A 144,179-nucleotide genomic window follows, 5' to 3' on the forward strand; every position below is an offset into this window, starting at 1 on the left:
CCATAAAAAATTTCGTATATTTCTTAGTTTTGTATTATCTAAAGTAAGCGTACGTCCGTGTACCTGAAAGGAGACATCATATATAATTTCGCATATTTGATTAATACATGTATCACAATTTTCATTTTCCAGTATTAAATTATTAGTAATACTTTCAAACGTTTTAGTTTTACTATACAGCAGAATATTAAGATCTGCGGATTTACCATCCTCCCAATATAACTTATTGATTACAACACTAGTAGCATTAGATTCTTGATATCTACATAAAATAATTTAATCAATCGGGCAGTGGTCTCAAAATTCAGTAAGGTCATTCACTTTAAAACAAGAGATATATGGCAAAAGATTAAAATTAACTATAACATAATATACAACACTTGCTCCCGAATAATTCCTAGCACAGTTAAAACATGTAAAATGACCGGGCTCTTTCAAACGATGAGCGAGCACGGATTATTTTAAGCGGAACATCGCCTACTCTTGAATTTAGGTCACCAACTAACATAACATCGCCTTGTTGGCTGTAGATAAGTATATCAGACGCTAATTGATCAAAAAAGTCAGATTCAAATAACGGCGAGTTTACATTTGAATAAACATGAGATTCACAGGGTGAAATATAGCATGCACACACACAATTATCATTTTCTAAACATAATGGCTATTTTTTCAGTTTAAACCACAGTATACCGTTATTGTTTAGTTTAGTTAGATCTATTGCTTTTGAATATTTCTTCTTAAAATATACTATAACACCTCCACTTTCTCGCTTGTTGTTGTTACGGGGTTGAGTAGTGCCGTGACTTCCGGTTTCACGGCGAAGGTTGTTCCGCGGTCCATGGTTTGGCATTTCCGGCACAGGCCCAGGTGGAGGGGGATCATATGTGTATTTTACCCGATCGAAATACAGCGTGTCGTAAGAAAGCGACGCCTGTTTGCCGTCCTTTCGGGCTTGTATCGGGTATGGCACGAGTTTTCGTCGGCGCTCTTGGATTTCCTTCGAAAACTGGTCGCTGACACGGTAGTTACTTGCGGGAAGGCGTTTATGTATTTTATTTTTAATTTCTAGTTTTTCCCCATAGAAATTGAACTTTACCACAATTCGTCGTTTTTTTCCCTTGAACAAATTGACCGAGCCGATGTGCTCTATCGATTTTAATTTTGTTCACAGGGTCTTGTATGTGTTATTGTTGTTCAAAGAAATGGTGTATTTTGTCACTGCAGTTTTCTGATTTTCTGGATTCAAACGATTTCTCCTCTTCAAAATTGAAAAATAGCAAATTGTCGCGCATTGATTGCGCATGAAGGTCTATCAAATTTTCCGCCAACTGTGTATTTTCATTCTCCAGAGTTCTTATGCTGTTGATAAGATCTTGGTGGTTTACGTGGGCATCATCATATACTTTACTATCAAATGATCGGCTTTCTTCAAGTCAATTTAATTTCTTTTCTGTATTAGATATCTTTGTTAAAACTTTTGCTTCTACTTGTTTCACATTACAGGAGATTGTTTGGACGTCAATTTTGATCTTATCGAGTTTATTTTATTTCCATTGAATGTTTCTTTGCCCTTCAATGATATGTTAGAAAACACGTATGGTATTTATCATGTTTGGATCAATGTGAGGAGGTACCTGATTCAGTTGGTTACCCACTGGTGAGTATGTAGTTCCTTAGGTCTGGAACGTAGCAGGTCATGGACTTAGGTACTGGCTACTTTGTATCGGTGTAAGCTGGCTTGCAACAAATTGTAAATGAGGGGGGAAATAAGGGCCCGTTCCAGGCGATTTATCATACAGTGCTGGTGTTGTGGGTGCGGACGTATTGGATGCCAGTATGCGTAGTTTGACAGGTTGTATACTGACACTGTCCGGCGACGCTTCTTCTTTAGTCCGTTTTTTTTCTTGTCATATCACCGTGCACATATAAATGGAATGACTCCCTGCGGGAACAATTTCGATCAGGGGTTATTCGAATCTTACCAACTTGTAATGATATTATTCATAATACCAGCTGCCCTGACAGGGACTCAATCAATGTTCTGATTGACAAGTTTTCAAAAACAATCCGCGATGTTGCGGATCCGTTGTTTGCCAAAGAAAGTTTTTATTCAAATGCTGTTTATTTTGAGGGTTGCAGTAAAAGAGATAAAGATTGGTTTGACCATGATTGCAGTGTTGCTCGAAATATGTATTTATAAGCGCTCAGATTGTTTAATGTACACAAAGGTAATTTTACAAAAAGGTATATTTTGTGTGATTCGAAAACTTATTACTAAAATATTGTTAGAAAGCAAAAGCACGAAGATTATAATAAACGTATATCTAATTTAGCAAATTTACGCAGAAGTAGGCCAAGAGACTTTTGGAAAAAAAATACATTTAAATCTGCAAAAAAAATCTACCAACATTACTCTCCATGAGTTTAAGCATTATTCTGAAAATTTAAGCACATACATTGCTACTGATAAGAAAACTGAAGCTAAACATTTTAAAAGTTATTATGATTTTGATAATCCTAATAATGTATACCCTGAGCTTGATGATCCAATTACAGTTGAAGAGGTAATAAATGCTGTTAAGCTGCTGAAGCGGAACAAATCTTGTGGCAGTGATTATCGTTTGAACGAGTATTTTATTGAAAGTGTTGATATATTAGCCTTGCATTTATGTGACTTATTTAATTGTGTATTGAACTCGGGAAATTATCCTGAAAAGTGGACCGAGGAAATAATTTTCCCTCTGCACAAGAGAGGTTCAAAAGAAGATGTTAATAATTATAGAGGTATTACTGTAGTAAGCTGTTTATCTAAGCTCTTTACAACCGTTTTAAACACTCGCATTGAAAATATCTGTTATGAAAATAATACTATTTCGGACGCCCAATTCGGATTTCGGAAAGGGCGGTCTACGACAGATGCAATATTTATTCTTCATTCTCTTGTTCATTACTATTTATTTGAAAATAATAGATTATATATTATATTTGTGGACATGATGAAATGTTTTGATACTATATATAGAAATGCATTATGGTTAAACATGTATACATGTGGCATACAGGGTAAAATTCTTAGGATTGTTCGGGACATGTATCAACAAGTTTAATATTGTGTTACATCATTGTCTTCATATTCTGACTATTTTTCTTACGCAGTAGGGCTCCGACAGGGGGGAATTATGTCCCTTATTATTTTCTTTGTTTGTAGAAGATCTCGAGTTGTTTTTACAAAATGATTTACAATAAGGGTTGAATATTGACGACATAGTATTGATTTTACAGTTATTTGCTGATGCTATGGCTATTGTAGGTAAATCGCCCGATGAAATTCAAAACCATTTAGATAATGGTAATTTATGGGGATTGAAAGTAAATGCAAAGAAAACAAAAATATTTCGGAAAAAGGCGGATTATTGCCGAATAAAAAATTGACCTACAATGGCCATGTCATTCAAGTTGTGAATAATTTTAACAATCTTGGAGTTGTTTTTCATTATACTGGGAGTTTCACATTGAATCAGGAACACCTAACGGGTAAAGCATTAAAAGCAATGGATATTTTATTGTCTAAATGTTATGACTATGATTTAAAGCCAAAGATACTTTGTCAATTATTTGACGCGTTTGTTGGTTCCATTTTAAACTATGATTCGGAAGTCTGGGGCTATACTAAATCTAAGGAACCTGAAATAATACATTTGACATTTTGCAAACGAGTATTAAAGGTTAAACTTAACACATGTAATGCATCTTTTTATGGTTAGCTGGGTAGATATCTCATGTATATACATAGATATGTCCGTGTCATTAAATATTGGTTTAAGATATGTAGATCTGAAAATATCATTATTAAAACCATATATAACTTGGCCATCTCAGATTATCAAAAAGGCTGTCATAATTTGATATTTAATGTTAAAAAATGTTTGATGACTATGATTTTAGTTATGCATTTGATGATATTAATACTATTAATATTGAGATTAACTCATTTGTAGAAGAATTTGAAGAGTATATGATACTTTTACACAGGATTGGTATAGAACGTGAAATAACAGTTCGATGTAAGATGTTTATCGAAATTTTAAAATCAATTTTGAATGTGAGTCCTACTAAGACACTTTACCAAGAAGTTTGAGATACTTTTTCACCATATTAAGATTGTCAGCCCATCCACTACATATTCAAACCGGTAATGTATGCAAGAGACGTTGCTATAAATCAGCGATACTGTATATGTTTCCATTTGACCGATATTGAAGATGGATTTCATTTTATTTGCATTTGCCCAGCGTTTAGCAATATTAGAAAAAAATACATAAAAACATATTATTACAAAAGGGCATCTATGTATAAATATTTAAGTTTACTGCATCGAATAATAAAAAGAACTTATTCAAGTATGTCTTTTTGTAAAAGCATGTTCGAACATCTATTATTAACGCAATAATGCTTTAAATTTTCATCCTTTTTTCTCATTTTCTTTTTTTCTTGTTTTTGTTGTTTATATATTTAATTTGTGCTCACGTCACTTTGTTAGCTAAGTAAATGATTTGTAAATATGTGAACAACTTTGTTCCTATCACAACTGACATTGTACTGTTTTCATTATGCGTTGTTGACGATGTACATTGTACAAGTCAAAATATACTGTCTGTCTGTCTCTCTGTCTGTCTGATAATCGGTTTTAGTTCACGAGTAATCATATCAACTATTTGTTTCACGATTTTCACAATTGAACATTTCCATTTCTATGTGTGAAGAAATATTATTCATGATTTTTAATATTATCATTTGCTGTATGGTAATGATTTTGAAGTTTGTCATTTAATGCTCTAAATTGATAAATGTAAACATGGGAACTTAACAAACATGAAATTAAAGAAAGAAAAAAGGCAATTCACACCCAGGCTCGAATCACTGATCCTCGTAGTAAAAGTAAACGTAAAGCGGGTAAACAACTCGACCATCCGTGCTCAAAAAGTGCAGCTTAACTTTATAATTTATCCTTGTAATGTCTCAAAATTTCACAAAAGCAAAACAACTTTCGAAGTTATGCAATCATAACGCGTTTGTTACGCTTTTAATTTTCAGGAACTACAATCGTCAAAAGATGCATATAATATATATAAATATATATTTTAGAGCATGACAAATGTTCAGTATTATTGTTTCCTTGCAAAAAACAACAACATAACTTCAAAAAATTTTATTAAGACGTGAAAAATCCCTAAAAGCCAATCTTGGTTGGTGCTTAATTAGCAGTACTGTGACCAGCTACACTGGTTTAACAATCCTTCTTTCATATAAACGAATGCATTGTTTAATGTTGAACGCATTTTCCCAAATTTACATTTAATTGCAAACTCGGATTTCCGTACCATTCAGCTTTACTAATAATTATCCGATCAGTAATTAAATTTACCAACTTTGGTCGGCAGATTCAATCGTAATGTGCTGAAGAAACTGAGAGACATAATGCATAAGCTGGTTTTGCTCTAAAGAAGTTCAAATTAAATTCTCACAAATGATATACGTACACGCCATACCGGATAGATCTTAAATTGTTGAAAATAAAACTCCCATCGACACATGAAACGTAATTTTATATTAAACCGGATTTTATCACAGTTATATGCAAGTATTAACATATACCAATACAGCTGTATTTGAAAGTATATCGGTATTTCTTTTGTTAATTGATACTGGATATGATGTAAAAAGACCACTACCATATCGTATCGTAAAGATAACCGCAGTAGCGTGATGTATATTTGTCATGTCATAAACTATATTTTATAACAAACCCGATCGGTGTGCATTTTCAAGTGTTCAAGTTAAGTTCGCAATATTGACATTAAACAAATTGTTAAAATCTATTCATGTATCTAACTCCGCCAAGGACGGTCCCAAGCCAGCGCTGAAAAGGAGGAGGGTTTCGGTCGATATTTTAACATTTAAGAATACATTATGAATACACCTAATATTGGTGCCAAAGATTCACAATGCGTGCAGCATAACCGTTAACATTAAAGCATTACTCATCGACTTTTTGGTCAAGAATACAGGCTTATTAAATAAATTGATTCTGATGTATTTTACATTGCCACAAGCAGCATAAAACTGTATTTTATGCAATAGTGGAAATCCTTTTTAAAAGTTGTATAAGTTATTTAAAGAAAAGCGCCACATGCGTGCGTGTGTGTTTACATCAATTAACGTTAATTTGTGAACCCAACAAATTCACGTGATCCTGCATTTGGTATGCCATTGTGCCATTGTTTTCAGAGTCTGCTCTGAACAAAATTCAGAAAACGTGTCCATATTGGAAGTGCTATACATCGAGTGACATGACAAATATACATCATGCACTGCCATTATCTTGACGAAACGATATGGTAGTGGTATTTCTGCATCATATCCAGTATCATTTAAAAAAAGAAATTGCGACCCAGCCTGGGTATTTTTACAATAGACCCAACACTTTTCAATGCAGATCCATCAGAGCCGTACCTTCATCCATGGTGGTCATTTGCTATGACTTTTTAATCACCTATATGAAAGATGCAGATGTTTAACTTTCGTACGAGACGTTAGAAAAGCAACACTGGAGAAACTGTATTTCGCCGAATAAAAGTGACGAACACGTGCTCCAACTTCATATGGAACAAGAGTACGTTTACATTTGCCGAGACTCTACACCGAGGCAGAAAAGAAGGCTTGTCATTTAAGAATTCAATATGGAAAAATACCGACACATAAACGTATTTTTACAAGTATTACGTCATTCGGGTGGTTATAATGATGATATATTTAATGACAAACACTATTGATTTACATGCCCTTATTAGGAAACCAACAAATTATTTACTGGGAAACATTTTCCATTTAAACAATTCATGGCCAAATATATCTGATTAATTCAAAATTAAAACATAAAAGAAACTATCGAACGTATAAACATTTATTGTTTGTTATATTCAATAGTAATGATTGTCCCATTGTAAATACCTAAATCCTCAGAGCAATATCCAATTAACATTTCTCACATAAACTGTACAACTTACGTGTCTGTCTAGACATATAATCCGCACACAAGGTTATACAGTATTATTATTGAGCACAACCTCAAACGAGGTCACAAAGACCCGTATATGAATAGCGAAGTGGCTCAGCCACTCTATGTTCTTCTCGAATCCGTTATTTATTATCATTAAAATAAAAGCTGATATTATGCTGCAACCTTACCTACACCTTCAAATACGAACCAACTAGCATTTACGGAACTTTAAAACAAGTAAAGGTCTGAGAGACGACGTTTGCGGTTCTTACCAAAACAACCAAACTGTGTACTTTATATGCTATTTGTAGCAACTGAAGTTGATTGATGAATGACGTTCATTCACCAGCTTGATTGACAGTGGAGCGATGGTAACGACTGAAAGTCGCACTTTTATGGGAAAAAACACAGTCATTGATGTTTAAATTAGATAGTTAAATATATATATCAAGCGAGATAAGGAGATCAAGCGGATGTAGAAGAAGCCATATAAGTGATGATGCACATGGTGTTCCCGCTTTGGTAATACACAATACGAAGTACAATATCAATTGTCTAGTCATCATCAGAACCAATCTGATACGGTATCTTCACTCATACCAATTAGCTTAACTATTGAAGGAGTTGAGAGCGGCAGTAAGTTATACATAGGTGTGGTAGATTCAAAGAACTGAACTTTTGTAGAACTACTGTTGTACGAAACAATGATCATATCCGTCTTTGTTCGTAAGTGTACAAAGGATGCAGCCGCTGTTACTGAGCCGTCTAATAAGGCGTCGAGTCCAATAGGCGTGTATGCACCTATTGACACCAGACAACTTAAACAAGTAATTGAATGCAAAGTTGTGTACAAAAACCTATCAACAAGAACGATAATGGTATGTTCTGTAACAATTTAACATGGGCAAAGACCCTCTTAACCGGAAGAACGCGAAGAACACACAGACGCGTTTTAGATCAGTGTTTTTTTCTGTCAGGACCTTCATATCATACTTATAGATAATCCTGGGCAACACCATAAGGCTCATTGAAGACAAACCATTTTAGAAGCTTTATAGGCGCGTGTCGCTTGGACTCTAACATAAAGGTCACAAACATGTCTTGGAAATGTTTGGCATCGGTGCTATCCATCCTGTATCCACCCAACGACGTTATTGTCCTGAAGAAAAACTGTGCGAAACGTTTCTGCATTGTTAACAGGAAGCGACAAAGTCGTACACATAAACATATGTTTGCCATTCCCGGTATTGACGAATCATTTATTTCGTTTCTGGTACCCGACATCATTGTTTTAGCAACGATGTTTGTAGACAGGTTTAAGACTAAAACGAGATGATACGAGAAAACGATTAGGTTGTTTTTGCATTCTTGACTCCATTTACTAGGCTCTGTTGTACTAAACATGCAAAAGACACACATGATTTGAACAACTTTTAAAATGGTCCCCTTATGATATTTGTTGTAAATTTTTGTTTTATCTTTAAGTGATTAAGAAAGGACAGGTCGTAAAAAATAAGTTCCATACCTTAACCGCTAATGGACGATGGTCATCGCGGTATCCTTAATACTCCCTTGTGCTCAGTTGCACATACACGTAATTGTTACTTCTATGATTTACGCTAAGTAATTAAGTTGAGACTCCTTCACTTGTTTTTCAAACATATCTTAACTTGGTTTTATAATGTATTCCATTTGATTTTAAAATGCATCAACGAAAGGTTAATTGTCCTTGTAATTGATCCAAGTAGTGATCAAGCAGAAATATACCTGTTGTGAACCTTACAGTTTAGAAATATTTATAATTAATGCCTCTGATGTAGTTCATAAACAAGTTGTATTACATGTCGAATAATGTATGTGATTTAAGAAATAATATTTTTCTATCATGGTTTGTTGTCGAATAACCCACAGTAAGGAGTATAGATGCGTAGGAATTAAATCACGAGTGCGAAGCAAACATATGACGTCGTTTTCATTAAAAAAAATATTTTGCAAATGAGGTCACTTTCATTGAGAGCAACATTCGTAGAAACTAAATGACGTCACGTTTATTAATGCTACTGAAAAGCTGACATGCTATAAATGTTTTCTTAATTACGTTTCTTAACAAATAACATTATTTGCAGGCGTGGTTACGCTACTTATCACCAATTACATAATTTGCTGTTTCATTACATTTACAAACATGCTACAGTTATTACATTTCTTTTAGAGCGGGTTTTAACCCCCGTTTGCACAAAGACGCCGCTTCTACTACGATCAAAGCGTGGCCGAAAACATGGCCGATCGTGACAAATCGCAGGAGAAACGTAGTGGAGTCTACATAAGCGCAGTATGACCGCGGTAGAATCTTCATGAACGGCGAGCTCTACGCTATCGCCATGCTTATTTTGAACATGCTCAAAACACGCGTAGCGGGATCGTGGCCAACAAGGATCGGTGTAAAGTCGTAAAAAGATCGTAGCAGAAGCGCCGTAATCATACAGGCAGCGCTGTAGTATCGTGGAGAGATCTTCATGATCGTAGTAAAAGCGCAGTAAAAGCTCTGCGTAGCGTGTTAGTATGATCTTGAATGTCGGGGCAGTAAACGCAGTAAGCGTTTGACGTAGGGTCATCGTAGAACGGTCAAAACGAAGACCATTATTTGCCAAATTGCTCGATTTAGACTCCGATCGGCCTCGATCCTTTTTTTTTCAGATCGTGGCTTGATCGGGATAATCGTCGTAAAGTCGCAGCTATGTGAGAACGGGGGTTAGCACGTGTATTTTACTGCAATATTTACTTTCTTTATTCGGAACTATTTTCGAAACATTAAGCTCCGCCCATAATGTATTGCAGAATAACCCACACTTGATTTCCTTCTCTGTCTATTGAAAACAAGTCGCGTGCCATGTTAGAATCATTATTACAAATCATTAAATTAATTGAAAAAGGTGAATTTTCCACAAGTCTGGTGGTATATACATAGCTTAATTGATACAAGCCAGAATAATGGGTTTCTCTAGTTCAGTCTGTTGTGCTACGTGTAAGTCTTATGTTTGCTGATTTAAATCTTTTAACTGCATTCTTATACATGAAGAAAAACAAAATTCATTATTTGTACCCATGACAACCAAAATTTTGATTATAAAACCAGTTTAAGACATTAAAGCGGGTATATACGATTTTGTCAAATACTTATGAATTTATATAAAATGTGTAAAAAACGAATTATATATATATTTCAATATAAATTAAACTAAAAGTTAAGAAGAACATGTGTCAAAAAATGCAAAATAAGCCAGATATTTAATTCTGAAATTGAAAACGGCTGTACAGCCGAATTCGCCAGCATGTATATCATACATGTACGTTGTGAATCTAAACTTAGTTCAACGGTTTATTTGAATTCCTGCAACGATATCTATTCATAAGACACACGAACACTAACTCCAATCCTAATATAAAGGCGAATGCTTCGGTTATTGAAGGAAAATATGTACGTCACAATCGGCTCGGGCCGCTAATTTGTCTTTGCTGCATTTTATGAAATTCGGCTTTAATATATAATTCTTCTTGTCTATTTTGTGTAATTGTAACATATTCTATGAATATATTACAATTAAACACATATAAAAAATCGTATATACCCGCTTTAAAGTTGTCTATCAAGTTTATAATATTGTCTATTAATAATGCGTTGTTTGCTTGTTATTCGCTTAATATAACCTATTAAACTTTAATGCTAAACATATTTGAACACTGGTCTCATAAACTTTTTGTTGTGTTATGCTTAAATTATTTTGTTTTCATGTTTGCAATAACTGAAGTTTATGATGCCTTAATTATTATAAAGAAGTAAAGCATCAACGTTCATGTACATAAAATATTACAAACAAAGCACATGAAATGTTCTGACCAACACATATGTCTGCTAACAACCAGTTTGTTTTAGATAAAGATAGCAATTAAACCTACGTAACTGACGCACATACGGTCTTTCGTATTAGCATGTGTTCAAAATAACGTGTAGTTTGAAAGATAGACTCAAAAATAATGTCTGTCTGCCAATATCCAACATGCGTTTGAGATAACAATAAAGAAATTATATTACAAGGTAAGTAAGTAAGTTTATTGTAAACAAAGGCCTCCGGCCCATAATACATCATGTTTACAAAATATATATATATACATATAATACAGAGAGTTGTCCCTACCTATATATATATATATATATATATATATATATATATATATATATATATATATATATATATATATATATATATATATACACAATATCATTGAATGGAGAAAACAAAAACGAACAAACATAATTCCACTACAAGTATTACGTACCATATGAAAAACGTATTAAATGGTAAGCATAAAAGGCTATTTTTTTAATAACAAAATCATTTTCATTTCTTAACAGATCAAAGAAATTAGAAACAGTTTGCCTACCATGATACCAATTATACAAATAGATTTGCCTAATGTCAGCATATTTAGAGCATTCAAAAAAATACATGATATTCATCCTCTGTTTTTACAGATTCATTTTCTAATTGACAATGTGCACATATTTTAAGATTTCTTGGTATTCCTAATTGTCTACCTAACTCTATTTGAAACCTATGGCTTGAACAGCGAAATCTCGCTACCGCTTGTCTGCAATGAAATGGCATTTGTATGTCTAAATATCGTTCCGTGTTTAATAAACTTTTAAATTGTCTGTAAGAATCGCATCTCAAAGAGTCATTGATATTTTCGTGCCAGGTTTGAGTTGCACAATCAGTCAGGCGTTGTTTAAAACGGAGCATGAATAAATCAATATCACCAACATCCTGTGAGAGCCAAATAAAGCCGAACCCATATTTAAAAAGAAGCTCCTTTACATCCGTAGCCCAATTTCGCATTCCAATTTCATCTAATGACTTTAACATTTTATAACAGTTTTTTGGATATCTTCTATCAGGCATCTGGAGAAGTTTACACATTTTGAGTGATAGATGACGTACATTGGTAAACGACCACATTCTCCTAAAGCTACACAGTTATTGACTGTAGTTTTTACGCCCAGAAAGCACTTGCAAGCTTCAATTTGTGCACGCTCTATTAAATCACTATATGTGAATACCCAGATTTCTGATCCGAATGTGAGTATGGGTGTTACCATGGCATCAAATAATTTAAAGAACTCTAAACAGCAGAAATATCCGAACGGAATTTGGTATTCTTTAATGGCAAATAATGCTTTTCGCCCCTGAGCGGCTAATTTAGTTTTGGCAGCCGACCAGCATAACTTTGGGGTATATAGGATGCCCATATATTTAAAGATGGACGTTATATTTATTGGAAAATTATTGAAATACCATTTCTCATAGTGACGTAATGGACCCCCATTTCTAAATACCATAACCTCAGTTTTTTGAAGATTTAAATTCATGCTTGTTAAGGTACAAAATTCTGCAATAGCATTTATCTGCAACTGAAGATTTACAGCAGTATCTGCACAGTTTGCAATATCATCAGCAAAAAGTATACACAATATGTCAGGGATATCGTTTGTTACAAATATTCCAGTATCGCACTTTTGTCGAATAAATGAACACAGATCATTTATATATAAAATAAAAATAATCGGTGAGCACAAGTCGCTCTGTCTAGTGCCGATATTACAAGTAAACGGGCTCGAAATAGCGCCGGGCTCGTGCGTACATAACTTTTAAGTTTATAACACATTGCAGTCAAGACTTTAAGTACGTTGCCCTGGATTCCTTTACGCATAAAGCATGTGAACAATTAATGATGCACCAAGGAATCGAACGCCTTTAAATAACCCACATATAACACATAGAATCTACCCCCAGGCTTAGAAATATATTTTTTGCACCAAGCTCTGTAAAATAAACATATTATCGGTAACCGAATATCATGCTCTAAACCCAGCTTGCGCCTCATCAATTAAATCTAATTCATTTGCAGAACTGGTTAATCTATTATTAATGATGCCTGCAAATATCTTGTACATAACGTCAACTAAAGATATACCTCGGTAATTTAAAGGATCACTTCGCGAACCCGACTTATATACAAGTACGATAATTCTTTTACTCCAAGCATCAGGAAAGCTGCCGGAAGACAAAATCTTATTGAAAAGTACATTTAAATAAGGAGTTAAAACGTGTTTAGTATTTATGTAAATTTATGTAAAATTCCGTCCCGATCCCGTCTTTACCTTGAGATTTTCCACGTTTAAGCTTACTGATACTTGTTTTTATTTCGTCGTCTGTAAATGGCGAATTTAATATATAATCGGCCTGGTCGTTATTTTACGCATTTGCATGTTCATCAAAATTTAGTAGTGGGTTTTCTTTAAATAGCAAAGATTTAAAGTATTTAACCCACTCATTGGGATTGATAGGTGCATGAGTTGTTGCTGAAAACCTATTTTTTTAATAACCGACCAAAAATACTGCGGATATTTACGGGAGTCAATTAAAACTTTACGTTTTTTATTTTGGAATAGAATTTTTGTGCATGACATAAGTTTTTGAAAGACCGACGTGCATTTTTGTACAGATGAAAATCGACCGGTTCATTGGACCAACGAAAACGCCTGAGCAACGAATATTTGTATCGCTTGGCCTTACTACACAAGGGCTCCATTGCAACACACATAATACAAATTATGCATGGCTTAGTCTCATAATGAAACAGTTAAAATTTTAATGTAGACTGATGGATAATTACATGTTGCTTCACTTTTTGAATTATATATGTTTGCCTTACCAATTATTAAGTGTTGAACATGTCAAGCTTTAATCGTACTATTGAGAGTGTTCTCATGTGAATAAAATATAGATCAATTAAAGATATACTAGTTGGCGACTTCTCCCAGATAAGAAGTGCATTCATTTTGACATGGATTTCATTAAGTGTACACCGTCATTGATGAAAATTTACAAGATTCTGTGTTCTAAAACATGTTTGTATAAGAATAAAAGTACGTTTGTATTGTGCGCATGAACAACAAACGAGATTTTGAAAAGATACCACAATTAATGTGTCCCCGCTTACATCGGTATTATCCTGACGTTTTAAACAGTAATATATACGAGGAGATGCTTTTTAAATTTATTTAATATGTATAAATTGCAAATTAACATTAGGCTGAAATTTCAAATATAAATAAGAATAATGAAAAACAAAGATATGTCAAAATCTATGTAAGATACTGAAACAATTATTAAATGCAAGTTTGAAAGTGATGGTACGTAATGTAAGGCATCTGACTTTGAATCTTATTGTGCATATGCACGTCTATGTACTTAGCCACAATAAAGTGGCATGTATAAATACTATATAAATGTTCACAATCTTATTATTTTTCACCAACAACTTTATCCACTGTTTTCTTCACAATAATATTTGCTCACTTACGCAAGTTGTAAAAGGTAATTTGAAGAGGATTGCACAATTAAAAAAACGGTTATTAACTACGAATATTTAACAAATCAATAAAATACTTCAAAGTGACAAGGCCGTTAACTAGTGCCAAGCAAACATGTACTTTCGGAAAACTAAACCGAATATGAAGTGGCGTCATTTAACAAAGCTAACAGGATAGCTTCATCGGGTGTTAGATATCCGTGTGTTCCGTTACACCAATGTGTAACAATAATATTAACATTTTTTAGTTAATATGTACGATTGAGGCCAATTTACGTATTAAACTAGATTCTTAACACATCAAAATACAAGAATTATTCAATTTAATGAATCTTGTATGTGTCTATAGAATATATATGTTTATGATTACATAACTTTAATTTCATTTTAATGGCATTAGATGGAAAATAGCTACACACTAGGTTTATGAAATGTATAGGCATTTAAGACTGTATGGCATGGATGCAAAATTGGTCTTATGTTTGAGCGCAATCCGCCTAACAGTTCAAGAGGAGTTCTTTAACTTCGAAATTAATACTGTATATTTCTGTTAAGAGTTAATCTTCAGGAAAAATGTATAAACATGACCGAAGTATAAGAAAAAGAGAATACATCTATATACTACAATACATAATAAAACAACTACATGTTATTGAATACTTGGATTTCATATAGAGAAAATACCGGTGATAAAATTGTAGAATGTAAACAAACATTACACTGTTAATAAACTATTTCTCTTCAACCGTTAAATAAATACAATTCTTGCCTGTCTTCCAAATTTGTTATACAATGTTTTATTGCCCTGATTTATTTTTAAATTGGAAGTGTAAAATTGAAGGCAATTAACTGCAGCAGCGGTTCAAAGTAAACAATCACTTACATGCGAATCACAATCAAACGTAGCCAGGGTTTTAAAAAGGGGGGTGCGAATTTTCCCATGCCATGAAAGATTGTTATTGAGCAACGAAGTGGCGAATGGGGTAGGTGCGGAAGGGGGTGTCATTAATAACGATGACATAGTTTACAAAACAATCATTTAGTATCAAATAACTAAAAATAAATATCGATTTTATACGGATTACAATGCCAGGTTAATGATTGTGCATTATGCAGAACATATATCTATTTATATCAGAGATTCCAATTCCATTTTGCGGGGATGTAGGCGGCAAAATCGCGATATGATTTCGGGCACGTTGTTCTGGAATCCATAGAGGATGTTTACGAGCGCCAATGATGACAAGCGACTATTTGTCATAGACGCACGCTGGTAGTGGTGCAGACGCCTCAGAGTGCAAGCAGCCCGTCCACACTATTCACTTGTGACCGGTAAGGTGCATACAATCCGCAACAAGGTATGGATGTTAGGAAACAGACTCCGGTCACAAGCATGTAAAGCCTTTGCATAAGAGGAGGATGGATCAGACTCCGAAGAGAGGAGCTTATACCATCGAGTGTACTCTTCCTCAAACAGGAGAGGTGAGGGTAAGTAATCCTCATATACCTCCTCTTATTCCATGATGGCCTTAGGATGGGCCGACTCAAAAACGGACGGGACCAAGACTAGTAATTTAGAAGCGGTCGCTGCCAGTGGAGAAAATTGTAAGGAAAGTTCAGCGTTGATATGATCAATCAAAGGTGTGGAATAATTGATTCTGAAGTATGCTTCCATCTGGTGTACGCATCTTTCCTCACATGTACAAGTGGCTCCGTCTCCCACACTGTTTGAACGATGGGCTTGTCGCGCCGCTATCTTGGGCATCTCGGGCTTGACAACAACCTTAAATAAATGACGTAAAGCGTTTAAAAAAAGCTTTTCTTGCGCGACTAAATTGATATTTTGATATTATCTTCATTCTTGTCAATATATTGTTAATATACAGCGCACAAGTAACCTGTTGTATTTTAACTGGCTATCTATTGTTTGGGCAAAATGTCTAGTTTATGTCCGACATGTAGGACAAGTGACAATTCTTCCTAAATAATGTAAAAATAGATAATTACTCTATCGGCCATCTTTGATGCTTGGTTGAACCAGACATGAAATCGCTCCCCGATGTCCTCTCTGAGGGTTCTGTACGCATCTTTTACGTTTCTCAATCTGCAATAAAAAATGTACACATACAGAATTAAGTACATAAAACATTTTTTAAATACAGAATTTAAAACATACAACTTTTGTTTTTATCTACTGATTTTATTTATCATCCAATACTCCAGTCATGAACAGTTTTTCATTGCCATCTTCGAACTCTTTAACAATTAAATTTTGGGGAAATCGAAGTTGTGTCATTCTGATTTTGTATTCAGTTCAATTTTTTCAGGGAAGATATAGCACAAATTCATACACAAACACACGCATACATAATTAAACAATATATCAAATTATATACACCAAGTCAAATGCATGTTTCGTGATTCCATAATTAAGAGGAATCTAACTTAGTGCATTTAATGCTTAAAAAGCACGTCACCGTGTACATACCTTTGGGTATACCTGGTGTACGTCCAGTGCCTTCTGTTTTAGTTGTTCCCTTATCCCCGTCAACAATATTGTCAACCCTTGGTAGATAACCATGAAGACCATTATGAAGCCGAAGCTTGTGATGGCATGAAGGAATACTCACTGTATTTCGGGAAAAGATAATTAACCGTTTTTGCGACGAATACAGTTAGGTTAAACTTATTATACAGTACATGTTTTTACTTGTCCAAAAAGATTGGTAGCGAACGCACCCAACTCACCCTCCCTGCTACGGGTACGGTTCATATAAAAATTACATGATTAAGCATACATTAGAGATTTGACCTTGTACAGGCATACTAAATATTCTTCCATATGGATGTGTTTGAATTTAAATACGAGCATTCTGACTGAACAAAAGCTTGTAAAAGTCAACGTATCACAGCAAGTATGGTGAGGACCGCGACTGACAGTTACAATTGAACACGTATTTAATATGTATTTCTAATATGACAAATTCTGCGAAAAGCAACATAGCAACTATGAAAAATAAAAGTTCAAGAGTTCTTTGTGGAGCTGCCAGTCACATGGCATGCAAAAGTGGTTGATACAGGCAGGTGATAGCTGAATCGAATAATATGCAATTCTTCCAACACATAAGTAAAAAAGTCATGGACTTTCATTGTCACCATTATCATTATGTTCTTTTAAAAAAGCCTACATCAAACACATTAAACTTAAATACAATTCTTAATTTTTCCATCTTAAAAACTAATGTATGGTGTTTATAGACGGAATGTGTAAACAAAATAGTTAAAGCTTAGTACAACTGAGCCTAAAAGCAGATTTGATTAGAGTATAAATTTATTTAAATTTAGAAAACTTAAAGTCTTAATAAAAGTATGTGTCACGATTGACTTCCATAATTTTTATTATAAAAACATTGATATTTTATAACACTTTTTGCAATATATTTAGCAGAAATGAACACGTTCTCAATCTAAGTATGGTTCGAAATATATATAATAAAATCTTATATTACCAGAACAAGACAAAATAAATAATAAGTCCAACTCGAAAGTATTGATTTTATTTGATTGTGTGTATCCCTTACCAAGCTAAAACAGATACTGTTAATACTAAGATAATCGTTCATACCATGTAAATCTCGTCTGCGACAACGCAAACTCTAAATTAAATGTAAGCGATCTCGTAATTAACGAAGCATTAGAGCACAACGGGTACTCCAGTAATCACAAAACTCTTCACCGCGTAAATGCTCAACAAATCGTATTTATTTACAGAAATGGTTTACGTTGACAGCATGCAGCAGGTTACCATATATTTCAAGTTAAATAAAAAGAAGACTGAATTGTGTTCGGAGAATATAGACTGATCGCTTTAAACATGTGACCACTTATTTAAGATTACCAATAGTTGATGTGAGACTTTTTATTATAATGGTGTTTGTATCATATAACCGTTTTGAAAGATTCATGGGAAATAGAAATTTTTTACCAACATAACCATTATCGGACTTTAGATATAACAGTTATGAACACATTCAAATTGCATCCATAATTTAACTGTTTTTAAAGGTTGAACACGTCAAGCTATGTGTTATTTGAATGGAGAACTTAGAGCAAGGTCTTGCGATGTTTACCGGAACGACATTAGATAGGGTTATTGTAAGTGGTTGGGTACGGTGTGTGGCGGAGTCGAGACGCATGCGTTCTTCTTCTGTCATTTCATTATATGTTGGGGTTGGGATAAGAGTGGCGTTTGCGGAAGAGAACGATGTCGATTGTGGTACTTGATGTTGTGCGACATTGAAAACGACCCTGGTAAGAAACTATAGAAAATTTAGTGTTACAGTTTTTCTCGACGTGTTGGTTCATTTTCTGAAGAAGAGCGTGTTCCAACAAGAACCCTCTGTTGTATGCCTAAAAGCATCGCCAAGTATGAAACACGAAGTTAAACGAAAAAAATACATTAAAGCAGGGCATTTAACTATGCCGCGAAGTGATTTGAGAAACGTAATAATTATGAATCGTGTTAAATAAAATCAAAATGTTGAATGCCAGTGATTGTCGCATCAGGACCAATGTTATGAACAAATGTCAGAAAAGTAAATTGATTTTAAAAGTGCATGATGCAAGATGTGATATAGACCAGAACGTTGTATTTGGTCGACATTTGTAATTTCCTGTAAGGGTGACAATGGGAAAATATATCTTACACACGACATGCGGTTTATACACCGTGGCAGACAGATGAAAACAACATTGAGAAGGAAAGTTGAAGAAACACATATAACCGAAAGATACAGATGCTGTGTATGTTATTAACACGAATAAAGCTTTAAATAAAAACGACTAAACGACTCTCATCTTTATTTCATTTAAAAATGCATTGTTCCATTACGTTTGAAGTTAGTTGCAAGTGAATTATATTGATATTTCCCATGAGCGATGATTTAACCTAAAAAAATAATGGAATTCAATAAACAAAAATGTAAAGCCACATAAAGACTCAAAATCAACGAATATTTCGTAAAAAAAGGTAGCACATAAAAACATTAGTGTTCCTTATAGCAATAGACAAAATTCCAACGCTAGAAATTTAGAAACATAGATTTCACCAGAAGCAAAATGCTCGTTTTTATTTTTGTGTGTGACAATATATTCCATGTGAAATTCCCGCGACCATATCCGAACATTTACAGGCAAACGCGATTTCGGTATTAGGTACCACATCTAGCGTTGAAATTGTTGCTTACTTTATTTTACGAAATATTTTCCGAAAACCGGATGATGTGAGAGGAAATACAGGGCATAATGAGTTGCTAAAATATTTTAGGTACAGTATTTTTCCATTTAACCTATCTAGAAATTCGGAAAAGTATTATTAGATTTAACGCATTTACCGAACCAAAATACATTGCTCCTTTATTATAATATAACACAATTAATAAAGTCCTTGAGCTTAGCAATACAATTCGGCTTCGGGATCCAGTTTCCGTCGATGCATGTCGTGATAATGGCTCCTGTCACTTCGATATATTCAGGGTTGCAGGTGACCTGTTTGCGTGACTCGTTGTTGTTCATGTTGCCTAGCAAGCGTCCGTTTGTGACGTTAAGACTTGGGCATTCTATTGTAATAGGATACAAGTCTTAAACAACATGTACATTACACGCGCCTGTCGTCAATTAAAACGTTGCTTTTAAGATACAATTATATATGAAATAGAAAGGATATTGTAAATGGGCTAATTACATAATTGTAACTTTAAAAACATTCTTCACACATTTATTCATCAACTTATATACCGATGGAACAGTTGTTGTATTAAGCTCGTATTTTAGTATAATGTTTGTTCTTGACTGATTTGCTGAAACATTGCCAACATCTACCTACCGGGGTTAATATTTTGCATTCGGTCCAAGTCGCATGCGATATATTGCTCAGGGCATGTCGTATTTGCCAATGTCGAGCACGCGAGTCTCATTTGGACGAACTTAACAAAAAGCAACATAAGAGTCAGAGTAGTAGGGTAGGTTAACTCTCCAAAATATAAACTGAACGAGGTTTAGCAATGAATGACAGTTTTAACATTTTTTTAGTCCCACATGGGATGCATATGGGCTGCATTATGGATCTCTCATAATTACCTATGGTTTACCCGATGCACTTAGTGAAAACTAACAAGTATAATAATCAAAATAACAATTTCTATGATTCTCAAATATATGTTGCAGCAACGTTTGAGTCACATGGCGGTTCAAGCCTCTAGTGGAGACGGCACTTGGCCAGGATTTAGACATCCGTCAGCCGCTGTGAGTCATGGAATTAATTTTTCACGACTTCTAAACTGTTCATGTGCATTCTTGATTTTCATAGTTTGCTACATGACAGGTGCATACACAAGTAAACAAAATAATATACATTTCATGTGACACATGTCATTATGAACTGCTTTATTTTGCATCGTCCGTTTTCGTTTTGTAGAGATTTTGTTATCTAGCCTGAGTGAATGCTTTTGTTAAAGTCTGATGTAGTACTCGTATATGCAATCATAATACTTGATTTATTCGATGCAAGTTTTGTTTTGTAGAAAATTACAATATTTCAAATTGAAAATACTGGCCATGCTTGCATTGAGACGTATCATTAAGTAGGCGCAAGCCTTTCATACTGTACATAATTGTTTTATCTGTCTGGTAGCTTTTAAATATTGTTCTTATTTATTGACTACTATGTATTATTGTACCGAGAAATATGTTAAATTAAACAGTAATTACTTTCATTCCATGTTTTATAGTTTTACATTCATTTTGTGTTTGGAAATTGTTGTCATTGTTTTATGTCTTTTTCGTTATTGACGACATTGTTCGGCCTTTGAATATTAGGGTAATATTTATAGATTCGAATATGCCTTTGTCCCGGCGCGTATGTTTTATCTTACATATATCTACCGTAATTACTCTAGTTTTCGGACTCTCTTAGTTTTCAGACACCCCCTTTTAGGCCAAAATATTTATTTTTCGTGACTCTAAATTTTCGGATATGCGCGTTTTCGTCTATCACTAATGACAAATTTTCGGACAGTATATTTTACAGCGCTTTTTACCAGATTTCGCCACTGATTTCGCTTATCTTGTGACACTTCGATCATGGATCTTTAAAAACGGATAAAGATAATAAAACCTGGGAGAGGCATGCCTTAGGGCAATGGACTATAAACTTTGCGTAATTGGGTAAATAACCGTGTGCTACCGGTAGAAAACAATCGCATCAACCAACTGCATTTTAAGGGATATATTCCTATTAAGGAAGCGGTATGTTTAATGTTTTTATTTTTGTGTTCTGTATCATTTCAGGCAAGAGTTAGCAAAACTGTGAAGTTGTATTTATATCAATGTAGAAAAACTATTGTGTATTGATGTATTGCTTTTATTTGCATATGATTAAAATTGTAGACATTTAAATGTTGTCTCTAAATTTTCGGACACCTGTAAATTTTGACTATTTTCCGTATCTAAATTTTTGGACACGAACAAAAAACATTTTGTAAGTGTACAAAACTTTAGGGTATTTACGGTAATTTGTTTCAGACCCACACATACCGAATTCTATCAAAATAAGATTCAGACAGACGGACAACGCGGCGACTAGATCCCCCTTTCGGGGATCATAACAATGTCCAGACTTATCATGTCACTGTGATTACGGATTGATCGGTATAAACAATGTATCACACACGGCTGAGTGTGCAATTTCCGTGATATCAGCCCAAATAACAATCTTGGTAGCTATAATATTACTCAACCTGACAGCTTAATTTAGTGTGTGTTTATACGAACATGAATCAACAAGCATTTAATAATTTAAAACTAAACATTGATTTGTATTGATCTAATAGTATTTTACAAAAGATCCTTCACATGCTACATCCTACTTCTGAGGAAAAGTTGTCCTCATCAACATATTTACAATAACCAGCAACTTTTGTTGTGTCAAGAATGGTCAAACCATTTTTTGAGAAGAGTTCACAAAGCGGATACTGACGTCTGTATAACAATGCCGCACACTAAGGTCGCAATGCGCACATTTTCACACATTTGGAAATGGTGATGTACGTTCCAACATACATGGCATCACTCATAATATCTGTAGGCCAATGTCGAACTTTGAACGTCTTAAATGGCGTTTTTTCCTCTGTTTGACGTCACATGACGCTACCAACAATGATATGAATGCTTGTTTAAGATCTCTTAAACGCACCATACTGATAGACTTGAATATATCCACGTTTTACATATTCAGGCTTTAACAAGGGTCTCTCATACAAAACGGGATTTGTATTCAGTGAACAGCAATAGACGTTTGTCCCAATGTCAATCATATTTCAATAAGCCAACAATGGTCCTGAACAGTATTGCATTCAAACGAGAATGTACGATTTGTTCATGACTAGAAACTGTGAAAGGTGTGTTGTTTGCAGGAAATAGTTGTAAAACAATAACTGGGGAGGAGTTTAACAGTGCTTGAAAATACCATGATCCGTCCATATTGGCGGATTGTTATGCACCATATCACTCTGAATTATTTATTACGCTTTTCAATATTTATGTATTGCTTGCTGTGATCATATAACTGTGTACTGTGTAAGCAGTAATTACACTTAAGATCATAGCGTTATGCCCATATGTGTTTCTTCAGTTAGCGTTCGAAAAGGATTGGGACCGCATGCATCATTTAATTGCATGATCGAAGTAAAAGGAATTTGGCAGCCGACATCAATTAACGGCATTTGATCACAAACATAATTTAATTCCTTGAGCAAAGTAAATGGCATTGGATCGCATACATCACTTACTGGTTTGAATAATGTTACCGGGTCGCTTACATCAGTGACAAGATTCAGCGATGTCAATTGACTAGCGATCGCTTGTCTCACTTGTCTCTCTGACCGGATCAATTGTCTCACCTGTCTCGATGACAGGATTAAGCTATGTCGCTTGACTAGCGATCGCTTGTCTCACTTGTCTCACTGACAGGATTGAGCAATATCAATCGACGAGAGATCGCGTGTCTCGCTCGTGTCACTGACAGGATTATGCGATGTCAACTGAATAGCGATCGCTTGTCTCACTTGTGTAACTGACGGGATATAGCGCTGTCAGTTGACTAGCGATCGCTTGTCCCACTTGTCTCACCGACTCGATTTAGCGATGTCGCTTAACTAGCGATAGCTTGTCTCACTGACAGGATTGAGCAATGTCGCTTAACAATCGATCGCTTGTCTTACTTTTCTCACTGACATGATTGAGCGATTTTGCTTGACTAGCGATCGCTTGTCTCACTGACAGGATTGAGCGATGTCGTTTGACTAGCGATCGCTTGTCTCACGTGTCTCACTGATGTCTAATATCAATTTACCTGTACATGTATTGATTGAATTCCCGGGTTTTATTCGTTAACAAAATATGTTCTTCGCAATGAGTTGACGAACACGCTTGAAATGAGTAAGCTTGAAACCAAGATTATCAATACAACTTTTTATATGTACATACATGTTTGACATGTCTGTGATGTACATGTACTATGTTCAATTTTACTCTATCTATCTATCTATCTATCTATCCATCTGTCTGTCTGTCTGTCTGTCTGTCTGTCTGTCTGTCTGTCTGTCTGTCTGTCTGTCTGTCTGTCTGTCTGTCTGTCTGTCTGTCTGTCTGTCTGTCTGTCTGTCTGTCTGTCTGTCTGTCTGTCTGTCTGTCTGTCTGTCTGTCTGTCTGTCTGTCTGTCTGTCTGTCTGTCTGTCTGTCTGTCTGTCTGTCTGTCTGTCTGTCTGTCTGTCTGTCTGTCTGTCTGTCTGTCTGTCTGTCTGTCTGTCTGTCTGTCTGTCTGTCTGTCTGTCTGTCTGTCTGTCTGTCTGTCTGTCTGTCTGTCTGTCTGTCTGTCTGTCTGTCTGTCTGTCTGTCTGTCTGTCTGTCTGTCTGTCTGTCTGTCTGTCTGTCTGTCTGTCTGTCTGTCTGTCTGTCTGTCTATATAATGACAATGACAAACAATATTAAAGGATATGCCCTTATTAGCAAACCAAATAATTATTAACAAGGACACCTTTTCCATTAAAAAGAGTCATGACCAAATGTACACATAGCTAAAACTAAACATATTTCAAAGAAGGGCGAACTTATAATGAAGAAATGTATCTGGCAAAAAGACTGATTATGCCAAATCTTGAGTTTAACTTCCCCGAAAAAATCACAAACACAATAAGCTAATATTTCTCCAAGCTTATCTGATTAATTCTTAATTAAAAATATAAAAAACTATCGAACGTATAAACATTTTTTGCTCGTAATATTCGATAGTAATGATTTTCCCAGTGTATATACCTATATCCTCAGGGCAAAATCCAATTAACCTTTCCCTCACAAACTGTACAACTTACGCGTCAGTCTAGACAAATTATCCTCACACGAGGTAATACAGTATTATTACTGTGCACATCGTCAAACGAGGTCACAAAGACCCGCATATGAATTGCGCTGTGGAGTAGCAACCATTTGTTCTACTCGAACCCGCTATTGAGGCTATCATTAAAATAAAAACTTTTTTTTATGCTGCATCCCGACCTTACCTACCCCTTCAAATACGAATCATCTAGCATTTAAGGAACGTTAAAACAAGTAAAGGGTCGGATAGACGACGTTTGCGGTTCTGACCAAAACAACCAACACTTGTACTTGATATGCTTATAGTTGTAGCAACGAAGTCGATGAATGACTTTTTCATTCACCAGCTTTATTGACAGTGGAGCGATGGTAACGAATGTCAGTCACACTTTTACGGAAAAAACAACACAGTCATTGGTGTATGAAATAGATGATTTAAATACATATATCAAACGAGATAAGCAGATCAAACTGATGTATATGGGCATATAGGAGAAGCCCTATAAGTGATGATGCATATGGTGTTCCCGCTTTGGTAGTACTCAATACGGAGTACAATATCAATTATCTAGACATCATTGGTACCAATCTCACACGTTATCTTCTCTCATATCAATGAGCTTAACTATTAAAGAAATTTAGAGCGGAAGTAAGCTCTACATAGGTATGGTAGTTTCAACGAAAAAAACATTCGTAAAACTACTGCCGTACGAAACAATGATCATATCCGTTTTGTTCGTAAGTTTACAAAGGATGCAGCCGCTGTTACTGAGCCGTCTAATAAGGCGTCGAGTCCAGTAGGCGTGTATGCGCCCATTGACACCAGGCAACTTAAACAAGTAATTGATCGCAAAGTTTTGTACAACAACCTATCAACAATAACGATAATGATATGTTCTGTAACAATTGAACATGGGCAAAGACCCTCTAAAGCGGAAGAACGCGAAGAACTCACAGACGCGTTTTAGATCAGTGTTTTTTTGTAATACTAATAGATAATCTTGGGCTACATCATAAGGCTCATTGAAGACATCCATTTAAGGAGCTTTATATGTCGCTTGTAATCTAACATAATATTCGCAAATATGTCTAGGAAATGTTTGACATCGGCGCTATCCAGCCATTGATACAAGCAAAAATAACTGGTTTCTATAGTCCAGGCTGTTGTGCTACTTGTCAGTCTGATGTTTGCTGATTGACACCTTTTAACTGCATACTTATACTCGAAGAAAAACAAAATTCATGATTTGTACCAAAGGCAACCACGATTTTGATTATAAAATCAGTTTTATACATTTTAGTTGTCTTACAAGTTTATAATATAGTTCATTTATATGTGTTTTTGCTTGTTATTTGCTGAATATAACCTCTTTAACTTAAATGCTAAACATATTTGAACACTGGTCGCATAATTTGTGTTATGCTTAATTTATTTTGTTTTCAAAATGTTCAATAACTGAAGTTTATGATGCCTTAATTATCATTAAGAAGTAAGGCGTCAACATTCATGTAAATAAAATATTACAAACAAAACACATGAAATGTTCTGACCACCACATTTGTCTGCTAAAACCATTTTTTTAGATAAAAATAGCAATTAAATCTACGTAACTGACGCACATACGGCCTTTAGTACTAGCATGTGTTCAAAATAACGAGAAGTTTGAAAGAAAGACTAAAAAATAATATCTGTCTTCCAATATCCAGACATGCGTTTGAGATAACAATAAAGACATTATATATTACAAGGGCTCCTTTACAACACACATTATACAAATTATGCATGGCTTAGCCTCATAATGAAACAGTTAAAGCCACACACCTTGAAATGAACAACATGGCATAGTAAATTTAAGTATAAACAATAAACATGTTTTATATATGCCAATTAGAATATATATATAGTGTGTTTACAAGGTAGAAATCCGTTTTTTTTGCGCTTTAAAACTTAAAAAAATCGTATTTGTCGAAATGGACGTATACGTCTAGAAATCCTACTTCCGGTTTTAAAAGCGGTACCGTTTGAAAAATAATAAATTACTTGCTAACAAGGCTATATATTTAATTTTATCTATGCCAATTAGAATATATCTGGTGTTAACAAGGTATAAATCCGTATATTTTGCGCTTTAAAACTTAAAAGTAATCGCGTTTATCGAAATATTCGTATACGTAAAGAACTCCTACTTTCTAAAATAAATAATAATAATAAATTACTTGTTAACTAGGCTATAGATTTAATGACAATTTTCAAACTTTTAAATTGCATCTATATGTATTGATAAACACGTATTTCATTTCAAGGTGTGTGCCTTTAAAAGTTTAATGTAGACTGATGGATAATTACATGTTTCTTCACTTATTGAATTATATAGTAGCATATCTTTATTTCAGTCTCATCAATATACAAACATGGTGATAACAATACAAATAATTACAAAATGTTAAATTTATATTGCCATTCCATATTCGAATTATAGGAGACTATCGCAGTTAAAAATTCTGCTTAATATATACAAATAACATACATTACGACTTTTATCAATTCAACAATTTTGCACAAATAAATAAAATAGAAAGTTAAAACTGAGGAAAAATGTGCTTATCAATTTAATTAAGAACTGCCTTAAAACAGTAGTAAGATGCTGAAGGAACGAAAAAAAGCACTATCGCGCATAAGTTCAACAAGAAACCGTCGGAGACGTGTGATGCTCCCCAAAGTTTTTTTGTCACAATATTGCACTATATATTCAGATAAAAGGAAACGTCTTGAGGGTACAGTAGTTGGGGGACAATAATTGTTTTATAGAAAATTTCAAAGGGTCATAACTCTGTGAAAATCATCCGACCAGAACCCGCTGATAATATGTACATCTCCTCTTGGTGGTGAAGCTTCCCATAAAGTTTCATTGAATTCCGGTCATTAGTTGCTGATAAATATCCCCGACAAGAATTGCACTATATGTACGTTTAATGAAAATTTTCAAGGGTCATAACTCTGTGAAAAATCATCCGACCAAAACCCGCTGATAATATGCACATCTCCTCTTGGTAGTGAAGCTTCCCATAAAGTTTCACTGAATTCGGGTCATTAGTTGCTGAGAAATAGCTCGGACAAGAATTGCACTATATGTACAGTTAATGGAAAATTTCAAAGAGCCATAACTCTGTGTAAAATCATCCGACCAGAACCCGCTGATGTAGTGAAGCTTACCATAAAGTTTCATTGAATTTCGGTCATAAGTTGCTGAGAAATAGCCCGGGCAAGAATTGCACTTTATGCACAGTTAATGGAAAATTTCAAAGGGCCATAACTCTGTGAAAAATCATCCGACCAGAACCCGCTGATAATATGCACATCTCCTCTTAGTAGTGAAGCTTTCCATTAAGTTTCGTTGAATTCTAGTCATTAGTTGCTGAAAAATAGCCCGGACAAGAATTGCACTATATGTACAGTTAATGGAACATTTCAAAGAGCCACAACTCTGTGAAAAATCATCCGACCAGAACCCGCTGACAATATGCGCATATTCTTTTGGTAATGAAGCTTCCCATAAAGTTTAATTGAATTCAAGTCATTAGTTGCTGAGAAATAGCCAGGACAAGAATTGCACTATATGTACAGTTAATGGAAAATTTCAAAGGGCAATAATAAGGTTGTAGTACCATAGATCATATTCTGTCACTTAATACTATAATTAATGCAAGAAAGAAAAATTTATTGTCAACATAATGTGCATTTATCGATTTTACGAAGGCTTACGATACTATTAATAGATCTATCCTTTGGAAAACATTGTACGATATTGGTGAATGTGGCAAGATATTATCTGCTGTTACATCTTAATACTGATCTGTTATGTCATGTATTAGAGTTAATTCTTTTAACACAGAGTGGTTTGACGTCAAGTGTGGTTTACGTCAAGGGTGTATATTATCGCCCCTGCTTTTTAATTTTTTTCATCAATGATTTAACTGTAAACCTTAAACCCGTTGGCTTACGTATTCATCTTGATAACAAAAAGCTATGTATCTTGTTATACGCTGATGACATTATTATTCTAGGTGACATTGCTTTTTTTATAATCAATATAAGACATACACAATGTATAAATTTATAGGATCATAAAACAAAGTGAAACCATGTAGCAGCAATAATGTTCAAACATGTTATACATGAACAAGATATGCTAATATCTACTTTTTGACCTTGTGATTTCCTTTTGATTAAAAAAGGGTTAATATGTGTTTGTTCCTTTTGGTTTTTTGTAAAAACAACAGCAACAAAAAAAAACAACTTTGCTGATGAGCTACAACTATTGTTAAATGCTTTAAATGATTGGTGTTCTTTGAATGATATGACTGTAAATCCGTCCAAGAGTAATATTATTCACTTTCGCCCAAATGCTTTTCAACGTACGAATATAGTTTTTAAATGTGGTGAAAATGTATTACAAATAGTAGATAGATATACGTACCTACGTTTCATTTTGCATGAGCATCTTGATTATGATATTACCGTAAAAGTTGTTGCTTTAAAATCTGAATATGTAAGTGTCCGTCAACGTTTTGATAGAGAGGTGCAGAGAGCTAAACGGTTTTACTGGTATTCAATGCAGGATCAACTTTTGGAGGAGTGTGGCGTCGATCCAACCAAATTTTGGAAGTCCATTGTAAAAATTGGAGTAAATTGCTCTAAGAGTAATTTTATCCCAATGGAGGTTATACTGGAGGATGGCTCCATTTCTACGGAAGTTGATGTTGTGTTGGCAAGATGGAAAACATACTTTAGCTCACTGTTTTTATCCGTCGTACATACTGACATACAGTTTTGTTGATACGACTGAGTCCACAAATATCTCTTTTAATGATCATATTTCTATCATGGAGGTTCATAAAGAATTGGCCAATGACAAAAATGGTAAATCGTGTGGTATTGATAATATTTCTGTCAAAGTACTTACCAATAATTCGGCTTTGTCATTTTTACATGTGTTGCTTAATATTTGCTTCGATAATGGTATCGTTCTTACTTTATGGAGTAAATTTGTTATATGCCCTTTACCTACATCTTCTACTTTAGATAAACGGGATCCTTTATCATATAGAGGGATATCACTTGCACCGGCAATGTATAAACTTTATTGTAATATCTGAATAATCGACTTAGTCTTTGGACGGAATCAAATGTCAAGTTGCCTTATGAGCAAAATGGATTAAGGAAAGGTTGTAGTACCATAGATCATATTCTGTCACTTAATACTATAATTAATGCAAGAAAGAAAAATTTATTGTCAACATAATGTGCATTTATCGATTTTACGAAGGCTTACGATACTATTAATAGATCTATCCTTTGGAAAACATTGTACGATATTGGTGAATGTGGCAAGATATTATCTGCTGTTACATCTTAATACTGATCTGTTATGTCATGTATTAGAGTTAATTCTTTTAACACAGAGTGGTTTGACGTCAAGTGTGGTTTACGTCAAGGGTGTATATTATCGCCCCTGCTTTTTAATTTTTTTCATCAATGATTTAACTGTAAACCTTAAACCCGTTGGCTTACGTATTCATCTTGATAACAAAAAGCTATGTATCTTGTTATACGCTGATGACATTATTATTCTAGGTGACATTGCTTTTTTTATAATCAATATAAGACATACACAATGTATAAATTTATAGGATCATAAAACAAAGTGAAACCATGTAGCAGCAATAATGTTCAAACATGTTATACATGAACAAGATATGCTAATATCTACTTTTTGACCTTGTGATTTCCTTTTGATTAAAAAAGGGTTAATATGTGTTTGTTCCTTTTGGTTTTTTGTAAAAACAACAGCAACAAAAAAAAACAACTTTGCTGATGAGCTACAACTATTGTTAAATGCTTTAAATGATTGGTGTTCTTTGAATGATATGACTGTAAATCCGTCCAAGAGTAATATTATTCACTTTCGCCCAAATGCTTTTCAACGTACGAATATAGTTTTTAAATGTGGTGAAAATGTATTACAAATAGTAGATAGATATACGTACCTACGTTTCATTTTGCATGAGCATCTTGATTATGATATTACCGTAAAAGTTGTTGCTCAGATTGCCAGTCGTGGTTTGGGTCTCGTAATCGCAAAATGTAAAAGCTTGGGTGGCGTTCCATACAATTTTTTTTTTCCAAATTATACGATTATGTCGTTTGGCCTGTAATCAACAATAGCGCTCCTTTCTGGAGCGCTCATACTTATTCATGAATTAATGCAGTGCAAAACAGGACGCAACGCTTTTTTCTAGAAGACGCAAAATATACACCAAATGATGGCATATCGGACGATATGGGTTGGATTCCACCGCAAGTACGACAGTGGAAATCTGTCACGCTTAATTAGTCACGTTTATCATATATGAACGCAACGAGGGTCAATAAGCGAATAGCACTCTGTGTAGCATCTAAGTCTGATCGTTTATGTAAAAATTGGGATTTTTTGTAAAACAGTTTCTAGATGTTTATAACTTGTATGTATAGTATAATATGTATAGCAGTATTTGCAACCAATATCGTCATCTTTTGTCGATGAAGTCATAAATATTGTTAAAAATAAGTACATATCCGAGTGGAATGACATAATAAATACTTACACTGGTCCTTCAAGAAGAGGAATTAGTAAATTGCGTCTGTATAAATGTGTTAAATCTGAATATGTTTCTGAACAATACTGTAAATTAATATGCCACCTAGACATAGATCTGCGTTTTGTAAGTTCCATTATGAGGCTAAGCCATGCATAATTTGTATAATGTGTGTTGTAAAGGAGCCCTTGTAATATATAATGTCTTTATTGTTATCTCAAACGCATGTCTGGATATTGGAAGACAGATATTATTTTTTAGTCTTTCTTTCAAACTTCTCGTTATTTTGAACACATGCTAGTACTAAAGGCCGTATGTGCGTCAGTTACGTAGATTTAATTGCTATTTTTATCTAAAAAAATGGTTTTAGCAGACAAATGTGGTGGTCAGAACATTTCATGTGTTTTGTTTGTAATATTTTATTTACATGAATGTTGACGCCTTACTTCTTAATGATAATTAAGGCATCATAAACTTCAGTTATTGAACATTTTGAAAACAAAATAAATTAAGCATAACACAAATTATGCGACCAGTGTTCAAATATGTTTAGCATTTAAGTTAAAGAGGTTATATTCAGCAAATAACAAGCAAAAACACATATAAATGAACTATATTATAAACTTGTAAGACAACTAAAATGTATAAAACTGATTTTATAATCAAAATCGTGGTTGCCTTTGGTACAAATCATGAATTTTGTTTTTCTTCGAGTATAAGTATGCAGTTAAAAGGTGTCAATCAGCAAACATCAGACTGACAAGTAGCACAACAGCCTGGACTATAGAAACCAGTTATTTTTGCTTGTATCAATGGCTGGATAGCGCCGATGTCAAACATTTCCTAGACATATTTGCGAATATTATGTTAGATTACAAGCGACATATAAAGCTCCTTAAATGGATGTCTTCAATGAGCCTTATGATGTAGCCCAAGATTATCTATTAGTATTACAAAAAAACACTGATCTAAAACGCGTCTGTGAGTTCTTCGCGTTCTTCCGCTTTAGAGGGTCTTTGCCCATGTTCAATTGTTACAGAACATATCATTATCGTTATTGTTGATAGGTTGTTGTACAAAACTTTGCGATCAATTACTTGTTTAAGTTGCCTGGTGTCAATGGGCGCATACACGCCTACTGGACTCGACGCCTTATTAGACGGCTCAGTAACAGCGGCTGCATCCTTTGTAAACTTACGAACAAAACGGATATGATCATTGTTTCGTACGGCAGTAGTTTTACGAATGTTTTTTTCGTTGAAACTACCATACCTATGTAGAGCTTACTTCCGCTCTAAATTTCTTTAATAGTTAAGCTCATTGATATGAGAGAAGATAACGTGTGAGATTGGTACCAATGATGTCTAGATAATTGATATTGTACTCCGTATTGAGTACTACCAAAGCGGGAACACCATATGCATCATCACTTATAGGGCTTCTCCTATATGCCCATATACATCAGTTTGATCTGCTTATCTCGTTTGATATATGTATTTAAATCATCTATTTCATACACCAATGACTGTGTTGTTTTTTCCGTAAAAGTGTGACTGACATTCGTTACCATCGCTCCACTGTCAATAAAGCTGGTGAATGAAAAAGTCATTCATCGACTTCGTTGCTACAACTATAAGCATATCAAGTACAAGTGTTGGTTGTTTTGGTCAGAACCGCAAACGTCGTCTATCCGACCCTTTACTTGTTTTAACGTTCCTTAAATGCTAGATGATTCGTATTTGAAGGGGTAGGTAAGGTCGGGATGCAGCATAAAAAAAAGTTTTTATTTTAATGATAGCCTCAATAGCGGGTTCGAGTAGAACAAATGGTTGCTACTCCACAGCGCAATTCATATGCGGGTCTTTGTGACCTCGTTTGACGATGTGCACAGTAATAATACTGTATTACCTCGTGTGAGGATAATTTGTCTAGACTGACGCGTAAGTTGTACAGTTTGTGAGGGAAAGGTTAATTGGATTTTGCCCTGAGGATATAGGTATATACACTGGGAAAATCATTACTATCGAATATTACGAGCAAAAAATGTTTATACGTTCGATAGTTTTTTATATTTTTAATTAAGAATTAATCAGATAAGCTTGGAGAAATATTAGCTTATTGTGTTTGTGATTTTTTCGGGGAAGTTAAACTCAAGATTTGGCATAATCAGTCTTTTTGCCAGATACATTTCTTCATTATAAGTTCGCCCTTCTTTGAAATATGTTTAGTTTTAGCTATGTGTACATTTGGTCATGAATCTTTTTAATGGAAAAGGTGTCCTTGTTAATAATTATTTGGTTTGCTTAATAAGGGCATATCCTTTAATATTGTTTGTCATTGTCATTATATAGACAGACGACAGGACAGACAGACAGACAGACAGACAGACAGACAGACAGACAGACAGACAGACAGACAGACAGACAGACAGACAGACAGACAGACAGACAGACAGACAGACAGACAGACAGACAGACAGACAGACAGACAGACAGACAGACAGACGACAGACAGACAGACAGACAGACAGACAGACAGACAGACAGACAGACAGACAGACAGGACAGACAGACAGACAGACAGACAGACAGGACAGACAGACAGACAGACAGACAGACAGACAGACAGACAGACAGACAGACAGACAGACAGACAGACAGACAGACAGACAGACAGACAGACAGACCGACAGACAGACAGACAGACAGACAGACAGACAGACAGACAGACAGACAGACAGACAGACAAGACAGACAGACAGACAGACAGACAGACAGACAGACAGACAGACAGACAGACAGACAGACAGAGATGGATAGATAGATAGATAGATAGATAGAGTAAAATTTGAACATAGTACATGTACATCACAGACATGTCAAACATGTATGTACATATAAAAAGTTGTATTGATAATCTTGGTTTCAAGCTTACTCATTTCAAGCGTGTTCGTCAACTCATTGCGAAGAACATATTTTTGTTAACGAATAAAACCCGGGAATTCAATCAATACATGTACAGGTAAATTGATATTAGACATCAGTGAGACACGTGAGACAAGCGATCGCTAGTCAAACGACATCGCTCAATCCTGTCAGTGAGACAAGCGATCGCTAGTCAAGCAAAATCGCTCAATCATGTCAGTGAGAAAAGTAAGACAAGCGATCGATTGTTAAGCGACATTGCTCAATCCTGTCAGTGAGACAAGCTATCGCTAGTTAAGCGACATCGCTAAATCGAGTCGGTGAGACAAGTGGGACAAGCGATCGCTAGTCAACTGACAGCGCTATATCCCGTCAGTTACACAAGTGAGACAAGCGATCGCTATTCAGTTGACATCGCATAATCCTGTCAGTGACACGAGCGAGACACGCGATCTCTCGTCGATTGATATTGCTCAATCCTGTCAGTGAGACAAGTGAGACAAGCGATCGCTAGTCAAGCGACATAGCTTAATCCTGTCATCGAGACAGGTGAGACAATTGATCCGGTCAGAGAGACAAGTGAGACAAGCGATCGCTAGTCAATTGACATCGCTGAATCTTGTCACTGATGTAAGCGACCCGGTAACATTATTCAAACCAGTAAGTGATGTATGCGATCCAATGCCATTTACTTTGCTCAAGGAATTAAATTATGTTTGTGATCAAATGCCGTTAATTGATGTCGGCTGCCAAATTCCTTTTACTTCGATCATGCAATTAAATGATGCATGCGGTCCCAATCCTTTTCGAACGCTAACTGAAGAAACACATATGGGCATAACGCTATGATCTTAAGTGTAATTACTGCTTACACAGTACACAGTTATATGATCACAGCAAGCAATACATAAATATTGAAAAGCGTAATAAATAATTCAGAGTGATATGGTGCATAACAATCCGCCAATAAGGACGGATCATGGTATTTTCAAGCACTGTTAAACTCCTCCCCAGTTATTGTTTTACAACTATTTCCTGCAAACAACACACCTTTCACAGTTTCTAGTCATGAACAAATCGTACATTCTCGTTTGAATGCAATACTGTTCAGGACCATTGTTGGCTTATTGAAATATGATTGACATTGGGACAAACGTCTATTGCTGTTCACTGAATACAAATCCCGTTTTGTATGAGAGACCCTTGTTAAAGCCTGAATATGTAAAACGTGGATATATTCAAGTCTATCAGTATGGTGCGTTTAAGAGATCTTAAACAAGCATTCATATCATTGTTGGTAGCGTCATGTGACGTCAAACAGAGGAAAAAAACGCCATTTAAGACGTTCAAAGTTCGACATTGGCCTACAGATATTATGAGTGATGCCATGTATGTTGGAACGTACATCACCATTTCCAAATGTGTGAAAATGTGCGCATTGCGACCTTAGTGTGCGGCATTGTTATACAGACGTCAGTATCCGCTTTGTGAACTCTTCTCAAAAAATGGTTTGACCATTCTTGACACAACAAAAGTTGCTGGTTATTGTAAATATGTTGATGAGGACAACTTTTCCTCAGAAGTAGGATGTAGCATGTGAAGGATCTTTTGTAAAATACTATTAGATCAATACAAATCAATGTTTAGTTTTAAATTATTAAATGCTTGTTGATTCATGTTCGTATAAACACACACTAAATTAAGCTGTCAGGTTGAGTAATATTATAGCTACCAAGATTGTTATTTGGGCTGATATCACGGAAATTGCACACTCAGCCGTGTGTGATACATTGTTTATACCGATCAATCCGTAATCACAGTGACATGATAAGTCTGGACATTGTTATGATCCCCGAAAGGGGGATCTAGTCGCCGCGTTGTCCGTCTGTCTGAATCTTATTTTGATAGAATTCGGTATGTGTGGGTCTGAAACAAATTACCGTAAATACCCTAAAGTTTTGTACACTTACAAAATGTTTTTTGTTCGTGTCCAAAAATTTAGATACGGAAAATAGTCAAAATTTACAGGTGTCCGAAAATTTAGAGACAACATTTAAATGTCTACAATTTTAATCATATGCAAATAAAAGCAATACATCAATACACAATAGTTTTTCTACATTGATATAAATACAACTTCACAGTTTTGCTAACTCTTGCCTGAAATGATACAGAACACAAAAATAAAAACATTAAACATACCGCTTCCTTAATAGGAATATATCCCTTAAAATGCAGTTGGTTGATGCGATTGTTTTCTACCGGTAGCACACGGTTATTTACCCAATTACGCAAAGTTTATAGTCCATTGCCCTTAGGCATGCCTCTCCCAGGTTTTATTATCTTTATCCGTTTTTAAAGATCCATGATCGAAGTGTCACAAGATAAGCGAAATCAGTGGCGAAATCTGGTAAAAAGCGCTGTAAAATATACTGTCCGAAAATTTGTCATTAGTGATAGACGAAAACGCGCATATCCGAAAATTTAGAGTCACGAAAAATAAATATTTTGGCCTAAAAGGGGGTGTCTGAAAACTAAGAGAGTCCGAAAACTAGAGTAATTACGGTAGATATATATAAGATAAAACATACGCGCCGGGACAAAGGCATATTCGAATCTATAAATATTACCCTAATATTCAAAGGCCGAACAATGTCGTCAATAACGAAAAAGACATAAAACAATGACAACAATTTCCAAACACAAAATGAATGTAAAACTATTAAACATGGAATGAAAGTAATTACTGTTTAATTTAACATATTTCTCGGTACAATAATACATAGTAGTCAATAAATAAGAACAATATTTAAAAGCTACCAGACAGATAAAACAATTATGTACAGTATGAAAGGCTTGCGCCTACTTAATGATACGTCTCAATGCAAGCATGGCCAGTATTTTCAATTTGAAATATTGTAATTTTCTACAAAACAAAACTTGCATCGAATAAATCAAGTATTATGATTGCATATACGAGTACTACATCAGACTTTAACAAAAGCATTCACTCAGGCTAGATAACAAAATCTCTACAAAACGAAAACGGACGATGCAAAATAAAGCAGTTCATAATGACATGTGTCACATGAAATGTATATTATTTTGTTTACTTGTGTATGCACCTGTCATGTAGCAAACTATGAAAATCAAGAATGCACATGAACAGTTTAGAAGTCGTGAAAAATTAATTCCATGACTCACAGCGGCTGACGGATGTCTAAATCCTGGCCAAGTGCCGTCTCCACTAGAGGCTTGAACCGCCATGTGACTCAAACGTTGCTGCAACATATATTTGAGAATCATAGAAATTGTTATTTTGATTATTATACTTGTTAGTTTTCACTAAGTGCATCGGGTAAACCATAGGTAATTATGAGAGATCCATAATGCAGCCCATATGCATCCCATGTGGGACTAAAAAAAATGTTAAAACTGTCATTCATTGCTAAACCTCGTTCAGTTTATATTTTGGAGAGTTAACCTACCCTACTACTCTGACTCTTATGTTGCTTTTTGTTAAGTTCGTCCAAATGAGACTCGCGTGCTCGACATTGGCAAATACGACATGCCCTGAGCAATATATCGCATGCGACTTGGACCGAATGCAAAATATTAACCCCGGTAGGTAGATGTTGGCAATGTTTCAGCAAATCAGTCAAGAACAAACATTATACTAAAATACGAGCTTAATACAACAACTGTTCCATCGGTATATAAGTTGATGAATAAATGTGTGAAGAATGTTTTTAAAGTTACAATTATGTAATTAGCCCATTTACAATATCCTTTCTATTTCATATATAATTGTATCTTAAAAGCAACGTTTTAATTGACGACAGGCGCGTGTAATGTACATGTTGTTTAAGACTTGTATCCTATTACAATAGAATGCCCAAGTCTTAACGTCACAAACGGACGCTTGCTAGGCAACATGAACAACAACGAGTCACGCAAACAGGTCACCTGCAACCCTGAATATATCGAAGTGACAGGAGCCATTATCACGACATGCATCGACGGAAACTGGATCCCGAAGCCGAATTGTATTGCTAAGCTCAAGGACTTTATTAATTGTGTTATATTATAATAAAGGAGCAATGTATTTTGGTTCGGTAAATGCGTTAAATCTAATAATACTTTTCCGAATTTCTAGATAGGTTAAATGGAAAAATACTGTACCTAAAATATTTTAGCAACTCATAATGCCCTGTATTTCCTCTCACATCATCCGGTTTTCGGAAAATATTTCGTAAAATAAAGTAAGCAACAATTTCAACGCTAGATGTGGTACCTAATACCGAAATCGCGTTTGCCTGTAAATGTTCGGATATGGTCGCGGGAATTTCACATGGAATATATTGTCACACACAAAAATAAAAACGAGCATTTTGCTTCTGGTGAAATCTATGTTTCTAAATTTCTAGCGTTGGAATTTTGTCTATTGCTATAAGGAACACTAATGTTTTTATGTGCTACCTTTTTTTACGAAATATTCGTTGATTTTGAGTCTTTATGTGGCTTTACATTTTTGTTTATTGAATTCCATTATTTTTTTAGGTTAAATCATCGCTCATGGGAAATATCAATATAATTCACTTGCAACTAACTTCAAACGTAATGGAACAATGCATTTTTAAATGAAATAAAGATGAGAGTCGTTTAGTCGTTTTTATTTAAAGCTTTATTCGTGTTAATAACATACACAGCATCTGTATCTTTCGGTTATATGTGTTTCTTCAACTTTCCTTCTCAATGTTGTTTTCATCTGTCTGCCACGGTGTATAAACCGCATGTCGTGTGTAAGATATATTTTCCCATTGTCACCCTTACAGGAAATTACAAATGTCGACCAAATACAACGTTCTGGTCTATATCACATCTTGCATCATGCACTTTTAAAATCAATTTACTTTTCTGACATTTGTTCATAACATTGGTCCTGATGCGACAATCACTGGCATTCAACATTTTGATTTTATTTAACACGATTCATAATTATTACGTTTCTCAAATCACTTCGCGGCATAGTTAAATGCCCTGCTTTAATGTATTTTTTTCGTTTAACTTCGTGTTTCATACTTGGCGATGCTTTTAGGCATACAACAGAGGGTTCTTGTTGGAACACGCTCTTCTTCAGAAAATGAACCAACACGTCGAGAAAAACTGTAACACTAAATTTTCTATAGTTTCTTACCAGGGTCGTTTTCAATGTCGCACAACATCAAGTACCACAATCGACATCGTTCTCTTCCACAAACGCCACTCTTATCCCAACCCCAACATATAATGAAATGACAGAAGAAGAACGCATGCGTCTCGACTCCGCCACACACCGTACCCAACCACTTACAATAACCCTATCTAATGTCGTTCCGGTAAACATCGCAAGACCTTGCTCTAAGTTCTCCATTCAAATAACACATAGCTTGACGTGTTCAACCTTTAAAAACAGTTAAATTATGGATGCAATTTGAATGTGTTCATAACTGTTATATCTACAGTCCGATAATGGTTATGTTGGTAAAAAATTTCTATTTCCCATGAATCTTTCAAAACGGTTATATGATACAAACACCATTATAATAAAAAGTCTCACATCAACTATTGGTAATCTTAAATAAGTGGTCACATGTTTAAAGCGATCAGTCTATATTCTCCGAACACAATTCAGTCTTCTTTTTATTTAACTTGAAATATATGGTAACCTGCTGCATGCTGTCAACGTAAACCATTTCTGTAAATAAATACGATTTGTTGAGCATTTACGCGGTGAAGAGTTTTGTGATTACTGGAGTACCCGTTGTGCTCTAATGCTTCGTTAATTACGAGATCGCTTACATTTAATTTAGAGTTTGCGTATAACTCGCTGATAATATGCACATCTCCTCTTGGTAGTGAAGCTTTCCATAAAGTTTCATTGAATTCAGGTCATTAGTTGCTGAGAACTTGCCAGGACGAGAATTGCACTATATGTACAATTAAGGGAAAATTTCAAAGGGTCATAACTCTTTAAATAATTATCCGACCAGAACCCGCTGATAATATGCACATCTCCTCTTGGTAGTGAAGCTTCCCATAAAGTTTCATTGAATTCCGTTCATTAGTTGCTGAGAAATAGCCCGGACAAGAATTCACTATATGTACTGTTAATGGAAAATTTCAAAGGGCCATAGTTCTGTGAAAAATCATCCGACCAGAACCCGCTGAGAATATGCACATTTCCTTTTGGTAGTGAAGCTTCCCAAAAAGTTTCATTGAATTCCGGTCATTAATTGCTGAGAAATAGCCCGAACAAGAATTGCACTTTATGTACAGTTAATGGAAAATTTCAAAGGGTCAGAATTCTGTGAAAAATCATTCGACCAGAACCCGCTGATAATATGCACATCTCCTCTTGGTAGTGAAGCTTCCCATAAAGTTTCATTGAAATCCGGTCATTAGTTGCTGAGAAATAGCCCGGACAAGAATTGCACTACATGTACAGTTAAAGGAAAATTTCAAAGGGCCATAACTCTGTGAAAAATCAACCGACCAGAACCCGTTGATAATATGCACATCTCCTTTTGGTAGTGAAGCTTCCCATAAAGTTTCATTGAATTCCGGTCATTAGTTGCTGAGAAATAGCCCTAACAAGAATTGCACTATATGTACAGTTAATGGAAAATTTCAAAGGGTCAGAATTCTGTGAAAAATCATTCGACCAGAACCCGCTGATAATATGCACATCTCCTCTTGGTAGTGAAGCTTCCCATAAAGTTTCATTGAAATCCGGTCATTAGTTGCTGAGAAATAGCCCGGACAAGAATTGCACTATATGTACAGTTAATGAAAAATTTCAAAGGGCCATAACTCTGTGAAAAATCATCTGACTAGAACCCGCTGATAATATGCACATCTCCTCTTGGTAGTGAAGCTTCCCATAAAGTTTCATTGAATTCCGGTCATTAGTTGCTGAAAAATAGCCCGGACAAAAATTGTGCAAGGACGGACACATGGACGGACAAACGGACGGACAGACGAAGCGGCGACTATATGCTCCCCCAAAAATAAAATTTTGGGGAGCATAAAAATGGATATAAGAAATCATATATCATATTGATCAGATCATCGTGAACCGGATCAGCAAAGTTGCTTCAGACGCCTTAAAAATGGGGAAAACTCTAAAAGAATTATCACATTATATACAAAAATTTAAATATAATTACCAATTAAAAATACTATGTAGCATGAGATAGCAGGTTTTGGGAGAGGCTCGTATGATATTAGAATTGAAATACATTTGTCAACATCATTAAGTGTAAAGAACAACACATTTGTCTCGGAGGCACGATTAAACAAAGTTTCTCTGATATCACAGTACACTGGACAATGGAACAACTCATGGTACTCATCTTCAACATTATTACAAAATGGACAATTTCTTTCCTGAATTGGTAAACCTTCATACCTGCCGGTTTCCATTCTTATGGGAGCTATCCCACACCGGAACTTACAAAACGCAGATCTATGTCTAGGTGGCATAATTAATTTACAGTATTGTTCAGAAACATATTCAGATTTAACACATTTATACAGACGCAATTTACTAATTCCTCTTCTTGAAGGACCAGTGTAAGTATTTATTATGTCATTCCACTCGGATATGTACTTATTTTTAACAATATTTATGACTTCATCGACAAAAGATGACGATATTGGTTGCAAATACTGCTATACATATTATACTATACATACAAGTTATAAACATCTAGAAACTGTTTTACAACAAAATCCCAATTTTTACATAAACGATCAGACTTAGATGCTACACAGAGTGCTATTCGCTTATTGACCCTCGTTGCGTTCATATATGATAAACGTGACTAATTAAGCGTGACAGATTTCCACTGTCGTACTTGCGGTGGAATCCAACCCATATCGTCCGATATGCCATCATTTGGTGTATATTTTGCGTCTTCTAGAAAAAAGCGTTGCGTCCTGTTTTGCACTGCATTAATTCATGAATAAGTATGAGCGCTCCAGAAAGGAGCGCTATTGTTGATTACAGGCCAAACGACATAATCGTATAATTTGGAAAAAAAAATTGTATGGAACGCCACCCAAGCTTTTACATTTTGCGATTACGAGACCCAAACCACGACTGGCAATCTGAGCAACAACTTTTACGGTAATATCATAATCAAGATGCTCATGCAAAATGAAACGTAGGTACGTATATCTATCTACTATTTGTAATACATTTTCACCACATTTAAAAACTATATTCGTACGTTGAAAAGCATTTGGGCGAAAGTGAATAATATTACTCTTGGACGGATTTACAGTCATATCATTCAAAGAACACCAATCATTTAAAGCATTTAACAATAGTTGTAGCTCATCAGCAAAGTTGTTTTTTTTGTTGCTGTTGTTTTTACAAAAAACCAAAAGGAACAAACACATATTAACCCTTTTTTAATCAAAAGGAAATCACAAGGTCAAAAAGTAGATATTAGCATATCTTGTTCATGTATAACATGTTTGAACATTATTGCTGCTACATGGTTTCACTTTGTTTTATGATCCTATAAATTTATACATTGTGTATGTCTTATATTGATTATAAAAAAAGCAATGTCACCTAGAATAATAATGTCATCAGCGTATAACAAGATACATAGCTTTTTGTTATCAAGATGAATACGTAAGCCAACGGGTTTAAGGTTTACAGTTAAATCATTGATGAAAAAAATTAAAAAGCAGGGGCGATAATATACACCCTTGACGTAAACCACACTTGACGTCAAACCACTCTGTGTTAAAAGAATTAACTCTAATACATGACATAACAGATCAGTATTAAGATGTAACAGCAGATAATATCTTGCCACATTCACCAATATCGTACAATGTTTTCCAAAGGATAGATCTATTAATAGTATCGTAAGCCTTCGTAAAATCGATAAATGCACATTATGTTGACAATAAATTTTTCTTTCTTGCATTAATTATAGTATTAAGTGACAGAATATGATCTATGGTACTACAACCTTTCCTAAATCCATTTTGCTCATAAGGCAACTTGACATTTGATTCCGTCCAAAGACTAAGTCGATTATTCAGATATTACAATAAAGTTTATACATTGCCGGTGCAAGTGATATCCCTCTATATGATAAAGGATCCCGTTTATCTAAAGTAGAAGATGTAGGTAAAGGGCATATAACAAATTTACTCCATAAAGTAAGAACGATACCATTATCGAAGCAAATATTAAGCAACACATGTAAAAATGACAAAGCCGAATTATTGGTAAGTACTTTGACAGAAATATTATCAATACCACACGATTTACCATTTTTGTCATTGGCCAATTCTTTATGAACCTCCATGATAGAAATATGATCATTAAAAGAGATATTTGTGGACTCAGTCGTATCAACAAAACTGTATGTCAGTATGTAAGACGGATAAAAACAGTGAGCTAAAGTATGTTTTCCATCTTGCCAACACAACATCAACTTCCGTAGAAATGGAGCCATCCTCCAGTATAACCTCCATTGGGATAAAATTACTCTTAGAGCAATTTACTCCAATTTTTACAATGGACTTCCAAAATTTGGTTGGATCGACGCCACACTCCTCCAAAAGTTGATCCTGCATTGAATACCAGTAAAACCGTTTAGCTCTCTGCACCTCTCTATCAAAACGTTGACGGACACTTACATATTCAGATTTTAAAGCCGTTTTATGATTTTTATTAATACATGACAACCAAGACGCTTCAGCAGTACAAGAATGATTCCATAATTCAGTCAAATGTTCAGACCACCAAGTTTTGCCTGGGCGTCGTTTCTTATTATGAGGTCCAGACTTTACTACTTTAAAATGTAAATTCTCATATATAGATTTAGAAATGATAGTACACCAATCACTATATACATCATCTATATCAGTTTGGTTTCTAAAACTACTTTCAAGTTTAGATATAGCAAAGTCATTTAAAGTGTTTTGATTTAACATAAAATCATCAGGCACATTTTTAACATCAAATTTAGTATACTAAGAAATAGGTACATCGCTTTCATTGATGTTCATCAAATCACATTGAATAAGACAACTCCATTTTAATAATGAATAATCTGGCATAGCTGTAGGTACAGTTTCACCTAAAGTTCCTCTGTTGTTAACAAGTGTAGATACTTTTACAACTTCAAAATTGGAAAATTTATCTAACATACAATGATTTACAAGACAATGCTCTACGACTGATTATCCTTTAGTAGAAATGGATGTATAATCATTACAATATAAAGAAGTGTAACTCCAGCTGCTGGAGCAGTATTGAATTTTCATTAAAAACAATTAGTTGGTCCTTTATTTAAGGCAAGTGACCGATTGCCCAAACAGTACAAAACAGCACAATACAGCACAATACAAACCAACATAAACACAAAATATGAATAAAGCTGATGGAGAGTAAGTTGGTTCCTTTTTCCTAGTTCCTTATTCCTTATTCGAATAAGGAATAAGGAACAGTTCCTTATTCCTTATTCACGATTCCTTATTCGAATAAGGAATAAATAACGGTTCCTTATTCCTTATTCACGCTTAACATATTTGACTAAACTTTTCTAAGAAAAATAATGCAAACAATTCTCAATTAAATCAAAGCTAAATAACAAGAATACATTTAATTTGTGTATAACGATTCATATTCATGTTTCTTCTCAGCGTTTTAATAGGATTTTTTGAATAACCCGAGCCGGCATTATCTACTTCGAATTCTAACTTCAAATCAACCAAACCTTAAGCCTGTATACTTATTTAACATTTATGTGATATAAAAATGCAATCTAGTACATTTCCTAATTTTTGTTTTCATTTAAACTCAATTTCCTTTTTCGCGGCCGAATAAGGAAACGGGAACCAGTTCCTTATTCCGTATTCAAGCCGAATAAGGAACCTGCATTTTTTTACTTTAACATCAATGAAAATGATCAAAATTGTTCAACATATAAATGAACATCATTATATACATGTGTATACATAGGTTGGATATTTAAAATACGCATTGCAATACATTTCTACTAAGTTTTAAGTAATGATAAACCAGTTCCTTATTCAGTTTGAATAAGGAATAAGGAACTGGTTCCTTATTCCTTATTGAAATCGAATAAGGAACTGGAATGTACTTACTATAAATAATAAATCAAAATCGAATAAGGAACGGCATTTTCTTACTTAAACATCAATGAAAATGATCAAAAGTGTTCAACATATAAATGAATATCATTATATACATGTGTATACATAGGTTGGATATTTAAAATACGCATTGCAATACATTTCTACTAAGTTTTAAGTAATGATAAACCAGTTCCTTATTCAGTTTGAATAAGGAATAAGGAACTGGTTCCTTATTCCTTATTGAAATCGAATAAGGAACTGGAATGTACTTACTATAAATAATAATTCAAAATCGAATAAGGAACGGCATTTTCTTACTTAAACATCAATGAAAATGATAAAAATTGTTCAACATATAAATAAATATCATTATATACATGTGTATACATAGGTTGGATATTTAAAATACGCATTGTAATACATTTCTACTAAGTTTTAAGTAATGATAAACCAGTTCCTTATTCAGTTTGAATAAGGAATAAGGAACTGGTTCCTTATTCCTTATTGAAATCGAATAAGGAACTGGAATGTACTTACTATAAAAAATAAATCAAAATCGAATAAGGAACGGCATTTTCTTACTTAAACATCAATGAAAATGATCAAAATTGTTCAACATATAAATGAATATCATTATATACATGTGTATACATAGGTTGGATATTTAAAATACGCATTGCAATACATTTCTACTAAGTTTTAAGTAATGATAAACCAGTTCCTTATTCAGTTTGAATAAGGAATAAGGAACTGATTCCTTATTCCTTATTGAAATCGAATAAGGAACTGGAATGTACTTACTATAAATAATAAATCAAAATCGAATAAGGAACGGCATTTTCTTACTTAAACATCAATGAAAATGATCAAAATTGTTCAACATAAAAATGAATATCATTATATACATGTGTATACATAGGTTGGATATTTAAAATACGCATTGCAATACATTTCTACTAAGTTTTAAGTAATGATAAACCAGTTCCTTATTCAGTTTGAATAAGGAATAAGGAACTGGTTCCTTATTCCTTATTGAAATCGAATAAGGAACTGGAATGTACTTACTATAAATAATAAATCAAAATCGAATAAGGAACGGCATTTTCTTACTTAAACATCTATGAAAATGATCAAAATTGTTCAACATATAAATGAATATCATTATATACATGTGTATACATAGGTTGGATATTTAAAATTCGCATTGCAATAAATTTCTACTAAGTTTTAAGTAATGATAAACCAGTTCCTTATTCAGTTTGAATAAGGAATAAGGAACTGGTTCCTTATTCCTTGTTGAAATCGAATAAGGAATTGGAATGTACTTACTATAAATAATAAATCAAAATCGAATAAGGAACGGCATTTTCTTACTTAAACATCAATGAAAATGATCAAAATTGTTCAACATATAAATGAATATCATTATATACATGTGTATACATAGGTTGGATATTTAAAATACGCATTGCAATACATTTCTACTAAGTTTTAAGTAATGATAAACCAGTTCCTTATTCAGTTTGAATAAGGAATAAGGAACTGGTTCCTTATTCCTTATTGAAATCGAATAAGGAACTGGAATGTACTTACTATAAATAATAATTCAAAATCGAATAAGGAACGGCATTTTCTTACTTAAACATCTATGAAAATGATCAAAATTGTTCAACATAAAAATGAATATCATTATATACATGTGTATACATAGGTTGGATATTTAAAATACGCATTGCAATACATTTCTACTAAGTTTTAAGTAATGATAAACCAGTTCCTTATTCAGTTTGAATAAGGAATAAGGAACTGGTTCCTTATTCCTTATTGAAATCGAATAAGGAACTGGAATGTACTTACTATAAATAATAAATCAAAATCGAATAAGGAACGGCATTTTCTTACTTAAACATCACTGAAAATGATCAAAAGTGTTCAACATATAAATGAATATCATTATATACATGTGTATACATAGGTTGGATATTTAAAATACGCATTGCAATACATTTCTACTAAGTTTTAAGTAATGATAAACCAGTTCCGTATTCAGTTTGAATAAGGAATAAGGAACTGGTTCCTTATTCCTTATTGAAATCGAATAAGGAACTGGAATGTACTTACTATAAATAATAATTCAAAATCGAATAAGGAACGGCATTTTCTTACTTAGACATCTATGAAAATGATCAAAATTGTTCAACATAAAAATGAATATCATTATATACATGTGTATACATAGGTTGGATATTTAAAATACGCATTGCAATACATTTCTACTAAGTTTTAAGTAATGATAAACCAGTTCCTTATTCAGTTTGAATAAGGAATAAGGAACTTATTCCTTATTGAAATCGAATAAGGAACTGGAATGTACTTACTATAAATAACAAATCAAAATCGAATAAGGAACGGCATTTTCTTACTAACAAAAACATAAATAGGAATTAAAGAGATCAATAAGTCAATGAAAATCACTGTAAATATAGGTTGGGTATAACAAATATTTATTGAGGTACATTTCTATTTATTTTTTTATAATTATAACCCAGTTCCTTATTCGATTTCAATAAGGAAAAAGGAACTGGTTCCTTATTCCTTATTCAAATCGAATAAGGAACTGCCATTTTCTTGCCAAAAAGATAAATTAAAGTGAACCAAAGAGACCAGTACATCAATGAAATTCATTATAAATGTAGATTGGGCATCATAAATATGTATTGTAGTACATGTCTACTATTTTTATTTAATTTTATTCTTGTTCCTTATTCGATTTGAATAAGGAATAAGGAACTGATTCCTTATTCTGTATTCAAATCGAATAAGGAACTGGCGATTTCTTAATAAAAAATAAGTGAAAATGAATCACTGAGATCAATAAATCATGAAAACCACTGTTAATGTAGGTTGGGTATAACAAAATAGTTATTGAAGTACATTTCTACTAAGTTTTATTTAATTATTACCCAGTTCCTTATTCGATTTCAACATGATGAAAACATGTCTGATACTCATCTATCGGATAGTCTTGGCCAAAGGTAAGGTCCAGATGCTAGAATGATGCGATTAAAGTATCCGAAATTATGGACTCTGAATAAGGAATTAGAAATAAGTTAGTTCCTTATTCCGGAGCCTGTATTTCGGACAATCACTTTCGGATATTTTATTTTTTAGATGTGTGTGTTATTTAAGCTTGATTATGTTATATAGATATATTGTGTCACATTTCTTTGTTTATTTTATTTTACGAAATACGCTGACAACAAATATTATTAAGACGATAATAAGGAAATGGCATTGTCTTACTCAAACATAAATTAAAATTAACCAAACAATACTACATGTCAATGAAATGATGGTACACGTAAAAAAAAATTATTGCAATACATTGCTGCTAAGTTTTATTTAATGAGAATCCAGTTCCTTATTCGGTTTGAATAATGAATAAGGAACTGGCTCCTTATTCCTTATTTAAATCGAATAATGAACTGGCGATTTCTTACTAAAAACAATAAATGAAAATGAACCAAAGAGACCAATATATCAATGGCAATCATTGTTTTTCACGTTGTGTATCCAAAACTTTAACTGCTGTGAATTTCTTCTTAGTTTTATTTAATTTTAACCCAGTTCCTTATTCGATTTCAATAAGGAATAAGGATCTAGTTCCTTATTCCTTATTCAAATTGAATAAGGAACTGCCATTTTCTGAATAAAAAGGAAAAAAAAGAGACAAATAAATCAATTAAAATCATTGTAAATATAGGTTGGGTATCGCACATATGTATTGTACAACATTTCTACCTAGTTTTTATGTGTAATGATGACCAGTTCTTTTTTCGCGGGTGAACAATGACAAAGTAACCAGCTGCACTGACTCGGAAAAATAGGACTGGTAACAACCGATACCAGCGCCATTTTGTCGCGTCCCACGATCTTTTATTGTGTGCCATTATTGAAGGTCGCCGGATGTACCGCTGGCATCCAAGATCGGGAAGACGCGTTTTCGGAGATAGAAAATGAATTTTAATATATAAACACTCAATAAGAGCTTGTATACGCATTTGTTTTTTAATGGAAAAACAAAATACGTAGGCATCTCGATGAAACTTTCCAGACTAATAAAGGCACCTGGCCGCTGCTTCCGGTGCATTATCGCCTTTATATTGACGTTTGTGACGTCGAACTGGCGACAACGCTGTCCGAAATATTGGCATTCGGTAAGAAAACAGAGCGCAACTGTTACGCTAAGATCAGCGAGGGACTGTTTACCATCGAGGCCATCGCCGTTTTGTAGATCCCACAGCCAATAATCGTGTGACGAGGTTGAAGGTCGCCGGATGTACCGTTGGTCTGCATGAAGACAAAACGTGTATTCGCACTGAAACAAATATACGAAAAAAACACTATTTCAGCTAGTATTCGCGCAGGTGTTTGAGTGTTAAATAAAATAAAATGTTGATGCATCTCGATGAAAGTTTCCAGTCGACTAGAGGCACCTTCAACGCTGCTTCCGGTGCAGTCTTGATTTTATGGTGACGTGTTGAAATCTCTTTACATCCTTAATCATATCCCTTCGTAACCGCTTACGTATGAAAACGGAATGAGATATCTAAAACATGCTTAGTAATGAGATATCGTTTATTATTGGCCAAAGGTAAGGGTCAGATAAAACTTAAAGAACTGTATCAGAGATATAAATAAAAAATCTTATATTAAACATAGCCAATAATAACGAAAATAAAGCTGCTTTATGCGAGAATGATCCGAATGTAAGTATCCGAAAGTATAGCGTCTGAATAAGGAATTGAGTAATAAGTTAGTTCCTTATTCGGAAGAGCGATTGCGGATAATCACTTTCGGGTATTTTATTTTATAGATGATGTGTGTGTTATTTAAACTTGATTATGTTATATGGATGTATTCTGTCACATTTCTATTGTTTATTCTTTTTGACGATACACGATGAAAACATGTATTATGAACACGATAATTAGGAAATAGAATTGTCTCACTCAAAGATAAATTAAAATTAACCAAAGAATACTAAATGTCAATGAAAATCATGGTATATGTAGGTTCGAAATTAAACATATTTATTGCAATACATCGTTACTGAGATTTATTTAATGAAAACCCAGCTCCTTATTCGGTTCCTTATTCCTTGTTTCTTTTTCAAATCGAATAAGGCACTGGCATTTACTTATTAAACAACTTAATTTAAATGAGCCAAAGAAACCAATAAATCAATGAAAAGCATTTTACATTTAGGTTGGGTATCAAAAACTTGAATTGCAGAACATCTGTACTTAGTTTTATATAATGATATCCCAGTTCCTTATTCGGTTTGAATAGGGAATAAGGAACTGGTTCCTTATTCCTTATTCAAATCGAATAAGGAACTGGCATTTCCTTGCTAAACAAACCAATTAAAATGAACCAAAGAGACCAATTAATCAATGAAAATCATTGTAAATATAGGTCGCGTATCAAAGTATGTATTGCAGAACATTTCTTCTTCGGTTTTTGTTAAATGATAAGCCAGTTCCTTTTTTTGCTTCCGAGTAAGGAAAAGTAACCAGTTGGACTAACATCGGAAAAATAGGACTGGTTATCAAATAGACGAGCGCCATTTTTTTTTGGTTCTCGTAACCTTTATTTTCCGCGCCAATGTTTAAGGTCACCGGATATACCGTTGGCTTCAAGATCGAGATAACGCGTTTTCAGTGATAGAAAATCTATTTAATTAGAAAAACACTCAATAAGAGCTTGAGAACGCATTTGTCTTTAAATTGAATAAAAAAACGGAGGCATTCCTACGAAACTTTCCAGACTACAAGAGGCATCTGGGCCGCTCCTTCCGGTGCAGACATTTTTTATGGTGACGTCAGTGATGTCGCACTGACGACAACGCTGTTCGCAATTTTGGCATTCTGTTCGAATACAGAGCGCAACTGTTAAGCTAAATACGGCGAAGGACTCTCAACCATTGAGACTATCGCCGTTCTTTAGATACCACGGTAAATAATCGTGTGCCGAGGTTGAAGGTCGCCGTATTTACCGTTGGTTTGCACGAGCGAGAAAACGCGTATTCGCATTTAAACAAATCTATGAAGAAAAAACACTATAACAGCAAGTTTGCGCGCAGGTGTTTGAATGTTAAATAAAATAAAATGTTGAGGCATCTCGATTGAACTTTCCAGTCTACTAGAGACACCTAGACCGCTGCTTCCGGTGCAGTCTTGCTTGTATGGTGACGTGTTGAAATCTCTTTGCATCCTTAATAATATCCCTTCGTATTCGTTTACGTATGAGAACGGAATGGGATGTCTAAAACATGCTTTGTAATGAGATACCGTATAGTCTTGGCAAAAGGAAGGGGTCACATAAAACTTCAAGAACTGTATCAGAGATAGAATAAAAAATCTTACAATAAACATGGCCAATAATAACGAACATAAAGCTGCGCTCTGCAAGAATGATCCGAATGTAATTATCCGAAGTTAAAGCATCTGAATAAGGAATTGAGTAATAAGTTAATTCCTTATTCGGAAGCCTATATTCCGAACGGTCACTTTCGGATATTTATTTTTTTAGATGCTGTGTGTGTAATTTAAGCTTGCTTATGTAATATGGGTGTATTCTGTCACATTTCTATTTTATATTCTATTTGACGATACTGAAAACAAGTATTATGAAGACGATAATAAGGAAATGGCATCGTCTTACTAAAACATAAATTAAAATAAACCAAAGAATACTAAATGTCAAAGAAAATCAAGGTATAAAGATGAAGGTTGGAAATAAAAAAATATATATTTATTGCAATTCATTGCTACTGAGTTTTATTTAATGATAGCCTAGTTCATTATTCAGTTTGAATAATGAATAAGGAAATGGCTCCTTTTTCCTTATTCAAATCGAATAATAAAGGAAGTGGCATTTTTTAAATAAAAAATACAAATAAAATGAACCAAAGAAGCCAATAAATCAATGAAAAGCATTTAAAATGTAGGTTCGGTATCAAAATCATTAATTGCAGTACATTTCTACTAAGTTTAATTTAATGATAACCCATTTGCTTACTCGGTTCGAATACAGAGTGCAACTGTTACGCTAAGAACGGCGAAAAACTGTTCACCATCGAGGCCATTTCCGTTTTGTAGATCCTTCGGTTAATAATCGTGTGCCTAGGTTCGTACAAACTTAAATAAACACTTGATCTGGGGAATATTTAGTACGTAATAAAATGCGACACAATTTTGATTAGTTAAAGAAAAAAAAATCATTATTTTGCTATCCACACTTCATTCGAAACAATTAAACATTTTTGTTTGTGACCAATCATTTTCCTTTATATTTTACTGTTGTTTATTGGAAAATATAATTGATTTAAAATGGGTACGTCACAGTGTCAATCACACAGTACATCGTTGTGAAAGTAAATTGACACTTAGTTAGTTGGTTATATAAGCAAATCAATAGACGTTATTAAAATATGTTTCGTTTTCTATTCTAACTGTAATTGGCAGATACTAGGTAATAACTTATTAACCACCTCGAACAACCTAGAATTTGGCTCGTCTCTGCTTTGCTTTTACACCTGAGAACTAAACTTCATTTACTACTTGCGTATTTGATACCACTTCTGTATTCCAGAAACACACATTCGGATGGTCGATACCTAAGCCAGCTATAAATAAAGAGTCGAAATGGTTACGGTCATTGACATGGACTTTGTCCCTTATTCATGTAAAGAAATAACTGATTAAGAGTTGTTTATTTAATCTCTGAAGTTGACGGAAGAACTAACGTGAAAAAAAGAGAATCATACTAAAAAGGTGAAAGCAAATAAAATGATTCCAAAACAGATTTGGTATATGTTTACTGTTAAAGTAAGCATACCCCGATCGGTTTGAATATGCATGTGATTAATTATTATAATGCCGCGAAAAAGTAAACTAAACAATACTGAATATTACTAGGTAGAAATATATAGAAATATTTTCTATGCACATGTCTACATGTTTGTCATATTTATAATTCACAGTTGGAAGGCGAACAACCCCGTTGTAAGTTTGAAATTGTCGTTCCTTTTTCCATAGACTTATTTCACAACGGATGAAGAACACGCAATATTTAAGACTTAAATAATACACATGTACGTTAGAATAAATAATTTTGAAACAAATAACTTTAAACATTTTTTTTCTTTAATGGTTCATCTTATTTCATTTCATATGATAAGATGAAACACGTGTCTATAGAGAATTTCCGCGCCTCTCGGTTGTTTGGCCACAGGTTGCAGTAAATATTTCGGATTATGCAGCCATGATCTTTTTGTTAAGCACTACACATATAAAATCCGGGACTGATAAAAAAGTAAGCATTTATTGACTGGTCAAAACAGACCTATCACAGATTGAGCTGTGCTTCGTAAAAAAACAACAACAACAACACTAAGAACGCTAGCCCATTTTATTCACCAATGGACTTAGTTTCTTCACATAATAAAGGTCGATATGGTATGTAATTTTGAAAGAATTATAAATCAGCCAGCTTTTGTACCAGTAGATTTGTGTGTTTTCGTTCCGCAAAAGCTAGCTTATTTCAGGATACGTAAATTGACAGGTGCAAGAAATAATAACAACGCAGACATATAGAAAATAAGTGTAATGTTGTTATATATATGCAACGCTAATAATAAATATAAATATATTTTTATATATACATGAGGCATACCTTCAAACATACCCGTATGTGTTTTTCAAAATTAAATATTAAACCCGACAGTGCTGTAAGGTTTGAAAATTTGATAAATACTATTACCTTACGCAGTTCAGCAATAACTTTAACCAAAAGCATACATTGTTAAGAAATTAAGCAACATCGGTAAAATGTCGAATCATACAGCTTTATAAAGATTGAACACTTAAAAATGGTTTGGAGATTTATACACTTCAAATAAAAAAACACTATTCGGCAATCATATAAACCCTATCTGATAATTACTATAGTGTAACCAATAACACACAACAGAATTTGTCAAAATCTAAAGCGAAAATTACAGCAACAAGAGCTCCATGATCGGAGACTTTTGCCCCCAACAGGGTCTTGACACAGGGTTTTCTGCAACAAAACTGACCATAATTTTAATCTTATCATATTAGTTTGACTAAGCCACTTTAATAAAACCTTATGTCACAGTGACCTTGACCTTTAAACTAGTGACCCAATTTCAATCGAGGCCATCTACTGTCCAACGCCAATGCACAAGGGAAGTATCACGACAATCGGTCAATTCGTTGACGAGATATTGATCGGAAACAATTTTCAAACTTAGAATGACTGAACTTAACCTTTAACCTTATAACCCCAATATCAATCAGGGCCATCTTCTGTCCAACGCCAATGCACAACGGAAGTAGCAAGACAATCGGTCAATTTGTTGACGAGTTTTTGATCGGAAACAATTTTCAAACTTAGTGTGACTGACCTTGACCTTTGACCTTGTAACCTAATTATCAATATGGGTCATCTTCTGTCCAAGACTAAAGTACATGTGAAGTATCAAGCCAATGGGTCAAACCGTACACAAGTTATTGATCGCAAACAAACTGGTCTACCGACTGACATTTAGCAAAACAATATAACCCCTCTTCTTCAAAGGGGGGCATAATAAAACTAAACAAGAAATGTCGCAGTTGCCCTCGAAGTTTCATTTTCTCGTTAGAGTAACTTGAATTTTTCTACAACACATTCATTACAATATATATATATTTCTGTAAAATATACAGTTACATAAACTGGCAAGTGCTTTCATTTATAGATAATAAAGGGTTGCTGTGTTTAATGTTAGATAGAAAACCACAAAGCCATTTTTGGCCATCATTCGTTAGTTTGTTTAAAGATGGGCAAGTATAAAATGCAACTAATTGGCAGTACACACATTCAAACTCTTTGTTGTTTCTTTATGTACCACAAATATGGGGAATAAATGGTTAAATTTTGACTGAAATACCAAACATTTCTGAGTAGTTCCAAACTTGAAAGACTGAAAACTGTGCAGCCAAAGTGAACATCTGGCGAGAGTAGTGTAAATTATATTGAGAGGTTTGTGTAAGATAAGGACATTGTAATGACAGTTTAGACAGAAATTTGTCATAACAATTTAAACAGAAATTATGCATCATACATACTCAAAAAATCAAAACATTACCATATTATACAACATTATAATTAAAGGCATTCAAACCATGACAACAATTTACAAACAAACAAATATACTTTATAAAGCATTTGTAAGTAATTACAAATAGGAAGATCATTACCAACATGGTGTAAGTTATCATATAAAATGGTAGTAAAGTTTTCGAAACATTTAATCACAAAAAGGCTAAAAGGCTCTTATCTGTGAACCAAATAAATAAAACATTGCTTAGCTGGAAATCTACAGAAGCTTTCACTATAGCCTTATAAACATAACTGAACTGCCCCTGGCTGCCATGTTTTTCATATTACCCAAACTGTTTTGGAACTCGACCAAGATATCATTAGAACAAATATTCCTAATTTAATGATGATCCGGCTAGATTGTGATTTCTATAGTTTTCACATGGTTTAACTATAGTCATATAAGCTAATTTTCCCCGCCTCCTGAATGCTATTTTTATTAACAAACCGGCACCATTTGTTAAATTAGTCAAGATATTGCTAAAACAAAACAATTGTATAACATGAAGACACTTTAATTAGTAAAACAATAACAATCCTGTTAAAGTACGGGGAATACCTTTATAACTTGATATATGATGATATTATTTTAACAATTCACATCATTTTAAGTCATTTTATTGTGAAATTCACCTGTGACAAATGATAACATGTAGTTAAATATGATTACAGTATAAGAAAGTCAAAGTCGTGTTGACAACTCTTCACAATTTAACATCATGGCAATATGTGCTTGTTCCTTGAATCAAGCATTGAGTCCTACTTTGGCTTTTACTTTCGCAGACAATATGCAATTAATAAGAATATACTTAACACAGAAATATCGAGTCTGTATACAAAAAGGAGCATCTACAAGCAATCATGTCTTTTAATAACAAAACATGTGTACACAGTACAAACATTAAGTGTTACAGATCTGAAGCTGGAATGACTTATCATGATTATTTAAGCTCAAATGTACATGTTTAAATGTAGTATTAACAAGAGATGTGTTTGTCAGAAACACAATGCCCCCTATTTGAACTTTGACCTTGAAGGATGACCTTGACCTCGACCTATCAATATTGCAAAAGTTGGTAGATATTGACTAAGGCTACCTGAATATACCAGATATCCTGAACTAGACATCAGTAATATTGTCATGTATATTGTATTATGGTAGAAAAATGGACACTTTGACCCCCCTTAGCCCACCCCCACACCAATATGTAGGTTAAAGTATTTTTTTCGCTTCGGCATACAAATAAAAATAATTTTGCTAAGTTTGAAGCAGCCATGGCCGAGTTTGGTAACTTTAAAAATTAAAAAGAACATACCTGCCTAAAAAAATCTCATTTTTGACGAGGGTTCCCTACTTTGACACACCCTATTTCGACCCCGGGGCACAACTAAACCCCAATGCGCACATCAATGTGTTCGTGGTACTTTGAACTAACGGAAAAGAAAGACATGCGACACCTATGGCTAGGGTGTTATAATATTTCAATACCAAACAGGCCAGCAAACAGTATAATGTTAGTGCAAATTCGGTATTTCGGACCCCTATCAAACATCTTTCAACTTTTCCTGATTATGTTTTCGATTTTAGTTTAAATTCACCAACGTTTACTCAAATAATACTAAATAAAAATATATTTCGATAAAAAAAATCACACAATTTTATCAAAATGTCCTATTAAGGCCCAAAAACCACCTTAAGAACGCACGTGGCGCGCTTAATTTCCCACCCTTTCCCCCGGGCCGACCCGTGAGCTTACTCCCGGGCCGACCCCTTCCAAAATATACCAAATATTCTGGCTATAGACATCAGAAATATAGTACAGTATATTGTATAATGGTAGAACAAATGGTAGAGTAAGACAATTCCATTGCCTTATTATCGTCTTCATAAAACTTGTTACAGCGTGTATCGTGAAAAAGAATATACAATAGAAATTTGACTGAATACATCCACATAACATAATCAAGTTTAAATAATACACGTAACATCTAAAAAATAAAATATCCGAAAGTGATCGTCTGAAATACAGGCTTCTGAATCAGGAACTAACTTATTACTCAATTCCTTATTCAGAGGCTATAACTTCGGATATTTAAATTCGGATCATTCTCGCATTGCGCAGCTTTATATTCGTTATTATTAGCTATGTCTAATGTAAGTTTTTTATTTATATTTCTGATACAGTTTTTGAAGTTTTATCTGACCCTTACCTTTGGCCAAGACTAAACGATACCTCATAACTAAGCATGGTTTAGATATCTCACTCCGTTCTCATAGTTTTTTACGTGAACAGTTACGAAGGGATATGATTAAGGATGTGAAGAGATTTCAACATGTCAGCATAAACGCAAGACTGCATCGGACGCAGCGGTCCATGTGCCTCAAGAAGACTGGACAGTTTCCATGAGATGCCTCAATATTTAATTTTATTTAAAATTCAAACACCTGCGCGCATACTAGCTGTGATAGTGTTTTTTTCTTCATAGATTTGTTTAAATGCGAATACGCGTTTTCTCGCTCATGCAGACCAACGGTAAATACGGCGACCTTCAACCTCGGCACACGATTATTGACCGTGGTATCTAAAGAACGGCGATAGTCTCAATGGTTGAGAGTCCTTCGCCGTTTTTAGCTTAACAGTTGAGCTCTGTATTCGAACAGAATGCCAAAATTGCGAACAGCAATGTCTGCACCGGAAGGAGCGGCCTAGATGCCTCTAGTAGTCTGGAAAGTTTCGTAGAGATGCCCCCGTTTTTTGTGTGTTTTTTTTCAATATAAAGACAAATGCGTTCTCAAGCTCTTATTGAGTGTTTCTAATATTTACCTATATATGATTTTCATTGAATAATTGGTCTCTTTGGTTATTTTTCAATTATTTTTTTAGCAAGACAATGCTAGTTTCTTATTCGATTTGAATAAGGAATAAGGAACCAGTTCCTTATTCCCTATTCAAACCGAATAATGAACGGATTATCATTATATAAAACTTAGAACAGGTGTACTGCAATTAAAGTTTTTGATATACAACCTACGTTTAAAATGCTTTTCATTGATTTATTGGTTTCTTTGGTTCATTTTGATTAAGGTTTTTAATCAGAAAATACCAGTTCCTTATTCGTTTTGTATACGGAACAAGGAACCAGTTCCTTATTCCTTATTCAAACCGAATAAGGAACTAGATTCTCATTAAATAAAATTTAGCAGCAATGTATTGCAATATTATTTTTTTACATCTACCATCATTTCATTGATATTTAGTATTATTTGGTTAATTTTAATTTATGTTTGAGTAAGACAATTTCATTTCTTAATTATTTACTTCATAATACTTGTTTTCAGCGTGTATCGTCAAATAGAATATACAATAGAAATGTGACAGAATACATTCATACAACATAATCAAGCTGAAGTAACACACACAACATCTGAAAAATAAAATATCCGAAAGTGATCGTCCGAAATACAGGCTCCGGAATAAGGAACTAACTTATTTCTAATTCCTTATTCAGAGGCCATAATTTCGGATACTTTAATCGCATCATTTTAGCATCTGGACCTTACCTTTGGCCAAGACTATCCGATAGATGAGTATCAGACATGTTTTCATCATGTTGAAATCGAATAAGGAACTGGGTAATAATTAAATAAAACTTAGTAGAAATGTACTTCAATAACTATTTTGTTATACCCAACCTACATTAACAGTGGTTTTCATGATTTATTAATCTCAGTGATTCATTTTCACTTATTTTTTATTAAGAAATCGCCAGTTCCTTATTCGATTTGAATACAGAATAAGGAATCAGTTCCTTATTCCTTATTCAAACCGAATAAGGAACAAGGATAAAATTAAATAAAAATAGTAGACATGTACTACAATACATATTTTTGATGCCCAATCTACATTTATAATGAATTTCATTGATGTACTGGTCTCTTTGGTTCACTTTAATTTATCTTTTTGGCAAGAAAATGGCAGTTCCTTATTCGATTTGAATAAGGAATAAGGAACCAGTTCCTTTTTCCTTATTGAAATCGAATAAGGAACTGGGTTATAATTATAAAAAAATAAATAGAAATGTACCTCAATAAATATTTGTTATACCCAACCTATATTTACAGTGATTTTCATTGACTTATTGATCTCTTTAATTCCTATTTATGTTTTTGTTAGTAAGAAAATGCCGTTCCTTATTCGATTTTGATTTGTTATTTATAGTAAGTACATTCCAGTTCCTTATTCGATTTCAATAAGGAATAAGTTCCTTATTCCTTATTCAAACTGAATAAGGAACTGGTTTATCATTACTTAAAACTTAGTAGAAATGTATTGCAATGCGTATTTTAAATATCCAACCTATGTATACACATGTATATAATGATATTCATTTATATGTTGAACACTTTTGATCATTTCATAGATGTTTAAGTAAGAAAATGCCGTTCCTTATTCGATTTTGATTATTATTTATAGTAAGTACATTCCAGTTCCTTATTCGATTTCAATAAGGAATAAGGAACCAGTTCCTTATTCCTTATTCAAACTGAATAAGGAACTGGTTTATCATTACTTAAAACTTAGTAGAAATGTATTGCAATGCGTATTTTAAATATCCAACCTATGTATACACATGTATATAATGATATTCATTTATATGTTGAACAATTTTGATCATTTTCATTAGATGTTTAAGTAAGAAAATGCCGTTCCTTATTCGATTTTGATTTATTATTTATAGTAAGTACATTCCAGTTCCTTATTCGATTTCAATTAAGGAATAAGGAACCAGTTCCTTATTCCTTATTCAAACTGAATAAGGAACTGGTTTATCATTACTTAAAACTTAGTAGAAATGTATTGCAATGCGTATTTTAAATATCCAACCTATGTATACACATGTATATAATGATATTCATTTATATGTTGAACAATTTTGATCATTTTCATTGATGTTTAAGTAAGAAAATGCCGTTCTTTATTCGATTTTGATTTATTATTTATAGTAAGTACATTCCAGTTCCTTATTCGATTTCAATAAGGAATAAGGAACCAGTTCCTTATTCCTTATTCAAACTGAATAAGGAACTGGTTTATCATTACTTAAAACTTAGTAGAAATGTATTGCAATGCGTATTTTAAATATCCAACCTATGTATACACATGTATATAATGATATTCATTTATATGTTGAACACTTTTGATCATTTTCATTGATGTTTAAGTAAGAAAATGCCGTTCCTTATTCGATTTTGATTTATTATTTATAGTAAGTACATTCCAGTTCCTTATTCGATTTCAATAAGGAATAAGGAACCAGTTCCTTATTCCTTATTCAAACTGAATAAGGAACTGGTTTATCATTACTTAAAACTTAGTAGAAATGTATTGCAATGCGTATTTTAAATATCCAACCTATGTATACACATGTATATAATGATATTCATTTATATGTTGAACAATTTTGATCATTTTCATTGATGTTTAAGTAAGAAAATGCCGTTCCTTATTCGATTTTGATTTATTATTTATAGTAAGTACATTCCAGTTCCTTATTCGATTTCAACAAGGAATAAGGAACTAGTTCCTTATTCCTTATTCAAACTGAATAAGGAACTGGTTTATCATTACTTAAAACTTCGTAGAAATGTATTGCAATGCGTATTTTAAATATCCAACCTATGTATACACATGTATATAATGATATTCATTTATATGTTGAACAATTTTGATCATTTTCATAGATGTTTAAGTAAGAAAATGCCGTTCCTTATTCGATTTTGATTTATTATTTATAGTAAGTACATTCCAGTTCCTTATTCGATTTCAATAAGGAATAAGGAACCAGTTCCTTATTCCTTATTCAAACTGAATAAGGAACTGGTTTATCATTACTTAAAACTTAGTAGAAATGTATTGCAATGCGTATTTTAAATATCCAACCTATGTATACACATGTATATAATGATATTCATTTTTATGTTGAACAATTTTGATCATTTTCATTGATGTTTAAGTAAGAAAATGCCGTTCCTTATTCGATTTTGATTTATTATTTATAGTAAGTACATTCCAGTTCCTTATTCGATTTCAATAAGGAATAAGGAACCAGTTCCTTATTCCTTATTCAAACTGAATAAGGAACTGGTTTATCATTACTTAAAACTTAGTAGAAATGTATTGCAATGCGTATTTTAAATATCCAACCTATGTATACACATGTATATAATGATATTCATTTATATGTTGAACAATTTTGATCATTTTCATTGATGTTTAAGTAAGAAAATGCCGTTCCTTATTCGATTTTGATTTATTATTTATAGTAAGTACATTCCAGTTCCTTATTCGATTTCATTAAGGAATAAGGAACCAGTTCCTTATTCCTTATTCAAACTGAATAAGGAACTGGTTTATCATTACTTAAAACTTAGTAGAAATGTATTGCAATGCGTATTTTAAATATCCAACCTATGTATACACATGTATATAATGATATTCATTTATATGTTGAACAATTTTGATCATTTTCATTGATGTTTAAGTAAGAAAATGCCGTTCTTTATTCGATTTTGATTTATTTTTTATAGTAAGTACATTCCCGTTCCTTATTCGATTTCAATAAGGAATAAGGAACCAGTTCCTTATTCCTTATTCAAACTGAATAAGGAACTGGTTTATCATTACTTAAAACTTAGTAGAAATGTATTGCAATGCGTATTTTAAATATCCAACCTATGTATACACATGTATATAATGATATTCATTTATATGTTGAACACTTTTGATCATTTTCATTGATGTTTAAGTAAGAAAATGCCGTTCCTTATTCGATTTTGATTTATTATTTATAGTAAGTACATTCCAGTTCCTTATTCGATTTCATTAAGGAATAAGGAACCAGTTCCTTATTCCTTATTCAAACTGAATAAGGAACTGGTTTATCATTACTTAAAACTTAGTAGAAATGTATTGCAATGCGTATTTTAAATATCCAACCTATGTATACACATGTATATAATGATATTCATTTTTATGTTGAACAATTTTGATCATTTTCATAGATGTTTAAGTAAGAAAATGCCGTTCCTTATTCGATTTTGAATTATTATTTATAGTAAGTACATTCCAGTTCCTTATTCGATTTCAATAAGGAATAAGGAACCAGTTCCTTATTCCTTATTCAAACTGAATAAGGAACTGGTTTATCATTACTTAAAACTTAGTAGAAATGTATTGCAATGCGTATTTTAAATATCCAACCTATGTATACACATGTATATAATGATATTCATTTATATGTTGAACAATTTTGATCATTTTCATTGATGTTTAAGTAAGAAAATGCCGTTCCTTATTCGATTTGATTTATTATTTATAGTAAGTACATTCCAGTTCCTTATTCGATTTCAACTAAGGAATAAGGAACTAGTCTTATTTATCAAACTGAATAGGAACTGGTTTATCATTCTTCAAACTTCGAAATCGTTTAAACATATGTAACACAGTATATGATATTTTCATGTGAATTTCAATTTTAAGTAAAATGGTTTTATATTTTGATTTTTTTATAGAATCATCCTTAATTCAAATAATAACCTTATTAAACTACATACTTTAAAATGACATGGCCGTTAACAAGGCCTATGCATAACATGTATGTTCGGTGTCAAACATGTACATTCGGATCACTTAACCGAATATGATTTTAGTCAAAAAATAGCTCCTCCTATTCGATTTTGATTTCTTATTTAGCCAGTAATGACATTCCATTCTCCAATCATATTGATTTCATTAGTATGCAATGAAAATCGTTCCTGTTTGCCTTACGTGCTACAACTGAGAGAAGGCTGGTCATTTCATTACAAAGCTAAAGAAGTATATGTTTCATCGGTGTTAAATATCGTTGTTCCGTACACATGTCATAACTGTATATTAATTCGCAATGATAGTTTAAATTTTAAGTGATTAAGTAATAATGAATGCAGCCATTACTTTAATAATGACGCAAATCAACAATAATATTAATTTTTTTTAGTTAATATGTACGATAGAGTCCAATTTACGTATTAAACTAGATTCTTAACACATCAAAATACTCGTATTATACCATTTAATGAATTATGTACGTGTCTATGGAATATATATATATATGTATAAGTATGATTACACAACTTTAATTTCATATCAATGGCATTAGGTGGAAAATAGCTACACACTAGATTTATGAAATGTATAAGCATTAAAGACGGTATGGCATGGATACAAAATTGGTTTTATGTTTGAGCGCAATCCGCATAACAGTTTAAGAGGAGTTCAGTAAGCACACATTTGATAATCGATTGCTTAAGTTGTATTTCTTATATTTTATTGTATTGATACATTATTATGAGATCTCTAAGTTCAATAGTAATACTGTATATTTCTGTTAAGAGTTTATCTTCAGGAAAAATTATATTGCATACACCAAAACATGACTGATGTATATGAACAAAAAGAATACATCTATATACTACAATACATAATAAAAACAACTACATGTTATTGAATACTTGGATTTCATATATACCGGTAATACAATTGTAGAATGTATACAAACATTACACTCTTAATAAACTATTTCTTTTCAACAATTAAATAAATACAATACTTGCCAATCTTCAAATTTTGCTTTATAATGTTTAAATTGCCCTTATTTATTTTTTAATTAGTTAAGTATAAAACTGAAGGCAATTAACAGCAGCAGCATTTCAAAGTAACCAATCACTTACATGCGAATCACAATCAAACCGTATGCATTTAATTTTCATATAAAATATAGCATTATATGATAAAGCATAAAATAGAGATTTAACCTTGTACAGACATATTTAATATTCTTCCATATGGATGTGTTTGAATTTAAATACGAGCATTCTGATTGAACAAAAGCGTGTCAGAGTCAACGTGTCACAAAAAGTATGGTGAGGACCGCGACTGACAGTTACAATTGAACACGTATTTAACTTGTATTTCTAATATGACAAATTCTGAGAAAAGCAACATAGCAACCATGAAAACTAAACGTTAAAGAGTTGTATGTGTAGCTTCTCGTCACGTGGGATGCAAAAGTGGTTGATACAGGCAGGTGATAGCTGAATCGATAATGAGCAATGTATAGGTAAAAAAGTCATGGACTTTCATTGTCATCATTATCATTATGCTATTTTTAAAAGCCTACAGCAAACACATTAAACTTTAATGCAATACTTAAACTTTGCATCTTAACAACTGTGTGGAGGTTATGGACGGAATGTGTATACAAAATAGTTAAAGCTTAGTACAACTGAGCCAAAAACACGCATTTGATTAGAGTATATATTTATTTAAATTTAGACACCTTCAAGTCTCAATAAAAGTATTTGTCACAATTGATTACCATACAATTCTCAACATTTAAATTTAACATTGCAATTTTTGGTTATATAAACAATGATATTTTATAACACTTTGCAACATATTTAGCAATAATGTACACGTTCTCAATCTAAGTATGGTTCGAAAAATATATAATAAAATCTTATATTACAAGAAAAAAATAAAAATTAATAATAAGTCCAACTCGAAAGTATTGATTTTGATTTAATTTTAGTGTGTGTATCCCTTACCAAGCTACAACAGATACTGTTAATACTAAGATAATCGTTCATACCATGTAAATCTCGTTCATACCATGTAAATCTCGTCTGCGACAACGCAAACTCAAAATTAAATGTAAGCGATCTCGTAAATAACGATGCATTAGAGCACAACGGGTACTCCAGTAATCACAAAACTCGTCAGCGCGTATATGCTCAACAAATCTTATTTATTTACAGAAATGTTTTACGTTGACAGCATGCAGCAGGTTACATTAAATTTCAAGTTAAATAAAAAAAGACTGAATTGTGTTCGGAGAAATATAGACTGATCGCTATTAACATGTGACCACTTATTTAAGGTTACCGATAGTTGAGGTGAGGCTGTTTATTATAACGGTGTATGTATCATATAACCGTTTTGAAAGATTCATGGGAGATATATTTTTTTACCAACATAACCGTTGTCGGGTTGTAGATATAACGGTTATGAACACATTCAAATTGCATCCATAGTTTAACCGTCTTCAAAGGTTGAACACTATTGGTTCCGTCAAGCTATGTGTTATTTGAATAGAGCACTTGGAGCAGGGTCTTGCGATGTTATCCGGAACGACATTAGATAGGCTTATTGTAAGTGGTTGGGTGCGGTCTGTGGCGGGGTATTCTGTTATTTCATCATGTGATGGGGATGGGATAAGGGTAGCGTTTGCGGTAGAGGACGATGTCAATTGTGGTACTTGACGTTGTGCGACATTGAAAGCGACCCTGGTAAGAAACTGTAGAAAATTCAGTGTCTTACATTGTTTGACGACGTATTGGTTCATTTCCTGAAGAAGAGCGTGTTCCAGCCAAGAACCCTCCGTTTTATGCCTAAAAGCATCGTCAAATATGAAACATGAAGTTCAATGAATAACACATTCAGGGCCGTGAAGAGATTTGAGAAACATAATAAATAACATAATTATGAATCATGTTAAATAAAATCAAAATGTTGAATGCCAGTCATTGTAGCATCAGGACCAGGTACGACCAGCACTGGTATGTGTTCTTTAAATGTCTGATGTACTTTTTTACCTAATTAACCAAACAATACTAAATCTTTATATTTATGAATCATTCGAGAGAAAGGAATTTAAATTCTCAAAATGTGTCAACTAAAAAGGTGATTAAATAGTGCAGTTTGTTTTTCGACGTGTAATTATATGGAGCCACGAAATTATTAGCACGTACAAGTCAAAACATACACATCATTTAAGCTAGGGTAAAATATTGAGATAGCGTTATTGACTACTACCTGTACGATACTCGAAAGGAAGTTGTTCCAAACAGGATTATATAGTTCTTTGGAAGATCCACTGGTACAGCCCACCTATCCGTTTCCTGCGATCGTCGAGTCCATTGCTCAGCAGCAGGCAGGTCGGGTCGAACATTTGTGACCGTCGCTTGAGCGTCGTTATCGTCCTCTGCTAAATGAGAAATTGCAGTTCCATGCATTGTTTGTGAAGTTGCATCTGAATTCAACCATTTAATTGTTTAAAAAGGACTAATACTCGCCGTTAAATAATTGATGTGAAATACTTTGAACTGAAAATATTGCGTACTTTTAATGGTATGTATCACTTAAGGATGACCATATAATTTATATTCTTATAAATGGTGATTGGTTATTGAGAAAAAAAGTGAACCCACACATTTTAACGACACATACCAGTGCTGTTCGTGCAGGGTCCTGCTGCGACGAGGACTGGTACTCCTCTGTCTTCATTGGCTATAAGAAAGACACAACTCATTTATGTCTCTTGACACATAACAATAAGCAGTACAAAGAACAATTATTGAGATGTTTTCCGATTCGTTTTAGAATGTTGTTTTGTTTCTGAAATCAGAACTGATCGAAACAACCTAACACTATAAGTTCCATAGATTCATTATTAATACTTATAACATTCGTAATTTATTAATTAAATTAAAAAATGTGTTTGTGAGCACCTGACTTAATACGCCCTTTTTACTTTAATTGTATTCATTATAAAATAAAAGCACTTAACATCTTGGATATAGTGTATGTTAAAACTATTGAAATGTATCTCTACCTGCGATGAAGCTAGTCGCCCTGCAAGTCTCAATGATCATGATGACAGTTTTTGTTTTCAACGGCTCACATTCCTTAAGAAATTCTATAACGTCTCCAAGCTTCATTCTGTCATCACATGGTTGAGAACAAGTCGCGACTCGTTTTCTTTTCGTGCTTGGTTCGTTTTGATCATCATCAGCCAATGAAATAAGGAGATCCCCGTCTTGTGTGTGTCCATGCGAACAAATCGCCAACAAGAAATATTTTGTGTTTGCATTTGCTTTGAAGCGAATTAAACATTTAATGCAACTAGGATTATCTGCTTGACACTTTATTGGGTTATCACTTTCGTTATGGTCCCATAGTTTCCTAGAGATGTCTCCGTTTAAAGACGTTCCATTAAGATATTCAAACTTCAATGTAGTAACAAAAACCTTCTCCAAGTTTCGCTTCTCGGTCTCAGCTCCTTCGCGGCGGGAATCCTGGTTGTGTGGGAATTGGTTGGAAAAAATGATTGCCTCTCCAACTGCATTAGTTGGTTCGATGAGAGATTGCATCATTACCCGGAGCAAAGTTATCATTCCTCGTTCATTGGCTGAAAAAAAAACACGTAAATAATATGCCTGTCAGTGTGCCCGGTGGGCAAATGACTACTAGATGCGAATTCATGAATATGCATGAAAGATGTAAAAGACGTCGAAGTTTAGTTTTTAGTCTATTTGTCACGCAAATAGGCTTTTGTAATACCGCATTTCAAAATCACAGGGGAAACGGTAGTCTCTGTCCAAGCATATCCCTGATTTTGGGCAGACGAAATAGATATTTAATATAGTCTTTCGTAATTCTTACAATTTTTCATTTAGAAACTTTGTTCTAACATTTTCTTCCAAGAACATTGCTGCACCATTTTAAGTGAATTTTTCTAAGACCGTTTTGCATGATAAAACTTTCTTAGAAACTAAAACAAATTTCGTTCGTAAAACAATTCTACAAACGGACTAGAAATGTTGAGATTCCATTATTTTTATTTTTAGAAAATTACCATCTACAAAGCAAACCTTAAAGATTTACGTCCCTTGGACACAAAGGGAGACAATTATATTACTGCTTCATGCGAGATAGGGGACTTTTATTGCTTGGCAATAGTCTTGCTCTTTATAAAAAAAAATTTGATAGCCTTTTACATTTTCATTCAGACAACTAAACCTTTAACATTTACTTCAGCAAAAACTTCTCTGTAACTTGCAAGTCGACTTCTAACGCCATCGGCGCTATCGTTCTAACTAAAGCTAAGTCAATTCATATTGAAAAAAAAAGAATAAGAAACCTTTCGCCATGGACAATTCGTGCGCAAATGAAGTTTGCAAATTAATTGTAGTCTATAATGTATGGACATAACATTATTGCAGTTATCACAATGTAATGGTATCTGCTAATACATAGAGCAATACAGGAAACGTTTGATTTGGTTACACGAAACGTCTATTAAGTCAGTTGTGTGCTAAGTAAATCTGAGTGAATTTTCAAAAGAATCATATAGAAGAGTCATCAGTTAATTGTATGTGTCAGATATGTTTACAATTAAACTTTGTAAAAACGGTTTGAACCGCACTCTGGGGAAACGGGGCTTAATGTACATTTTAGGGACACACTTTCAACTTAGACTAGGTTTTTGTTTAAAAGAGATCTCCATTAAAAGTAAAATTCTTAAAAACGGAAAGCGTCGTCCCTTATGAACCTTTGCGATTTAAACAGGCTAACAAGACTATGCGGACAGGCCTTTAGCCTCGTTTTCCCCGAGAACGGCTCCTATGTTCCTAACTATTCATTTAACGTAAAACATTCATTGACTGGTTCATGGTTGCAATTAAAAGAAGTAGAAAAACTTCTATTTGCGTTAACTACTAAAACTCGTATCGTTACTGAATGAATAACTCACACACTGATAAAAGAAGAAGACACAGTCAGTAGCTAAAGTTACGATTAAATTTATCGTAAGTTTAACTGTAAGAAGAAGTACGAACGATTCATCCCATATTTAATACTTGATTAAAATACCATGCCAGTTGGAGTTTTTAAACGAATATCGGCTGCTCAGGACAAATGACCATCGATGAGCTCTCTTTATACGGACCATATCCATTAAAGAATTTAAGGTCGATTTCCGACGCATGCGGGTTCGGCTGTTGGTCACTATACTAGACATAGTGGAGTTTCTCCAAACCCCTTCCCCTCCCAACACACATACACATTTCAAGACCACACTAAAATTGAAACTCTTAAAGTAAAAAGAAAAAATCTCAACATTGAAGCTATAATTAAAGTGAATCCAAGCATTCTTGATCACAGAAAGGAATGAATTGCTACAATGTGCGTTAAGAAGTTTATATCAGCAAAGTTAAAACACATTTAATTTCTTAAATATCGTATTTGGTTACATATAACATCGAATGATTTTTACGTATGTCTTGCCGTGTAAATATTTTATTTTACATCTATGCAAGGGTTCTTGAAAAAATGTGTATATATAATAAAAGAAAGGGTATCAAACGATGATTTCACAGGTGAAATTAATAACACTATGCAACAGCATGGAAGATCAAACAATGCACACATATATCGTTGTGGTTGCCAGCAGTGAGCATCCAGCTCTGATTAAACACCGTTTATTTGATAAAAATCCACCAACCATGTCCAAAACAGCTTAAAGTTTCACAAATATGACCCCAACAGCGAAGTGCGTAATTATCGATTTCCAATTGTCAATTATGACGGAAGGCCGATTTTTTTATCGAATTTTCACACAACTTAACAAGAACTTCGTAATAAACTCCACGTACGTTCTTCATTTACTATCGGTAAGTAGTCGGTTTGGAATGGTAAACCAGATTTTACTTTACCTATATTTTTTTAACTGGGTTTATATCATTCTATGACATGTAAGGTCAAATAATTTTACTAAGCTCAAATTTTCATGTCAATATTTTGTCGACCATCTTGGATTTCAAAATGGCCGCCAATGAAATTTGTAGTATAATTGTAAAACGCTCGTTTCCTGGACATTTGTGGGTATAAAATGACCAAAATAGTGTCCAAATGCTCATTATAGACTGTTTAACATGTTCGTGTCAAATTTTAATGTCATTGATTTGGTGGCCATCTTGAATTTCAAAATGGCCGCCACGAAAATTGGTAAAATAACACAAAAACATTCATAACTTTTGTGGGTATAAAAGGACCAAAAAGGTGTCAAAATGAGGTGTCACGAGACTCTTAGGAACATTTCTGTGTCAAATTCAAATGACAGTAAATTGGCAACCATCTTGGATTTCAAAATGGCCGCCTCGAAATTTGGTAACAAAACGAAAAAAACTCTTACAACTTGGACATTTGTTGGTATAAAATGACCAAAATGGTGTCTAATTATTAATACAACACTGTAGAATAATTCTATGTACTTGTTGTGATTTAATCATTGATTTTCATATGAAATTAAACGATATTACAGTATCAGACACAGTATTTCTACAATATTTTGTAGTTAATTTGGAGTGTCAAATGTCACTGAAATGGAAAACTAGGTATACATGCATAGGACTTGTATTGTGTTGATTAACAATATGCAAACTAGAGTTTTATTTCTGTTTGGTTAATACTGTGAAAGGAAAGACACAAAATGGTTTTTAGCTTAATTAATAAGTTGTTCAGTCTATTAGTAATTTCTTTATCTTAATCATAACTCCCTACTTTCTCAACATAACTGAAACCCTTAAAATTTATGGTATTGATAACGAGTCATGAGCTCTTAATGTGCACACTAGTTTTCATCTATAGATCAAAGTAGTACAAACATAAAACCAATATGAAAATTCACATTAGGAATTTAAATATCTTCCTCTTCCTCCAATATTGCATGTGTGTTTAAGCAGGCCTCATTACCAGTACATTTACACAGCTCATTACATGTATCATTGTTTTGTCGACATGTGCACCTTTTTGCACATTTGCTGATACCACAGCTACATTTTACTAGAGTGTCAGTTGCAGCAATAGAATCAAAAGACAAAACAGGCCGCACTTTATTATCAGACACTTCCCAACCACACTTCAATGGGTCTAAATACACTGGGTGGACAATTGTATCCTGAAGCCAAACATTAGATTGCAAGTGGGCTCGCAATATGTGTTGATACCAAGTTCCATATGTTGGTGGAATTTTATCAATACCTGTAACAGATAATAATCCCGGAAATGTTTTCAAACGTATTTCCCCAGGACTCAAGTTTGGAATGCTAAAAGAGCACAAGTACCTCATACATTCATTCACTACAGATGATGGTAAATCACTCCCTCCGAGTCGAACTATTACATCGTGAGCTTCATCATGACCTGTTGTGTCTGAACCGGTGAGTGTATGCATAGCTGGTAATGCTTTCGCTTTCTTTTCACCTATTGCGTCGTAAATGTTGGTTATAGAAATTATTCTCCTCGAGTCCTTATGGTCAGTCAACATCCTTGGTAATGTAAAAGAACCAACCAATGTGTGTCTTGGTTGAAGAAATCAACAGAGCATCCAGTTTGTACAACTTCTACAGCATGAATGATCATGAGTGTGTCTGCCTCTTCCTGTGTACTTACTGGTGTGGTTTGATTAACTTCATTATTGTTTGAACAAACACCTTCCCTTGTTACTGTCGCTATTCTTTGATTTGAATTGTTAAACAGTTTTTCAGCCAAGTACAGTGTTAATCTATCTTTTGTTTTTCAACTGGACAATATGCTGTCAATAGGTGTTTCGTCGTCAACAATTATGTCACTAGTTTCATTGGCGTCATACCTTAATGTGTCTTTTAAACTATGAGGTTTTGCATAATTGTCAAAAATTACTCGTGTGCAAAAGTACTTTTTAGCAAGATTGTCAATGGTAGAAACGAAAATTTCAGACAATCATCAATTGACAAACATCAATTATATTTTCTTTTGCTTCATTGCTTAGACATTTCTTTGATACAATATTGAATAGATCATCACCCTTGTCTTTGAATGAATTATAGTCATTTAGTTCTTTTTTCAACTTTTCTACATTATTTTCTTGCCTTGTTTCATCCGACGTTTTTAACTGGTGATGCTTGTTGGAGGATGTAGCTGTTTTGCCAATCATGGTGTCTATTTCTTCTGAAATCTTTGCAAACTCTGGTGCAGCCAGGCAGTATTTGAGTAGTGTGATAAGTTTAGTTGTGATTCCTGATATACCACCACCACCCATAATCTTCCTATTCTGGTGTTCCTGTGCCTGATCCAGTCCTATTGAGGTAAATGGAATTGTATTCTGGGAGCTGTATGCAAAGTCTCCACTCAGTAGGCTGATCCATATCTCTGGCTCTTTTTCCTTCGATTCGCACGACCTAGCAACACATGCTAGTATGTTCTGTGCATAATCTAAACGGTTAAAGGCGAAGACGTACTAAGCCTTTTAATAATGCTTAATACAGAAACAGTTGTTTAGCTTTAATGGACCTTTAAATTGCTAATAAGGTCATACCTTGGCGAATGTAACCTCTGTAGTAAGCATACATAGGATGTTGTTCATTTTCGTTATCAAAACCTGCCAACTGCTTTTGTATGTTAATGGATTCAATTGTAATGTTCAGATTTTAGTGAGCTTTCTTTATTTCTTCATGTGAACCAGACTGCAAATTACACTTAGGATTGCTGAAGTCTGCAATTAATGCATCATATACTCTTTCGCGGCTTTCAAAAAAAGTTGGCAGCCACAGGTCTGTAAATACTTGAAGTGTTGTCTCATGGGCTTCCATAGCCCTGTTATAGTGGCTTCCGTTGATGATTTGATTACAAACCACATCACTATAGAGCCCACTCTCCACCCAGAGGTCATCGATACTACTGTTTTCTATAGTCTTCCCAAGACAACGCACAGCACACAAACTTGTGTGGAATGGCCCAGGGGCCAACCACCATTTTCCACCATAGTGTTGGGGATCAATGTATTCTAGTTTTGCTCTCTTATACAGATCCATATCAAAGGTTACTATTATTTTGCCTGAATCAGGACATACTATCTTGTTAAGGTCATACAAGTTCTCTAGAACAGTCACTAAGGTTTTCCAATCACTTGCACTAGAGTTAATGATGGGTAACGCATGTCCCTTGTCATTGATACTTTTGTTTAAGTCTCGAGATGTTATCAAAGAGTTGTATGCCCTGCATACTGGGATTGTTGTTCTTTTCTGGTCGTATCAACAAGTTTATCTCCATTGTCAATCTGGCAAACCAGGCATCATGAGTAATCAGTTCTGGCACGTTTATCTTGTGGTGGAGAATCCATCATTATTCTCTGAAATATACATAGAATATTTAAAATCTTAGATACATTGACACATTTCATTCTTATTAAATCAATTACATGTAAGTACTATACAAAAATGCACGGTTGAATTTGATGATTAATAAAGCGAGAAAAGATAAAATATCCGAGTACAGATACCCATCCGACCACTAGTACACTTACATTTTTTGGCCATGATGCATTTACAAAGAAAACAATATCATAAAATTTTTAATAAATGCTTTGAAATGTGTTATTAAAGGAGAATAATATAAAATCAATCCAATAAATTACTCTGGAATGATGTAAATGAGAAAAACAAAATGCTGTCTGCTAATTATTTTTGTCAACTGTAATGGCGGAATATAACAAAGGGAAAAGTAACTTTTTTATTGTGTGACAACAAAAAGGGAAGAAACTTATATTCAACAAAATTACTACCACTTGACATAGATCTAATTTGAGAGCATGTTTTAGAAATAAATATCACAAAATTAAGAGGAACTGAAGTAAAGACTTACCTTTCTTTGAGAGTTCTTTTAGCCTTTGACCCATCTTGTCCCAATTAATTGTATATATACAGATACTTCTTAATGATGTTATGGCAATTGTTTTGATGAAAGAATAATGCATTTTGACATAAACTTATATATACATTCTTAAAGGGGATACATATTCAAAATCAAACAAGGGATAATAAAACCATGAGGAATTTATCATGATTTCTTATGTATTAAGCAATTATCCGCACCTCGATCCCAACTTCCGAGATTACAGTCTGCTTTGTATTATATCTTGTATAATGAGATGTTACTTATGCCCAGTACACATCTATCTAGATATGTTAGTCTAGTTTCTTTGGTTCCAATAGTATATGACCCTCCAAATTATCAGAAATAAGCTTGAAAAAAATATCTTCGCTGGATTTTTTCCTTAAAAATGTTATGATTTTTCAATCATTTTTATATTCATTAATACGCAAATAAGTATATTCAAATGGGTCATTTATAGAAATAATGTACGATGTCTAAGGAACATTTTGACACCTTAATGGTCATTTTATATCCATAAATGTCCCAGTTATGAGAAGATTTCTGCCGTGCTACCATTTTCCGTGGCGGCCATTTTGAAATCCAAGATGGCCGCCAAATATTGACATGAAAATTTGAGCTTCATAAAATTATTGGACCTTAAGGGTCATAGAATGAAATGAACACAGTTTAAGAAAATCTAGGAAAAGTAAAATCTTTGACCTAAAAATTAACCATCTAAAATAGACTATAGATAACATTTCTTTTATTATATATATATATAAGGACAAAAAAAATTGTTAAGTACCTGTGCATCTCTGTCTGCTGAAATTCAATGTTGATAACCCTTAAAGATCATTTAGTTTAAACATATTTAGCTGCATTGCAAAGAAATATGAAGCTTTTTGTAGCGCTTAGGAGTCGTTTGCTGTGTAGAGAAGTTCTTGGTTTCGTTTGGGGAGATTGAAAGAACGCTCCCACAGTGAGGATCATACCCTTGACCTTACGGTCGCTAGGCGGGCGTATATGATATATAATAATAATCCTCTGGTATAAGGGTCAGTTCGCGGTCAGTAAAAGGACCGTTATAAAATATAAACGCTATTGCGTTAGCTAGGTGACCTGGAATTTAAATTGACCAGAAATATCTTAAATGAAAATATTCGGCTATATAAGTATGGTATTTCAACAATAGATTCTTAACATGTTTTCAACAATTCAATTTCTATTTTTTTATTTATAAAGCACAAAATATTGAACCATATTGAACAATTGATTCAGTATGGGCGCGATGATTCCCGATACTGTGGACGGTTTACTTTTATATTTTCATTTTATGTCCATTAATTGCATGTATTTCTGTTCTGTATCTGTAGATATATGATCATTTATATCTAACAATGTGAATAAGCCTCGAAATCTGCAATGCCGTTAATCACGGTCGCCACCTCTTTTTGCGATGCATTAATGAATGAGCCAATGCAAATTCCGAGGTGGCTCTAATGACCGAGTGTTTTAAATTCTCACGGAAAAGTCTACAGGGTGAGTTGGTTGCATATGTTTATTTCAACATTTTTTACATTATTTTTAAAATCTGGCAATGTAGTGCGATTCAGCGCAGATTAACGTATTTACAAATGTACAAAAACATACAATCACTTGCCATTTTTAAACAAGGGGAACTATAAAAGTCGTGGCACGGTGGAGTTTGTGAAAGCAAATCGATATATTTTCTGTGTGACGAGCTTATTTCCATCCGATTAATTCGCTTACGACATTGAACGATTGCGTTCATTATATACTAGTCTAGTTGCTGCATGCACAAACACATTGGCTTCTTGCAGATCTAAAAGATTATTTTGTATTTTTCCAAAAGTGATGAAGCCATCGCCAAGGAGGTGGCGCTAAGGGCAGGATGCGGCACCGATGCACGATATATCAATCATCACATGACTTACATATCATTGATAATGTTCCTTTTTCATATTTATTCTTTATTTTCAACATAAATATGTAAATCAAAAGCCAAATAGAACATTTACACATTGCATAAAAATAGATGTTAATATGTCAATATATAAATCATCAACCCATTAAAGAAGTCAGAAACCGGAGTTAAACATAGTGTACGATATAAGCCCCAAATATGTGATACTCAATAAAACCAATAACTTAATTCTCAACATTCTCAAAATAATTTTACGACAACAAATGTGTTTATACAGAAAGATATTTCAGGAACAAAAAAAGATGTTATTTCTGCATGAAACGATGAATTGTGTACCCTCATACAAATACTTTATTCAATAAAAGGCAAATGTCAACGAATCTTATTTAGGCTAAAATATGTCGATTGTTCCCACTAACATCTCCAAAATAATAGGATAGCTCGGCCCTTAAGCTTTAACATTTTTGTTAAGCTATAGTGACTTTCCATTTTATAGTATATTCAATGACAGAAATCTTCACAATCTCTTCTCGACACATGTTTTTTTCATAATAATGTAGACTTTTTTAAAATTATATTTCATTACGATCGAATTCAGAAACAAAGATCGAACACTCAACCTGGAAAACCACACAAAAAGTGTATGGTCGGCAACGAAAATGAATAAAGCTGAATATGTGCATTGGCGCCACCTCCTGTCATTAGCGCCACCCCTTGGCATTAACTCAATATCTTATGGAATAATTCAAAATTATATATTAAATCGACAAGAAGCCAATGTTTTTCTACATGCAACAACGTGCACATGTTCAAGCGATGGTAAGATGGTGAAAATTTGCTCGTCACACAGGCAAAATGCACTTGTACATCGATTTACTTTTAAAGACTTCACCATGCCACAACTTTTAAAGGTCATCACGTTTCCAAATGGGTTGTGATAACATGTTTCTGTACATCTGTGGATTAATAAATCTTCGCGAAATCGCACTCTATTGCCGGAGTTTTTAAAAATAATTCGAAATATGTTAAAACAAGAAACCGTCGGAGACGGGTGATGCTCCCCAAAGGTCTTTTGTCACAATATTGCACTATATATTCAGATAAAAAGAAACGTCTTGACGGGCATAACTTTCGACAAAATAAAACGATGGATGCTTAAGCAACTTCAAAATTTAAAGGGCCATAACTATCTAAATAAATCATCTAACCAGTAACCCCTTATAACATGCGCATCTCCTCAAGGTAGTTAAGCTTCCCATAAAGCTTCATTGAAGTCAAGTCAGTAGTAAGGGAGAAATAGCCCGGACAAGAATTGCACTATATGTACAGTTTATAAAAATATCAAAGGACCATAACTCTGTGAAAAATCATCCGACCATAACTGGCTGATAATTTGCACATCTCCTGTTGTAAGTGAAGCTTCCCATAAAGTTTCATTGAATTCCCGTGATCAGTTGCTGAGAAATAGCTCGGACAAGAATTGCACTATATGTACAATTGAAAATTTCAAAGGGCCGTAACTCTGTGAAAAATCATCCGACCATAACTGGCTGATAATATGCACATCTCCTGTTGGTAGTGAAGCTTCCCATAAAGTTTCATTGAATTCCCGTAATAAGTTGCTGAGAAATAGCCCGGACAAGAATTGCACTATATATACAATGGAAAATTTTAAAGGGCCATAACTCTGTGAAAAATCATCCGACTAAAAGCGGCTGATAATATGCACATCTCCTCTTGGTAGTGAAGCTTTCCATAAAGTTTAATTGAATTCCAGTGATAAGTTGCAAAGATATAGCCCGGACAAGAATTGCACTATATTTACAATGGAAAATTTCAAAGGGCCATAACTCTGTGAAAAATCATCCGACCAGAAGCGGCTGATAATATGCACATCTCCTCTTGGTAGTTAAGCTTCCCATAAAGTTTCATTGAATTCCGGTCATTAGTTGCTGAGAAATTGCCCGGACAAGAATTGCACTATATGTACAGTTAATGGAAAATTTCAAAGGGCCATAACTCTGTGAAAAATCATCTGACCAGAGCTAGCTGATAATATGCACATCTCCTCTTGGTAGTGAAGCTTCCCATTAAGTTTAATTGAATTCCGGTCATTAGTTGCTGAGAAATATCTCGGTCAAGAATTGCACTATATGTACAGTTAATGGAAAATTTCAAAGGGCCATAACTCTGTGGAAAATCATCCGACCAGAACCGGCTGATAAAATGCACATCTCCTCTTGGTAGTGAAGCTTCCCATAAAGTTTAATTGAATTCCGGTCATTAGTTGCTGAGAAATAGCCCGGACAAGAATTGCACTATAAGTACAATTAATGGAAAATTTCAAAGGGCCATAACTCTGTGAGAAATCATCCGACCAAAGCTGGCTGATAATATGCACATCTCCTCTTGATAGTGAAGCTTCCCATAAAGTTTCATTGGATTCCGGTCATAAGTTGCTGAGAAATAGCTCGGACAAGAATTGCACTAAATGTACAGTTAATGGAAAATTTCAAAAGGCCATAACTCTGTGAATAATCATCCGACCAGAGCTAGCTGATAATATGCACATCTCCTCTTGGTATTAAAGCTTCACATAAAGTTTAATTGAATTCCGCTAATTAGATGCTGAGAAATAGCCCGGACAAGAATTGCACTATATGTACAGTTAATGGAAAATTTAAAAGGGCCATAACTCTGTGAAAAATCATCCGACCAGAACCGGCTGATAAAATGCACATCTCCTCTTGGTAGTGAAGCCTCCCAAAAAGTTTAATTGAATTCCGGTCATTAGACGCTGAGAAATAGCCCGGAAAAAAATTGTGCACGGACGGACATACGGACACACGGACGCACGCAAACACGGACGGACAGACGAAGCGGCGACTTTATGCTCCCCCCAAAAAATTGTTTGGGGAAGCATAAAACCCATTTAAAACCTACTCAACCTGTAGAATGATCCGTGAAATTAAAAAAAACAACCGATCCATACCGCAACTTCGGAAGTAGCATTGGTTCATTTATTAATGCATCGCAAAAAGTGATGGCGCCCGTCATTAACGGCCGTGATCTTTCGTAGTCGATTTTCGTGTGATGCAGCGAAGTACTGCGCAGAAAATAATCGTTATATTTGATCTATTATATATCACCAACACCAATCACAATCAACGCCGTATATATGCTTAACGATATTTGTTGTTGCTTATATTTTTAATGTTACAGTTTTGTGGTTTCTCTTTAAATCGAATAGGTACACGTGCACGAGATTCGATAATATGAAAGATCGATTCATAGAGAGTTACCGTAAGATAAAACAAGAGCACCGCATAACGGGTGCCACGCTCGGCTGCGAAAGCTTGTCAGATTTTTTTTTTAGAGGTCACAGTGACCTTGACCTTTGACCTAGTGACCCAAAAATGGGTGTGGCATGTAGAACTGATCAAGGTGCAGCTTCATATGAAGTTAAGTTGTGGGTTGAAGCACTTTGATTTTAGAGCCAATGCTCAAAACCTTAACAAAATGTTAAGGTTTTGCGAGACGGCGGACACGGACATGCTGGCTATGACAATACCTCGGGTTTTCTCCGAAAACAGCCGAGCTAATTATATCGATCTATTAAAGAGAAACAAACATATTTCGATTTTTTTGTTTATGTCATTGGATATTCAGAAACGCTATTTAAATAAAGTATCCCGGTGCAGGCATAATTCAATACTATATTATGTTACATGATGTATTATTAATAGCGGAATACAATATGTTTAAACAAATCAGATTTGACATTTTCGCTCGTTTGTTTGCATTACATTATAATATAATGGAAATCGAAAGTAGATAAATGTTTCTTGTTTATTAGTTGCTAAAAATGAACAAAAGCCCACTGTCTGCAATACACATTAAAAGTAAATTTAACCATTCAGCATATCAAAATTAAACATACTTTTATAATGAGAACGCGTGTATCTTTAGTAACAAAAAATCGAAGACAACATTTATGTCAATCACAATAAAGTTCTTTAAATACATTACATATCTTTAAATGGTAATCATTGGAAAAAATAAATAAATAAGTCAGCGTTATGTTCCTTTAATAATCAACTACGTAATATAAGGATTCCAAATTTATTCAAAAAATAAATCTCGGTAAATACCTGGTAACCCAGAGTTTCTGTAATGGAAGGCAAACTAGGTTAACGTCGGTTAGCTACTAGGTTAACGTCGGTTAGCTCGCGCGCATGTACACTAATGAAGAAGGTTGAATATGCGAGTTATGGTTATACGAGCTGGTTAAGTGTTGCGCGTGAAAGCGAGGTTTATTAACCTGCGATTTATATACGATACTTCTAAAAGTCAGCAAATTTGTTTATGAGTAAATTGTTTTACAGGTATCAAAAATCAAAATTTATGGAGGTCAGTGTAACAAAACATATTCTTGCAAATATATTTAAGTAGCAACGAATTGCGAGAAAAATTACTGATAACATCCGTTAAGTTAAGTTAGTAAGCAAGTCGATTTTAGCTCACCAGCGCCAATCAGAGCGGGCAATAGCCTTCGAGGTCGCCGTGTGGTAGTGGATATGGTGTCCGCCTAGCGATCGGGAGGTCACGGGTTCGATCCCCAGGGTGGGAGCGTTATTTAGATCTACCCCCATAGATACCAAGGAAACGGACTCGAGAGCGTTTCATATAAGCTTTTTGTGCAATCGAGCTTAAATAAATAGGTTTAAAAAAAACGCATGTGTGTTCGAAGATATGTATGCCAAGTAAGTATTCCGTCAACGACCATGTCTTTTAAGCATTAAGAGATGTTAATTGATTCAAATCTTAACCAGACTTGCAAGATGAGGATACGATCGTAAACACTCGCTTTATGTTTGTCATTGAGCCGATCACACCAGTATAACTACATTGTCTGAATCCATTTGGAATAAATTTGAAACTGTTTATCGATTGATAATACAGACATGTTGCAATATAATCACTTACGGTATTCATGGAATCGTTCAATACTTTTACAGTTTATTAAGGATCACCAAATCTCAGCGGCTAACTTAACCGGTCGTAACATTAGTTATAGCTCCAAACGTTTATACATAATCTCCACTGACCTTTCTGATTTTATGTATATGTGTGGTCAAACATAATGATGATTTTGTCCGAAATACTAAAACTCGATGATTGGTGTTTTTTCCAGCATTACTTTCTATGATTAAACTTTCTTCATCATCCAGTTTAACTTTAAAGGGACTGTCAACCATGACGACGAAAAAAAGAAAAGTTGTAAAATACCGTATTTTTTTACAATTATTAGTTTATATTGATAAAAAAATCACGACTGGTATATAACATTACTTGAAAAAATTTGTAGTTAAGTTTTCATTTCTTCAGTATATTTGGTAATAAATTTTACTGGGTATGTCTACCAGGTAACTACCAGTTAACTATAAATACTGCCAGTAGATTGATCGTCATCGTCACGTGGTAAACGTAGGAATGCAAATGGTGCATGCGCAGTGAATTGTATACATCTTATATATAAAATGATCAATCTACTTGCGTTATTTATAGTGTGTATATCGTTATTTCATATATTTGCGCAATGTACTTTCGATTTCACATCGCGAAATTTTATTACCAAATATACTGAAAATATGAACTTTTTTTAAGTAATGTAATATACCAGTCGTGATATTTTAATCAATATAAACTTATAATTGTAAAAAATACGGTATTTTAGAAAAAAAATCTTTTTTCGTCATTCGTGGTTGACAGTCCCTTTAAGTTTTTTCGTACCCGAACGTGCATACGTACCTGAAACTTTAAACTTCAGATATGTTTCCTAATAGACATTTTTATTTAAAGCAACAGACCAGTTGCCTGAACATATTCGGAAAATTCACAAAACTTAAACAGTCAACCCACAACAATAATTAATCAAAGCGCTGAAGGCACTAAAGTTGTTCGCTCTTGCATAATTAAAGACGCAATTCGTTTTTCAAAATTAATCGCAAGTTTGAAATGAACACACGCCATTCACATTTATGAAGAGTGTGTCATAACGCACGGGTCGAGCTTTGTGTGCACTTTTTATCATCCTATTTATTTCACACAGATAACTTAGACAAAATACAAACAATGGCCTTTTTTGGACGTTCTGAAAGCATAGAAAGTATGATGAAAATGGCATTGAGAACTGAATATAAAGACAATTTGCATTCACCATCATATTAAATGAATATTGTTGGAATATCGAATACCTATCTCACTAAGAATATAATTTCATGATGAAAATTCCCTTTACAAAACTTTTGATTTTCGACACCATATACCAATTCAAAATACACAAGAAGATCATCGATGAAAATAAATAAATAATAAATCTAAGAGCAATACTTTTTACTCATGAATTAGGTAGTCATCAAGACAGCCCTGTTGACCCGTACATTGTTGTTTATGCATTACTTGTAACCCTAGCAGTTCACACGGTGTCAACAACTCTTACATGACCATAGGTATAGAGCACTCACGCGCTTTTTCGGCGTGGCTGTTTTACTCAGCTTTTCATCTTAATGACTTTTACATAACGCCAGCAGACACGCATGAATATTTTCGAATATTTCATAGGCTGATTCGATATAAAACCTCTGAACTCTGGCTACATCACTGTATCTGTGCTCCGATGTAGCACTGTTTAGTGTAAGGAATTCCGGACTACTCTCTTGATGTTCAAACGACAGAAATTGTGGCCCAGTTACAATTACGCGTTAAAGCATTTTTGTTGTTGTCTATCGTATCCCTGATGTTATTGTTAAACTCATGTTCAACGTTTTATAAATTGAGAATATAAACAAGCGTAACCTTATACAATTGCGTTGTTTTCCCGAATCTATTAATAGCTTCAGATTAACAAGCGTAACCTGATACTATTGCGTTGTTATCACCCGTGCAATTGAACTCTCCCTTGTTTATCAGCAGCCGCATCTATTAATAGCCTCAGATTATGAATGGGCTGAACAAAAATACTACGTCATGAAGACGCAACAGAAAGTGGACTATTTTAATCATTCATAAACAATCTCTTCCGCGACATGTATAAAACAATAATTGTTTATTGATTCTTTTCTATATAAGCTCCGTTCGAAACTATTACATGTAACACGATATTCACATAATGTTTCAAATTGTGAATGAATATGGTTGGAGAACTCAAACCTGTTGCATAAATTATACAACTCTTTCTCGCGCTGATGTGGCAGGTAGAAGGCTCTCCGTAGAAAAGCCGAACCGACTTGAAATTTTGAATAACAACATTATCTGGTCGCTAAGCGACCAACTAAAAATGAGGTGACCGCCTTGAAACGTTAAACTCAACAGGTTTTGAACGTTTGATGATTGACTTGACCTATAATTGAGTCCAGAATTGATCACAAATCACAGACGTGTAAAAAAATGACAGCAGAATATCGAAATTTACATTTTAAATTAAAAAAGTAATAACAGATCGTAATAATTCAATTGTATTGCAATTTGGTGGTTATATAGCTAAGATACTCAACAACAAAAGAAATAACATCTTTTTTAGGAACGATGGCATATCTTAAATGCAAAAACAAGCTTTCAGCACCTAGCTTATATTCTCGCATCTCATGAAGACATGGTAATACAGGGTGTACAATGCTAGATTTCGTAGTTTGTTTTTATGTAAAGTACTCGTATTATGTATAATACACAAAAGATGTGTATTATATTTGAATTATAAACCACTCTCCTTATGCCTTTGTTTTATCTAATTGTGTGAAAAGCAAGCTAACAGCTGATTGTATTTGCTGCAAGGGTGAATTAGCTTGCAGTTGTATTACGAGTAAATGTAAGAGTTAAATGTGAGCTCATAAGATGCCAAAGTAAAATTAATATTATCACAGATTTAACATTGTATTAAAAAGCATAAACATTACCGTAGCTAAGGGTCCGATTTTAATCCAATCGTCGCTGTCCTAAACTTTAAGGTTATAATTTACATTGTTAAGGCGTTATTTAAGAGATGTCTCGACGTTTTAACAATAGTGTAATCCTTTGTTTTCAAAATGGCAGTTTAAAATCAAAAGGCGACGTTAGTACGAATAAAAAAGAACAACAACAAAAACGAACAGATTGATAAATTTGTCGGCAAATGTCATTAACGTACATGACATACTGATAAAATAAATGGTCTCAAAACGTTTATAAATCACTAATCAATATACAAGCTCATATAAGCAATAGCGTAACTGCAGTGTTGTAATTAACAAAGCGTGGACATAACACCTATATAAGTTAAAACATAACCGGAAATAGGAAATACTAGAAAAAAACTATATAATCGACTGCGAATGATTTGGCCTTACTCAAAACATTGTATGTGCATATATATCACAGAAAAAAAAACAAATAAAAAACAATGTATGCACAATATTTGAGTTTTGCATAGCTCGTACACGGTTGACAATAACCTTGCAAGACTAAATATTATATTACAAAAGTTGGATAGCTTTTTATTTATGATAAGACACATGTCTAAATCACTATTTAAATGAGAAAAATACTACAATTTAAATCACAACTCAGGGAATAAATTGTGTGTTGTGTTTGGTAAAAACAATATATCTTCACAGGCAATTGATTAACCTTATATACACATACGACTTTAGGTTATTTATCAAATGCATTACAGAAGCATAAATGTCTATGGAAAAACATGTAATTAGTCAAATCTATTTTATGGGTGAAATGTATTATATGAAAAAACAACAACGAATAATTGCTTGCTATCATTCGTTTTGATTTGAATGTGTATTGTGCACGTGCTATGACAAAGTTTAAGTGTGTTTAATAAGGAATTCGTCAATACCGTACTCAAACTGGATTGTTTTTACACAACATAGGATGCATGTATAACAACTTATACATAAGCCAAGTAAATCTTCAATCGAATTAGCATTATATTATTTTTTATCATCGCAACAAGGCAATACATTTCAGACAAATAATGGATCGCCATGCATTTTAACAAAACAAATTCCAATAACAATCAACGATGAGTAACACCGCGGTCACCGCCTTGGAACAGCATATGAAAAACATCATTGGGGATTTAACAAATGTGTTAACGAGCGACCAAACATAATTAATGACCGATCTTATAAATAACTGAAGGTGTGAATAAAATAGTACCTCCTAGCATCACAATTCAAATCAAACTGCTAAAAAAATGGCCGTACGTGAAACGATGCACCAGAAAAGCGATTTAACAAAAATGAGAACCACTTGCATCTCGTCTTTTTGTAAAAAGGGATACGATCTGATTTTACCAACAAAAAGTAAATCGTAGTTTAAAGGACTTAATGTTAACATTAACGTGCATTCCATTTCGTCTTCAATTTCTTTCAGTTTAAAAGTTATTGGTTCTGTGAGGCGATGGGTAATTTGGATAGAACATTTCGATCCTGGTTTACCACAATTGTCTGGAACGACATTTGATCCGCTAATTGTGGCTGAATCGGAATGATCTACAACGACATTACAACCTTGCTCTTTTAGTGTACGTTCTTTATCTGTCATTCCGGCATCTGATGTGTGAGTAGCGGTTGGGGACGTTACTGTTCTTACTAATTGTACCTCGCGTTTAGCCACGTTGAAGGCGACCTTTGTAAGGAACTGCAAGAAGTTTAAATTCTCACACTTGGCTGTTGTGTATTTTTCTATTTCCTCGGAGAGAGCGTCTTCCAACCAAGATCCAGTGACGGGATCACTGCAAACATTTATAAATATATAGTACACACATACGCATGCTATTATCTATTTTAAGGCGACTCATTTCATCTGAGTTTGACAATGGGTTTGCTTTTAAATATGAACATATTAACGTACATAATGTGAAATATGGAGCTCACATAATTATACATGATTCATCTGCTCATGTGTATTATAATATTCACATTGCTTAATCACATTCACGTAAATGACCATTTTTATTTGTCAAATATTCACATGAAATAAAATGCTTTTTACCTGTACGAGGGCCTATCTAATGTTGTACCAAACACAACTATGTAGTTTGTAGGAATTGCTAACGAAACTGCGCATGTATCCGATTGTTCGTCAGGCATCACTGTTACCACATTCATGTCTGTCTCTTGCCCAACAAGACGGTGTCGATGGTCGACCTGTTGAGCCGTCGAATTAGACGCTGTCAACGAAAGGTTAAACATTTTCATAAATATTACAGATGATTTACGATAGACAAAAATTGCATTACACAATATGAATATGTTTTTAAATCGTGGTTCGTTTTTTTTTTTTTTGCTAACTTTTGTTCTTGTTGGTATACTATAAGATATGTGTTAAAATATGGGTATATCTTCTATGAACTATAAAAGGACTAAAGAGGATATTTTAAGTTCAAACCGCATTGTTGCATTATGCGGAAAAGTTGTATTATTATTCGACACGAGCATTGGCTGAGGATACGCATTTATTTAATACTATACAAACTATTAAAAGAAAATATAAGAAATTGCCATTTTAATGGTGCAACGAGGTCAATCGAAACCGTTATGATAGCGAAACATTCACAAATTTATTTCAATTGTTTGATTTTCTGTTTAACGTATATGGATTGACGATTTGAGGCCCAGCTTTTTGTGCATTAAAATGTCTAAGGCTGTGGCCACAGAGTTAATAAATCGTTAATGTTTAATGCCGTCTTGTAAGGTATAAGTAAATATATAAAGTAATTTTGGTTTAATAAAATATTAGAGAACAAGAATTTCTCTATTGATATTGATAAAGGGTGCAAGTATTCTTATAAATTGGAGCAAACAACTATTAAAACTGTCTACAGAAAATTAGTCAATGTCTTCCGTTAAGTTACAATGCGTCATCTTTGATAGTCGTTGTAACTGTAAAACAGACAAAAAAAAGCAGTATAGTTAATGAATCGAAAGGAAGGACTTTCTCCATTTTCATGATTAATACATTACTTTTTAAATACGGGCCTTTTAGTACATGCCTGCGGATAAGATATGAAGCAATTGGCATTTTGGGTTAATATTCGTTTGTATTGTAAAATATAAATGTCCGGACCTGTTTCCATATTGACAGGCAGGTCTTCGGCGACTTCCATGCTCACTCCAGGATCTTCACATTCTACATGTATCAGAAATAATTCAATTTGGTCGCATATATTGTTGTTAAACAATGGTTTGTGTTTTATGTCTATATAAAATGTACATTCTGAACAAAACATATTTAAACAATTTAGGTTATGCATAACGTTTAGGAATAATATCTGATTTATTCTTCTAATAATGTGAAACAATATTAAATTATTGCGCAGTGTGAAATGACTATTACTAGCAAGCCATTCTACTTTTCAGTGTATGTACCTGCAATAGATCCTATCATCCTGCACGTCTCAATAATCAGAATAACTATTTTTGTTTTCAACTTTTCACAGTCTTTAAGAAATCTTAAAATGTCGCCAAGCTTGATGAATTTCTCACAATCTGTTGCTTTTCTTGGTCCCTGCGCACTTGATGGTTGAGGGGATTCATCGGCCAATGCAATACAGAGATCTCCGTCCTTTGTAAGTCCATGTGAACATATCGCGAACAAGAAATATTTTGTTCTTTTCTTTGCTTTGTATTGTATTAAACATTTGATGCATTGCGGCTCTTGAGCATCGCATTTTGTCGGATTGGCAACAGTATTATGGTCCCATAATGGCAAGGAGATGTCCCCGTTAAGTCTTGATTCGTTAAGACGTTCAAACTGCAATCTGTTTGTGACCTTCATCAAGTTCTCCTTTTCGACCATTGCTCTTCTGCGATGACATCTCATATTTTCAGAAAATTCATTTGAAATAATGACTGCCTCTCCGACAGTTTCAGTTGAACTTGTTACTCTGTTTGCAGATTCCATTATTGATTGGAAAATTGAAATAACGCAAAGGTATTGACTGAAACACACACATATTTTTAATGCATTAAGAATCGAACCTGACTAAACCTATACATGTTTCAGCAATAAATCAAAATACACAAGAATAGGACATACACAAACATTTTTTATTACCAATTTACTTATGGCGGATCGCGGATAATGTTTTTAATACTCTAAACTTATGAAATAAATAAATAACTTTATATTAAAGTTTGCAATAAAATATTTAATGGATAAGTCCCAATTTTGTGCATTTCTGTCTTAAAAGACATAATGCATTTATCAATAGAATTATGTCGTTGAAGTGGTATCTTTAAATCTTTGTTTCGATTAGGAATAGTAAACTCATAATCGATCAATACATCAGCGGCTATGTTAACAGAAGGTTAAAACAATATGAAAGATGAACAGTGATTAATATTAATTAAAGTAATACTAATTAAATTGCATTTTGATATTTAACATGTTAACCCATTTATGCCTAGTGGACTCTCCCATCCTTCTAAGTTGGATCAATTTATTTTCAAAATTATGGATGTCTAGTATATTTATTTCTATATTTAGAATATTTCTTACAGAAATTCCTTTAAGCATACAGCGCAGACCCTGATGTGACGCCGCATCATGCGGCGTCTCATATGGGGCTACGCTGTTTGCATGGGCCTTTTTTCTAGACACTAGGCATAAATGGGTTAAGGTTATAGCGCTATTGACAGTTTTCAAAACATTATATCATAATGGAAATCGAAAGTAGAGACATTTAAACCATTTGTACTTGCTGTAGTGTAAGAAAGCCAAACGTGCACGAAGTATAAAAAAAAATATAAATACAATTTCAAATTAAAAGTTGTATTCAAAATTTACACTTACACATGTTTAAAAATACGCTTAAATAGAATTGAGACTAATGTATCGAAAAATAGATTAGGGCGTATGACCTTAAACATTAAATAATAGTATCTTAAAATGTATTAATATTACAAATATGATAACAACTATAGTTGCATATAGTATGCAAGAGCTTTAATAACACATACGCAATACTAGAATTCCACAATAGTTCCAAATTTAATTTACGGTAAACCTGGTAACCCAGATTGCCTGTACTTTGTTAAGCCGGTTTACGTCACTTATCTGCTGCGCATGTACCGGTTTAAAGCGAAATACATATACACATGTACACAAGTTATGGTTCAATAGACTACTCGGTTACACTGGGGGCTGACGAGGTATAAGCGTAGTCCGTTTCGCTACGAAGTCGGGTATATGTTTTACTACGAAAACATGTGTACTTACACATGACATCGAAGAACGGATTAGTGGAAATTTGTGTTTAAAACAGGTAAGATTATGCTTTTGTAATAACAAAACTCTGAATTTAAGCACAATGACATTTCATAGGTCTGTTACATCAAATTATGATTCAACGTGTGTCTGGTTTATGCGTTAAACATTATATTTACCGCTTATTTATCAAACCGAAGTCAAGTTTTATTTTACAAAAATGCAATTAAGGTTTACAACTATGTTTAATTGACACAATTTTACAATTTCCATATTGATGTGTGTATCGTTAAGCCACTGGTGTGTTCAGAAATGTATAGGGTGACCCAGTTGTCAGAAATAAAGGCTAAATAGTATTATTACGTATGATCATGTCTCTGACAGTATACGTATATGCCTCGCTACGACAACGCTTTAGCGTGTATGCGTTTCTCACAGAGGACGTGTTGGTTATCTCTCAAAGGCGAAATAAAGATCATGTTGTTGTTTTTTTAATACAGAGTCATGGAGTGGCTGGATGTTTCCTTTGAGGAAGGGATAGTAACAACGGCACAACATGATCCGACGCGCACAGTCGACATGGTAATGCACATTATTATGATATAATTAAATTCACGACTAGGCCAAAGGAAACGATCAAAATCGAAAATCCATATATAAGACGACAGTTGAGAGTCGAGAACCTATTGTCGTCGGTCTAAATAAAAATTACGCATCTTCACCTTTACTCCTATAAATATGAAGTCGATTTACATCGTAAGCGGGGTAGCTTACGTCTAATTATTTGGACTACTTCACCTTGTGACAATCCCTTATACGTTCTTTTGGATAGAGACCGACGATAGGTTTTTAGCATACGGTATTCTTTATTAAATAACATTCGATGCTCGTTATGGTTATGTTATCTCGAAACTCTGCTTATGTCAAAGTAAATCCCATGTCCCAACTTCGATCCTTCTTTATCTCACACGGATTTTGATTTTTACATTTTATCTGTCAAAGCGATTTTCTTGAAAATCGGGTCGACTACTAATTTTGAGCTGAATTTCGTGTTCGTATACATGATTTTACTTGTAAAATCAACACCTGTAACAGCCGTAAGGAGTGGAAAGTAGGACCCCAATGGCACAAATCCGCAATTTCCTAATCAATGTATTGTTGTTAAGGCTTGACAGTGGGTTTCTGTCACAGGTTATTGTTTACTGTGTACATGACGGCCGGTAAATTTACCTCGTGTTACAATGCGGTTAAGGTCCGGTCTCACTATGATGCCGGCGGAGCCCCGGTGCGTGATCAGGCATCTACCGGGATGAACCGGGGCCATACGGGGATGAACCGGTGCTCCACCGGGATGAACAGTAGACGACCGGGGACAACCGGGGCTACACCGGTAAAATATTACAATGTTTAATACCTCCGAGATGAACCGCGAGTCACCGGTAAGGACCGACAACGACCGGCGTGGCACTGTGAACAACCGGGACTGCACCGGTACGGCACCATAGCTCCACCGGGACCCAAACAGACCCCGGCAGAGCTACGGGGAGCCTGGTGAATGCCGACAGAGTCCCGGTATAGCTACGGTACATAATTAAACCGGCGCTCTGACGGTTCCATCCCGGTTGTGTCTACATTGTCCGAAGGTACCACTGGCTCGGGAAATATCTGACAATGGGCGTGTTAATTCGTGATATCTTTCGCACAGGACTTTCTGTCACTGTAGATTTTGTCGGAATTATCAATTTGCCAGCAACCGGATTGAATGTAATATTTTCAGCATACTTTTTAATGTCGCCACCCATAATATTGAACGTGCTAATTCTGTATTGTACACCTGGTGCAGTGTCACAAGGCATCTCCCACATAAAGGGAACCTTTTCGTTTGGATGCTCATGCGCACAATTAAGCACAGCATCCTTTGCACTGGAAAATGGTAGTCTGCAGTAACTGCAAACTGCATGTGATATGTCCTAAAAAGGATACAGAGACTTCGTTGAGTAACATATACATTATATTTGTACTTCGTAGCAAAACCAATACATACTCTGTGCGAAACCTATACATAAAGCGACATGTAATTTCCTTCAAAACAAAGAATTTGAATAATTAAAATACATGTTCGTAACCGTGTTTGTACTTTAAAATGTGTAATGTACAATGAATCAAAGTAACATGTAGTTTTATTCGATTTAAGTTACCGTAATTGGCTATTTTAACATAATAACCACCTTATGCATTGCTTCAAATCAAAATATTTCGATTTTACCTCAAAATAAATGTACAGGCTGAAACTACGCACATTTGTTATTAGTTTGTTATTGAAAATAAGTACCTACCATTACTGGATGTTCCGTTCTCTAATCCATAAACACCAGAAAAGATGAAACTCACCTGATTAAGTAGTGTATGTACACAATGTTTTCGTAGTAAAACATATACCCGACTTCGTAGCGAAACGGACTACGCTTATACCTCGTCAGCCCCCAGTGGGTTATATCTCGAATGAAAGAGAGAGCTATATATTAAAGCTCACTTGCAGCGATGTACGATAGATGTAGACAATTGTGGCTCGATTGGTCATTGTCGGCTCAGGTACTACTTACATGTACCCCGAGTACTCTTAAGTATACTTACATGTACCCCGGGTACGGTAAATATACTTACACGTACCCGGGAAATTTTCATGCTAAATCGGTTGTTGTCGGCTATTTTTTTTAATTAAGTATGTTCACATTTATGTCATTTTTTTGTTAAATGGCCTCTATATTATACTCAAAAAGCATTTTGATGCAGTTTTTTTTAAAGGGAAGTTTGTTAAAGATACAAAATATCGTTTTACGGTAATCGGTAGCGCGTTTTACGACATCGGATTTTGGGCGGGAATACAACTCGGGTACAGTCTACTATCGACCGGGTACGTGTAAGTATATTTATCGTACCCGGGGTACATGTAAGTATACTTTAAAGCTACCGGGGTACATGTAAGTAGTACCCGAGCCGACAATAACCAATCGAGCACAATGGTGCTATGAGTTAGCATTTTTCTGTAGGTATTGATAACAAGAGGTATATGTATCCGTTTAATAAAACGCAATTTGAGTTGTAAGACATCAAGTTGATTAAGCTCACCTTCTTTTTGCGTCTTAGCTGAGTTATTTGCATAAGGGAATTATATACGGTTTGTAAATGATTTTCGGGTGGGGGGGGGGGGGGGGCTGCGTATACGGGAGCTTACCGCGTTTAAGTGAGAAAGTTGTTGCAAAACTTCAAAGATGGCGTCGTTTTAGTGTTTTTCGTGAAGGAGTAGCGGATATTTTCACCCGGTAAGCCAGTTTATATTTATATTTCTTCTGAATTAATAAGTCCTTTCGGCTCTACGGAGTTTTTGCTCCTATCGGTTTTTTGTTTCAATACCGTAGATGTCGGAATAAAAAAGTTAATGAAGCAAAACCGTCGACAAATGTGTTGTTTAATTTCTTGACCTTCGAGATGTTGGATATTCGAATATCATTTTCTCGCACAATAAACAGTATGTGTACATGTTTACATTTAAATATAACATAAATCACGATTATTTTATTATCTCGACGCGTTTTTATGTCTATTAATTCATTTAATGCCGAATTATAAAGGGTTAACCCCCCTTTTTGGAACTAAACTTCCTTTTAAGCACATTTTGGGACCTGACTTCGAAATGCTAAAAAGCTCTTTCATATGTTAGAAGGTTTTATGCGAAATAACTTTCGTGAATGAATTCCGCATTGGTGCGAATGTTTTGGAAATCATTTTCACTTGATGAAATCAAGAGTAATCTTCTTTTTATTAATTGTTATATCATTAATTTTTATTATTATATGTTTTATCGCGTACTTAACGCTGACATTTAGTGTGTGTAAAATATAAGACATTCGACAGTATTATTAAGACAGTGTAATTCTTATCTGTTTATTTTAACACATATGGACATACTTATGTTTGAATATGCATCAAACGGAATACTATGCCTACTAAACGGAATACAATGCTTTCTATTTCCAGATATCAAGACGCCAGTTATATATGTCGAGGATGCTAAGATTAAAAAAAGACGGCGTAACGAAGTGTGTACCGCTCTAGAAAGCGAAAGGTACATGAAAACCCACCAATCAAACACAAAAGATTACGTCGAAGTACCACGCCAAACAATCACATGTAAGTACAATATAAGTGTTATGAAAAACAGAAAAGAGTAAAGCCGTTTCGATACTAGTATAAGGTTGCTGTAACCAAATACTACCATTGTTGCGATTCGGAATACATGAAACAATTTGGAATACCTGACACCTGCTTAGAAGACGCATATCGGTGGATGTTTTTTATGAAAACTTAAATATTAATTGTTTATTTAATACAATGACATTTGACACGTTTTACCATAACGATGCTGACACATGTATGTGACTTTGAAGTGACACATTTTGGACGACCTTCTTTTAAACCAATTCTGAGTTGGTCACTATATTATAATCGCAAAAAGTGGATTTGTAGTGGATAGAAAGATTTGTGCAAATGCAATACACGATATGATTTCAGTAGAAGTGATCAATATATACATGTATTTTTTTCTCTTTGTTTACATATGTGAATACATATTATTTAAACTGTTGTATTGAGGGAATAAAGTATTGGTTCACATAGAAAGAGTATTTCGTTTGTTCCAAACATTGACTTCTAATCGTAAGTTAATATTTCAAATGCATAACGAATTCATTCCGACCCAAATCTGTTTTTATCATGTATGTAAGTGCTGAATACAATTGAAAATGTATGCAGCGACATCGTTGGAAGAAATGACGTAACATAGATAATGGTTTATTTTCATAAATAAGTAAGAAACTAGCACCACGACATATACGGAACAAAACGTGTAATTAAGTAGCACTCATAGCAATTATATGTCAGACTTGTTTATGAAGAAATAATAAAACAAAACAAACAAAAACACATAATACATCAGCTGTTTATTATTTTGTTTGGTTAATTTGTTTTATTTGCTGTTTTAGTCCGGCTCTGTTGAAGGACTCTCTTGCATATTCTACATTTAAACTCATGTGGTCCATGAATGGGGAATGGTATCCCAGTCCTCCGCTAATGTTAAATTCCTAATTACATAATTTTATACTGCAACGAAAGATGCACTTATTATCGCCCTTTATCCTTCGTCATCTGAAAAGACAGTAAAAGAATGGTTAAAGAAAATTTCATATCAGAATAAGGTCGACACGTCATAAAATACATTTAATTAATTAAAATATTACCGATAAACATTCTATTATCTCGTACATCAGCCATCCCACAACCAATCTTCTTTAAAATCGGTGAATTGATTCAGTTGGTCGGCAGGTTTTGTGTACAACATTTTTATAATTCTACAGTAAAATGATTAAGAAAACACTTATATTGCACCACATAAAATGCTGTAAAACTATAATATTGAAGTACACATATAAACTTTATTATAGATGGGTATGTATTTCGTGTCAATCTCTTTCACATATGAAAGAGCTGTTGGTCATTTGGAAGTCATGTTATGCTGTTCAAAGTACATATAGATGCATAACTTAATTTACATTAAGCAAAATAAAACACTAGGTATTTGCCAAGATTCATAAGAGTCAAATATATACGAGAAGTAAGAGCGTAATCGTTCTCAGCGAGACTTGCTCATATAGAATTGAACCTCTTATTGCTTTCTTTCAAAATAATTTCAAGTCTCCGAAATAATATGCAATACGCCCGGTGTTTTTTTTTAATATGCGGATTAATGCTCCGTTTTAGATCCATAACTAATGAACGCCTCAATATTTTCAAAAATAAACACCGGATTAATGTTCACCGACATTTGTTCATACAGATTTGATATTAATATTATAGAGCTGAACAAAAATATACATTAAGCCCTGTTTTCCCGGCACACGCGCTGTACATACACCTTTCAAAACGCTATACAAATTCCAGTACTTGTGCACTAAGGAGATTGTAAACAATGACGGTTGAAATCCGTACGTGGGAATTTTTCTAATAACCAAGAGCGACGTCAACGTTCACGAAGCCTTTCATTCATAAATGTATATATGCGTCGGGTGTCAAAACCAGCACCACCGGATGTAAAATCTATTTTTGACCTGCATATTATCCGCTGCTGTGTGCACCCGCCAATTAGTTTAAAATGGGTTCCGAACCGGTAAGTCGATTACATAACATCAGAACATAATATCCCTTCCAAAAAGGGCGCTATGCTGCTTAATAGTACATGTATATTGCAAAAACGTGAAGCTCCCAACGTATAATGTCGCAGTTTATAAACAATACAAGTTATGTTTCATCTTTTGTAATGTAGCTTGAGGTTTCGTATCTTTAAAAAGTATGAAAGAGGTAAACATTTAAACAGAGGAAACGTTCTTTAAAACATTCATATCAATGGTAAATTCATTCAAGACAGAAAGCTCGTGTATTTGGAAGTCATGTCCCAAAATGTGCTTAAAAGGAAGTCAGTTCCAAAAAGAGGGGTTAAACCAATAGTTTGTGGCAATAAATTAGTTATAAGAGGTAAAACGGCGTCGGGAAAATGAAATAATCTTGGTTTTAGTTATATTTTACCATACACATGCATCAATACTGTGTATTATAAGAGAAAATGATATTTGCACATCCCATTCTCGAACGTCACGTAAGGAGACAACATATTTGTGAACGGTTTTTCCTCAATAACTTTTTTATCCCTACGTCTACGATCTTGAAACAAAAAACCGAGGGAAGCACAAACACCGGAGAGCTGAACGGGAGTATGCATTCAAAAGAAATATAAATATAAACTGGCTTACCGGGTGAAAATATCCGCTACTCCTTCCCAAAAAAACACTAAAACGACGCCATCTTTGAAGTTTTGCAACAAATTTTTCACTAAAATTGGTAAGCTCCCGTATACGCAGGTCCCCTGTAAATCACCCGATCCTGTTTTACTAGTATTAGCTACTACTTGTAGAAACTTATTAGACTTTTTAGCCTTCTACTACTAATAATATAAGATGCCTTTCCTACCGCGGTAAACTTTTATTAGTACTGCCAACACTAATAAAAGATGCTGTCGCTAAACGGTGCTTGTTCATTTGGTAGTCCAAATTTTTGACGCTCTCAAATATTAAGCTACTTTTTATATGGGTAATAATTGGAGCTCCAAAGAATTTAGCCCATATAAAAAGTATCTCTAAATTCTTTGCGCGTCTTATAAATAAGACTAGTTCATTTGGCGGACAATGTTGTGCCACTTGTCGGGAATTATGCCGTTATTGCATAGCTGATTTTATTTTCTGCCTTTAAAATGCACTAGCGAATATGAACTCTGGATGTTGGGTTTCAATAAATTTTAACAGATCACACGATTTAAGCACTTTTGATACCAGTGACGAGAATTCTGTTTAGTGCTACTTTTAAAATAGCTACATTGTATATTAAATATACCGTATAGTTTACTGGTATGTAGTAGGCTATTTATGAATTAATTTTTTCGAGATAATCGTTGTTATTTTTTATAAATGATATTGTTTTTTTATTAAATTTGTCTGCGCAGTGATAAGCGTTCAAAAGCTATTCGTGTGTTTCGATTGCGCGTCAGCTTTACTTCAAGTCTTATCTAGCCGCAAATTGAACCTTTTTGAAAGGCGCTTATAGGGCATTCTATACATAGATGGTGACGTCACTACGTTATTGTCACCTCTATACTAAGACGCATCACATTCACCTGGTTTGGGGAATTATGCTTCCGCCAAAGTAGTTCTGCGTAGGAATGAAAATGTTAAAAATGAATGAAAATCGTTTTTTATTGTGTGTTTAAAACGAATGTTGTTTAAAGAAATGTTATTAAATTATGATTAAATGGTTTTTGAATCTCTATTAAGACTGATAGCGATTATCAGAAGCACGATTACCTGACCTTCTTTCGCTTTCACTTTTCACTCGTAAAAGAAGTGCTACCCACAATTCCTTTCGCGTTAGTACACAGGTCAGTAAGACCGGTGTGTACACAATGCTTATAGGGTCAATCGTCTGCTAATGCTGACGTATCGGCGTTCGCGGGAGAAGCGTTTCCTTTAGAATAACATAGTTATTGATATTAAAGTGATTAGTCTAAATTAACATAATGCCAATGATCCGGAAACGAAAGCTCCATTCTATCCAAACTGTGTATTAGGGGAAAAGCCGGCGATTAGTACGGGTAGCAGTTCAGTATCAAACGTGGATACTTTGGCTACATTTGCCTTGGTAAGTAGTGCTCGATTGGTCATTGTCGGCTCGGGTACTACTTACATGTACCCCGGGTACTCTTAAGTATACTTACATGTACCCCGGGTACGGTAAATATACTAAAACGTACCCGGGAAATTTAACGCTTAATCGGTCGTTGTCGGCTTTTTTTTTTTTAATTAATTATATACACATGCATGTCAATTTTCTGTAAAATGGCCTCTATATTATCGAAACTCATACTCACAAAGCATGTTGACGCATTTTTTTTAAAGAGAAGTTTGTTTAAGATAATCGGTAGCGCGTTTTACGACATCGGATTTTAGGCGGGAATACAACTCGGGTACAGTCTAATATCGACCGGGTACGATTAAGTACATTTACCGTACCCGGGGTACATGTAAATATACTTAAGAGTACCCGGGGTACATGTTAGTAGTACCCGAGCCGACAATGACCAATCGAGCGTAAGTAGTAGTATACCTGGTAAACAACAACCTAAATGGTGCATTGAGATTTATTCCAGTCTCCAGGGCCGGCTCTAGACAACTGTTAAGATTGATTTGACAGGGGGGGGGGGTATAATTGGGAAATTAAGACTAAGTTCTGGAATGCATGAAGCGTGTATTGCCAAATTGAATTTTAGTTGTTATGACCTTATTTCTTTAATTGTCCTATACAGGATTGAAAAGTACACTTGTCCAGCATGAACAACTCTACAGTCAGGTAGTTGTGCATAGGAATTCCACACCACTAGATGCTCCTCAAGTCAAGACACTGTTTTATATCGCATAAAAGAATGAAGTGCTTTTTGATGACCCCCCCCCCCCCCCCTCATGTACCTTTCACTTTCTAGAGCGGTACACACTTTGTTACGCCGTCTTTTTTAATCTTGGCATCCTCGACATATATAACTGGCGTCTTGATATCTGGAAATAGAAAGCATTGTATTCCGTTTAATAGGCATAGTATTCCGTTTGATGCAATATTGAAGATAACAACTTGATATTTGGCATGCAAGTGCATCTCATGGAGCTTCACAATATGAGTGGTGAAAGGTCAAGGTCATCCTTCAAAGTCAAAGGTCAAATATATGGCTTCAAAGTGGCGCAGTAGGGGGCATTGTGTTTCTGACAAACATAACACATCCCTTGTTGTTTTCTGAGAGAATGGCCGTGGACGGCCATTTCACAATTTTGACATGGACATTTCACAAATCTAGCAAGGCCACAATACTTGACAAAAACAGACATTTTATTCCTGTGAAAATTAGACTTTTTGTGATTATTTTTTTTTTTTTTTTGGAATTGGGAAAAAAAATTCAATTGGGAAAAAACAACCAGATTTGCATTCGGAATGCGGCCGAAATTTGGGCCAGTGGCATGGGGCGGACAAGGCCTGATTATGCATCTATTTAACCAGTAATTTTGTATGCCCCATTGGGAAAAATACTGGGCGAAAAAAACAGTAATGCATTGGGGGAAACATGCGTCATGAAGTCTTCATATTGGGAAATTGGTGTACTTGATTTTCCTGCTCCTAAATACTTATAAATTGATAGCTAAGTGTTGTCAAGTTGTCAATATTATATCTACAGAAATTTGTAGTTTTTATGTCCCGGATCTATAGATCGGGGGTATATTGTTTTTGGCCTGTCTGTCTGTCTGTCTGTCTGTCATTCTGTCCCAAAACTGTATTCTTGGTTAAAGTTTTGCGTTAACTAAATTGCAATATTGAAAATAGCAACTTGATATTTGGCATGCATGTGTATCTCATGGAGCTGCACATTTTTAGTGGTTAACGGTCAATGTCAAGGTCATCCTTCAAGGTCATAGGTCAAAAAACTAAATCCAAGGGCAGCAGCAAGCGTTAAAGGGAGATAATTTCTATTTTACATTATCATTTGGCAGGTACAGATCTTTTTCTCAAGGGACGAAATATTTTTTAAAGGGATATAATAAAAAAAAATCAAAGCGGCGCAGTAGGGGCATTGTGTTTCTGACAAACACATTTGTTGTTTCCTAATTGGGAAAGTGCAGTTTTCCGGTACTTTATAAAGAAGTAAAAAACTCGCTGTAAACATGCTTTTACTATACTAATTCTTAACCAACTGAATTTTAAGATGTTTACAGGTTCACAAGTCTTTTATTTTTCAGAAGTTGTGTGACCCTTTTTTTTTAAATTTTAAAAAGTTTGCGACTCATTTTTTTTCAAAAAGTTAGGGGGCCAGGGCTGTTTCACAAAATCATGAAAAAAAGCCTTGGAATATCTGAGAATTCAATAATTGAGGTCTACTTATTTGTCTATAATCGGTAATATTAACTGTCAGCTCAAAACTCAAATAATTAATGAAAGATAATGTTTGCATTACAGATGGAAATAGAAGATACGATACTAAAAAGCCCAAATATCTTGAAGAATGGAAAAGTATATCTCCAAAAATTGTGTCTGCTTATGTACAAATGCAGACACCAAATAAGCGACAATGTGCTGATTGTTGTCTCTCCACAGGTGAGCTGTACAGGTGTTTTGATTGCTGTTCATGGGAGACTACGTGCCTCACATGCTTGCGGTTGAGGCAAAAACATCCTCATCTGCATATGTTTGAAATTTGAAAGGTACAATTTTAACAAATAAAAGAGAAAGCATTTATCAAATCATTTGAATATAAATCAATAAGTGTAAAAAAAATCTGAAAGTGGTATGACTTCATGTATTTAAAAAATCTTTCAATGTATTTAGAGATATTCAAAGTGCCATTTTAGATAATTATCATTACATGAGCTTCATACAAATATGGGCATTACAAATGTGTTTGTTTTTTAGCTCATCTATTCTTTGAAAAAAAAAGCTATTGTCATCACCTTGGCATCTGCGTCGGCGTCAGCGTTCGGTTAAGTTTTGTGTTTAGTTCCCATTTTCTCAGAAAGTATCAACGCTATTGCATTCAAACTTGGTACACTAACTTACTATCATGAGAGGACTGGGCAGGCAAAGTTAGATAACTTTGGCGTGCATTTTGACAGAATTATGTGCCCTTTTTATACTTAGAATATTGAAAATTTGGTTAAGTTTTGTGTTTAGGTCCATTTTATTCCTTAAGTATCCCAGCTATTGCTTTCATACTTGCAACACTTACTAACTATCATAAGGGGACTGTGCAGGTAAAGTTACCTAACTCTGACTGGCATTTTGACAGAAATATGTGCCCTTTTTAGCTCATCTATTTTGTGAAAAAAAAATGAGCTATTGTCATCACCTTGGCGTTGGCGTTGGCGTCCGGTTAAGTTGTGCGTTTAGGTCCACTTTTCTCAGAAAGTATCGATGCTATAGCATTCAAACTTGGTACACTTACTTACTATCATGAGGGGACTGGGCAGGCAAAGTTAGATAACTCTGGCGTGCATTTTGACAGAATTATGTGCCCTTTTTATACTAAGAAAATTGAAAATTTTGGTTAAGTTTTGTGTTTAGGTCCATTTTATTCCTTAAGTATCAAAGCTATTGCTTTCATACTTGCAACACTTACTAACTATCATAAGGGAACTGTGCAGGCAAAGTTATGTAACTCTGACCTGCATTTTGACAGAATTATGTGCCCTTTTTATACTTAGAAAATTGAAAATTTGGTTAAGTTTTGTGTTAAGGTCCACTTTATTCCTACAGTATTAAAGCTATTGCTTTCATACTTACAACACTTATAAACTATCATAAGGGGACTGTGCAGGCAAAGTTATGTAACTCTGACTGGCATTTGGACGGAATAATGGGCCCTTTATACTTAGAAAATTGAAAATTTGGTTAAGTTTTGTGTTTTGGTCCACTTTACCCCTAAAGTATCATGGATATTGCTTTCATACTTGGAACACTCGCAAACTATCATAAGGGTAAAGTAAAAGGACAAGTTGCATAACTCTGGTTGTCATTTTTACGGAATTATGGCCTTTTTTTGACTTAGTAACTTTGAATATATGGTTAAATTTTGTGTTTCGATCCACTTTACTTCTAAAGTATCAAGGCTATTGCTTTCAAACTTCAAATACTTTCATGCTTTCATGAGGTTACTGTACCTGGCAAGTTGAATTTTACCTTGACCTTTGAATGACCTTGACTCTCAACGTCAAATTATTAAATTTTGCTAAAATTGCCAAAACTTCTTTATTTATGATTAGATTTGATTGATACTTTGACAAAACTACTCTTACCTGACATACCCCAATAGACTCCAGTCCAAACCATTCCCCCCCCCTCCCCGAATCCCCCCCCCTACCCCCCTTTTTTATTTTTATTTTTTTATAAGATCATCTCACAAATGACCACCACACCCTCACACTATATAATACCCCCCCCCACCCACCCCCCCCCAATTATATATTTTTTGAAACCGTTAAAAAACACAAATATTTTTTTTATTATTTTATTTTTTAAATACCGTCCAACCATCGCACCCAAGAATCCCCCCCCCCATCCCCCCCACCCCGGATTTTTTTTTTTGCATTTTTTCCGCATTTTTGGAAGATAATGTAATAAATGTCCACACCCCCACACTATACACCCCTCTTCACTCCACCCCTCCCTCCTTTGTGATGAAATTGAGAGTCCCTTCACCTTTTAAAAGAAAATAGATGAGCGGTCTGCACCCGCAAGGCGGTGCTCTTGTTAAGGTCCACTTTATTCCTAAAGTATCAAAGCTATTGCTTTCATACTTGCAACACTTACTATCTTAAGGGGACTGTGCAGGCAATGTTATGTAACTCTGACTGGCATTTTGACAGAATTATGGGCCCTTTATACTTAGAAATTGAAAATTTGATTAAGTTTTGTGTCCACATTACCCCTTAAGTATCATAGATATTGCTTTCATACTTGGAACACTCGCAAACCAACATTAGGGGACAGTATAAGAAAAGTTGCATAACTCTGGTTGTCATTTTGATGGAATTATGGCCCTTTTTTTACTTAGTAACTTTAAATATATGGTTAAATTTTGTGTTTAGATCCACTTTACTTCTAAAGTATCAAGGCTATTGCTTTAGAACTTCAAATACTTTCATGCTAACATGAGGATACTGTACCTGGAAAGTTGAATTGTACCCTTACCCTGACTTTGAATGACCTTGACTATCAAGGTCAAAGTACTAAATTTTGCCAAAATTGCCACAACTTCTTTATTTATGATTAGATTTGGTTGATACTTTGACATATGAACTCTTACCTGACATACCACAATAGACTCCACCCAAACCATCCCCCATGCCCCCCCACCCCAGTTTCCCCCCCCCCAAAAAAAAAATAATTTTTTTCAAGATCATCTAATAAATGACTACACCCTCACAATATACCCCCACCGCTCCCCCCCCCCCCAAAAAAAAAATGGTTAAAAATACAAAAATATTTTTTTAAATTTATTTATTTTTGAAATAAAAAAAATATTGCTTATACTGAATGTGTAGCTTATCAATGTTAGGCGTAAGTGGAACTCCATGTGCTATTATTTACCACTGATTTAAATCTATCTTTTAAAGAAAGGGTAGATAGCAGTTAACTGTTCCGTCAACAAAGTCGTTAGAAGTGTTGGCTGTCAATTGCTCATGAAAGGTGTTTTCTTTTTTGAAAATGGATGCTAGTTTGCTGTGACAATTTAAACTTCTGTTGTTTTTTTCTTCTTCAGGATTCTCCCTCCCTGATATCAAAGCTTGCTAGAGCAGAGGATATAGAAAAATAAGCAAGGAGGATCATCTAGAAATATTTGAACCTTTTGGAGGTAAGAAAACATGGATAAATGCAGATTTTCTACAAGTGTTTGGTCAAGATGTTTGTATCATTGTATAAAATTACAATCACATATTTATTACGCAGTTTCCAGTGTTTAATAAAATGATGACATATCAATGCCAGTTGTGAGATGAACACCTTAAATTGCTGGCTCAACATAATTTGACTAATGGCCATCTTAGAAAAAAGTATCCCAATATTTAAAAAAACAAAATGTTTGTATATAACAATATAGAATTGCAAGGCTTAATGTTAAATCAGAAGAACCAAAACTATAAATGTTCCGATAACAAAATGAACGTTTTAAAAAATGTAGATGAATTTTAAATAATTATTGTTTTTTCTGTGTAAGTTCATAAATGTTCATTAATTTTTTTCCGTTATTTAGGAGTAACAACTGAATGTCTAAAGGAATGGATAGATTATGAGTGGGTTGTGTGTATCCGCAGCATATCAACTGGTATGTAATATGATAATTATTTGATTCATAAATAGCTTAGTGAGTTAATCATTTTCTTATTTTCTGGCAGTTTTCAATTGTTTTAACAGAAATTCAATATGTTTTTACAAGCCATATAATTGGTTAACATGGTCTTTGTGTTTTAATGATTTGCGCTTCACATTTTAATACAGAAAATCACTCCTTGTCACCTGCTGAAGAGTATTATCTAGTCCTGGAGGAGCTAACAAAATACAGGTACTATAATGTGCTTGTTACTACGTTATTTTATACAGATTCAAAGTAATGTTATTAGTTTGCATCCAGAGTTTTGTTGTGGATAAATAAAAAATAAGTGAAGCTGTTATTTGCTAGAATAATGAGTTTTCAATTGTAACACTTGACGCTTTTTTTTCTCAGAATGTTTGTTAGGGAGATTATTTTTAGTTTGTTAGATAGATGTTTTATGTATGTTATCTTAATTTTGTGACTGATGAAACCAAAGATAAGAAAATGTATATTGCATGTACCGGTATATATAATGCATGGCTTTTTTAAATTGACCTTTTCCACTTTATTATTTTTTTACATCTATTAATCTAAACATTCTGTTTTATTTTCTGTCCTCTTAGTAAGGCAAGTTAAACACTTGAAAAAATAACCATATGGAAATTACCCCAGACAAGTAGTTTTTCAATGGTCAAAGATTTAAGTGTAACTACATTTCGTACAATATAATTTACAAATATGACTTTGATGTCGAATAATGGCACGGAATTTACGCATATTATAGATTCTTTGTCTTCTCATGCTGATATAATGGTTGTATGAAATATTCACTTCAAAAAGTCATTCCTTCTTTAAATGCCACTCTAACATGCAAGAACATATACATCAATAGGATGTAATTTTATCCAATGCAGGCTAGAGAAACAACTGTAAATGAAGGGGAAGAATGCTGATGTCAATTTTGACTCAACAAATTTGTATTACCCGCGGACACTCTAGACTGCAAAAGAGAAACTAAGACTTCAGATACTGGAGACCCATCAACAGACCACTGCAGAGAGGCTGTATTGTTAGATTTGATAAAAAAGTATGCAAGTAAGTATAAAAATCCATTTCTATGATATGATACAAGTTATAATTGTCACCTTAATTTAATACAATCATCTTCCTAAGACCATTTTTCATTACTGACCATACTCCAGTACTTTTGTCTAATTAACTATGTAGTAGGAAACCTGGTTATTTATTGGGATATAAACCATTTGGACAGGAAGAGAAATGAGCAGGTGGTTTCCAGACAATCACTTTTTGTTTGCATGAGCCAATTATAATGAAACTTGTATGGCACATCTAGTTTGGGATTACTTTCGGGACCAGTTAAGCAATGATAGCTGTTACATTACATGATGTTCCTGTAAATAATTTGAGTGTACAAGTGGGTATTTTGTACAGTTAGTGTGCCGGTTGTTTATATGCAGACTTAGCTCGAGATCAAGGTCTCTGTTATGAAAACAGTAAATATCTTTCCTAATTTAATTTGTCACATCATAACCTTTCTTACGTAACCTTCTTATATACCTAATCATCTTCTTTTAGGAGTCATTTTAAAGTGAACTTAAACTTAAAAATAATGTTTCTTTTAGGAGGACAAGCTGTAGCCATAAGATTGGGCAAGCAGCTGAAGAAAACAAACAAAAAATCAGAGAACAGCTGTCATTGTACAACGGGGTTGGCGGGGAAGTCGTTAAAATGCCAACACATAAGCCATTCGATGATGTAAAGTCGTGCGACAGCAATCTGTGGGACATTCTGAAGTCATTAGATGTAGGTGCTCGGAGGACCAGTGTGCCTGTGTCAGTAAAACAGAAAGATTTTGTACTGTACTGCATGACACAGAGAGCTGCAGAAGAAAAGGAACTTGTGAAATCAAAAATTGAGTCAACATTGCTTTTCTATTTCAATAAACATTCGGGTTTGTTAAACAAGGTCCTGAATAATGTTAGTGGAGAAACGGCAGTCATAATCAAAGAAGGGCTTTATGTTGAAATGAAATTTACTTCATTACTGAAGGCATTCCAGTAATATCTTCCTGACTTTGCTTTCTGATTTTGCACAAGAAGTTGATCTAACCAGCGTTCAAGAGGCTCGTATTTCAGAAATAAATGATGGGAACTTACCAGAATATGAGTTAGAACCATCTGAAGCAACTGATGCAATACTCAGTGATGACAATGTAACAGACAGTGATAGTGACAATGACTCTGATGGTGACAATTAAATGTTTAAAAGACATCATTGACTCAAACGCAATATTGGCTTAATTTCCAGTTGTCTCAATCTACTTGTTCGCCATAAGTGTTCTAAGATAAGACGAACAACTGTGCTATGGCTTTTTTTAATGCTCTTGTTTGTAGCTCACCTGAGCACAATAAGAGCTTTTGGGATCGCCTTTTGTCAATTGTGGGTTGTGCGGCGTAAACATTTGCCTTGTTAACATTGTCCGATTTTCATGAAATGTGGTCAGAACATTTGTGCCAATGAAATCTTGGAAGTGTTTGAAATTGTTTCTAATAGGTTGTAAAACATGGCTGCCATGGGACAGGGCATTTTTCCTTATATGGCGTTAGTAAAATTGTGTAAACACACTAGAGGCCACATTTATTGTCCGATCTTTTGTAGCTTGTTAACTAAATATTTATTTGTCCCCTACCAGTGAAAACGGAGGGGACTTATGTTTTGCTCTCTGTCAGTTAGTCCATCTGTCTGTCACACTTTTCTGGATCCTGCGATACTTTAAAAGTTCTTCATATTTTTTCATGAAACTTGAGACATAGATAGATAGCAATATGGAGATTATGCACGTCATTATGCTCCCCGAAAATTTTCGGGAAGCATATAGTTGCCAGTTTGTCCTTACTTCCATACTTCCTTACTTCCGTCACACTTTTGTTACAGTTTCTCATAGCACCTTCAATACTTTACCGATCTCTTTCATATTTGGCATATAGGTACATTGCATGGACCTCTACCTTTTGATGAGGTTTTAGGTCACTGGGGTCAGGGTCACCGAGGCTAATAATAGATTTTTCAGTCACACTTTTGTTACAGTTTCTCATAGCACCTTCAATACTTTACTGATCTCTTTCATAATTGGCATGTAGGTACCTTCCATGGACCTCTACCTCTTGATGAGGTTTGAGGTGACTGGGGTCATGGTCACGGAGACTAGTAATATATTTTTCCGTCACACTTTTGTTACAGTTTCTCAAAGCACCTTCAATACTTTACTGATCTCTTTCATATTTGGCATGTAGGTACCTTGCATGGACCTCTACCTTTTGGTGAGGTTTGAGGTCACTGGGGTCAAGGTCATTGAGGCTAATAATAGATTTTTCCGTCATGCTTTTGTTACAGGTTCTCATAGCACCCTCAATACTTTATCGATTTCTTTTATATTTGGCATATAGGTACCTTGCATGGACCTCTACCTTTTGATGAGGTTTGAGGTTACTGGGGTCAAGGTCATTGAGACTAATAATTGATTTTTCTGTCATGCTTTTGTTACAGTTTCTCATAGCACCTTCAATACTTTATCGATTTCTTTCATATTTGGCATATAGGTACCTTGCATGGACCTCTACCTTTTGATAAGGTTTGAGGTCACTGGGATCAAGGTCACCGAGGCTAATAATAGATTTTCCGTCATGCTTTTGTTTCTTTACCGATCTCTTTCATATTTGGCATGTAGGTACCTTCCATGGACCTCTACCTTTTTATGAGGTTTGAGGTCACTGGGCTCAAGGTCATCAAGGATAATGATAGATTTTCCGTCAAGCTTTTCTTACATTTTATCATAGGGCCTTCAATACTTTACTGATCTCTTACATATTTGCCATGTAGGTGCCTTGCATGGACCTCTACCTTTTGATGAGGTTTGAGGTCATTGGGCTCAAGGTCACCGAGGCTATTAATATATTTTCCGTCACGCTTTTGTAACAGTTACTCATAGCACCTTCAATACTTTACCGATCTCTTCCATATTTGGCACGTTGGTACCTTGCATGGGCCACTACCTTTTGATTAGGTTTGAGGTCACTGGGGTCAAGGTCAAGGTCACCGAGGCTAATAAAAGATTTTTTAGGTGGTTAGTAACACATAGATTGACAAAGCGCATCATCGGGGAGCATCCATCAGTTTCACTGATATTCTTGTTTCATTTTGTTCCTACATCAAGAATTCTGGTTGCTATGGCAACAGATAGACTAGAAGTATTGCTGAAAATAGTGGATCCTGCGCTAACTTAAAAAGTTCTCGTATTTTTTCATGAAACTTGAAAGATGGATAGATGGCAATTTGAACATTTGGACGTTTGCTCTCTGTCTGTCAGTCCGTCCGTCTGTCTGTCACACCTTTCTGGACCCTGCGATAACTTTTAAAGTTCGTCATATTTCATCATGAAATTTGAGACATAGATAGCAATATGGAGATTATGCGCCTAATTTCATTTTGTTCCTACATCAAGAATTATGGTTGCTAAGGCAACAGATAGACTAGAATTATTGCTGAAAATAGTGGATCCTGCGCTAACTTAAAAAGTTCTTCATATTTTTTCATGAAACTTGAAACATGGATAGATGGCAATATGGACATTATGCACGTCATTTCATTTTGTTCCTACTTTAAGAATTCTGGTTGCTATGGCAACACATATAAGAAAAATAAAAAAAATCTGACAAAGGTGGAGTTTCACCGATAGGGGACCATATAGCTTGCCAATCTTTGTTATATATTCACATTTCCATGACAATTTATTTTATGATTTTTCCAGCTGTATACTGTATCATATGTAAATCATGATTGTGTTGGTATGCTTGTTTTTTTTTAAATGCCCCATGCTGCTAAAAAAATTGTATTGTTCATGCTTAAATACTTTTGTATCAAGTATTCTCATAAGGTCATTTGTCACGATGAAACAGTTACATCAAGAACAATTATCACAATAGATCATCTACAATTTTGTTGTGTAAAGAGAATCGTTAATTGGGATATTCTTACTTGTACTTATACTCGTGCCAATATTAAAACAGACGTTATTCCAAAGGATAAACCATTCTCGAATTTACAGAGAAAACTATTCCTTATGGATTCATCTATAATTTATTTTCGTAATAGGTGGTTGTCAATACCGAAATACTTAACTTAAACTGACAATCATGCTCAGATTACTATTTCACAAATATCTATAACAATGTTAAAAGCAATTGATATATATGTCTCGAACGCTACATCCTCTTTATGTCACCCAGTCTATACTTGGGGACATATTGTTTTTGCCCTGTCTGTTTGTTGGTTTGTTTGCATCAAACTTTAACATTGGCCATAACCTTGCAATATTGAAGATAAGCAGCTTGATATTTGGCATGCATGTGTACCTCCTGGAGCTGCACATTTTGAGAGGTGATAGGTCAAGGTCATCCTTCAAGGTCAAAGATATGCAGAGGGACATGTATATATTCATATTATATAGGATACTTTGTTGTTTAAGCTTTTTGACGGAATATCAGATCATTACTGTTAGCGTTGTTTTGGTTGTAAAGTTGTGATACAGTGGTATTTATATGTCCACCACCACTATAGTAGGGGACATATTGATTTTGCCCTGGTAGTTGGTTTGTTTGTTTGTTTGCGTCAAACTTTAACATTTGCTATAACTTTTGCAACATTGAAGATAGCAACTTGATATGTGGCATGCATGTGTATCTCATGGAGCTGCACATTTTGAGTGGTGAAAGGTCATCCTTCAAGGTCAAAGGTCAAATATATAGCTTCAAAGCGGCGCAGAAGGGAACAAACACATATGTTGTTTTTAATGTAATCAAATTGATTCATTCTCCATTTTATTAAAAGCATATGTATTCTTACATTGTTAAGTGTATATCGATCTACTGAACACTAAGACATCATCATGTATTCTAAATCAGTCTTTATATATCTTCTGCACATGGTACATTATATTTAGGTGTTTTTCTCAAATCATTGTCAATTTGAAATTAACTCAGATTGGAAGTTTTAATATACTTTAGATTTAGCATTTTCCTATGTTCATGATTTTATTTGTGTTTATGGTGTCGCTTTGGTTCAGCTTGTTTTTCTGATACTGTAGATGTTGTTGAGTACTGATAGGTAATTAGTAAGGTATGTAAAACTTAGCTTAACACTTATGGACAATGTTTTTACATAGACTAATTGAATGTATGTTTAGTCATGTTATTAATTGCTTGCAATATTTTAATATTGTGAATCGATGTATGAAAAATAAACCTGAATAAAAAGAAAATCATTTAAATACAAGTTATGTTCATTTTGCTATAGTTATGCAGGGACCTATGCAAACAATGTCGGTGTTATGTCACATGTTAGTGATAGAGTGCAGCTTATACACTTATAACTTAGTAACGGTACTGTGTATCTCAAAACGGCATTTCGTGCCGAGTATGCAATATATACATGGAATATGATGATTCCATTATGTCCTACGACTATCTGTAAACCCCGATTTCAACCTCAGTTAAAAATAAGCAAAATTTTCTTTGAAGTGTTTACTTTGGAAAACTCAAGCCCGATAGTCGGGTCATATTTGTCTGAAATTCTTGATTGGAGCACCTTAGTAAAACATTTCTATATATAAATAAGTCAAGAAATGGCAAAATTCAGGTACCGGTACTTTAATAGAGCTCAGAACACGTGTAAAATGAAAATTCCAACAGTCGGGTCATATTTGTCTGAAATTCTTGATTGGAGCACCTTAGTAAAACATTTCTATATATAAATAAGTCAAGAAATGGCAAAATTCAGGTACAGGTACTTTAATAGAGCTCAGAACACGTGTAAAATGAAAATTCCAACAGTCGGGTCATATTTGCCTGAACTCGATTCCACTTCCGTAGTTAAATAAGTCCATATCGATATACCCTACTTTTATTTAGCTAAGTAAAGAAATAGGAGGATTAAGTTACCAGTATTTAAAAGCCCAGAAAACATGTTAAAATGAAAAATCCTTTACAGTGTATAATCATATCATTAGCAGGGTTACCCTCATACCAGATGCTTATGTCCGTTATTGCTTATCACTCTTGTTCTGCACGGGAAAGTCATGTAGCGCGGATACCCTTCTACCAGATGATAATGTCCGTAATTGCGTATCACTAGTTATGCACGTGAAATCATGTAACGGGGATACCCTTCTAACAGATGTTCATGTCCGCTACTGCGTATCACTCTAGTTCTGCACGAGAAAGTCATGAAGCGCGGATACCCTTCTAACAGATTTTCATGTCCGTAATTGCGTATCACTCTAGTTCTGCACGGGATAGTCAAGTAGCGCGGTTACCTTACTACCAGATGTTTATGTCCGTTATTGCGTATCACTCTAGTTCTGCACGGGAAAGTCATGTAACGCGGATACCCTACTACCAGATGTTTTTGTCCGTTATTGCGTATCGCTCTTGTTCTGCACGGGAAAGTCATGTAGCGCAGATACCCTTCTACCAAATGATAATGTCCGTAATTGCATTTCACTCTAGTTCTGCACGGGAGTCATGTAGCGCGAATACTCTACTACCAGATGTTAATGTCCGTTATTGCGTATCACTCTAGTCAGGCCGGGTTTCCATGTTTCCATGTTCGTGCTCGGCGTTGCGTTGCGTGTCCGCGTTCCGTATACGGACACGGAGTATCTATTCCATGCATCCGCTTATTATTTTAGCCTTGCCGTGTAAAAAAGCTCATTCCAATCGTGGTGGTACTTGGATTAAGATGTCGTTGTTAGAAGAGCACACATTTTTTATGATGACTGCAGTACAGCGTGTTAGTTGACGGAGTTCAGACATTGGTACTGGATACATGTACGTGCCATCATAAGAAACCGTCAAACTAATTTATTAATTTATATTCTAAAAACCTTATAATTATATTGATAAACATTACTGATTTATTCGTATTAGACAGACTTCAAAACTTATATGTGAACTCGTATAGGCAAAAAAAAGAACATAAATAGCGACTTCTTTTAGCGTTATATCTTGTTTGTTGAAAAGCGATTATAGAGTGTACAATATGCAGACAATATATATTTGCAAATTACTATTCTCACTTACCTGAAACGCCATCAATAGACATTTCGTTGGCTATACTTTTCCAGATGTTTTAATGCAATGTCTCTGTCTTTGAATTCTTTCATACGTTTGTTGTATATTTACTAAATTTATTATCTTTTTCACTAATATCTATGCGAGAAAGTCGACCGTTCATGTTGACTGCCCTCCGCGTACTGAGTCCGCGTCCGTGAAAAATCGCTCACCGAGCGATTTTTCACAGACGCAATACGCGGACGAAAAATGTGGACGCGGGACGCGGATACATGGAATAGCTCCAGATTTCAACCAGTTCGTTTTTCTCGGACACGGACACACGGACACGGAACGCGGAGACATGGAAACCCGGCCTTATGCACGTGAAGTCAAGTACCGGAGTTACCCTTTTAACAGATGTTCATGTCCGTTATTGCATTTCACTCTAGTTCTGCACGAGAAGTCATGAAGGGGGAATACCCTACTACCAGATGTTCAGATCCGTTATAAGTGTACCATTCTAATTTTGTATTGGAAAGCCATATAGCAAGGATACCGATGTTCGTGTTCGTAATTGCGTATCATAATAGGTCTGTCTGGGAAAGTCATGTTGCGGGGATACCTGAGTGCTCTATATAAATGCCCATAACAATATTTCACAATGGTTTCTGACAATTTACTTTGACAATAAATTTCAAAAGGTCAGACGTACACGGCCTTGTAATGAGTAATACGCGACAACTCTTGATTTATTCAACTTAAACAAACACACGGGAACACACAGATTAGGCATTATCTTCTATGTTTGACTGCATAAAGAAACTTTCTATTATTAAATATTAAATATAGGCTTTAGCACTCGTGCAGCTGTTTTAATGTTTTAGAAAATGCAGTTTTGTGTTCACGCTTATTCTACAATAGCGTGATAAACCAGTGTTATATAACCTTTACATATGAAAATTTGATTTCTTACGCTGTTTGTGCAAACCGATGACTTGTATTGAGTTTATATTGTAGACCACTCTTTTATCAAACATAAAAAGAGTGTGTGTTTTTTAGTAATTTGTTATAATATTTCATATTTTTGATGCTAATAATATTGATATTTACATACTAAATTCGGGTAAAATAAATTCGGATATTGCTTGAAAATACAGTTCCAGATAATGAAGAGTTATATTAATACCGTCTTATGTTAATCACGCAAAACATAAGTTACAATGAACGAACTTGTCAAACGGGTGAAGTAGTTGTGTCTGTTCACTGTAATGTGGATATAATGAAGCAGCTTCTTGATTTGTAATCAAAGCACCGAAAGGCTTAAATATGTCGCCTTAAATGGTCATGTTTGGCTTAAATCGTTTTAATTAAAAGGTCACTTATTGGACAGAAACCGGGCGGATATTAACAAAACACATTTCACAATGTCAAGATTCAAGCAAGCCAAAGTACTTCATCAATAACTTTTTATACAAGTATACAATTTATACTACTAAATGCTTATATTTGTTATCAATCACTGATTTTGTTTAACGATCTAAGGATCACACTGTCAAGACACAAAGAAATGCCAATATTCTCTCTCTTTCCAGAAGTACAGCGTTATGGTTAGGCACACATAATAATTATGGTCGTGTTACCCATTATTATAGTTCAGAGAAAAGGCCTGGTGTAGTACCCCAGAGGGGGTAATCACGTGACGAACAAGATGGCGACGTCCATGACGAGACAGGTATTTTTCGTCGTTTAATACCCTTTATTACTTGTTTTTTTTATTCCGCTCACTTTTGCAGCCATACAGTTAATCGCTTATATTTCATAGTAATATTCGCTCTACATCTCGACTTTACTTGGTGTGAAATTTCTTAGCGGGATGACCTAATTAGGGCTCCGCTAAGAAAATTTGCGCGGAGTAAAGTCGAGATATAAAGCGAATTTAAATACGAAATAAACGCTAATCACTATTTTACTGGAAAGTGAGCATCATTTGAACAATAAACAGAAGTAATAAAGGGTATAAAACGGCAAGCAAGAGCTGTCACCATAGGATGACACATGCCCCCTATAAACGCTTTGATAGAAGTTATGAGCATTTTACCATCCTTGAAATGCACTAAGTGACCCCGTGACCTAGTTTTTGACCCGGCATGACCCAAATTCGACCCAGATATTGTCTAGATACAACTTCTGACCAAGTTCTGTAAAGATCGGATGAAAAGTATTTGAAATAGAGAGCGGACACGAAAAGTGTGACAGACAGACTGACAGACTTACAGACGGACAGTGCGAAACTATATACCTCTTTTTCTTCGAAAGGGGGCATAAAAAACTGTCTCGGCATGGACGTCGCCATATTGACTATCACGTGATTTCCCCCTCTGGTACCCACATCCTGTCAAAAATGGGCTCATAAATGTGATATAAGTTAAAACTTTGAATGAGTCACCATTACAATTTTAATAATTAACATTGAGCGAAATCCTTCAGACGAGATATCATGTTTATAAAGACGTTCATAGCTCTCTGTTTGGCGTTGTTGGAACATCACTATTGTTTCATTACTCAATGCAATTAGAATAAGCAATATTCATTTAATTCAATTTAATAAATAACGCTTTTTTATTGAAAGTAAACTGTCAAATGATGTAAATGTCATATTTACTTCCATTTTAATGCCCAAATTCCTAAGGCTAATATACTTAAATTATACTCTGGCCATGAAATCAAACCGATACACTGGCTTTTGCATCTAAGGAAGTTTTAGAAATTATATTTAACAACAATAATTAAAACATTTTTTTATTTATTTTTTTTGTTTAGCATACATATCATTAAAGTCAAGTAAATTATATAACATGGAACTTATTTAAACAAACATTCAATGAACGGATATTCATATTGAAAAGAAAAAGACCATTTAATCTCAACCAGTGTCGATAATATTATATTCAATTGAATTAATAAAATGCTATGCGATGGCTCCATACATACAAAATTCCTAAATTACCATCAGTTAAGAGGCCATAAATCTAAAGTTGTTCCCAACAAAACTTGAAAGTGTACAGTATCATATTAAACATTAATTTTAAAGGGACTCCGGTAATTAATAACATATATTATACAATAAAAACCTGTCATGCTTATTCATATTTGTACAATTAACCAAATAAAACTTAAACACACAATTGATAAAAAATGGTAGCTTCATGGGACATCCTCATATTGATATAGTGGTCAATTGCGCCAATTTATTTTACAATAACATAATGCTTGACAAAGTTGTGGTCCAAACACAACTTTACTTTAACCGTGTCTTTAAAGGCAACAAGGTTCACCTACTTCTTAGTGACCATGACCTAGCCATGTCATCGATGGCAATTTGCATCAATATCCATAAGATTATAGATAGTCATATACCAGCTTAAATACATTGTAATCTCTATGTCCGAAAGAACTTTCTTTTAAAATACTAGTATTCTGTGACAAAACAAGAACTGACTCCAGAGGATGACACTGGGTTTTTGACATTTGGGATAGGGTCCTTAGTCAAACACACGACAGACCAGCTGCACCTTTTAATGCAAAATCCGTAAAGAGACCTGAGCCGCGCGTGTCACTTCGTCTTCTGTGCTACACATTTGTATCAAGTTATTTTAAAAGCAATCCATTGATAACAAAGATGTCGACCAAACACGCCTTTAAATGCCGATAATGAAATATGATCTTGAAAGTCTAAGTGTGACATTGACCTTTAACCTGGGGAACTGAATCATGCGCATGACACGTCGTCATATTGTGCTATACATTTGTTATTTTATAATCCATCCACTAATGACAAAAATATGTACAGGACACGCCTATCAATGCACTTAAAATATTACCTTAAAAGGTTAATTGTGACCTTGACCTTTGAGATAAGGATGGTCTTAAGCCTGACATTCCCTCTTACTGTGCTACATATTTGTGCCAAGGTATTTTACAATCCATCAACTAATGACAGACATATGGACCGGACACATCTATAAATGCACAATCATGAAATATACCAGTAAGCTTGAAAGTCTAAGTGTGACCTTGAGATTTTAGCTCGGGACCTAGGTCTTTCAAGCGTCAGTTCCTCATAATGTGCTTTACACATGTGCCACGTCATTTTAAAATCCATTAAATAAATCACAATGATATCCACCAAACAGGCCAATCTTGAAATATGACCTTAAAAGGCTACTTGTGACCTTGAACGTTGAGACAGGGACCAGGGTCTTGCACATGACACTTTCTCTTAATGTGTTACAAATTTGTGCCAGGCTATTAAACAAGAGGGCCTGAAAGGCCCAAAGTCGCTCACCTGAGATAACAAGATATTATTCGTAAAAATCTTCTGACTAAGTTTCATAAAGATCGGAAAATAAATGTGGCCTGTAAAGTGTTTTCAATGTTTTACTATAGCCATATAAGGAAAAATGCCCCGCCCCCTGGTGGCCATGTTTTTCAACCAACTGGCATCATTTTCGAACTTGTCCAAGATATTATCGGGATGAATCTTCTGGCTAAGTTTCATGAAGATTGGACAATAAATGTGGCCTCTAGAGTGTGAACAAGATTTTACTATAGCCATATATAGCCATATAAGGAAAAATGCCCCGCCCCTTGGCAGTCATGTTTTTCAAGCAAACGTTATCATTTTCGAACCTATCCAAGATATCTTGAGACCAATCTTCTGACCAAGTTTCATGAAGATTGGAAAATAAATGTGGCCTCTAGAGTGTTAACAAGGTTTTACTATAGCCATATGAGGAAAAATGTCCCGCCCCCTGGCGACCATGTTTTTCAACCAACCGGCATCATTTTCTGACTTGTCCAAGATATTATTGGAATAAATCTTCTGACCAAGTTTTATGAAGATCAAACAATAAATGTGGCCTCTAGAGTGTACACAAGATTTTACTATAGCCATATAAAGTCATATTAGGAAAAATGCCCCGCCCCTTGGCAGCCATGTTTTTCAAGCAAACATAACCATTTTTGAGCTCATCCAAGATATCATTGAGACCAATCTTCTGACCAAATTTCTCTGGAGTGTTCACAAGGCAAATGTTGACGGCGCACGACGCACGACGGACAAAAGGCGATCACAAAAGCTCACCATGAGCACGTTGTGCTCAGGTGAGCTTAAATCCATCCATAAGTTGTAAAGATATAAACGAGACACACAATTGTGGACATTAAAACAAGAGCACCACATAACGGTTGCCAATGCTCGGCTGCGGGTGCAATTTTGAAAAATGAAAGTTTATCAGAATATTTTTTAGAGGTCACAGTGACCTTGACCTTTGACCTAGTGACCCAAATATGGGTGTTGCGTGTAGAACTCATCAAGATGCATCTACTTATGAAGTTTCAAATGTAGGTGGAAGCACATTGATGTCAGAGCAAAGTGTCAAGGTTTTAGCATGACGCGGACGGCGGACGATTAGCTGGCTATGAAAATACCTCGGGTTTTCTCAGAAAACAGCCAAGCTAAAAAATATGTGCCAGCCTTTAGGCATAAAAATTCATCTCTTTTCTTAATGCATGTCATACACAATATTCCTCCTATATAAAAGTACAACCATGCCACTCCTTTTATCACAAGCCAATACCTGTAGGGTGCAGTACACCAGGACTCGATCTTGTGTGGTTTATCAGCACCTGGACCTTCTAGTGTCTGGTCAGTAACTGTAAATTAATTAAATAATAAATATTATAATTAATCAATACTTAGTATTCATTCGTAAAAATGAACCCTTTTATGTATATATATAGGAAAGGGGTCATTTCATAATGACAAATCTTGTGTGCAGTGGAACTTTAAAGCTCTAGTAAAACCTTCTTGAAAACAAGCGATGTGTTTGTGAAAAACTATGTCCGCATATACACTGTAACTCTAATATAGTGCGGTCCGTTATAACGCGGGGGTGCTTGGATCCCGTTTTATATATATTTGACCTTTGACTTTGAATGATGTTTAACATTATTTTTGCGTAAGTGATGTTGTAATTATACTGGATTATTTGATAAATGTGCACATTAGCAAAGAGGTATGTATACTGTTATCGTTCGATTCGGTTTATATGCATGTATTTGCGGATGACAACACAGCATGACAATACACAGGACCTATAATATAGGCTTTACTATACCTGTTTTTATAGCCCCCTTAAATAAGCTCAATACTTATAACGCTGTCATCCGCGTTATATTGGAGTTACAGTGTATATGACCTTTGACCTTGAAGGATGACCTTGATCTTTCACCACTCAAAATGTGCAGATCTATGAGATATACATGCATGCCAAATATCAAGTTGCTAGCTTCAATATTGCAAGTGACATTAAATTAGCGATTTTGACCCATATATTTGACCTTTGACCTTGAAGGATGACCTTGACCTTGACCTTTCACCACTCAAAATGTGCAGCTACATGAGATACACATGCATGCCAAATGTGAAGTTTCTATCTTAAATATTGTAAAAGTTATGGCAAATGTTAAAGTTGGAGCAAACCAACAGGCCAACAGACAGACCAACAGACAGGACAAAAACAATATGTCCCCCACTATAGTGGTGAGGGACATAAAAATGTGCACGAGAAATCCCGTATGAGCAAGTGCACCCAAGTTAAAGTCTTTTAATGGCACTATTTTGAGCAAAGAAATCCTACGGGGACCATGTTGGGATTTTTTTTAAAGAGTGCATCAATAAAGGATTGCTTTTGGTAAAATGTATAGCCATTACACATACAATTAGGAAATACAAATTTTTTAAATGTATTCCTACATATAAAAGGAGAGGGGACATCATTATTTGTCCTGTTTGATGTTGCAGCAATTGCCATTTAATCAAAGTAGCCTCATATCACAGACAAAAAATGTTTGTGAAACATGCATGCTACCCTAAATGCATATTTACAGTACAGTAGTACGTTCATATGCTACCATACAATTAAAGATCCCGAATAGAAATTTCTTGGCAAAAAACATGAACATACAATTATCATATTATATGTTTCCAGGACAGATGAGAAATTACTTCATGAAATAGAAAGGTTAGAATGTGAGCTGGACCTTGTGTTCTGTTAGTTACAGACAACTTAGGTTGAGTGTCATGAGGTACTTAAGTATATCTCTCAGACTCTATTTTTATTTAATAAAACCATATAAAGATGTGACCTTGACCTTTGGAGTATCAACACCAAAATGGATAGAAGTCTTCATCTTGGCATAAATAACTGAAAAAATCGCTTGAACAAGGTTGCAAAGAAAGAAAATTGATAATATGGCCTAGTGACATGGACCTTCAAGATTTTAACGCCAAAATCAATAGCTATCTTCCTCTAGTGGTAAGCAACAACTATTACAACTAGAGCACCGACTTGCGGGTGCAGACCGCTCATCTATTTGTCTTTCTAAAGGTGAAGGGACCTATCTCAATTTCAATCACAAAGGAGGGAGGGGTGGAGTGGAGAGGGGTGTATAGTGTGGGGGTGTGGTTATTTATTATCTTCAAAAATGCAAAAAAATATTTATTAATTTTTTTTTGGGGGGGGGGGGATTCTTGGGTGTGATGGTTTGGACGGTATTTCAAAAATAAAATAATTAAAAATAAATACTTGTGTGTTTTTTACCCATGTTTAAAAAGAATAAAAAATTTTTGGGAGGGGGTGGAGGTTGGTTTAGTGTGAGGGTGTGGTGGTCATTTAGTAGATGATCTTGAAAAAAAAAAAAAAAAAAACCTTTTTGGGGGGGTTGGCAATTTTAACAAAATTTAATAATTTGACCTTAAGAGTCAAGGTCATTCAAAGGTCAAGGTAAAATCCATCTTGCCCGGTACAGTACCCTCATGATAGCATGAAAGTATTTGAAGTTTGAAAGCAATAGCCTTGATACTTTAGAAGTAAAGTGGATCTAAACACAAAATTTAACCATATATTCAAAGTTACTAAGTCAAAAAAGGGCCATAATTCCGTAAAAATTACAACCTGGGTTATGCAACTTGTCATTTACTGTCCCCTTTTGATAGTATGCGAGTATTCCAAGTATGAAAGCAATATCTATGATACTTTAGAGGTAAATTGGACCAAAACACAAACCTTAACCAAATTTTCAATTTTCTAAGTATACAGGGCCCATAATTACGTCAAAATGCCAGTCAGAGTTACATAGCTTTGCCTGCACACTCCCCTTATGATACTTAGTAAGTGTTGCACGATTGAAAGCAATAGCTTTGATACTTAAAGAATAAAATGGACCTAAACACAAAACTTAACCAAAATTTGCAATTTTCTAAGTATAAAAAGGGCACAAAATTCTGTCAAAATGCACGCCAGAGTTATCTTACTTTGCCAGCCCAGTCCCCTCATGATAGTAAGTAAGTGTACCAAGTTTGAATGCAATATAGTTTATGAGAAAAGTGGACCTAAACGCAAAACTTAACCGGACGCCGACGCCAAGGTGATGACAATAGCTCATAATTTTTTTTTCAAAAAAAAGATGAGCTTAAAATGAATAAGAGGGACAGACAGAACTTAAGATATCCCTTCAACAAGGCTGTCACATAAAGGAAGTATTCTTGTGACCTTTACCTTCGAGGAATCAACGCCAAATTCAATAGGAGTCTTCCTCTGGTGGTGAGCAGCATGTCATGTGATTGAATACCATTGATCAGGATTATATCCGAAATTTAAGTTCAGTGTTGTTTCTCTCATCGATCTAAAGGGTTGAAGTCACATTTGCTTCAAATTATGCAGTTAGATCCCAAGACGTCCCTAAACCTAAATGCAGAAACATTGACTCGCATAAGCAGCAATACTTATGGTAAAGTAGTTGTTATAACAATCTACGTGTCCAACTACATGTAACAACAATCTCCTGGTATAGATATAGTACAATAAAAAAATCTTCAAAACATAAGCATACAGTTGTTTTTTTACCGGTATTTGAAATGTAAAACATCAAACTTTATTACATTTTTCTGTCTTCATTGTTAATCATATCAAGACATTGATATATAGTCTCAGTATAGCCCCTAGGGACTGTTCTTGAAGTATGTGTATATATGTGTCGTGTTCTGAGAAAACTGGGCTTAATGCATGTGCGTAATGTGTTGTCCCAGATTAGCCTGTGCAATCCGCACCGGCTAATCAGGGACAAAACTTTCGGCGTTTATGCACTTCCACTAATGTTTGATTATTCCTTCCACATCTGAGGTAAAGAAAGATCAAGATCGAAATAGGAGGTTTCTGTTTTTATATTCCTTCCATTAAGAAGTCATAACTTCATAAATTGTGCAGTGAATGAACTGGGTCTTATTAAATGACAAAATGGTTTTCCTTTTTGGAAATGCACAGAACATGCAATGTTTTTAAACAAGAGGGCCTAAAAGGCCCAAAGTCGCTCACCTGAGATAACAAGATATAATTGGGAGTGTTATCAAGGTTTTACTATAGCCATATTAGGAAAAATGCCCCGCCCCCTGGCAGCCATGTTTTTCAACCAACCGGCATCGTTTTTGTATTTTTTCTAAGATATTATCGGAATAAATCTTCTGACCAAGTTCTGACTTCTGACTATAAATTTGGCCTCTAGAGTGTAAACAAGATTTTACTATAGCCATTAAGGAAAACTGCCCCGCCCATTGACAGCCATGTTTTTCAAGCAAATGTAACCATTTTCGAACTCATCCAAGATATAATTGAGATTTGACAATTAATGTGGCCTCTAGAGTATTAACAAGGCAAATGCTGACGCCGCACAACAGACGACGCACTTCTGACAAAAGGCGATCACAAAAGCTCACCATGAGCACATTGTGCTCAGGTGAGCTAATAAAAAAAGCTAAATCGTGACCTACACCCGGGAGAGTACTCGAACAGTGTCAATAACTGAGAAGTGAGTGAACCAACCACAGCTCTAGTTGGACAACCTTACAATTGGACGATTATTCAGCCTTGGGCTTGGCCTTAAATTATGTATATACTGCAAATCATCATTTCTCAAATAGTTGCAGACCTGGTACTTAACATGAAACCATTGTGTAATAAAATCAATAAAATTGATATTTTCTTGTATTTCTATTTAATTATCCCCCGCTATAGACGGAGGGATATTGTTTTTGCGTTGTCTGTCCGTCCATCCTTCCGTCCGTTCGTCTTTCCATCCGTCCGTCACTTTTGTGTCCGGAGCCATATCTTGGAAGTGCTTTGGCAGATTTCCTTGAAACTTGGTATGAGTATATATATGGATAAGAGGATGATACACTTTAAATGGCATTGTACAACATCTGTGAATGACGGAGTTATGGTCCTTTGTATCGTAAAAAAATACATTTTTAGTGTAAAAAAACACTTTTGTGTCCAGAAGCATATTGGCGGTGGACATCAATTCGACAAATTTGCTTGTTTGAACAGGAATGCTATGAAGTCAATGATTATTTACAAATGTTTGTACCCTGGTCAATTGTGGACCAAGTCTAAGGTAAGGTATCAATGTAAACCGGTTAAAACTTGTTTAAACCGGCAGTGCGTACATGACTCTTTGACAGTTCCAAGGCGGTGACCCAAGCTTCTAAAAACATTAAGTTTTCAATGTTGTCTTGTTGTGTGTCTTTACTTATATCTAATTAGTATATGTATATTGCTGGATACGGACCGACCGACAGAAGACAGACCGACCAACCGACAAGCTCACTCCTATATACCCCCTAAGCTTCATTTTTTGGGGTATAATAAAAGCAAAACAAGAGCACCGCCTTGCGGGTGCAGACCGCTCATCTATGTTTCTTTTTATAGGTAAAGGGACCTTTCTCAATTTCAATCACAAAGAAGGGAGGGGTGGAGTGGAGAGGGATGTATAGTGTGGGAGTGTGGTCATTTATTACATTATCATCCAAAAATGCAAAAAAAAAAATTGGGGGGGGGGATTCTTGGGTGGGATGGTTGGTCGGTATTTCGAAAATAAAATAATAAAAATAAATATTTGTGTTTTTTAAGCATGTTTGAAAAAAACAAGTGATGTGTTTTTCAGAAACACAATGCCCCCTTTTGCGCCGCTTTGAAATTTTTATATATTTTGTTTACCTTTGACCTTGAAGGATGATCTTGACCTTGAACTTCCACCACTCAAAATGTGCAGCTTTATGAGAAGGCCGCTTTGAAAAAAAAATGACCTTTGACCTTGAAGGATGACCTTGACCTTGAAGGATGACCTTGACCTTGAACTTCCACCACTCAAAATGTGCAGCTTCATGAGAACGTCGCTTTGAAATTATTTTATTTTTTACCTTTGACCTTGAAGAATGACCTTGACCTTGAAGAATGACCTTGACCTTGAACTTCCGTGTTTTATGTTTTAATGTTCTGTTTTTTATTTTTCTGTAAGGCAAATGGTCATTTGACTTAAATTAGGGATTTTTTGTTGATAATAAGGTGTTCTCTCCTGATAATGTTTTGGGAGTTTCTTAATTTTATATCATTGAATTTTCCCCCGATTTTTTTCCAGCCGAACACAGGCTGTTTCCCCTAGCAAAATATAAGTTTCCTAAAACGGATTTCTCCCCTAGCATTTACACGTTTTTATTAAATTCATTCCAAATGCCTACTTTTTTATAAACCCAAACGCTTTATTCAACCAGCTTTTGGATGCAAATATATGATGGTTAACCATATAAATGAAATTCATATTGATCTATACCTTATTAATATCTTTTCTGTTGAGTATCAGCTAAAACATTTCCTTTTAAGAGCCACAGGTTGATTTGAAAATAAAACAAGAACTTCACAGTTGCAGATATATTCCTCGCCAACAGAGCCTCGGCATCAAATAATTTGATTCAGGTCAAAACAACCCAATACAAGTCATTACAATTCAGTGCAAGTCATTGAAAAAATGATGGAATCGGATCTAAAACTGATATTGAATGTTAAAAACACACATAACTAGAGCTTTGTCACTGACGTGACGTATACCCACATATGCTGCATTGACACAGACTATTTTGCATTCGGTCTTCACAAAACAAGAGAAGCTAATTTATGGCGATTTTTAAAAATTATTATGCCACGATCATTTATGGTCATTTTGACATCAAACTCTTGAATTCTTTCGCATGACACGCCATCCAATTACTGTGAACAAAATAAATGTACATAGTCATTTTAAAATCTCACAATGAATGGCCATTTTTGACCTTTGAACTCAAAGTGTGACCTTGACCTTGGAGATATCGACATAATTCTTTTGTGTGACACACCGTCCGATGATGGTGAACAAAATAATGATTTTAAAATCTCACAATGAATAACAAAGGTAAGGCCATTTTTGACTTGTGAACTCAAACTTTGACCTGGAGCTTTAAGATATCAACGTAATTCTTTCGCGCAACACACCGTCCAATAATGGTGAACATATGTGCCAAATGATTTTAAAATCACACAATGAACGACATAGTTATGGCCCGGACAATCTCATGTATGGTCATTTTTTACCTATGAACTCAAAGTGCGACCTTGATCTTGGAGATTTAGGTATTATTCTATCGCGCGACACACTGTCCAATGAATGTGAACACATGTGCCAAATGATTATAATCTCACAATGAACGATATAGTTATGGTCCGGACAAGCTCATGTATGGCCATTTTTGACATTTAATCTCAAAGTGTAATCTTGACCTTTGAGATATTGACGTAGTTCTTTCGCATTACACACTGTCCAATGATGGTGAACAAATGTGTCAAATGATTTTAAAATCTCACAATGAACAACATTGTTATGGTCCAGACAAGCTACTTTATGGCCATTTTTGACCTTTAAACCTAAAGTGTGACCTTGATCTTGGAGATATCAACGTAATTCTTTTGCACGACACACCGTTTAATGATGGTGAACAAATATGCCAAATGATTATAAAATATCACAATAAACGACAAAGTTATGGCCCAGACAAGCATTTTACCTTTGAACTCAAATTGTGACCTTGACCTTAGAGATATTGACGTACTTCTTTCACGCGACACACCAAACCATGAGGGTGAACAAATGTACATGTACCAAGTCATTTAAAATCTAACTATAAATATCATAGTTATGGTCCGGACAATCTTTCTGTTTAAAACGCACTAAGTGACCATGTGGAATAGTTTTTGACACGGCATTACCCATAATAAAACTAGACCTAGACATCATCTAGTTGCAACTTCTGACCAAGTTTGGTGAAGATCTGATGAAATTTTCGGGACAGATAGACCGACAGACAAACAGACAAAGTGACTCCTATATAGCCCCCATTACCAGTAATGGGGGTATAATAATGGGCATATATTATTAAATAATAATAAAATTCTAACATGTTTGATGAAATTAACATAATAAATAACAATGTTATACTCTGGACACAGACAGGGCGTAAACAGTTGAACATATTTGGACATTTGACCTATAAGTGTGCCCTTGACCTTGGAGGTAGAGACCGGTTGTATAGCATGACACATCATCTAATGATGGGAAACAGTTGTAGAAAGTTTAATGAAATTGGTCAGTCATGATTTCGAAATCCACCTTCGATTTATATGCGAGGGATAATATAATGTGATGGAATGGGGAACATAGTTAGAAAGCTCCAATCATAAGTGGCTAAGATATGCTCATGAATTAAAAAATTCTAGAATGTATAGACATTTACCATTTATGACCTTGACCTTGAAGGCACGGACCTGGCTTTATATCGCGACACATCCTCTAATGATGGGAAAAACTTGTACCAAGTTTTATTAAATTTGCTTAAAAAATAACATCAGTGTAGAACATTATGGACATTTGACCTATAAGTGTGACCTTTACCTTAGAGGCAGGAAACCATTTTAGCATTACACATTGAACAAATTTGTTAAAATGCTTTTCTTAAGAAAAAAGAAATGACGAAAGGCTACAGGACGAAACATGAAACAAGTGAAACATTGACAAATGAATATATCGATACGATACTCTGGTAAAGAAATCCCGGTCTTTAAAGTACAATCGTTGCTAACCATACTAGGGTACACCAGCAGTTTTCATTTCAGTTTGGTTTGAGTATAAAAAGCCTAAAAATATTTTGTAGATCGACCTAGCAAAAGTAGGTCAGTCGAAATAATAACGCTTTAAATCCATATAGCACAATCAGATTAGTATTGAATATACTTGCTAAATAGCCTAAATTGGCTGAATATAATTTATAAACGATTGAATATGATGTATTTTTTATTTTTATCTTAAATAAACTTACTAAATACGCTAAATATTCTGGTAAAAAGTCTAAAAGCGTAAAAAGGATGCATGTTTCAACCTATTAAATAAACTTGTTAAGTAGACTTATTAGGTTTAAAAGCTACTTAATAGGCTAAATGTGATGATAGTTTCGTGTTTCATTTAATATTCTTCCTTATTAGGCAAAATATGCTTATCGTGCTGCTAAATAAGCTTCATAGGCTAAATTGGACATATATGTCAGCTTATGTCATATATTAATAATGTAGACTTAATAGGTTCAAATGGCTGCTAAATAGGCAAATATATGCTTAATTGGATTATATTTAAAACTACGTACTAAACTTGCTAAATAGGCTAAATATGTTAAAAATGGTAACTACACACACGTACTAGTGTTTCCTTTCAATTCAATATCACAGATTATTAGTCATAAAAATGCTATAACGTTTAACATAATATGTGCCAACGACGGATGCTGATAATCGTATGCTGCTATTATTACTGTATATAGATGTTAAATGCTCGGTGATGGAATTTTAAACATTCTTTGTAACTATTGAAGCAATGGAATCTTTGTTCAGATTGTTATAATAAAAATGATCTTCTCTTAAAATATTCAAGCAAACCACAGTCAATATGTTTTTGAGTTGTTGTAAAATATAAAAACAAATATCAATAACAACATTAATTCATATACTATGTTAATGAAAATGAGATTGTGATGTGGAAAGTGTTATTTTTCCTTGATTTGCTGATTTGGTTTGATTAGCACTTTGGGCTGAGATCATGCAGTGCCCGTTATCAGACACTCATTTAAATCACGCGCATTAGTTATGTTCTAATCTTTGAAATGAAGCGGATAATTCCCCTTGTGGTGGATGACCATTTTGACATGATCGTTCGATTATTTCAATATCCACATGTCCTCAGCTAATATGAAGATAAAAAGGACAATATCGCCTGTATGACCTCGCCTTGTTAAAGGGGCATTTTCACGTTTTGGCAAATGGACAAAATTAAAAATATTTGTCTGATTATACTCCTTTAATTGACGTTTCGGCATAATGCCTATATCAAAACAATGGACTTTATATGTTCAATACATTTTTACGTCTTTTGACTACACAATTTAAATTTTGTTTTTAAAATTGTGCAGTCAAAAGACGTAAAAAAGTAGGTAACATATAAATTCCATTGTTTTGATAAAGGCATTATGCCGAAACGTCAATTAAAGGAGTATAATCAGAGAGTTATAATTATTTAATATCCTATGTGATAATTCGACTAAAAAATTGTTTTAGATTCGCAAATTTTCGTAATAGTTATGATATTTGTGAGAAAACGGTAATACTGAACATTTACCATGCTCTAAAATAGCCATTACAAGCATCTTTTGACGATTTAAAAACCTGAAAACTATAAAGCGTTGCAACGCGAAACGATTGAATAATTTGGATAGTTCTGTTGTTGTCGTTATATCTTGTGAAACTACGAGTATTGCTTATATAAAGTATAAAATACATCCCTCATTGAATGAGCAAGTATGGCCGAGTGGTCTAAATGGTAGACTTTTTACTCCAGGACTCCAAGGGTCAGTGGTGTGAGCCCAGTTGAGGGTTTCTTTTTTTATTTTTAATTGTGATTTTTGACTGGAGCTTTTAGATCCAATGTTTACATTTATAAATATGAAACATTTAATGGCAAACTTCAATACATTCCAAAATCTGTGAAAAGGCCCCTTTAATATACCTGCGCATAAATGTATGACATCGCTCATATGTCTGATAACAAAATGGGTTAAATTTTGAAATATTCACTTAAGTGTTTATTTACGGTTGTTATAGAGAAGCAACAAGACTTATAAAGGAGCAGATACGCGGTGTATCATACAAATAACAGACTCGATTTAAAGTGTGGAATATACGGTAAAAGAATCACAAAATGGCAAAAATTATTATGGTCTGCTGTGCTATATTTGCGTTCATCGAAGGTGAGTTTTTATCATAGAGTGTTGATCTGTTGATTGTTGTTTTGCTTCAATTTGTATTATCAAAGATGAGGGTGGCATGTTGAGTCTATTGTCTATTATTAATAAAATTAGAGGCTTAATAACATGTGTTTACTTTTTCGGGTCAGTGTTTTTGTTACCAATACATTTTTCACTGGATAATAGTTAAATGATTGAGACAAATGGTCATATTTTATTAAATCGGCTTCTATGGTATTTTGGGTATTTTTAACAAACAAAATAACAGCTCCAAAATATAGCTATGGCTAGCAATTAGTTAACACTTAGGTTGCTTGAAGTGTGCTTCATTTGTGTTGCTGTTGTACTGCTAATAAGCACTGTTCGTCTGACGAAAGCACTTTTTTCCTGATAAAAAATATTTCACTAAAGCATAGTTTTATTTTCATACTTGTTTTTGCCAGTTGCGAGAACGGCGAACGTTACGTGCTACACTTGTGAAAGTTCAAAAGACCCTGGCTGCAAAGATCCTTTCTCTTCAACCAATTTGGCAACAAATAGTTCGTGCGACGCCTGCGTGAAAGCCAAAATTGGAAGTGGTAATACTTTACTGACTGTTAACCTAGCTATTGCTGTAAGAGTTAATTAGTTGTATGATTTAAAAGTTTTTAAGTATAACATGCTATGTATGTATTAAGATTTTTTTTTAAAGACCTAATATCAAAAATGCGTAAATCTGTTATCAGACCAATCTGTTTCCGCAAAACAATAAACGCAATTAGCTAATATATCGAAACAAGCGACTAATAGTTTGTCCTTTTTCAGTTGTTGCTAGAGGCTGCTCAGCGGGTGGTGAGACTGGTGATCGTTGCTTCACAATATTGGGAACAGGCACCTGCATTTGTTCAACCAACCTCTGCAATGGTTCAAGTCACGTGACCGTTACCATGGGAACAATCATGGGATCAGCTTTGTATCTTATGAGTAAAATATTTTATTAATGTTCAACAAATCGTGTTTTACGTCTATGACATTCGATAACATTGTTAAAATAATATTATTGTGTTATTGTTTGTTTCAATCGAGAAATTATAATGTATGACGTGAACAAATAAACGGGCAAAGTGTTTTCATAGCAGTTGCATTATGGTTTCCGAGAAGCATACAAATGCGGGCCATTCTAATCGAAATAAATTAGAAGGTAAACAGGTTGTTAACTTGTTACCTAATAGTGCAATGGCGAGTGTTTGCTTCCTTATTATCACTCTCGAACAACATATTTTGATCCAAAGCAAGGGGAGATCACATTGAATTAGTTTAAATGTAAGTATGTGAGATTCTCTTACAGATGGAATAACACCGTTCAGAACGTTTCTACATTAAAAATCAAAATGAGGCTCATTAAAAAAATGTTTGTTCTAAGTTTTGATATGCAGGTGTAAAATTTAAGGACGCCGATTCGGATTCATGTCGTCCAAAAATAACTCCAAATAAGTGTAAACAAAAGGAAAAAATTCGGCAAAGTTACAGAAACCAACGGTTTAATATTCCGAATTAGATCACAAGTAAGATAGCCCCAATGGTTTGATTGCAAGCATCAAAACGACAAACCGTTTGTTATTACAAAGCAAAAACCGTTTAAATGATGTCTGTTTCATTCACACAAAACAATGAATGATAAATCTATTTTACCTCATATGTCTTGTTTAATCCAGTGATTACAGTATGATAATTAATACAAATAAAAGCCGCATTGAATAAACGTTAACATTTTGTAGAACTAAAGAATATCTTATGTATTACCTATATGCTACAGAAAGCATTGCATGTTGATTAATCTATACTGATGTATTTTAAATATGTTTTTTCATGATTAACTGTCGTAAAGTTCAAGTACAGAATATATTCGATGATGATAGCAGTGTATAAAATAATCGATGTGAAGATGTTTTACATCTTTTTGCAAGATGCCACAAAGTAATGTTAATGCTTACTGTGATTGTACTATATGGTACTTAAAGTAACTATAGAGTACCTATAGAGAGTAATTGCAGCAGAATTTGCAAACGACGTGTGTACTTTTTGTAAAATATTTTTGATAAAACAGCTCAGGATTAGTTACTTTGAGCGAATGTCCCATACACATTGTACATTCTATTCAATATAATTTTACATTCTAAATGCATGAGGGATTAGTGTGTCATCGTACAGATAGTTATTGCTTACTTTGCCATGAAATTTGCCGGAATTTCAACCCTCACATACTTTGGATGATATCGAAATAAATTAGTCCACATAATCTGTATAAGGGGAAAATTATAATCAACACACTAAAAGCCAGATTTCAACCGTCTAGGTCATATATGTACTTGCGGTCAAATGTCGAAAACATCAAACTGTTATCAACGTAGTGTTCTATATAATTCAATAGTCCAAAATGCTAAAAATGAGAAGCATACATGTACGTTTAGAAGTCCAATGTCCCTTGCGTTTACAATTTGGTTAATTCATACTGTTTTTCATAGTATTGAACCTGCAAAGCTCCCGAACGTTGTCCATCGTTCGTTGCGATTCAATTTATATTAACCCATTTAAGCCTAGTGGACTCTGCCATCCTTCTAAATTGGATCAATGTATTTCCACACTTAGCGATGACTAGTATGTTTATTTCTATATTTAGAATATTTCTTAAAGAAATTCCTTTAAGCAAACAGCGCAGACGCTGATGAGACGCCGCATCTTGCGGCGTTCATCTGGGTCTATGCTGTTTGTCAAGGCTTTTTTTTTCTAGACGCTAGACATAAATGGGTTAAATAATGGTATCTATTCAGTAAAGTGTAGTAGTGTCCTAAGACGATCAAGCCTAATGGACATTGGACTGTTTAGGAAAGTTAAATCACTATAATCATAATCACAAGGACAGTTATACGTTGAAGTGGTAGACACACTGTGAAACTGTGTTCTCTTATTTCAATGCCACAGAATTATTATACGAGCAAATATCAATCAATCAGTGGGCGATTGTGTCTGTATGTGTACATAGTTACCGAAGAGTATTTAAAAACTTCCCACTTAAAAAAAACATTAACTACCTTATTATCCGGTTTTAAGCAGACTGTCTGTAACTGAAATAATTGGCTTGTTTCATTGCATATCTATTAAAAATAGCACGACACTTAAAAAAAACAGCAAACATTTTTAAAGAGGGAGTTTAGTGTTCAATGGAACAAACAGTCGTTGTATTACTTTGTATCAAACCTCATTCAGGATAGGACGTCACGTTTAGTTTTTAGGAAAAAAATTCTCCCAATGTGTTTCCAACCTGATGTTTACAGAGCTTGCAATTATCGTGGAAAGATAATAACAAACATTCAAACATCACAATAGCCTCACATTCCATTATACACTTTGTTCAAAACAATATTTACAAAAAAAATCAAACAAACTGTAAAATATATAATGCAAATAATTGAAGCACACTTTGACCGAAATATATTAGTTACTCATCGAGGAACAGCAGCGTGAATAAAAATAATAATATACTAGTATTGAGAAGAAATGGTGCTACAAATGTTTTATTTGTTATTAACCAATCGCATCGCAACCTTCAACGACACAGATTCCCAGTGAACGTTCCTAGACGTCATGTGACATATGACATGCTTGGCAAGTGTGTAAATTTTACATTTTTAGCGCTATCACGTCTTGTCCACTCACTTGAATTGTTCGGTGCACGAATAAGTGTGGGCGTGAATTGCAATACATAGCACTCGACTTATTGCACAATAAGAGTGCATGCTTGTATTCGATTTCGCTTATAAATTATCGATTTTATCTCACTGTTATTAAAAATCGCAACACAACGAAAACACCCTGAATAAACATGCGAGTGCATCACTGACACACGCGGATTTAAAACTGTTTCAACATAAATGACTTTTGATTAGTATAAAGTCACTGTTTAGTCCGGCCTATGCCGAAATAATATAGAACAGAACAAAAAAGCATAGAAAGTTTATTCGTATACCTTGAAAATTTCTAATTCATCGTTACATATACAAAACTGACAACATATAAGCAATAAGCACATGCATAGTAATGCGAAAGTGACCAAAATAGTACATAAGAAGTGTTAAAAATGCACTAAGGCCATGATATTACTCAACGTTTGCATTCAATATATCAGTTCTCATTTTAAAAGCATTTTTACAATATATCGCGAGTTTATTTAGGACTTTGGTTTAAGTATTTGTAAACAAAAGAATAAATTATAACAGGGGCTACATCATTGTGTCTTGAGGCAAATATATTGTTATTCAAATAAATCCGACAATTGTTAAATGTACTGATGGCCTTACTTTTGCTGCTTCCTAATCCCATTGCGGTCCCTTTTAAAGCAGGCAGTTTCAATGTTTGAATGTAGGTCGATAATTATGTGGTAAAACGTTCACATTGTGGTAATCATTATCATTTAATCCATTTGATTCATCTTAATGCATACCGCAATAAGTGACCAAATGTTCCAACCATCATACAGAAGGTAACAGCTTTAATTTAATGCGTGTAACTGACCCTTATCAACCTATTTTAGATGAGAGCGACGAGTGCATATTATAACCATTTATAAAAATCGATATTATAAACGGATTTATCGAAATTACAGTTCATACTAAACTGTATTGCTACCCGCATAAGTGGCAAACTACACACGTGACTAAGGTCAATCAGTCGGACACTAAATAAATTTTTAAAGATATTTTGACGAAAGAGTATTAAAGTTACTAAGTAAAAAAGGTTTACACCATTGTTGTGGATTTACCTGCTATTTTAAGTTCCAATGCTCAAAGGATATCATTGTTATTGAAATCGAATTATTGTGTCCGATTCACATTCCCTTCATTTGTCACTTGTCATGCGTCTTGAACAGAGCATCCGTATTGAATGATTTAAATGATCTTGTGAAGAATGTAACGAAATAAAATACATCATTAATGGGACCAAAGATTTAGCATTACATGTTAATTAATGAATAATGTGGTTGCTATGGTGCAGAGTTTGGGAATTATTCGACAACGATAAAATAATGTTAATATGAACTTGTTTTTCCTTTGACTTCATGCTAATAAGCAACGACAAACTTAGATAGTCTCTTTTGTGGGTAGGTTTAAAATGGGGAATCATCGCACTAGTAATAACCAGTGTCTTTATCTAAAACTTCCAATGCGTTGTTATTTTGAATACTACAGCCGCATAGATTTAATTCTCATTGAACAAGATTGCGATGTCGATACGGAGGTACATACATTTTCAGATCAAAATTGATATATCAGAGTTTACGAGTGCTTACGTTATAAAAACATGCACAATTCAATACACGTTCACCTTTCATCGCGGATAAAGTGGCACAATATCGAATTCTCAGTCCAAAACAAAGAGAAATGTAATATGACAAAACAAATTGGTTCTCGAATCAGCTTAGATAAATAGCTGTTTCTAATAATAGTGCTAGATTGTGACATGAAAACAGTCCCATATGAATATTCAATACTTATTCCATTACCTCCGTCAATGAGGTTATATTTGTGCAGTAGTTGGTGTTGACAACTGCAAGTTGAATACCGTGAATATATAAATAAATTATTATATTTTGTATGCAATACTTTTCACATGATTGTTGTATTTCGATAATATATTAAATAATCTTAAATTGTTTATATCGAAATGTTTATCACGCTGATTTGAACGTTTTGTTTAACAAGTCTTGAAATACATTTTAAAGCTGGTATGCTTAAAAATAATAATTTCATAAGATCGCGATATGTCTTAATAATAACATAAAAACAAATATTGTGCATAAAATAGAAATATACCTTGCAAGGATTTAATATATATTGTTTTAATTTATTTATTTGTTTCCCCGAAAAAAGAGCGACGTACGATTTCCGCTTAACTAAATACATGTCATGATTGATCTATATCTAATACTGACTCTAGTACGCGATTTATAAACATCATATCACTGATTTGATCGCATGGAAGTACCGGTAACCAAACTACCGTGTTGTTATCATAGGATAACTTCCTCTATTTGATTCTGTCTAATTCGTTCTTATTTAAAACATCCTCAAGTTTGTGTTGCTAGCAATGCACGGTTTAAGACAGATTTGTTGTATAAATTGAACAACACACATTTTAGTGCCCGCACAAACGTGAGTCATGGATTAACGTTTTCATTAGGTTATCATAGCAGATTTATGTACAACTATCAACTTCAACTACCGACTGAACGAACAGAGAGCTTGAGCACACAAAAACAGTGTTGCAAATACTTTACGCAAACCTGAGGCTAAACAAAAAACATCATTTATTAAATTTATTCAAACGACAATTAATTTTAAACAATTATGTATGAAACGCCTTGAGCGAGAACGGTCAACACATTTAAAAAAAAGAATGTATCATACAGAAAAATACGGAAAAGTTGAGGCTTCAACACAGAAATAATACAAATCATAATAAATTATTGTTGAAAATCATCGTCTCAAACGTGAGAGATCTCTAATAACCACTTAACATAACCAAATAGATATACATAAGAACTTAGAAAAATTTAAGATGCTTTCTATCAATCTAAATGCAATCAGGTATAAAGACATTATTCAAAGTCATTTTGATAAAGTCAGACACCGAGACTGTACTTCCAAAAAGCAAAACAGCGATATAAAGGTTTGTTGAACGCCAATTAGTAGTTGCTAAGAAAAAGCAAATTATGCCAAGAAATATGCAATAAATAATCATTTCACTAGTTGTCAAAGACCCATCGTTCTCAGAAAAAAAACACTGGAGACGACGTCTTGGTAGTATAATATTTACATCATCATCGTGGAATCCGATAATGACGTCAAGTTATGATTATGATGATTAATTGTACAAAATGTCTTCCTTCGACTTTGCAGGGACTCGTATATGGCCATTGTGTCGACACTGCTAGTTCGTTGTAAACAATTGCAAGTCAGTTGTCCTTCAGCATCAATAAAATTCAGTGTTCCAGAAATGAAACTCATCTTCCTGGTACTAAGGGCCCGTTTCCGGCACAGTTACATTTCTGACGCTGATAAACAGTTGTCCGGCACTGAGCGCCAAGCTTCTGCCACTTCGAGTGTGTTGTCAGGCAACGCGGATCATTTGTAAAATCAGCATTCCTGTATTGAAGTAGTGCACTGCAAGTGTGCTTACCGGCGTTACATGCTTGATGTCTGGAATGATGAGCACAGGTGAATCAGTATACGATATTTATATATATATATATACATATTATTCAAGCTCGTTTCACTCCCCTGGAGCGGATATTGCCAAAACCAACAAGACACTTCAACCGGGTTGAAAACATATCGAATTTTTATGGACGGACCCGAATCTTTGCACCAGATATACAAAGTAGCTTTAATTGTAAAGCATTTTAGTCATGCCACTTATGTTCTCTGTTTTTGTTCGATGTTCATATGATACATTTTGTTATTCATCACTAACTCTATATTTATTATAATTATTGTTTTAAACAATCTGTTACTTATTTCATATATTAAGATCCTTCAACTGACACTCCCTATTTAAGAAACCAAGAGACTAGAATAACTGCATTTTACACACTTATTGTTATTTACGTGCGTAAGTGATATGCCCAAACATATTGACCATAATTAATAACGATATTTAATTTTTAAGTAAAATAAATCATTTTATAAGATGTAACTTAAATTAAATATCGTATTAACTCCATGACGTCCACGACGCTAAGATGCGATTATTCTTGTATTACATTTTACATACCGGTTAATCCAATTGCATGTGTGCGGTCCTTGGATGAGTAACAGGGTTCTGCGTTCGAGGATTCATTAAGATTGATACATTTCAAGCAGTTAGTTGCATCGGTTCCGACCAATAACCCCAAAGAATTGTTATACATGTATATATCCTTTATTATCGACATGTACATAAAAACTGAACACTGCAACATTATCAGGAGTTTAATTTTTGGCGGCTATTATTTTTTATTGTATGCTTTCCGATGGTTTATATTGAAATATTAGTGAATTAAAACTGATGTTTCACTGTTAAAAGCAGTAAAAAAATAACAGTGAAAATTTTAATTAATTTTAAATATTTATCGGGTCTATTTTTTGATATCTTTGGTTTCCGCATTATGCCCCTAAAGTGTGACCACTCTGCATTGAATGTTTATAGAACTATACGAATGAGCTTTCTTTGAAAATACATGTAATAACGTGTAGTGGCGCCAAACGGGAAATTATATTGTCTGGAATGGCAAAAATACAAAAATAATTATTTGTAAACATAGGATTTATTGGATTTGGAAGCATATCGATTTTAATTCACTCGTGGTCATAGAAAAATGTATTTTCTATGTTAACTCGTGAATGAAAATCGAAATTCCACCAAATCCAACAAATATCTTCGATATCTTATTCACCCCAGGAAACCCGATACCTTGCGGGTCGTGTAATACCATAGGGGACAGTGCTGTGCATTTTGGCATGAACTTACATAGGGTAAGTAAATTGGAAAAATTAAATTGTTCAAAATCCAATTTGAAACAACTGTGAATTAACATTGATAACAAAGGTATTGGCCTACATGTAGAAAAAATCCTGACAAAATTTCTTAAAAAAATGAGTGAAATGTTGCTCCCTGAAGTAGAAGATTGGGCAAAACGGGCCATGTTCAGGCATTTAGGGGAGAAAAAACTGCTTTAATTTGCAAGCCACCACCATTATTTAAGGATTTATACAAACTTTCACATGTCTGCCATAACCTCTCAGCAGGGGTTCTCCAGAAAACTATTTATTGTGGAGAAATTTGCGTTTTTAATGACCATGTTGGGAAATTATTGATACCATCTGGGGAAGACCAGGAAACCATAAGTGGACAGTGTCTTTATAATTCTTTTTCGTGACAAAAAACCTAATCTTCAGCCATTTTAATGCAATTTCTCTGCTTTGTAGAGGCCTATAGTAAGTGTTTGTGGGCACATATGCATACAAATGTACTTTTAATGCTTTTTAATACATTCAATGATATTATTTGGCTTTCATCCAACACCATTTCAGAAACGTGAATCCTATGTCTTATATATAATGTGGTTATTCAATGTCCACTTTAGATATGTGTAAAAAAGCTATCACAATGCTAAAGTTGCCCCCTCCCCACACACACAGTATTATGCCGCCAGAAAGTCTGTTTGAGGGGCTATATAGCTATATAGTAATCAGTTTGTCCCGACCATCCCTGTCCCAGTATGTTACGTCTGTCCCGATTTTTTGTCCGTATGTCCGCCCGATTTATTTTCATGACATAAATTTTGAACAAATGAACATACAACATTCAAACTTCATATGTTGATGCAACCTTATTAGCTTTATATATACGCCCCATCGTCTTTTAGGTCACTAGGTCATAGGTCAAGGTCACTTAAATCTCTTATAGAAAACTTTATCATAGACTTATAATGGAAGTGCTTCCATCTACAGCCTTCAAAATTTTTATATCGATGCACCTCATTGAGCTTCACAGGTCAAATCCAGTGTCAGATCACTAGGTCAAATGTCAATGTTACTTCAACCTCTAATAGAAAACTTTAATGTTGTCTTCAGAACAAAAATGCTTCCATCTGCAATCTTCAGACTTCCTATGTAGATACACCTGACCTAAATGAGTTTTACATTATCATTATCACGCTACATTATTCGGCCATTAGGTCAAAGGTCACTGTGTTCTCTGATAAAGAAACATTACATTGGCCCTTCCTGGGTTCTAAAAACCTCATATGTAGATGCATCAATGAATTTTGCGCAACACATACCGTTATGATCACAGGTGGAATGGAATAAAAATTATTAGAAATGCATACTGTAATAAAGTGAGTATAGGTAAAATGTCTTCAACATTCAAACATATTATATCAACATGAGAGATATTGTTACTCTAAAATATATCATTGTCATTGCACAAAATCAAAGACTGCTTGTGATTGTAAATTTCTTTCAGCAACTAGCTGTAATATGAGCTTTTATTAGTCCCATTTTGGTTGGCAACTTGCATTATTACATCTGCAAGTGGGATAGACAGGAAAAGTTGCTTTTGCACAGTGTTCCATTTCATCCTCTTAATATATCACATGCATGCATAGTATTTTCTGGCGGTGTGGTATTAATAACTTATCAAACTTCTTCTCAAGAAGGTCGTCTGTCTGTCTGTCTGTCTGTCTGTCTGTCTGTCTGTCTGTCTGTCTGTCTGTCTGTCTGTCTGTCTGTCTGTCTGTCTAACTAACTATACTGTCTAACTTCTCTTGCGGTTATTATTGACAATATGGTGGACGAACCAGTTATCGAACACATAGGGAATTACGTTAAAATTTAAACACTTAAAATAACAAAAAAATTATGTTTTAACAAATTACTAAAAAATTAATCATTTAATAACTTATCTGTACAGTTTTCCAGCAAATATCCTTTAAGAATAAATAACAATTATTAAACTTGTCTGTGAAAAAGGTAAGTGTTATTCTTTTAATCAACTGTACTTTGTGTGGTTAAATGTATAAAATCGGTATTAACGTCATGTGTTGAAGTCTTGTTTGCGGCTATAAACTGGCAATGGCCAAATTCGTTAAAAGGGGAGTAACAAGTCAGCTCATTGAAATTAAAAGGTCAAAATCAACTTTTATTTTGTTTGATAGACAATTCTTTCCAAGGCCAGCCTGTGCCGATTTTAATGTTACTTTAATACGCTTAATAGTAAAATCACAGAAAACTTAAGGCAATCTAAACAAAATTAAGCGCAAGTTTAGCGACTTCATTTGAAATGAGTTTTTCTCATTATGACACTTGCAGAATAAGCACCAAGTCTCAGAACACGCCACATAAATTTTTTACATAAAAAACCCATATACACTTATTAAGACATCATTTTTATGTACCTAACCAATTAATGTATGCGACAAAGCAGTCAAGTCTTTCTTTATATTTTCAAAAATAGTGTTGGTAAAAAAAGAAATAAAACTAGAGAATGTTGAAAAGGCACTATTGATCCTATATAAGGCACTAAAAGTACAATTGAAAGCATATGTGCCCACATACACTTGCTGTAGGCCTCTACAAAGCAAAGAAATTGCAACAAAATGGGTGAAAAAGAATTATAAAGTCACTGCCCACATATGGTTTCTTGGTCTTCCCCAGATGGTATCAATGTTTTCCCAACATGGTCATTAAAAACGCAAATTTCTCTACAGTAAATAGCTTTCTGGAGAAACCCTGCTGAGAGGTTATGGCAGACATGTGAAAGTTTGTATAAATCCTTTAATTATTGTATTAGCTTGCAAATTCACGCAGTTTTTTCTCCCCTAAATGCCTGAACATGGTCCGTTTAGCCCGATCTTCAGGCAGCCACATTTCGCTCATTTTTAAGCAAATTTGTCAGGATTTTTCTACATGTAGGCCAATACCTTTGTTATCAATGTTAATACACAGTTGTTTCAAATTGGACTTTAAAAAATTTAATTTTTCCAATTTACTTACCCTATGTAAGTTCATGCCAAAATGCACAGCACTGTCCCCTATGGTATTACACGACCCGCAAGGTATCGGGTTTCCTGGGGTGTTATTCAAACGCCCAAATATATCTGAGGCAAATGACCAATTGTCGATACAATATACAACATACCATGTAAAAACAAACATCGACACTAAATTTAGTCAAATGTATTATTTCTGTTTAAACAATTGTGTTATATACTTTCCTTGATTATGATTTATTTCTTTTTCTCAAATAGTTTTTAAACACTATCAGCCTTTAAAGGGGCCTTTTCACTGATTTTGACAAGTATTGAATCTTGTCATTAAATGCTTTATATTGATAAATTTAACATTGCACCTCAAAAAACAAGAATACAATTAAAACAAGGAAAAGAAGAAACCCTCGACCAGGCTCGAAACACTGACCCATGGAGTCCGGGAGTCCTGTTTGCTCTTGCATGTACTCTCTTTTAATGCGAAAGCTTTCTTATTCTAATTTTTGTTTCACGAATTATATTTGTGATATAATTGTATCTTTAATAACATATTTAATTAAATAGATTTCCACATGTATGTGTGATTTTGTTTTATCTAATTATCACGTGAAAAGGCATACGGATAAGAAATAAACACATTAAAAAAATGTATTATCGTGCATCATCTTTTTGTGATGCCGCTTACTTTCGAGTTTTATCGCATAGAGCAATGTTTGTTATCATCATAATTGAGTGTGCTTCTTTGTTCGTGCCGCTTTGATTTGATTATTGGAAATTTACTTTAAGTAATATTGTACTTCATTACGATTTAATGTCGACATACAACAAATCTATTTTGCATAGTGTTTAACTAAAAGACAAAAACGTAGACTTTAGCTTTTTTCAAAGTTTGTAGTATAGGCATAATATGCCGAGAAATATCACACACAAAAGCATCATACAATAATTTTAGAAAAAAATCTCGTACAGAAAGTGAACACTTAAAATAGAGATATACAAAAATTAAAAAATACATTTGGAATGATACATTAAATGTTGTTATGTCATTCTAATTTGGCTATAATAAATATATCGTTCTCTCGTAAATCAAATTCTATTTTTAAAGATTACGTGATTGCACAAAAATAAGGATTGGAATCTACAGTGTATGTTGCTATACAGAATTACGCATTCGATTTTTAAAAAGGTATTATTATAATAGGCCGAGTATGTTCAAATTCATCCAGGTAGTTAAAACAACCAACAAATCAAAACTCTTTGGACTGTCTAAGTATATTTATTTCGCAAATAAGCATAGGATCGACTTAATTAATATGAATCATAACATCACATTTTTGCTGGGTGTTTTTAAGTGTATATTTAAAAATGTGTTTGTTATACATAATTTCAGAATTATGTGTTATATATAATTTCTGCTATTGAATCCCACTGTTATTGACATTGTACTGTTTTCATAATGTGTTGTTGACAATTTACATTGTACAAGTCAAAATAAACTGTCTGTCTGTCTGTCTGTCTGTCTGTTATTGCCAAACTATATGCATTTTCTGCTCAAGTTTGTTGCCGTTGATTGTATTTGATTTTAGGAATGGTTAACTGTCATTTAATAGTTGTAGTTATAATTAATCTAATATGCATTTCGTTTTTTGAATACATAGAATCCAAATATTTATCTCACATCAAATTTGTTAAGAACATTCTCCGAAATTAAAATTACAATTATGCCAATCACATTTCCTTGACATGCTATTTTATTGAAATACTTGCTATGTTTATATGGCTATGTACTGATTGTATTTGCCAATAAAATTGTCTGTCTGTCTGTCTGTCTGTAATACTTGTATACATGAGTATTTGTTTAAGTCAACTAGTAAACTAATATGCAGCTGTTGTTTTTGTATTAAATCTTTGCACATACGGATTGGACGGTATCGCTCATGTCATTATTGTTTACTTCTAATATAAAATTATGATTAAGCAAATAGGACAATAGCTGATTAAGATTTCAACAACAAATCTGGAACGTGTCAATTATGTTTACGCTTGAATCCACTGTATTAGAAACAAACTTTCAAAATATAATTCATAGCTGCCTTTGAAATCTTTGGTGAAGTCAGATCTTCCTTTACCATGATTACAGCTTCTGATATTAACTGCATTCCCACGACACCCCCTTGTTTTAAGAAGATGATAAAGCAAACACACCCACAACTTCAACAGGCGCTCTGATTTTCGTATTTATACAAAAATTTAACTTTCAAAAGACATGTTTAATATAAAAAAAATTAAATAAACAAAGAATCGATTGACGTTTATCCGGTTTTGAAACAGATACATTAGACAACATGATCGTTGCGTAAGATGTTTTAATTATATTCACAGACGACAAAAAGCTTTTGTAGAAAGCAAATTCTATCACCCCATCTCCAATTCTCATGTCGGTAGCTGGCAACACATGGTTCATTTGCGTTATTGGGTTCGCCGTTATACCAGTTGGTTAAAGAAACAGTCTTGTTGTCATGAGCTGACAACACTACGCCGTTGTTTTCCTGAACTCCTAGCCAGATCGCGTTGATATCTGCAAACTCTGAAATCCAAAAAAAGATTTTCTGAAAACACAACCAGAGAGAAAACAACAGCACAACAGCTCAAACGGAAACCTGGAAATCAAAAGTGCTTACTGTTTAGGCTGTTGATCACAAATTCGTTTTCTTCGGTGTCATCAATAACAAGTACATGAGAGTTGATCGACGAACAATATTGCTGAAAACGAATAAAGCATTCATAAGTTTATTAACAAGAAATAATGGCTGAAAGCGTTTGCAATGATTAATACCCTGAACACATTATTGGTACGAAACACACAATATTATTCATATTTAAAAGATTTTTTTTGTGTCTATATGTTTTTAAGTCTGTATCGAATCAGAAAAGGAAAATATTACTGAAAGGCTAACTGTGAGGATTTGCCTGTCTTTAAACAGGTTCGAAACCTAATGCTCTGTATTGTTCGTTCCGAGTCAGTGACTCCATACTCAATATGTTTCGTAGAGCACGTATATCTTGTATTTTATAAGCAATAGGTCATTTGCATTAAATCAAATACTTGAGGACACGAGTTAAACTCAATCTAATGTTTTTTTTAATTTAATCATACCTATATACTTTTTTTTAAGAAATGGTTATTCCTCGCCATATTTAACAAGTCATAAAACGCAAAGCATATCTTTCGTAACCACAGTCCGCACAGGCTAATAAGGGACGACACTTTCCGCTTAAACAAGATATTTGCTAAGAAGGGACTACCTTTAAACGAAAAATACCATAAACGCGGAAAGTGTCGTCCCTGAATAGCCTGTGCGGACTGTACAGGCTAATATGGGACCACACTTAACGCACATGCATTTAACCCCCCTTTTCACAGAGCATGGCACATATAAATTCACTCGTGCATAACTCGCAATAATCTTAACCAACATTTCCCGATAAATTGGTGTCACAGTCCAAATAATTATTATGTTGCGATTAGCGTTGAAATTCATATTTAAATATGTTATTATTTCTCTAATGTTTAAATATGTTATTATTTCTCTAATGTTTTGAAACTTTTAAGCGATCATTTAATTAGCGATACATAATAAATACGTGTAACTTACTCTGAAACAAAACATACAAATGAACACAATATATTGCAAAAACACGTAAGTGCTATCAAGAGATGATGAAATCTATTTTTCAGTATTATTTTGGATCGTATTTCATATAATAAAAGCGCGTTTGATGTATTTCCATGCATTTAAAATTACTAATCTATCACGTGAAATTTAAAATTGTGAAAATCGGTGAATATAAAACATACGGCAATTTTTTTTTCTTACATCAGTGTTACAACGGCATATGCATTTAAATGGCGTTGGTCTTCTAAATCATGGACAGTACAACATAAACAGTAACGTTCATTTCGTGGAATGTTGTTTTAAAGGTTTAAGGTGCTGTTTATAGTCTGCTTCGATATACATCTTCAGCCGACTTCACAAT

At 34.3% G+C, this 144,179-nt stretch overlaps 4 protein-coding genes and 1 long non-coding RNA gene across 9 annotated transcripts in view; 2 read left to right on the forward strand and 3 right to left on the reverse strand.

Moving 5' to 3' along the window:
* Positions 1 to 48,972: 48,972 nt before the first annotated feature.
* Positions 48,973 to 89,477, reverse strand: LOC127831365 (uncharacterized). Its single transcript, XM_052356337.1, has 6 exons — positions 89,471 to 89,477; positions 67,603 to 68,178; positions 67,218 to 67,277; positions 66,804 to 66,975; positions 66,309 to 66,379; positions 48,973 to 50,038 (listed from the first exon to the last, which is right to left on the reverse strand). The coding sequence occupies exons 2-6, from the start codon at positions 68,162 to 68,164 to the stop codon at positions 49,926 to 49,928; spliced, it is 978 nt and encodes a 325-aa protein (XP_052212297.1). The 5' UTR covers positions 68,165 to 68,178; positions 89,471 to 89,477; the 3' UTR covers positions 48,973 to 49,925.
* Positions 83,474 to 89,565, reverse strand: LOC127831348 (uncharacterized). Of its 2 annotated transcripts, none has more exons than XM_052356327.1 (5): positions 89,494 to 89,565; positions 87,831 to 88,402; positions 87,529 to 87,591; positions 86,455 to 86,632; positions 83,474 to 86,194 (listed from the first exon to the last, which is right to left on the reverse strand). In XM_052356327.1, the coding sequence occupies exons 2-5, from the start codon at positions 88,363 to 88,365 to the stop codon at positions 85,639 to 85,641; spliced, it is 1,332 nt and encodes a 443-aa protein (XP_052212287.1). In that variant the 5' UTR covers positions 88,366 to 88,402; positions 89,494 to 89,565; the 3' UTR covers positions 83,474 to 85,638. The 2 variants fall into 2 exon arrangements, with proteins under 2 accessions (XP_052212287.1, XP_052212279.1); XM_052356319.1 differs by having other exon boundaries at positions 89,424 to 89,536.
* On the forward strand, positions 89,542 to 110,496 carry LOC127831374 (uncharacterized). 4 transcript variants are annotated; one of them, XR_008026400.1, is made up of 9 exons: positions 89,556 to 89,728; positions 90,171 to 90,252; positions 90,923 to 91,060; positions 100,465 to 100,571; positions 103,625 to 103,717; positions 104,117 to 104,188; positions 104,362 to 104,425; positions 105,091 to 105,271; positions 105,820 to 110,496. It is a non-coding gene; the product is annotated as an uncharacterized LOC127831374 (long non-coding RNA). The 4 variants fall into 4 exon arrangements; XR_008026398.1 differs by having other exon boundaries at positions 89,542 to 89,728; positions 90,171 to 91,060; XR_008026401.1 differs by lacking the exons at positions 90,923 to 91,060; positions 100,465 to 100,571 and adding an exon at positions 100,327 to 100,464 and having other exon boundaries at positions 89,558 to 89,728.
* A 17,876-nt stretch (positions 110,497 to 128,372) lies between these two features.
* LOC127852903 (protein quiver-like) lies at positions 128,373 to 129,683 on the forward strand. The gene is made up of 3 exons (XM_052386974.1): positions 128,373 to 128,578; positions 129,019 to 129,153; positions 129,380 to 129,683. Exons 1-3 carry the CDS (start codon positions 128,530 to 128,532, stop codon positions 129,553 to 129,555), a joined length of 360 nt encoding a protein of 119 aa, XP_052242934.1. The 5' UTR covers positions 128,373 to 128,529; the 3' UTR covers positions 129,556 to 129,683.
* Positions 129,684 to 142,808: 13,125 nt separating this feature from the next.
* LOC127877126 (uncharacterized) overlaps positions 142,809 to 144,179 on the reverse strand; it is a 3,163-nt gene continuing 1,792 nt past the window's right edge. The window contains exon 3 of the mRNA XM_052422811.1: positions 142,809 to 142,904. Within this exon, the coding sequence (XP_052278771.1) occupies positions 142,809 to 142,904 (96 nt within the window). The remainder of the gene's footprint in view (positions 142,905 to 144,179) is intronic.

The sequence above is a fragment of the Dreissena polymorpha genome, chromosome 1 (genome assembly GCF_020536995.1).
Source record: "Dreissena polymorpha isolate Duluth1 chromosome 1, UMN_Dpol_1.0, whole genome shotgun sequence".
Classification (NCBI taxonomy): Eukaryota; Metazoa; Mollusca; class Bivalvia; order Myida; family Dreissenidae; genus Dreissena; species Dreissena polymorpha.

Excerpts from the sequence above, each read along its gene's own strand:
- LOC127831348 (XM_052356327.1), bottom strand. The coding sequence starts at position 88,365 with ATGGAATCTGCAAACAGAGTAACAAGTTCAACTGAAACTGTCGGAGAG. Across the intron at positions 87,592-87,830 it reads GATGATAGGATCTATTGCAG|AATGTGAAGATCCTGGAGTG; the intron begins GTACATACACTG and ends TGATACATGTAG. Across the intron at positions 86,633-87,528 it reads GCCTGTCAATATGGAAACAG|CGTCTAATTCGACGGCTCAA; the intron begins GTCCGGACATTT and ends TTTCGTTGACAG.
- LOC127831365 (XM_052356337.1), bottom strand. The coding sequence starts at position 68,164 with ATGATAACTTTGCTCCGGGTAATGATGCAATCTCTCATCGAACCAACT. Across the intron at positions 66,976-67,217 it reads ACCCTGCACGAACAGCACTG|CAGAGGACGATAACGACGCT; the intron begins GTATGTGTCGTT and ends TTTCTCATTTAG. Across the intron at positions 66,380-66,803 it reads TCCTTTCGAGTATCGTACAG|GCATAAAACGGAGGGTTCTT; the intron begins GTAGTAGTCAAT and ends CGATGCTTTTAG.
- LOC127852903 (XM_052386974.1), top strand. The coding sequence starts at position 128,530 with ATGGCAAAAATTATTATGGTCTGCTGTGCTATATTTGCGTTCATCGAA. Across the intron at positions 128,579-129,018 it reads TATATTTGCGTTCATCGAAG|TTGCGAGAACGGCGAACGTT; the intron begins GTGAGTTTTTAT and ends TGTTTTTGCCAG. Across the intron at positions 129,154-129,379 it reads GAAAGCCAAAATTGGAAGTG|TTGTTGCTAGAGGCTGCTCA; the intron begins GTAATACTTTAC and ends GTCCTTTTTCAG.